Source organism: Borostomias antarcticus, assembly GCF_949987555.1.
Source record: "Borostomias antarcticus genome assembly, chromosome: 15".
Classification (NCBI taxonomy): Eukaryota; Metazoa; Chordata; class Actinopteri; order Stomiiformes; family Stomiidae; genus Borostomias; species Borostomias antarcticus.
In genome coordinates, this window is record NC_140248.1 from 12,952,555 (window position 1) to 13,071,531 (window position 118,977).

The 118,977-nt window shown below is 43.9% G+C and overlaps 10 protein-coding genes across 17 annotated transcripts; 7 read left to right on the forward strand and 3 right to left on the reverse strand.

The window, feature by feature from the left end:
- Positions 1–1,045: 1,045 nt before the first annotated feature.
- Positions 1,046–15,553, forward strand: pld2 (phospholipase D2). Its single transcript, XM_084450027.1, has 24 exons — positions 1,046–1,180; positions 4,857–4,999; positions 5,116–5,243; positions 5,342–5,487; positions 5,632–5,725; positions 6,078–6,143; positions 6,347–6,405; positions 7,052–7,300; positions 7,429–7,572; positions 7,714–7,797; positions 7,892–7,970; positions 8,130–8,240; positions 8,469–8,678; positions 8,805–8,961; positions 9,277–9,395; positions 9,486–9,599; positions 9,693–9,797; positions 10,654–10,742; positions 11,218–11,331; positions 11,460–11,506; positions 11,809–11,943; positions 14,013–14,166; positions 14,810–14,927; positions 15,066–15,553. The coding sequence occupies exons 2-24, from the start codon at positions 4,873–4,875 to the stop codon at positions 15,288–15,290; spliced, it is 2,874 nt and encodes a 957-aa protein (XP_084306153.1). The 5' UTR covers positions 1,046–1,180; positions 4,857–4,872; the 3' UTR covers positions 15,291–15,553.
- A 7,385-nt stretch (positions 15,554–22,938) lies between these two features.
- Positions 22,939–50,144, forward strand: mink1 (misshapen-like kinase 1). Of its 7 annotated transcripts, XM_084450024.1 has the most exons (32): positions 22,939–23,103; positions 24,183–24,256; positions 28,299–28,364; positions 28,800–28,982; positions 29,244–29,354; positions 29,495–29,585; positions 29,700–29,830; positions 29,957–30,011; positions 31,260–31,338; positions 32,281–32,456; positions 32,695–32,764; positions 32,877–33,090; positions 35,308–35,415; positions 36,010–36,096; positions 36,730–36,906; positions 37,695–37,865; positions 38,234–38,500; positions 40,313–40,392; positions 40,483–40,586; positions 40,901–40,992; positions 41,703–41,854; positions 42,061–42,178; positions 42,373–42,489; positions 42,569–42,680; positions 43,232–43,387; positions 44,575–44,718; positions 44,864–44,998; positions 45,167–45,267; positions 45,488–45,637; positions 46,595–46,754; positions 46,971–47,110; positions 47,955–50,144. In XM_084450024.1, exons 2-32 carry the CDS (start codon positions 24,200–24,202, stop codon positions 48,036–48,038), a joined length of 3,888 nt encoding a protein of 1,295 aa, XP_084306150.1. In that variant the 5' UTR covers positions 22,939–23,103; positions 24,183–24,199; the 3' UTR covers positions 48,039–50,144. The 7 variants fall into 7 exon arrangements, with proteins under 7 accessions (XP_084306150.1, XP_084306145.1, XP_084306149.1 ...); XM_084450019.1 differs by having other exon boundaries at positions 28,800–29,354; XM_084450023.1 differs by having other exon boundaries at positions 28,800–29,354; positions 38,342–38,500.
- Positions 50,145–53,465: 3,321 nt separating this feature from the next.
- On the reverse strand, positions 53,466–60,328 carry gnb2 (guanine nucleotide binding protein (G protein), beta polypeptide 2). The gene is made up of 10 exons (XM_084450032.1): positions 60,213–60,328; positions 57,159–57,262; positions 56,938–56,976; positions 56,320–56,426; positions 56,077–56,140; positions 55,758–55,920; positions 54,992–55,058; positions 54,461–54,662; positions 54,077–54,293; positions 53,466–53,590 (listed from the first exon to the last, which is right to left on the reverse strand). The coding sequence occupies exons 2-10, from the start codon at positions 57,213–57,215 to the stop codon at positions 53,484–53,486; spliced, it is 1,023 nt and encodes a 340-aa protein (XP_084306158.1). The 5' UTR covers positions 57,216–57,262; positions 60,213–60,328; the 3' UTR covers positions 53,466–53,483.
- Positions 60,329–65,366: 5,038 nt separating this feature from the next.
- On the forward strand, positions 65,367–67,377 carry LOC311318641 (uncharacterized protein). Its single transcript, XM_084450029.1, has 2 exons — positions 65,367–66,245; positions 66,414–67,377. Exons 1-2 carry the CDS (start codon positions 65,600–65,602, stop codon positions 67,136–67,138), a joined length of 1,371 nt encoding a protein of 456 aa, XP_084306155.1. The 5' UTR covers positions 65,367–65,599; the 3' UTR covers positions 67,139–67,377.
- Positions 67,378–67,986: 609 nt separating this feature from the next.
- On the forward strand, positions 67,987–77,374 carry slc12a9 (solute carrier family 12 member 9). Its single transcript, XM_084450028.1, has 14 exons — positions 67,987–68,166; positions 68,616–68,870; positions 69,038–69,172; positions 69,957–70,094; positions 70,387–70,689; positions 71,007–71,114; positions 71,281–71,392; positions 71,678–71,835; positions 71,977–72,059; positions 72,156–72,280; positions 72,376–72,568; positions 74,788–74,962; positions 75,143–75,289; positions 76,186–77,374. Exons 2-14 carry the CDS (start codon positions 68,678–68,680, stop codon positions 77,049–77,051), a joined length of 2,736 nt encoding a protein of 911 aa, XP_084306154.1. The 5' UTR covers positions 67,987–68,166; positions 68,616–68,677; the 3' UTR covers positions 77,052–77,374.
- A 205-nt stretch (positions 77,375–77,579) lies between these two features.
- On the reverse strand, positions 77,580–83,750 carry hsd20b2 (hydroxysteroid (20-beta) dehydrogenase 2). The gene is made up of 11 exons (XM_084450030.1): positions 83,548–83,750; positions 80,870–80,916; positions 80,601–80,676; positions 80,262–80,372; positions 80,071–80,138; positions 79,917–79,961; positions 79,720–79,754; positions 79,516–79,597; positions 79,352–79,417; positions 79,081–79,230; positions 77,580–78,935 (listed from the first exon to the last, which is right to left on the reverse strand). The coding sequence occupies exons 1-11, from the start codon at positions 83,717–83,719 to the stop codon at positions 78,807–78,809; spliced, it is 981 nt and encodes a 326-aa protein (XP_084306156.1). The 5' UTR covers positions 83,720–83,750; the 3' UTR covers positions 77,580–78,806.
- Positions 83,751–91,116: 7,366 nt separating this feature from the next.
- On the forward strand, positions 91,117–91,860 carry LOC311318815 (uncharacterized protein; the record flags this gene model as incomplete). The annotated part of the gene is made up of 2 exons (XM_084450248.1): positions 91,117–91,143; positions 91,360–91,860. The coding sequence occupies 2 exons, from the start codon at positions 91,117–91,119 to the stop codon at positions 91,858–91,860; spliced, it is 528 nt and encodes a 175-aa protein (XP_084306374.1).
- A 5,238-nt stretch (positions 91,861–97,098) lies between these two features.
- gucy2d (guanylate cyclase 2D, retinal) lies at positions 97,099–106,535 on the forward strand (the record flags this gene model as incomplete). The annotated part of the gene is made up of 18 exons (XM_084450249.1): positions 97,099–97,921; positions 98,061–98,362; positions 98,527–98,902; positions 99,004–99,088; positions 99,198–99,324; positions 99,495–99,614; positions 99,926–100,009; positions 100,127–100,303; positions 100,840–100,996; positions 101,349–101,498; positions 101,827–101,975; positions 103,126–103,289; positions 103,423–103,615; positions 103,719–103,893; positions 104,703–104,801; positions 105,752–105,846; positions 105,956–106,041; positions 106,448–106,535. The coding sequence occupies 18 exons, from the start codon at positions 97,099–97,101 to the stop codon at positions 106,533–106,535; spliced, it is 3,450 nt and encodes a 1,149-aa protein (XP_084306375.1).
- Positions 106,536–109,092: 2,557 nt separating this feature from the next.
- Positions 109,093–112,535, forward strand: LOC311318178 (uncharacterized protein). 2 transcript variants are annotated; one of them, XM_084449424.1, is made up of 4 exons: positions 109,093–109,396; positions 110,648–110,983; positions 111,399–111,650; positions 111,799–112,535. In XM_084449424.1, the coding sequence occupies exons 2-4, from the start codon at positions 110,661–110,663 to the stop codon at positions 111,836–111,838; spliced, it is 615 nt and encodes a 204-aa protein (XP_084305550.1). In that variant the 5' UTR covers positions 109,093–109,396; positions 110,648–110,660; the 3' UTR covers positions 111,839–112,535. The 2 variants fall into 2 exon arrangements, with proteins under 2 accessions (XP_084305550.1, XP_084305549.1); XM_084449423.1 differs by having other exon boundaries at positions 110,648–111,650.
- A 1,927-nt stretch (positions 112,536–114,462) lies between these two features.
- On the reverse strand, positions 114,463–116,489 carry LOC311319022 (uncharacterized protein). The gene is made up of 3 exons (XM_084450460.1): positions 115,855–116,489; positions 115,415–115,756; positions 114,463–115,315 (listed from the first exon to the last, which is right to left on the reverse strand). The coding sequence occupies exons 1-3, from the start codon at positions 116,393–116,395 to the stop codon at positions 114,741–114,743; spliced, it is 1,458 nt and encodes a 485-aa protein (XP_084306586.1). The 5' UTR covers positions 116,396–116,489; the 3' UTR covers positions 114,463–114,740.
- Positions 116,490–118,977: the final 2,488 nt, after the last annotated feature.

Below are 118,977 nucleotides of genomic sequence, written 5' to 3' on the forward strand. Positions count from 1 at the left end.
AAGAAAACAACATCTTGAAATTAATTCTAAAACGCACTGGGAGCCAGTGGAGCGAGGCCAAGATTGGGGTGATGTGGTCGCGCTTTCGCTTGCCAGTGAGGAGACGGGCTGCTGCATACTGCACAAGCTGCAGGCGACTCATCAGTGACTGGTCAATGCCGACATACAAAGAATTACACCAAGACGAGTGTTGATAAAAGCATGTATTACTCTTTCTAAGTCTTTGGGGGAGAGATAGCCCATTACCATGGCCCTTTACCTTGACAAGAAGAACTGCCCACCGACAAGAAGAAGAAGAAGAAGTGGGAGAGCCCAAGGAGCTGCTCCTAGAGGAATCACTTGTCAGCAGGCAGAATCACTTAGGCATGTCAAAAAAGTTGCCTAATATTCTGATTAAATTTTTTGGGGCATGCAAACGCACATCTTATCCGAACACTTTATTTAGTGTCAAAATGCAAGGCCATGTAAGATTCAATCAGAATGATTTCAGTCGGATTGAAGAAATGGTCATTAACCGCAGATGTTTCATTACAACCTTCCCCGATCCGTCCAACACAGCTGGTTCACATAATTGTCTAGGGTGTATAGGCTCTGCACAAGCTCAAGCTCCACTACTTCCTGAAATTCTACAGGAAGTAGACCATTGGACGGAAGTGATTAATCAGGTGTGCCGCCTATAGGATAGGAAATAAGGATGCATGTAGAATTTCAGGAAGTAGTGGAGCTTGTGCAAAGAGCCAATAGGCCTACGTGTCCTGGATTCCTCATTCCTGGCAGCTGTCCAAAACCGAGTCGAGACATGTCCTTCATGCCTAGTGGTCGTCATCTTTGTTATCAAACATTCACATTGCTGAAAACAAACAAGGTCCATGTTCTTTTTCTGAAAATAGCCTGAAAGTGGTCATGTGTGGTGGCACTCGATTCACGAATATTGGCTCGGGCGCTTCTATTACCATTAGCTGCGATCCGTTCTCGAGACCTAACGGGAGGGATTAGGGCTGTGGGCGTCATGTAGGCTACGGTACAAATAAAACACCCTTTTCCTCGGCAAAACTGCGAGGGCGGAGGACAAGAATGAAGTCGCAAAAACTTCAGCAGGACCTGATCCTGAATCATCTTTGATGCCTTTCTTGTGATTTCACCATTCGCTAAATTCAAGTCTACGCTTAAAGTAGCCTACGTAAGTATGCAGAAATCTCTGCCTCTATTAGCCTATGACAGCGCAACACACACACATCCAGAATACAAAGGGGTTCTCGGACAGTGCGACACATCCAGAATATAAATAGGTTCTCGGACAGTGCATGAGACAGTTGCCATAGCACGTCCCCAAATAAGATAGCCTATGGTGCAATGTCGAGTAAAAATCCAAATGATTGTAGCCTCCTCTGCATCTAATAATTGGAAATTGTGAAAATATAGGCTATGACGTCGACTTCAACAGGGGAAAGGGCATTCTCTGGGTTAGCCTACATTTTTTTCTGACTAGGGGCTGCAAGGCTAAAGAAATGTAATTTTATTCCCTTCCATTATTATAGCCTTTCGTGCAGCAGGCATCAAAATTATAGAATGAAGTTGTTGTTTTTTCTATTCTCAACTTCCAACAACTTTTTCGCGATTATTTTTGTTAACCCATATACACGTTTTCCGTGTTTTGGGACACAATTCACCCAAAGTTATAGATATGTTAATCATGCTTTGACCTTTATTTAAACTTTAAACAAAACCACAGAATGTTCGATTTTGAACTAGTTGCTGCCCACAAGTGGGTTGCATCTCCACATGTGGGCTGCTTCGGACAATCAAGACTTGCTCTATTACAACACGACATACCTCCCTCTGTCTCTCTCCAGAGATCAGGTGAGGGGTTGCATTTAATTCGTGATCTGCTGAACAAGTTGACCCATTCTGTTTGGAGTTGTGGTTGCTCGGAGTGCATGAGAAAGTTGCCACAGTAGCTTAACGTTCCGAAATAAGATTTGGTGCAATATCGAGTAGGATGGAGGTCCAAGTTATTCTGCATCAAACAATTGGGACATTGAAAGAAAATGTAACGTCGACTAGGCAGAGTAAAGGGCATTCTCGAGCATTTACATTTTTGTTAGTGCACAATGCCCGTGCACTATAACAAATCATCACCTCCGGAGTAGCCTACAACAACTTTCCTTTCATGCCAGCAAGCGAAACGAATGCACCAGCGAAGTAGGCTACACCGGATATCGTCTAACTTTGCACTGTCCTGTCTTTACACTGTCCTGTCTCGTCCCTGCACCCTGTCCAATGTTAACATTTGTATGTTATGCACCATTACCCAAAGAAAATTCCTAGTACGTTGGAAAACAGCATGGTAATAAACAAATTCTGATTCTGATTCTGTAGATAAGATGCTGTTCAAGCGCACTTAGGAAATATAGTGAAATAAACCAAGCATTTATTTGTCTAGTACATTTCAGCAACCAGGCACAAAGTCCTTTACATTAGACATTAAAGTGCAAGAAACACATAAAAGGTCATATAGGCTAAACGAAATGCAAAAAAGGACATTTAAAACAAAATGCTGGAAAATAGAATAGGCCTACATGAATAAAAGTTACAGTGCAGTGTATGAATGGATAATTATTTGATTAAATAAAAAGCAGCGGCAAAAATAAGTCTTCAGTCTTGATTTAAAAGAACTGAGAGTTCTGTTCTGAAAGCAGGCCTGTGCCAGACGACCTGAGAGGTCTGGATGGCTCATAACGTAGCAGCAGATCAGAAATATATATTTATATTCTGATCTGATCTGCCGTCCTGGGGTCCCAGAATGTGTCTGAAGTGGAATTAGTAATTGGAAACAGAGTTTTGTTTTAATAGTAACTTATAGAAAACCGTCTGATTTATTGCAAATTGAAAGCCAAGAGTTACACCCAAGAGTTGCTCAAGAGCTCAACCCCATCTATCATCACCATTTATTTATTTTATTTTTTACAGTTTTTCTGTCTTTATTGTTAGAAGAAGGCAGCCATTTCATGTTCACCATTGTGATTTCACATATAGCCTAATATGATTTCTATATAATAGAGAGAGGCTCTGCGGCTAGGCCCGGTTGTCCACGTGGAGATATGGTCGACCAACCCTACTCTACCCAGCCCCAGCGGCCCCATTTCCATCTTTAGTAGGTTATATACAGTAGATTAGGCTGCTGACTAATGATTAGGGACTAAGGCTAAAGAGATTTCATTTTAATCGGCTTCTTTGGAATTCCATTAGCCATTTCAGGCAGCCAAGCATCAAAATAATATATTTTTTTCTATTGTCAACAATGACTTTTTTTCTATTGGGTTTTGTTTTGTTATCAAGCCATAGAAAAGCTCCCATGTTTGGGAGTCTTGGGAGAAAATTCACCTAGTTATAGACATTTTGACGTTTCATTAAACTTGCTCTGACCCACCCTATACAATGCTCGATTCTGTATTAGTTGCTGCCCACAAGTGGGTCACATCCTGCTGCAAAACACACTTTTCACATCTGCTCTGGGCTGCACTGGACAATCAAGATGTCTATTGTTCTACAGAAACAGCAGATCCCCTTTTCTCTCTCTCTCCCTCTGTCTCTGTCAGATCTTTGGGGATTTGTTTGGGACGGTGAGGGGTTGCATTTAATTTGTGATGTCAAGAACAAGTTTACCCTAAGGTTCATTCTCTTTGCAGCTGTGGCTGGCTCAGTATTTAACATCTGTTTAAGGTTTTTCCTGCTCTCTTCTGGGTTTGCGTGCACAGGAAATATGCGGAATAGTTCCAGCTCTGCTACACTCATTATTGGCCGTGTTTCTGTGTACTCTGAATTGTTTTTTGGTTTGTTTTTTTGTGTATGAGTTTTTTTACTTGGACTTTTTCAATATGAGTTTTGTTCCACCTTTTTGGGTGTAGGTCGAGTGTTGGTTCCCCCACACCTCCCTTCTGTACAGAAGTCAGGATTCTCTCTCTCTTCCATCTCCCTGGATAGTGTTCCACCTGGAACCTGGTTGCCCTGGCAACGCAATATTCAGCCAATCAGAGCCATCTGCCCACCACATACGTAATTGTACACACCCTTATCTCCCAGTGGTGCTTCCAAGCCTCCTATATATCACATTACGGTTGAAACCAGGTGAATACTATCATCACAGTGATAGCTCGCCGTTTGAACTGCTTAATTCTATTTTCTCAGCCTGACTCTTTGATTTTCATGCTTTTGCCAGTGTTCTAAGTGATACATGCTACATGACAGTGTACAGTGTTGACAATATGCCTGCTGTTGATGCGGTGTGATAATTTTATTTGCTGCTGTACCCGAGGGACTTGAGAGTGAGAGCACACAGGAATTAGATTTAGACTCACTTGAAAACCCAATCTCTTCCAGGCCATAGGTACCCTCTTCCACTAAATACTCAGCTAGATACCATTTACTGTTCCCAAACATTCCTATACATTGCCTTCACTGATATTGTAATAGTCCTCATGTGCATATTATTTTGTGTTTTCCATGGAATACAGTAAGTCCAGTAGAGATTTTGCTATTCCTCAGTTTTTCTAACCTCGTGAGACCATCCTCATATTGCGAGTTGATAGTTTCTCTCCACCGAGAAATTGAAAGTAAGCTCACTAGATCAGGATGGTCTCACGAGGTTACAGTTTCTCTCCTTGCTTTAAATATGATCAGAATCAGAATCGGTTCATTTGGCCAGGTAGTTTACAACATACAGTACTAAGAATTTGCTTCCGTCTAAGCTGCATAATATAGATGGAGACAACATTAGAAAGGGTTCAGGGACAGGACGGGACCTTGTGCAAAGCCCATTCTGAATAATATTGTGTGTGATGTGTATTTCCTCCTAGCAACGACTGCAGTAGCATGTCTTCTCCAGAAGAGGGAGAGATTGTGGCCCAGAGCTCAGCAGCCCAGACTCTGAACAGGCGTTTTGCTGAGGACAAAGACGGCCTGAGTCCGGAGGAGATGGATGGCCTCATGCAGGACTGTGGTGAGGAAGAACATGGCTTAGAGCTTTTTATTCTTCTCCAACTTTGCCATGAATTCATTTTCAGGTTGGTGTAGATGGTATATTCTGTGACGTGGTGTCTGCATATTTTCTTGCAGAGGGTCGTCCTTTTTTGGTGGTGCATCATCTCCTGGATGTGAAGGAGGCAGGCGTGCCTGTCTTACTGCCTGGCACCCCTATCACTTGTAGGGTGGAGAACACTGAGAGATACACTACTCGCTCCAAGGTGTGTGTGTGCATAAATACATTAATGTTCCTACTGTACGTGTGTTGTTTACTTGATGCAGTATAACAAATATTACATTTGGCATGATCTCTTGCCAGGTTCGTATCTGTACTCTGTACACGGTGCGTCTGACACATGGCAAGTTCACCTGGACCGTGAAGAGGAAGTACAAGCACTTCCAGGAGCTGCACAGGGACTTGTACAAGTACAAGATGATGCTTCACTTCCTGCCTGGCCTGGGAAGGTGAGCACTCCCCACAGCTCAGTCATGCAAATAAACCCCCTGGCTGCCCAGAAAGACATTTGGTTAGCATGGAGGCCTATAATTCAGGCCAGATTGATGGCATGTTGTCTTGCCTACTTAAGAATATTAAAATGATATTTGCAGGTTTGCAAAACAGAGACACCAGCTGCGGGCTATGACAGAAGAAATGCCAACCCTACATGGGACTGACAGAATGAGAAGGAACTCCAGTAAACCGGTACCACACACACACACACACACACACACACACACACACACACACACACACACACACTCGTGCACACACCCCACACCACAGTCACACACACCACACACACACTCGCTCGCACTCACAAACGTCCCCTATGCAAACATTGAGGCCCACACATGACTCATTCTCACATGAGTGCACATAGAGTATGTACTCTTTCAGTGGTTCAGAGCGCAAGTAATCAATTGAGGTTCTCTTGATTTTGTCATGCTTTGATTAAGCAGAGACCTTGTTGACTAGATGTATGCCCTCTAATGTCTGTCAGACTGTTGTCGGTTTGATGTGTAGCGGTATGGGGTTTACTCTCTCCCTGTTACAGAAATACCTTGAGGATTATCTGAATGGCCTTCTGGAGAATAGCTTCTGCAAGAACTACCATGGCATGGTAAGACCAGAACTAATTCCTAGTAAAAACTACCTGGTAATAAAATTGATTCTGATTCTGAGAATGTTCTCTCTTTCTCTCTCGCACACACACACACGCACACGCACGCACACACACACACACACACACACACACACACACACACACACACACACACACACACACACACACAGCTGACATTTTCTATTATGTTCCTTTTTCAGCTGGAGTTCCTTGATATCAGTCCTCTCTCCTTTATCAGTGAGCTCGGACCCAAAGGCCTGTAAGTGATACTATAATATAATAAAGATTAAAGGGGAATACCGCTGTCATAGCAAATTTGCTATGAAAATGCATGTTTATCATAGTTTTTAGCAGAGGCCCATAGTCCTCCATTATAAAGGGGGTGCACGCACAGAGGAAAAAGGAGCTAGCTTACTACTGCACTGATCGGTTAAATGTTAGTGTGTATGGATCGGTTTCATTGAGGACAAAGCGACATTTGAGCTTAACTTGCTATGTATCAGTGAGCTCGGACCCAAAGGCCTGTAAGTGATACTATAATATAATAAAGATTAAAGGGGAATACCGCTGTCATAGCAAGTTTGCTATGAAAATGCATGTTTATCATAGTTTTTAGCAGAGGCTCATAGTCCTCCATTATAAAGGGGGTGCACGCACAGAGGAAAAAGGAGCTAGCTTACTACTGCACGGATCGGTTAAATGTTAGTGTGTATGGATCGGTTTCATTGAGGACAAAGCGACATTTGAGCTAAACTTGCTATGACAGTGGCGTTCCCCTTTAAACTACGAAGAATACATTTATTTCTGATCTTATATGTTATGATAGTGTTGGTAAATGTTGAGTGAGCGTGTATGTTTCCTGCTTTCTGTGAGTTATGAGAGTGATGTGTTGTTGTGCATCTCAGCGAGGGCTCGATCTTCAAGAGGTCGGGGGGTCACCGTATCCAGGGCCTGAACTGCTTCGGCCATCACCAGTTCTGCTTCCGCTTCTGGTCTCGCCGGTGGCTGGCGGTCAAGGACTCCTTCCTGCTCTACATGAACAGAGACACTGGGGTTGTCTGCTTCGTACTGCTCTTTGACCCCGAGTTCAAAGTTCAAGTGGGGAGCGCTCACACTGACACACAGTACGGGGTCTGCATTGAAAACTTCACCAGGTAGATTTATACCGCGTGTCAGCTTGTGTGTTTACTTCCATATCATCCATGCAATTTTTTAGTATGTATGTGTCACCCTAGGTGCCCCCACTGACTCTCACATGACGTGTGTGTGTGTGTGTGTTTAGGAAATTGGTTATCAAGTGTAACAGCTACAGACAGGCTTGTCTGTGGAGTCACGAGATCAACGGGCTGGCTGAGCCCTGTGAGTTCCTGAAGGTCCAACGCTTCCAGGGGTTCGCCCCGCCACGGGAGGACACTCTCACCAAATGGTCAGATATACCGCATTGTGTACTGTACTTTTATAAAGTGTGTGTGTGTGTGTGTGTGTGTGTGCGTGCGCGCACTGTGCATACATATGTTCCCACAGCTGCATGCTACCTTAACTTGGCATGTCTATGTTTGGTTTGAAGGTATTTGAATGGTAGTGGCTACTTCTCAGACCTGGCCGATGCCCTAGAGCAGGCCAAGGAAGAGATCTTCATCACAGACTGGTGGTGAGTTCCAAAGATCTTCGATGTTTCCAAGCTGAAAACACCATTTTGATGGCGGCGAACACTGAGTGGCGAATATATCCCTCTGTCCCGTCAGGCTGAGCCCTGAAGTGTTCCTGAAGAGGCCGGCCACAGACACATACTGGCGTCTGGATGAGATTCTGAAACGCAAAGCAGTATGACATCCCCCGTCTACCTGTCCTCAGTCTCAAAACCATATAAATCATCTTCTCTTTCTGCCTGTCCTCCAACCCTTCACTCGTTGAAAGAACTTGTGTCCCTCCCTCCTTTTCTCCACCATCTCCATGTTTCTGTTCCTTCTTCTGTCTCCGTAGGAAGAAGGTGTCAAGGTGTGTGTGCTCCTGTACAAGGAGGTGGAGCTCGCGCTTGGCATCAACAGCGGCCACAGCAAGAGAACCCTGATGAACATGCATCCCAACATCAAGGTCTAAGACCCGCATTTATTTGGGTTCTATGTTGTTTTATTGGAATTTTAAATGCAAATCACAGCCAGTATCCAATTTCCATCTTATTCCTCTGCCCATGTTAGATACGGCTTATACATGTTTTACTACTGCAGCCTCTCGCAATGCCTATCGTAATACTGTAGCACAAGAGGAGAAAAATCCCCAACACTCTCAAGCTTCATCGCGGCTGTGATGCGCCTCTGACAGGTGATGCGGCACCCTGACCACATGTCGTCCGTGGTGTTCCTGTGGGCCCATCATGAGAAGATGGTGGCCATAGACCAATCGGTGGCCTTCGTGGGAGGCATCGACCTGGCCTTCGGCAGGTGGGACGACAGCCAGTACCGGTTAACTGATCTGGTTCCCATGGAGACGGTCAGTGATGTATTAGAGACAGACCCAAAGGCTGAGTCAGAGGTGAGACATTAGTGTTGACCTGTCTCTCCCTTTCCGTATGTTCTGATATAATAGTACACCATCCAATGTGTGACCTATAATTCATTAAGGACTTCACAAACATGCTATGCTATTCTCCCCTCTCAGACGGTTGACTCAGCTGACCAGGTGGGCGGTACGAAGCAACCAGAACCAGTGCAGGTGAACCATGAGGATCTGACTGTCAATACACAACTGTGGCTTGGGAAGGATTACAGCAACTTCATCTGCAAGGACTGGGTTAAACTGGACAAGCCATTTGAAGGTATTCACATCTATTATGGACAGAAAAGAGCAAAGAGGCCGTGCCAGTCGACGGCAGGAGCCTTGGAGAAAACATAATAAGTATAAGGTAAACTGACTGACTAGCAGCTAACAACAGACTACTGAAAAGGTCCAGACTACTACTAGCGCTAGGACTGAAGCAACCTGACTACAGCTAGGAAGAATATATTTAGTCAATTCTAGAATAGCCAGTAGTTTCAAACCCCCCAAGAGTTCAAACGCAAATTGCATTTAACCTCCAGAGCACACACACACACACACACAGCACGCATCTCATGTCCCTTGTTTTCTCCAGACAACATTGATCGTAACAAAGTGCCGCGTATGCCGTGGCGTGACCTGTCTGCCGCCGTCCACGGGAGAGCTGCCCGGGACGTAGCCCGCCACTTCATCCAGCGCTGGAACTTCACCAAGGTCAGGGGGTTGAACCAGAGTTCTGAAGGCCAATTAAAGTGTGTGGGAGGATGTCTGGCATTGATTTTCCTTCTACTTTGGCTGCCTCAGATCTTCAGAAGCAAATACAAGGACAAGTTCTTCCCTTGTCTTCTGCCCAAGTCTCACAGCACAGCAGATGCCTTGCCGTTCACCGTGCCTGGGTCCAGCAAGGCCTCGGTACAGGTATACACTCCAAACGCCACAACGCGAGCAAGGATACTCTACCCACACATTGGAATACACACAAAGATATCTGTCTCTCTCCCTCTCTCTCAGGTGTTGCGTTCTGTGGATCGCTGGTCCGCCGGCACTTGTGAGAGCTCCATCCTCAACGCCTACATCCATACCATTGAGAACAGCGAGCACTACATTTACATTGAGGTATATATATATATATATATGTTTATGTAATTGAATTGTAATTTCCCATTGCTGCAACACCAAATTTCCTCCTACAGGGATTATTAAAGTTCATATAGATATATCAATCAATCAATCAATCAAAGCTTTATTTGTATAGCGCATTTCATACCCAGAGGCAACACAATGCGCTTTACAGAGAACAAGGGAGGTGGGCATACGACCCACTCTACATATTCCAGAGGGAAGCAAAAAAACAGTAATCACCAGTAATCACAATATACATATTAAAAATCCTTGTAGGAGGAAATTTGGTGTTGCAGCAATGGGAAATTACAGCAAAGGTTCTAAAAGCATAGTGGCAAATGAGCATAAAAATACATACATACAGCATGTGTAAAATGCTCCCCATCTGCCACAGCTTGTCATACAAGGGATTGTCTAACATAGACTTCAGTTTGTCCCTCATCTTCCTCTCCACCACGGCCTCCAGGCTTTTTGCCTCCCTATAGGCAACGGGAAAGAATGGACAGAAATGAACATAAAGTCATTGTCATCATGAGGGGGTATTCATACTGTCCTGACAGTTGTTCGTACAGCGCTTCATCTGTACAGCTTGTTCTGAGCATGAGCGAGAGTGGTACGAGTAGACCCAGGGGATTTTTCAGTTGCCCAGCCCCCCTTACCTGCTTATTTAACAATGACATTGAAATTATTTGGCAGCTACTATGTTTACTTGGGCAGGTGAGGTCTGAATGTGGCAACGGCTACTGTAAATCTCTTCCTGGTCACATGTCCAGTTCCATACTGGTCCAACCTCCATGCCTCCACACATGGAGTGACCATTTGTCCCTCTCTGTCCCTCTTTGGCCCTCAGAACCAGTTCTTTATCAGCTGTGCGGATGGGAGTAATGTCCACAATGGCATTGGCGATGCGATCGTGAAGAGGATCTTGCGTGCACACAGGTGTGTCAGATCACCATAGTGCCACCATAGTACAACCACTTTACAGCTTAGTCAGTAGACAATGCTGCATACTGTACAGTGGGATATTTGTATTATTACCATACCCATCATCATCTGTGTGTAACTGAGTGACAGTGTCCTCGTGAGTCCCAGGTAGTGGTAGTGAGTAGTTGGTTAAACTCACTCCTCAAAGGAGTGCCAACAGTCTCTGTCTATGTCCCTATTGGTGCAACTGTTAGCGTGTCCGCCTCACAAGCGGGAGAGCGTGGGTTTGAATCCCACCCAAACCTTTAACATGGGTTACGTTGGTGCCGAAACCCAGGATGCCCAGTGGTATGAGTTTAACCAACCACTCTCTACCACTATACCTGGGACTCATGAGGACACTTTGTCACTCGGTTACATGTGGTTGAGCTTTTATTATTTGTAAGTAGCCTTTCAGTGCCATGACCACTCTCTTTGCTGCTGTTTTCAGTGAGAAGAAGAAGTACAGAGTGTTTGTGGTGGTGCCTCTGCTGCCAGGGTTTGAGGGAGACATCAGCCTGGGGGGTGGAAACGCCATTCAAGCCATATTACATTTCACTTACAGGTCAGAGACTTCCCCTAGTGCCCCCTCCATCTCCCATCCCTCCAAACACACACACACACACATCCCCCACAAATGCTACACTTTGATGCAGACATTTAACACAATACTGTTTTAATCTGACTTATCAGGACTATGTGTCGAGGAGAGTTCTCCATCTTGATGAGACTGAGAGAAGGTGAGTTTCCTTTACTCTTGTCCTATTTGACCAAATATGCAGATGGTCCTCACAGTGTCTCATCTCTGGTAACGTGTCTTCTCTTTCTCCTTGTGTGTTTGTTGTGTTACACCCTCTCACTGAAGCCTTTACCATCTGATGCTAGGTATCTGTCCACAGTTCTCCGTTCCCACCCTTGTCTGTGGCTGCTTAATTGTCCCATTGTTGTTTGATGCTTTGAAGCTCAAGATGTCGATCGGCTACAATATATTTGCATTATGCCAGTTTACCATTTGATGTGTGTGTGTGTGTTTCTCATTCAGTGGAGGAGAAGTGGAGTGATTACATCACTCTGTGTGGCCTGAGAACTCACGCCCAGCTCTCCGAGAAACCGGTCACTGAGCTCATCTATGTGCACAGCAAGGCCCTCATAGCCGATGACCGCCGCTACATTATAGGTGAGTCATCAGCACTGCACGCCACTCAGAGGTGATCACAGTGACTCACAGCCAGACGCAGTGACGACTAGCTAATTAACGTTTCTGCATAATAATCAGGTGAATGATATGAAGCTCTAATTTTTAAAAAAATAAAAAAAATAAAGAAAGCTGAGCCATAAATACACTATGTCCTGGTCTTGAGGGGGAGGGGGTACACTAAAAGGCACCCTGCTGTTTGATTAGAGTTTCCTGGGCTTTGTCTATTTTCAGCCGTTTTGTTTGAATGAGGATAGTACAAATGCAGTGTAATGTCCCCCCTGGTGTCTGTGGAAAGTTAAAGGTGAAAGTCCCAATGATTGTCACACACCTGAGTGTGTGAAATTTATTCTCTGCATTTGACCCATTCCCTGGTAGCGGTGAGCAGCAGCGCTGCGCTCAGGAATCATTTGGTGATTTAGCCCCCCAATTCCAACCCTTGATGCTGAGTGCCAAGCAGGGAGTAAATGGGTACCATTTTTATAGTCTTTGGTATGACTCGGCTGGGGATCAAACTCACAACCTCCCAGTCTCAGGGTGGACACTCTAACCACAAGGCCACTGAGCTGGTTCAAAGCTCATTGTATATCTTTAATTCTACAACGGAGAGTTTGGATACTTGATTCTGATTGGCTAAAATAGTCTGTAACCCACGGCTGCGGCCGCATAACAATTAGTATTAATGCGCCGTCAATCTCATTGACAAGGCCATTGATAAAATCAAGCGGTAGGCTATGCTTTGCGTAGCAACCACTCGCAGCAACCTCGCCTTTTTCGTATCCTATTACAAAAACGCAGTCATCAGTCCGACTCCAACACTTCCACACCCCTACCAGCAAAAACTAGTGCTCTGGAGAACTGTTTTAATAACTGCACCATAGCTGGAAATATTCAAATAAATGTGAACAACCCGAATTATGCCTTATGGCTTATGTGAACAAGGCCAACCCAAAGAGGCGAAATAGCCTATGATGCCTGGCAACCATTTAATTCAGAACTATAGCCTATCGCGGAAGATTTTGTAAATACTAAAATGATAAGAATGATCAGTAAATAAATGATTGAATGTTACTACTGAGTGTTTGTTGTGAATAATATATATGTAGTAACCGTTGTAGAAAAGCAATTGACCACTCGAGGCAGTGGGTTACAGGGGATTTTACCACAGCTAGGGGGGTTTTAACAACAAGTTTTATGGATTAGAGCAGAAACTATGGTATTTTGATGGTTTTAAAGGTGCTACATATAAATATTGTCTTTTTATTTCTATTTTATTGTATATCTTTATCAGTTATTTTACCAGGTTGCCGATTATATTGCATGTTGAGTTTTCTTGGCTGGTCAGCACTGCACATGTTAATTTCGATGAACAATTGATGACCTACTGTGCTATACTGTACACAAAGGCTCATTCTGTCAACAGTGCAGACCGACCAGGAAGGAGGAAGAAAAAATGAAACTGAAACAATGTAGCACATTTTTTAATCAACAAATCATGTACACAAAGGAGAGAACCTAACTCTAGTCTACCTACAAAGTTCTCCAAAGCAATATCTCTTGTTCTACTTTATACCCATAAAGACCTCACAGGAAAACAAGGTTGTTACCCTCTCTGCCCTTCCACCGCCAGGCAACACCAGACACAAATACATATTTGTACATGAATAAGGAAAAATCCAGGCACTCAGGATGGATTAGATAAAGTAGTAAAAAGCCTTTATTTCAATGGGCTATGTGAACATTAAAAACACCAACATGTTTCGGCATATTTGTACATATTTGATTGAGACTATAAGGCCATACTACAAACTTTTTTGACTAAATATACAGTGCTTATATCTGGGTCAATTTAAGAAAAGAGAATTTACCCATACCAGAAACACCAGAGACACAACGACCTTTAGTAGCAGCATCCATTTGATACTTTACCCATCCCTAGATGTTTGCAATGCTTGTTTAACCTCGCCAGCCATCCTCTACCCAGTCATAACCACCACGTCCACTCCAGTACCAACCTGAGGTGTGTGTGTCCTCTACCCTGTCTGCTCCAGGCTCTGCCAACATCAACGACCGCAGCATGCTGGGCAGCCGGGACAGTGAGCTGGCTGTGCTAGTGGAGGACGAGGAGAGGGTCTCTTCCGTCATGGATGGAGAGGAGTACCAGGCAGGGCCTCTTGCTCTGGCCCTGCGCAAGGAGTGCTTCAGGTCAGGAATCCGCACACCGCCGCACTCACTGTGCCGTTTCCTTGAATTGGTTCATTATTACCAAGGCTACCAGGGACCTCCGAATGTGGCCTACTATCTACAATCAGCAGCGTGGACATGGAACTGGTTACCACGCTCTGCAGAGGTGATTCACTTCTCGTGATAAAGAACTCACTCCCACCTCCCACTCCCACCTCCCACCTATCTGTCCATAAGCCGGCCTCAGAGGGGGTGCCACATTGCAATGATAGTAGAGCTTCTAAATACATTTGTAATATTTGATGCACTGAGACTTCTCCCTGCGAGAGCTAAATCAAATATCCACAGTCATGTAGAGTTACTGTACCATTACTGCTCACAGAGCATATTGCCTGTAGCACTGTGTGCCTCTGCCAGCAGGTCTATTCAGCTCAGACCAGCAGCTACTGTACCAAGTATATCCTACAGTTTCCAAGGAAACCATCTCAGAAGACATTTCTGTGCGAGCGTAGTATTCATTCTCTTCATGAAGGAATTCCGTCTGAGGACAAATATGGGTTTCTGTTCTAAAATAACCAATTTAGAATTGGCACTCCAGTAATATTTAAACCGTTCCTCACTAACCAGCGTCTTTGACACAATTCTATGTACGTGTCCTCTCCAGGGTCCTCACTGGAGCCCATTCAGACACCAGCATCAATATTGACGATCCAATCAGCGACCACTTCTTCTTTGCGGTGTGGAACGCAACTGCTAAATTAAACGCCTCAATTTATGACAAGGTAGGACTGGAAGTTTTTTTTTTAGGACATGATAGGTGCCTTATTCTGACCCCCCCCCCCCCCATATCTTCTTCTTTGTTTAACCCCCTGTCGCCTGGCCTTCTTCCTCCCCTCCACGCTGGTGACTGACGGGTACAGGTCTTCCAGTGCCTCCCCTGTAACTCTGTCCATAACATGGGGGAGCTGAAGGAGCATTCCTGCACGGACCGCCTGTGCGACGCAAACCCCCAGCAGGCCCAGGAGGAACTGGAGAAAATCAGGGGGCTGCTGGTCCACTTCCCTCTCAACTTCCTGTCTGAAGAGAATCTGCTTCCACCTCGGGGCAGCAAGGAGGGGATGGCTCCCACAGAGCTCTGGACATAACAGCCGCACAGGCCGAGGTCAGACTGGGAAGCTCTGCCCAGCACACAGGAGGCTAATGCATCATCTACTTTCAATGCCTTAACCACATTTCAGTCCCCTCTTCACCTGAACAACATCATGAGAACAGAAGTGCTCCTAAATGTTGTACTATACTGCAGCCTGATATCTACTGCAGAACAAGTAACTGAATGTGAGAGCCAGAGGGAGGAATGGAAGGATAGATCAGAAGTCAAGAGTCTCAGATGATTGAGGAACATAGCGTACTGTACATGTATTGTTGCAAGGTTGTGGGTGGGTGGGTGGATGGATGGGATGGCGCTCTCTCTCTCTCTCTCTCTCTCTCTCTCTCTCTCTCTGCCTCACTCACTTCATTTCTCAATGCAGTGCCAGCAAATCTGTCAGAACATTTGTGGTTGTTATGGTGACGGATATAAAGGGCTGACTACATTGTAGCTCAGAGAGAGAGAGAGAGAGAGAGAAGGAAGAACGGATAGCACAGACAAACAGAGTGTGAATAAGATGGATGCTAGGCTAAATCAAGAGGACTCATCACATGGTTTCAGGGGATATGGAAGATGAGTGGGTGACTGGCGAATTTTGCGAATGGGAGTAATTTGCCTAGTGGCAGAATTGGACAAAATGATTACTTAAAAGGAGCAATAGAAAAAGAGGAGAAAGGCAGGAGAAGGGATTTAAGGAGTGTCTGCTTGATTTAATTGTTGAGTCTTTTTCTCTGGTAACCATGAATCCAAAAATCCAAGTGAATTATTGTTATGTAACCCGGTTGTCAGTGGTCCAGAACATACTACATACTTCATTTTCATAAAGGGTGTGTGTGTGTGGGGGGAGGGGGATACTCACTTCACCAGTGAGTGAAATTCTTAGTTGTGTTAACCTTTAACGTGCAGTTACAGTAGACTATACAAGTGGAAAAGACATATAGGCATGTTGCACTATGGACATCTCGACAGTATGCTACATTTGGCCATAATAGACATGGTACAGTATGTGTATGGTACTGTATGTTAATATACTATATACATGTATCAAATATATACAGTTACATGAGGAGACATTATGGACATATGGTACTTTAAGGAGTTTGCTTTTCGGACCTATTTCCAGGCGGGACAGGTATGTGACCTAATAAGAAGCAGTGTGGAGCTTGTGGACAAAGTTATGGGGTCTCTCAAATCGGTCTTAAGTGAGATCTGGTGCCCCTGATACAGTATGTTAACCCTCCTTGTCAGAATAACTGGAAATAATCAAATGAAAAAGCCATTAAAGAGATAGTTCACTTGATATATAATAACCACATTATTGTGATGCGTTTAGTAGCAATATCTAATTTTGACGTATTGCCACTGAACAATATATTATCTAACACCATACAAATGCAACTCATACTGTATCTTTAATCTTGAGGTCTTGACTTTTAAGGGTCTAGCTTGTTCGTTTTTAAAGATGGAATGCAGTCCATTTTGAGTGAGCTATCCCTTTAATACACATTAATGTAACTGTAACACAACTAATTGCTGTTTCTTTGCTGTTGTGTTTATATATAACATTTTGTGTTAGAAAAGGTTTCATGACATTTTGAGTCATATTAACACAACATCTAATGTAATATAATGTATGATCTATGCAGAATGCAGAATTTAACCTTAAATATATTATTACTTGTCCTTATTGTGGATAACCAGAAGCTATATCATGACATTTGAAATTGAATGGGTGGTCTTTAGCTATCTTAACATAGGAATTATGTACCACCATTTTAATTGATTTATCAAAATATTGATGACAACCACTATTTTTGGAACACTTTTATTTGGTATCAAACCATATGCATTACTTACTAAAACATTAACAACATTAAACTATTTTATTATAATGAACTAAAAAAAATCTGTTGTCCTTTCTTGACTACAAATCATTAATATAAAACACGTTATTAAATATCTTATTCATATTCTCTGTTTATGATCAACTACCATGAAAACTAAATCCAAAGATGGAAAATTACTTAACATATCCCAAAGGATATTTGTCATCCCAGGATTTGTCAACCTGGATTCATTTGATTTTGGGAGGATTGGAATCTTAGTCCATGAGCCAAAATTTGGGCCACCGTTGCCATCTGATCTCATATGATTTTTGGCAAGGTATACACCCCTAGTGCTAGAAGATATGTGATATCGTTGCATCTGTGGTAGCTTTCTGTGTGTTATCGCTCAATTTATAACCCCATGACAAAACACACTTTTCAAAACGATACATGGAACAGAATAAGGCATTTTGCTTAAAACTGATGGTTCTCTCATATTATTGACCATTTCTCTTTGGAAATTGGTGGGAATATAGCTCACACTGTTTTTCAGTGGCAGTAACAACACAGTGGCTACAGAGTACATACGATGTACTTCTGCTTTCATGAAAGATGTAACACAAAAGTTGTTGATCCAAGCTCTTGTAGCTGGGGCCCTGGTGTCAGCGATTAAACCTCTGGAGCTCATCCAGAAAGCTGCTGCTCGCCTGGTTATCAACCTCCCCAAATTCTCGCTCACAACTTCCCTTCTCCATTTACATTACAGTCATTTAGCAGACACTTATCCAAAGCAACTTACAATAATTGCCTTTCATGTAGGAAGTCAGTGTAGACACCAGAACTCATAAGTGCATCTCCTTTCTAAACAAGCAACTAATTATCTAGTGCTAAAGCCAAAGTGCAAAAGTAAGAAACTGCAAAGATGCAAACAAGATGAAGAAACAGTACCAGCTACAAATTTAAAAAAAAACAAATATTGTTACAAAATAATGTCACAGCACAATGACTGAGTAAGCATTAGCATTTTTACTCTGCATCCCCCTGGGCTTGAACTCTTGTTGAGTTACCTGCCATGTGAGAAGCCATAGATGGTTCCACACTGATCACAATCACAGGGGTTGCATGTAAATGTCACAGGTGCATGTAATATGGAGGTTTCAGCAGTTTCCACAAAATGTTTGTTAAAATAAAGGCACCATGAGGGGCAAAAACCAAAACCAAAGACTAAACAATAACACCAAGGTATACACAGAAAAAAAGACAAAGCTTACAAGCAGATTTACAAGTTGGCAGAGAACAACACCAGGGACAATGCACAGCTACAGCAAATAATGAACAAAGAACAAGATGGGAGCTACAGTACATGGGCTGTATATACACAGACTAACAAGACAGGTGGAAACCAATCAAATAATCAGTGGCACAGGTCTCCTCTCAATCACAGTCAATTTCATATGGTCAATTAAGCCATTTGTAGTCATAGGATCTGCTATAGGGGCGGGGTTGCCAACAACGTCTCTGATTGGTGGATAGGATTGTGGGTAGTGTATTTTTTTTCCTGTATGAGTAGTTTGAGGGGACAAAATGAGGACAGACTTCAAAATACTGTCACAAATTCAGCTTTTGAGATAAAATTCTGAAAATGTTCAGATTATATCTTCTCTAAGTCATGAAAATGTTATCATTTTTTCATGAACATTGGAAATTTATAGAGTGAGTATTTGCAGTAGCTGCATACAGTACTGTTAACAATAAAACATTTTGATGTGCTGTGGCCTCAGTTTTTGATATTTCAAAAATCTGTGAAGATTGTTTGTGGAGGACAGTCTGAAGATGCAGTGTAGCAACTAGGGTGTCAATTGACCAAAGAATGTGGGAGGAGTAAGGTTTAATAGGTTTTTAATAGGTTTTACAGTACAGAAAAACAGAGTGATAGGCTTCATAATTCCTGCCAGCTTGAAGCATATGGAAGTTTCTACTCACTTGGGCCTATGTTTTGGTGGTGTTTGCCACCATACCCAACAATATCTTGTGAGATTTGTATTTGGTCCCTGGTTATGATATTCAAACCAGTCCATCTGAGGATTGTCTGATTCTCTAGATCTGTTTGTCTTGTAAGTATTGTTGGGTATGCCTCATACCTGTCTTATGCTATGCCTCATACTTACACATGGACTAATGGGTCAACCCATTTGTAGAGAGGTTGGACTTCATTAGCGTCTGCCTATATCATGGACACAGACAGGCACAAGGGTGCAGTCAGTCTATGTATGGATCTCCTTTCTCATCCCCTTGGACCATTGTCCTGGGCCTTGTCCAAACCAGTTGGACAGTCAGTGGCTAAAGCAGTTACACTGATGATTCCTGTAACGTTAGCTATTTTGCTGGTTCAACTTCTGTTTCTGGACAAAGGTAAGGGATAAACCCAGATAACACAAGGCTAGCGGACCTACAGCAGGCAGACACCCTATCCACTATACTACCAAGGAACTTGATACTGTGTGATGTCGTAGTGGTTTTATTTTGGTGTTCTGGAACCACTGCCTCTTGTGGTGACACAATCAGTTTGACACAGTTAATTCATCTGCAAAACAAACTGTACATTTCCTTAAAGATAAAAAGAACAAAACGTTTTGTTCCCATGGGATCTCTCCCGTCCGTCTTAAAAAACTAAACATTTACCTGGTAAATACATGCAGTATTAGCCTATTAAGTATAGCCTAATATATAATGGGTAATTACTGAGACACCTATATTTATCATTTCAAAACAGTAGTAGGATCTGAGCCCAGAACTGGTGTATGTCTGTGTGTGTGTGAGTGTGCCTGGGTCCAGGTAGAGGCAGGGGTCAGGGGTAGGGTGGGGGTAGGAAGAGGATATGGACCCGGGTTAGGGTGAGGGGAAGGGGGTACTGGGCCCAGGCCTAAAGCCGGAAGTGGACTGGTGTATGTCTGTGTGTACGTGTGTGTGTGTTAACTAATTGCTACGACATCTACAGCAGACACAGGGGTATCTATCGGACTCAGGGTGGTCTGCTGGTGACAGTGGGGCATCCACTGGACCTGGTTAGAAGATAGGAGGGAGAGAGAGAGGCACTAGGGAGAGGGGAGGCAGAACCGGGTTAGTAGCACACACGTCAAATTACATTTTCAGAGCAAGAAGGCTAAGAGCATCATGGGAGAGGTGTGGCAAACACTGATGTGTGTCTGTGTGTGTGTGCGTGCCTGGGCCCAGATAGAGGCAGGGTTGGGGTAGGGTGGGGGTAGGAAAAGGATACGGACCCGGGTTAGGGTGAGGGGATCCGAGCCCAGGACTGGTGTATGTCTGTGTGTGTGTGAGCGTGAGTGTAAGTGTGCCTGGGTCCAGTTAGAGGCAGGGGTCGGGGGTAGGGTGGGGTAGAAAAAGGATACGGACCCGGGTTAGGGTGAGGGGATCCGAGCCCAGGACTGGTGTATGTCTGTGTGTGTGTGAGCGTGAGTGTAAGTGTGCCTGGGTCCAGTTAGAGGCAGGGGTCGGGGGTAGGGTGGGGGTGGGAAAAGGATACGGACCCGGGTTAGGGTGAGGGGAAGGGGAACTGGGCCCAGGTCCAGGCCTAAGCCGGATGTGGACTGGTGTGTGTCTGTGTGTACGTGTGTGTGTTAACTAAGTACTACAACATCCACAGCTGACACGTGTGTGTGTGTTAACTAATTGCTACGACATCTACAGCAGACACGGGTATCTATCGGACTCAGGGTGGTCTGCTGGTGACAGTGGGGCATCCACTGGACCTGGTTAGAAGGTAGGAGGGAGAGAGAGAGGCACTAGGGGAGGCAGAAAACGGTTAGTAGCACGCTGAGCCAACTTATGGCTACTTTTAATGTGTACGTCTGTATGTTTAATAAAGCTTTAAAGAAAAGTTTCAATCAAGACTTGAGTATTACCTATTCTCTTGAGTACTATGTTTACAATTGTTCATTAATGATATTATTACAATCGGCCTTTCAAGTCTGCCTACACTTAGGTTACTTAGCTAAGAACCATTTTAATTACAATTTACTTCTAAGGGCAAATCCTTTACTTTAATATCTTCATATCAATATAATATCAAGATCCTAGTAGATGTCCAAATAACCCACTGTGTCTTGGGTCTACTTATTCACCACCTAAAGGGAAGTGCAAAACAGCAAGACCTTTATCCAGAAACAAAAGTTGAACCCATGGCAGCAAAATAGCTAACATTACAGGAATCATCAGTGTAACTGCTTTAGCCACTGACCGCTACCATTAATGTTATGGAAGCTGCTGCTAGTTGTTGTGAGCCCATGAGCTTACTGGCTTTCCCGCTCTCATTGTGCTGGATTAGCATTGGAAGCATTGGAACTGATGTGTCCAGGTGACAAGACCCATCTTTATTTATCAGACATTACCGTCCTACCAGTCCCACACAGAAACAAGCCAGCCAACACACATAAGCCAGGCTGGACCTGGCCTGTAACTAAGAGCATAATCTAGTGCTGAAGGTCAAGTGCAAGAAAAGCAATCTAAAATGCAATAGGTGCTTAAAGGAGTAGTAAAGGGAAAAACCATGTTTAGCCCTGTTTTAAGGTTAGGCCTACTTATGATCATATACAATGGTTCAGATCAAGAAGTTGAAGAAGCAAAACTAGCACTTTTGAGAAAGTTGATAATTGCTCTACCACCGTTTAGGTCATACAATGGATGTGGGTGGGTACCTTGAAAAATCATTCAAAAACATGTTAAACTCTCGATTTCAAAGACAAGAAGATCACCGAGGGGGTAATTGGTGTCTGTTGGTGTTCTGACATCAAATTTGACGCAAAGTATGAATCCTGTAGGGTTTTATTGATCATTTTATGAAATCCATTGATTTGTATTGACGCGACCGTTGTAGATGTGTAGATCAATCCGCAGAGGGGATTCAGGAAGCGGAACTACTTACGGTAGCTATTGCTGTTTTTGTTGCTAGGCTACCTAGTTTGCGGAAGTTTACACACGTATGTGCTGCGAATAAATAGTTCTATGCTAAATATTTAAAAAAGCATTTCCAGATGAACTAGAATCCTACTTTATGGCGAATTATATGTCAGAACGCCAACTAACACCTCAGTGAGTTTCTTGTCTTTGAAATTGAGAGTTTAACATGTTTTTTTAATGATTTTTCACGGTGCCCACCCACATCCATTGTATGACCAAAATCAAAAGGTGGTAGAGCAATTATAACACTTTCTCAAAAGTGCTAGATTTGTCAACTTTTTGATCTGAACCATTGTATATGATCATAAGTAACCTTAAAACAGGGCTAAACATGATTTTTCCCTTTACTACTCCTTTAAGAGGAATGATCGTTGTACTTCTTGAAGATATGATTTTTGAGTCTGCGGCGAAAGATGGGCAGCGACTCTGCTGTCCTGACGTCAGTGGGCAGTTCGTTCCACCACTGCGGGGCCAGGACAGAGAAAAGCCGTGACCGTGTCGATCGACCGCAGGAGCCTCGGAGTGACGGGACAACCAGTCGCCCCGAGGTAGCAGAGAGTAGCGGTTAATGCAATGCTATCACATATTTTCTAACTCTAGAGATGTATACCTTTCCCAAAATCACTATGATCATTATTCCCCTCAGATGTCAGCTCAACCCTACTGGCTCACGGACTATCTGGGCTTGAGGGGGACATCAGCTGACTGATAGTTTGTTGATGCCCGATCTCTAATAAGTCCTTCGGATAAATTGTCCCTGATGAAGCACCGTAGCGCTTTGAAAAAAGAAAACAGTCGGAAAGGATGTGCAGAACAGGAACGTCACAGCCCAACCACTCAGAATCCGAATCAGAGAGAAAAACGGGGACAGGCTAAAGGAAAACATGGCGAGAAAATAAGTTAGCTAGTTTGCTAACCAGCCTTTGCACTGTATGTGTCGTTGGCAATACGCAGGAAGCTAGTTATCTACCTAACTAGCTAATTACTTTGTTGAGTGAGTGATATCTCGTAAGTACGAACAACTATTTTCTATCGCTGTTCTCCATGTCGTTCATTGGCTAACGTTATGTTGTTGAGGGGCCAAGACGAGCCTGACGACGGGGTTTGTTTGCTTCCCCGGACAAATAACACAACCAGACAACCAGGGGCGACTGTCAGTGGGTGCAAGTAAAGGATTTTTAAATTCTTTTTTATTGACATTCAATGCATTTTGTTGCTTGCTGTCAGCGGCAAACAAGCCTGTCAGCTAGTAAGCAACGTTCCATTTTGAGGAGCGCGCGCCATTCCCTAGCAGAGAATCATTTGGCTGTTCTGGCTCGAGGCATTGTGATTGAACAGGTAGCTCTGGCTCGAGGCTGCCGGGGGATCTGTTGACTTGTGCGTGGGTAGGTAGCAATGGCAGCCTGACAGCAACTCTGCTGCGGACAACCGTTCTTCACTAGTCAGTCAGTGAGCCTGCTAATGTTATTTAATGTTGTCTGCCGTTATTAATTGTGCCAGCAAAGTAATGTTTAGCGAGACATCTAGGCCACTTTGGGTATTTCAACTAGTTTTGCTTCAAAAATTCGGAGCAGTTATTGACGGATTTTTTTTTAAAGATTGTGTCGAAGAACTGCATGCAGCAGGGGGATACGCAGTGTTGCCAAAATGAGCGCTCGTGCAGTAAGCGAGTGCAGAACAGTATCGGTGGACAGGAGGGGTAGCGCGTCATGCTAATGTTTGCAGTTAATGTTGTCTATTACAGCTAACATCTACTAACTGTAGGTTTAGTGTATTGAATCAAACATGTGCGGCACGCAGGTAGCAATCGCCTAGTCGGAAACGCCACCGCGGTAGTTATCTTATTTACAGTCGCCTGGAACCGTGCGTCAGGCTGGCTTTGTTTGGTTCGTCTTGCAAGCCAAGCAAGCAGGGTTACACTCTAGTGGCTTTGTGAGTCTGCTTGGAGATAGTTCAGTCGTGAGCTGTTTTTCTGAAATACTTTTAAGCCAATCAAAGCGACATTTATAGTGAGCAGGAGAGACAGCTGTTATTTGCCATACCTGTCATCGCCGATAATTGTGTACTGTAACTTGCTTACTCGCCAGCTACAACTTTTCCAGCAATGTCTGAAAACGCCCCCACACGAAGCCTGGATGACATAGACCTCGCAGCTTTGAGGGTAAGTCAACTTGTTAATTACTTTGTAATAACTGGTAAATGCCATATTAAAAACTGTCTGAGGAGCGACCCAAAACTACACGTTTGGGGTTGCACCGACAAGAATGTGAGTGGAGATCTCATATGGGCCAATTGGCAGTTATGCTTCAGTCCTAACCTAAGCACAAAATGTCAGGGCTCTATCTGAAGATAAGCTTATAAGCTTTCAGTATTAAAGCTACCTTCAGTTATTTGTGCATACCAGAGGAGAGTGGATCAGGGCCACCAACAAATAGGGCTACATGTAGCAAATTAATTCAACCTACTGGATTCCTAGTTGTTTTTTTAGGTTACAGTGAACATTTGGCATAGTCTACTACTGTTCTATCACCTTGGTTTAGTGTGTTGTCATAAAAACTACAAGGAAGATGACAGGTTTGAAAACAGGATTGTTTCTCTCTATGCCCTCTAGCAAATGCAGTACAGTGAATTACTGGCCAGACCTTTTCAGGCAGCGCTATTTAATACTCCTTTCTGAGAGAGGGGAGATGTGTGTGTGTGTGTGTGTGAGAGAGAGAGAGCGATTTCAGAGAGCAAGGATTCACATGAGTTCATTGTTTGATAGGTTGATGTGAGAATGAAAACGAAACAAGAACGACCTTCAGGTTACATGAGCGTTTTATCAGCGTCTCCAAAAGTTATCGAGTTCACATGATGCTTATCACACCACCATTGCAGCATTGGGCATGCATGTGCCGGTTGTAAACAGGCCCTGACAGTTATTTATGAAAATAATTGGTTCCTAAATAAACTTTTCAAATGCATTTATTTAGGGCTGCCTGTCTTCAACCAAAGGAAATATTAGTCAGCCTGTTTTCAGGCCTACATTTCCAAATTAGGGTAATCCTATTCATAAGTAAGTGTTGTTGTTGTTGTTGTTATTATTATTATTATTATTAGTAGTAGTAGTAGTAGTAGTAGTAGTAGTAGTAGTAGTAGTAGTAGTATATTCTATTAGGATAGTCTTTTGGTGTAGGCCTGCTAGACCAGGCACTTCCACTCGACCTCAAGTTGGTCTACCCTGGATCATATTCCATAACCTCTCATTTTGTCCATCTATCCAAATGATTTAAATAAATGCACTTTCCAATGTCTGAATAAAATCATGAGTCGTAGCGTGCTCCCCATTTGAGGTGACAATATGAGTCTTTGGCAGTCTTTTTCTAGTCTTGGAGTTCTGGTAAAACCAAACCTGTTTAATATTATCTTAAGTTTTTAGTCTTCATGCAAATGACCTGCATGATCCCAGTCTTTGCAAAATCGTTTAGTCTGTGACTAAAGACTCCACATGTCTTTAGATCTTGATGTATGTTTTGAGATTGGACTTTGTCTAAATTATATAATGCTGCCGCTGTGCAGAATTAATTTGTCATCAGAGATGCTTTTTGACTATTATAATGCATAACAGAATAACAGCACAGAAGTAGAATAGATTAGTGGAACATAATAGAATAGAATAGCCTAACAAAGTGAAATAACGATAGGCCTACATTTTACAGTGCTGCGCAACCATCATCCATTTTAGAGATAGAGAGAAAGTGTACAGTAACTGGAGTATATATATATATATATATCTCCACCTGCATACATTGAGTCTGTATAAAATGTATATAACTATACAAGTGTATAGGAGTAAACAGTATATATGTACTATATATATATGTATGTATGTGTATATATATATATACGATTTTTGAGATTGGGCTGGACTTTGGACCCTGTTTTTCAGCACCCTGTTAAAAATACGTTCCATGGTATGGAAGCAAGTCAGTCATCAGTCTTAACATAACAAACCATATAATTAGGAAAGACGTAGTCTATTTTATTAATGTAATATACCCTATAGCCAATTTTTTTGTCTAAGCTTTGTGATTGCTCGACTAGAATCTTGGTCACGCAAGAGTATTTCGACCAAGCAATTCCAGCCCAGTACTCGAATCCTACAATGACATGCTGGGCTGTAAAATTATATTGTTATAATTTACAATAGCCGAACACGTGTCATTATCAAAACGAGATTGCCTTTGCCAGCTCACACGAGGGCAGAATCCAGGAAAACCAAAACAGATAACCCCTTGCAGCGTTCACGGAACTTCACAGGTTTTGACAACGCAAACGCTGGGGTCGTGTGAACGGAGGTGCAAACAAGACCCAAAGACCCGTGTGGGGAGGGGGGCGAGCTCTTGTACCCCAGGCCTGTACCCACAGTACTGTACCCACTTCCTGGTATGCACACACAAAAGTAGCTGATTTTGTGTCCACACGAGTAGGTAGTAGAGTATTTTGTGTACTACTGCTCAGTGTTGTTTGTTTTTGGTAGTACAAAATGTATGTGATGGAAAATTAAATTGGAGTTCTTTGAATATAGCCCCTCATGAACCTTTTAACACTGCCTTGATGGAACAGGTAATGCAATTGGTATGACCAACTGTGACAGCCATTGTAATTGTTTAGTGTCCTTTAGAGCTCTTAGTTGTAACACTGTGAATTCCAGTACCAATTTAACACAAGAGAGCCTAACTTGTAAACTGATTGTTAGCTTTTTTCATTTGTTTGCCTGTAGACCCACTAGTGTGGGTGTAAGTGAATGTAGGCTTAAGAAAAACCACTAGAGAATCACATTTTTCATGTCACTGCAATTGTAGTGTCGGGCAAATAGCCTACTTCTTCTTCTTCTTTCCTTTACAACGGCCTTACAAAAATTCTTCAGCTCTTCAAAGGTGCAGATTCAGATTCAGAGTTTATTCGTCACATACACAATACAACGTAGTGAAATGTAACAGTCGGCTCCATAGTAGATATACACACAACAAATCTGACACAACAACAGACAAAAACAATAACAGATAGAAACAATATACATTCATAATGTCAGAGGGTTATTTCAGTTAAAAATAAATATAAAGTGCTGTTACTCTGTAGTAAGTACTGTGCTCACAAGTAGTAGGCTGTGTTGATGTCCTGGAGTCAAGTGTAGACTGTCAAAAATTGAGTTCACTTCCACATTGCTCCACTGTGCGAACTCTCATGCTGTGTTATTGTTGACAGTCTATTGCTGTTTCTCGTCTCTCTCTCTCTCTCTCTCTCTCTCTCTCTCTCTCTCTCTCTCTCTCTCTCTCTCCCTCAGCTCCACCCATCCCCCTCCGTTATCTCTCTTCTCCCACTGTGTTGGAACGTGGGCGACACCACTGTCTCTCCCTCCTCCTCTCTCTGGATACTTATATTAGCGTCCTCCATACCTTTTATTCCCCCTATTTCTCCTGTCTTCCTGTCCCTCTTTATTTTAGCCCACATGTACCACGTACGCATCTTAATCTGTCACCTGCTTCTGCTTCGGTAGCTCACATGTGATTGGTGCTTTTGACTGTGCAAAAGGTTGATTTGTCCAAACCCCTTATGTTCATGTCTGTGATTTCATGCCCCTCCAACTCCTCACATGAATGCGTCATTCTCTTATAGACCTGTCTCCCCTCCTGTCTTCGTTCTCTCTGTTCAGAGGCAAAAACACTTACATGTCGGGAGGAGACCCACCCATTATTGGAACCAGATGAAAGCTGGGTGTTCACACTGTACAGTTACAGTGCAGCTACATTCTAAACCCCGAAGCAGCAGCCCCAACACTGTCCCTAGATCCTACACTGGCTATATTGAATCTCAGTGTGTGAAACCGGTTGTCTGTTTTCACTCTCTCCAGGGGAAAAACGATGATATTTAATACTTGGTTTGAAGTATCCATTATCAGCACCACCTGAGATGTCAGCTGGGTGGAAACTGACGGGGCTCATAGTAATTCCCCTATCTTTTAAAGTGAGCTGTGGGCGAGATGTGTCTGTCTTACCGACAGGCAGTGCCCGGCGCCTCCCTACTCGCCATGGTTTCTGCGTTAAAGCAGGACAGCAGCTTATGTTTGCATGTATAAAGTTGACGCAGGTCTAACTCCTGTTTTTTCCACTTCTCCTTCCTTCCATGTCTTATTGTTCCTCTACTCACTCTCTGTCCTCCAGGACCCAGCCGGGATCTTTGAGCTGGTTGAGGTGGTGGGCAATGGCACCTATGGACAGGTATACAAGGTAAGATATGCCGGGTGGAGGCAGTGTTGGGACTGTATAGAAATGTGGGAGAGGTTGGACTCTGGGGACGAGACGGTTGAACCACTGAAAGAGGGTTGAAGATGAGATTGAGGCCTCCTTGAGTGTCACTACAGTAAATCTGAGATTACAACAGATTAGTGCAGATGTGTTGAACCACACTGAAGCTGTCAATCTGAGCTACAAAGAGGGGCAGTGACAAGAGAGGGAGGGAGAGAGAGGAGGGAGAGAGAGAGGGAGGGAGAGAGAGAAAGAAGGAGACATGCTGTGATAGATAATACAGCGTGACACAGATAAATGGTGAAATTTTGCGGATTTTTGGGCACAAAGTTATTTTTAGAATCAACAGCTGCTCCACTAAAGTTTCTCGTTTTGATTGACTTGTTAAGATGCTGACGTCCGCTCTTTCTCACTCAGGGCCGTCACGTGAAGACTGGCCAGCTGGCTGCCATCAAGGTGATGGACGTTACGGAGGAGGAAGAGGAGGAGATCAAGGCGGAGATCAACATGCTGAAGAAGTACAGTCACCACCGCAACATAGCCACTTACTACGGCGCCTTTGTGAAGAAGAGCCCGCCAGGACACGACGATCAGCTCTGGGTCTGTCTCACAGCCTCCCCCAGTTTGTGTGTGTGTGTGTGTGTGTGTGTGTGTGTGTGTGTGTCTGTGTGTGTCTGTGTGTGTCTGTGTGTGTCTGTGTGTCTGTCTGTGTGTCTGTGTGTCTGTCTGTGTGTCTGTGTCTGTCTGTGTGTCTGTCTGTCTGTCTGTCTGTGTGTCTGTCTGTCTGTCTGTCTGTGTGTGTGTCGCTGTGAGTGTGTGTATTTGTATGTCCTCTCAAGTGTGTGTCCTGTCTCCTTGCAGCTGGTGATGGAGTTCTGTGGGGCAGGCTCTGTGACAGACTTGGTGAAGAACACCAAGGGCAACTCTCTGAAGGAAGACTGGATCGCATACATCTGCCGAGAGATCCTCAGGGTGAGCCCACCTGACATGCAACCAGACCAGGCTGTGTAGAACCCCAGATCTGATGGTCCTTCCCTTGACTGACCCCTCTGACCCTTCCCTGTGTGTGTGTGTGTGTGTGTGTGTGTCTGTCTGTCTGTCTGTCTACCCAGGGCCTCTCCCACCTCCACGCCCACAAGGTCATCCACAGAGACATCAAGGGCCAGAATGTGCTGCTGACCGAGAACGCAGAGGTCAAACTCGGTCAGTTCACGAGGCCCCTCTTAACAAAACGGTGAAAACAAAGAGGGCCTGGCCACCGCTGTCGGTACTGACCCTACCCCCTGTCCTCTTCCTACCCTTTTCCCTCTGTCCTAGTGGACTTCGGGGTGAGTGCTCAGCTGGACCGGACCGTGGGGCGCAGGAACACATTCATCGGGACGCCATACTGGATGGCACCAGAGGTCATCGCCTGCGACGAGAACCCCGACTCCACCTACGACTACAGGGTAACACTCCTCTCCTTTCTGTGTGTGTGTGTGTGTGCGTGCGTGCCTGCGTGCGTGTGCGCGCGCGTGCGTGTGTGAGCGCGTGCACGCGTGTTTGTATTCACCAAGCCACCTTTGTCTCCATAGAGTGATATCTGGTCCCTTGGCATCACGGCCATAGAGATGGCAGAAGGAGCCCCTCGTAAGTGAAGAGCAAACGCTCGCCTCCACAACTACCCACACGCACACACACACACACACACGTTTTATTGCCCTATCCATCTCCCCACACACAACAGCCGATATTAATCTCTTAAAACTCTGCCTGCACATTCTGCATTAAGCGCGCATAAACAGAATGTATGATACTCCCCCTTCCCCTTGATGAAACCCTAGCCCTGCGTCATCCCCGCCCCCTCCACACATCTAGACCCGTGTTTTCTGACCGATGGCTTATCCACCGCGCTCACGTCGGAAATGAGGTGAGCTGAGGTGAGCTGGTTATTGATCTGCGGTTGATACGAAACCCGAGCGTATATCAAAACCACACAACACACATCGTAGCGCGCTGCTCTGACTCGGCTGTGTTGATACGGGGTCTGCCTGGAGAGTAGGAGTCTGTTTCTACGCTGCAGCCAGGAGCCCCTGCAGCTCCGCCTACATGACACCACCTATACTGACTAACAGGCAGGTGCCGGCCGTCGTCGGATGTGCTGTCATCAATTATGCAACATGTAGTCACTCGCTTGATCACATTCACACTGACACTGGGTTTCTGCTGCTAACTGTGTTATGATGGTTGTTAGCATTACTGTTGTCATTCAAACCTGACCAGCTACCTCTAAGCTTGAGTAGAGAGATATCCCTCAAATGGCCAAACGAAGGCAATTTTGTGTTGCTACTACATGTACAAAATAGATAGTATGTGCAGGTCCCTGCTTTTATTATCAATATACCATTGATTATACAGATGCATATGACATGATTCACTCTACACAAGAGAAAGGACATGCTAACATCTAATCATAACATTGTCACGGAAAGTGCTGAAATGAAGAGGCAGTTTGCCTTGGGCAGTATCAGTATCAGTCATGTCTGTGCATAACGTCCCCTGAGTGCCTAACAAAGACTACTGCCTGTGGAGCTGATAAGCTGACCAGACAGGTTTAGCTAGTTTCCCCCTGAAGATGTTGGTTAACGAGCATTTATTAAATTATTTCTCATGGGGACGAAATGGTAACTGTTGGCTGTTTGTCGTAGGAAATGTGCATGGTGTATGGTAGCTATTGGACATGTGATCCACTCCCCATTGTTCATTATGATTTATGAACAATGGTCTAGTTTTTATTTAATCAGATATTGTATCAATATTTAGTCCTGTGCTGCTGTGGTAATGTTGGTGGTGGTCTAATGTGCTATAACCTGGCCTCCCTGCACTGTCCCCCTGCAGCTCTGTGTGACATGCACCCTATGAGAGCTCTCTTCCTCATCCCCAGGAACCCCCCTCCTAAGCTCAAGTCCAAGAAGTGGTGAGTGCTCTCTTGGTTCCTGCTGCTGTTATTTTCCTGAAACTTCAGTTTTATTTTAGGACACAGCTATTTTTTCCGCAGCTGGCTCCCCGCCCTCCCCATGACTGCAGTGGTAGGATTGCTAACCATGTGCTCATTTAGAGAACTATTTACAACCAGGACCAGCTGATCAGTCTCAGAGTTGTATTATGCTGGACCTCTAAAAGTGGAACTGCATCATACTGTTCATTATGGCGTTGGTATGTTCGAGTCTGCAAACAAGACAACCCGTAGTCTAGCACTGTATGTCTGGGGACAGGTGGGAAGGACCTCCTCCCCTAAATGCATCCAAAGGCTTGATGTGGCATTTACTCAAGAAATAGTATAATTTACGGAAAATTAAAAAATACAGCTGAAAATACAACTCCCACTACCTGTAGGTGATCCTAGAGGGTGGAGGGAATATAAGGACATTTCTTTTTTTATCAATTATCAAAATCAATTTAAAACATGAATAATGTAATGATTGAATTCTATCCTTCATTGTATGTATGTATATATATATATCTATTCACTTTCTTGTTCTGTATTTCCTTGTGCTAAATTAGGATGATGATGAATATATATATATATATATATATATATATGTATTTGTGTATCGATACAGTACAGCTTAAAATCGATACAGTATTGCAGCCAAAAATTTAGCGATGTATTGCTGTATCGATTTTATTGCACAGCCCTAATTGTTCACTGCTCCATCTACCCAGATATGCCCTTTCCTCTCCTTCCTCTCTCTCTTTCCCCCTGGGGACTCTGATTCATGATGGAGGAGATGCCAGTCCTCCTGGCAACCACAAGCCAGCTCCCAACATGTCCTCTCCCTGCTGTCCTCCCCTCTCACCTCACCTCACTCTGTCCTTATCAACCCTCTCCCCACACTGCCCCCTTCCCACCCCGCAGGTCCAAGAAGTTCATCGACTTCATCGAGGGCTGCCTGGTGAAGACGTATCCCAGCAGGCCGTCCACAGAGCAGCTCCTCAAGCACTCCTTCATCAGGGACCAGCCCACAGAGCGCCAGGTCCGCATCCAGCTCAAAGACCACATCGACCGCACGCGCAAGAAGAGGGGGGAGAAGGGTGAGCCGGAGAGAGGGTTGCTCTGCAGCTCTGGGTTGGACCTGAGCTATTTTTGTATAACTTGACATGCGGAGGGTTATGGGACGAGGGAGGAGTGTGTATAGTGGATTTGTATTGACCATGATGCCCAGCCCCTCCTTCCATGTAGGACTGTATAATCCCCTCCCACCAGGACTGTATATTATCCGTCTATAGTCAGTATATAATCTAATTTCTCCTGTCTTGTCCCTTGTTCCAGAGGAGACGGAGTATGAGTACAGTGGGAGTGATGAGGAGGATGAGAACCGCGGGGATGAGCGGGAGTCCAGGTAACCGTTTGGCCATAGTCATATATAGTGTAAGCACCATCACCTGTCACGAGATGACCGCCGTTCCCTCTCTGTCCCTCTCTCTGCTTGTCTCTGTTTGTGCGTGGCGCAGTACCTCCATCCTGAACGTGCCCGGCGAGTCCACGCTGAGGCGGGACTTCCTGCGTCTGCAGCAGGAGAACAAGGAGCGCTCGGAGGCTCTGAAGAGACAGCAGGCCCAGCTGGCCTCCCAGCGCCGGGACCCCGAGGAGCACAAGAGACAGCTGCTGCACGACCGGCAGAAACGCATAGAGGAGCAGAAAGAACAGCGCCGCCGCCTTGAGGAGGTAGTTTAAACACGCACACACTTACGCACACACACACGCGCACACACTCACACACACACACACACACACACACTCGGTTTTATGCAGACACGTGTTTGGCCTTTCACTAGCCCCTCACACGACTGCTAAGTAACCTTACGGTACTAGCAGTCCCTTATCCCCCCATTAGCGAAATCAGCAAACGCTTGTCTTCTTCTACTCTGCTGCGTTCTACTGTGCAATCACAGCGCACCACCCATGACAGCAGCGTAGAAGAAGACAAGCATTTGCCGGTGATTCATTTTGTAAAAATATGACCGGTTTTGAGCGTAAGATTTAACATGTTTATTAGCAGCGCATTTCTTTCAAAACCATGCGTTTTTGAAGACGCAACCCTCCTGCTTCTGTGAGTACCTTTGAAATTTCTCTGCAATATTTTATCGAGTAGTTTTGATCCGATAAGTACCTCTGGGTATGAGATGCGCTGTACAAATAAAGCTTTGATTGATTGATTGATAAACCAAGTAAACACACATTCACACAATAACACAACATACCAAGAAAACATGGCTCTACATTATCATCCTGGGCTCTCTAGTAAGTGAATTCTCAACTTGTTTTTGAAGCTAGCAATACTTGTGTTTCACTTATGCCACTTGGAAGACAGTTCCGTGCCCAGATAGCCCTATATAGGACAGTTCTTTTCATACTATTATTAGATTTTGCATATGGTAGATTAATCAACCCTCTACTTGCCCCTCTTATGAAATGCATGTGCACATTCGATCTGTAGGTTATTTTGTTGAAGATAAAATTGGGATTCTGAGTTAAAATGACCTTCTGAAAAAATATAAGTTGGCAGATAGTATTTTTTTCGACATTCAACCATTTCAGACGTTCATGCATAATACAAACTTTAGACCTATAAGAGCAGCAAAGAACTAGTCCAGCTGCTTTGTTTTGTGCCACTTGTAACATATTAAGCAGTCTCTTAGAAGCAGAAGCCCACACAACAGAACAATAATCTAAGTGGCATAGGACCAGAGCACTGACAATTTGTTTTAGCAGTGGGAATGGAAGGAAAGATGCACACTTTCTCATAATAGCAGCTCTACCCATTTTGGAGACAGTTTTAGTGATGTGATCAGACCATGATAATGAAGCATCAAGCCAGAGGCCTAGGAGCTTAGCTCTTTCAACCTGCTGTATAGGTTGACCTGCAATATATAAAATCAGTGTAGGTTTACATGCTAGTCTTTGATTGGACCCAAATGTCATACAGGCAGATTTAGAAATGTTAAGAACCAGCTTGTTTGATTTAATCCAGTTGTGTAAAATGTTTAGTTCACTGGTCAAAACCTGGTTAAGTTCTGAGCAAGAGTTTGCAGCATAATAAAGGTTACTTAGCAGTCATGTGAGGGGCTAGCCTTTCACAATCCATGACCAACATGCTTTAGCTGGCTTTATCCCACCTTTTTGAGTGCATGAATCACCAGCCTTTTTAACCCAGCTATATGCGTCACTTCGAGTGCTCGGGTTCTGTGCCTACAGTTGTTCTAAGGTGGTAAATCCTTCTGTAGGGGCTATCACTAGATACAGTACACCAGTACACACTAGATTATCAACAGGCCAGTAATCATCTTTCCTCCTGGGCGGGAGAAAATACAATGTAAATAGACAATAGTTGTACATGTAATATATGTCATTAGCAAGTTCTATCTTGGTACATCAAATAGGTAGCCTATGAGGGGAGTTGTTTTAATAGGCTGTCTGAGATTTCCTTTGAAGGTGGCTTAAAACTATTCAGGTTTACACCAATTATAAATGAACAACCGGACAATTGTTTGAATCGCTGAGCAACATGGTCTCAGAAGGATCGCTGGAGAGCAGTGTGCATGTGTGACTCACAACCTCCTCCTCCTCCTCCTTTCAACACACCTTTCGGTGCAACAGGAAAGAAATGTTTTTCTCATATGTATGACAACCGCACTAATGTACTGAAGTGGCCTCTGCTCATTTTACGCTCTCCCATCATCCCTCTCCCTCTCTCTGTCTCCCTCTCTCTCTCTCTCTCTCTCTCTCTCTCTCTCTGTCTCTGTCTCTCTCTCTGTGTCTCTGTCTCTCTCTCTCTCTCTTTCTCTCTCTCTCTCTCTCTCTCTCTCTCTCTCTCTCTCTCTCTCTGTCTCTCTCTCTCTCTCTGTCTCTCTTTCTCTCTGTGTCTCTGTCTCTCTCTCTCAGCAACAGAGAATGGAGCGAGAGCTGGTGAGACAGCAGGAGAAGGGCCCCCACCGACGACTCGACGACATGAGGAGGGAGGACGACAGGCGACTGGCCGAGAGGGAGCAGGTAACCAACCACAGGGGGGCGCAGGACCCTGCGATCGGCCAATCAGACGGTGGCGTGGGCGTGTCTCGTCTCGCAGATCCGCTGCAAACCGCTCTGGCTGTGGAATGTCCGTGAGCAGGTTGCCATGGCAGCAAGGATCTAAATTAGTGTATTTATTCAGGGATGAGTTTTCTGCGGGTGAGCTCTGCCTGCTTCTCCTTCTCCTCCTGTTTCTATTCTACCCTTAGTAACACCGTGACTGGCGTTATACTGTAACACAACCACCAAAAGCTACTGAATTACCATGTAGATAGAAACTACTACTATCAACTCTTTCTTCACGATGACTAACTCACAACAGCAGGGAATACTAGCATTGTCAAGTATGGCATTGTGCCATCTTAACAGTAGAAAATCTTATGAGTACGAGTTTAGTACCACCTGGTGACAGCTAATGGGTATTATTTAAATGTGGAAACGATAGCTGCATGATACCAGTATATTGGATACATATGACACCAGTTCCCCGTCTATATTGGGACTCTTTTTTTTCATCTCTCCTCTTTTCCGTGTTCTTTGCTGTCCCTGTTCTCCCCACCTGCCATCTCTCTTCAGGAGTTCATAAGACATAAGTTAGAGGAAGAACAGCGGCAGTTAGAAATCCTTCAGCAGCAGCTGCTACAGGAGCAGGCACTGCTCATGGTAACTCCCTCTCCTCTCTCCTGCACACTGCTCATGGTAACTCCCTCTCCTCTCTCCTGCAGTCCTGTCCCCCTCTCCCCTGTCTGCAGTGTGTTTACCCTGTACTACTCTTCTCCTCCCTGCTCCGCGCCTACCCCTCTCCCCTGTACACCTCCAGCTCCTCCTCCTCCTCTTCGTCCTCCTCCTGTCCCAAACCCTCCCCTCTCCCCTGTCTGCAGTGTGTTTACCCAGTACCCCTCCTCCTCTTCCTCCACCCCACCCATCGCTCTCCCCTCTACTCCTCCTCCTGGCCTTCATACCTCTCACCACTAGAGGATGACAAACTGTAACTGTATGTTGCCCTAGAGAACTGTAAACTGGTGTTTTTACACCTTCTATTTGAGCAGAAAAGCACCTTTACAGTCACCAACCATGAGTGAGAAATCGTATATAACGTTACCCTGCATGTCCCCATGTTTGTGAGATTGTGTCTTTGGGCTGGCAGTATTGGAGTGTGGTCTCTCAGGGTAAGGTGAGCGTTCTCTGACACGTGTGTATGTATGTGTATGTGTGCGTGCGCGTTTGTCTGTGCGCACGTGTGTGTGTGTCCATTTGTTTGTGCGTGTGCATTTGTGTGTGCGCGTGTGTGATCAGGAGTACAAGCGTAAGCAGCTGGAGGAGCAGAGGCAGTCTGAGCGTCTGCAGAGGCAGCTGCAGCAGGAGCATGCCTACCTGGTCTCCCTGCAGCAGCAGCAGCAGGACAAGAAGCCCCAGCTGTACCACTACAGCAAGAACCTGGAGCCCAACAACAAGCCTGCCTGGGCCCGCGAGGTACTCCCCCCCCCCCCCCCCACACACACACACACACATACATACACACACACGCACAGCCAGGACTACTTGACTGAGATACAGGTGTGGTGTGTGTGTGTGTGTGTGTGTGTGTCGTCGTCGTCCCCTCACAGCCAGGACTACATTACTGAGATACCCCCCCCCCCCCCCCCCAACCACAGCCAGGACCACATGACTGAGAATTTTCTATGTTTTTTTTTAATGAAACGTGATTTTAAAGGTCAGAAAATCATAATAATTAATTGGAGAGATGTATTCTAAATTTGTGGATAGTGCAGAGAGAGCCTCCCCGCGCAGGCATGAATGTATTGTGCGAAAACGTCATAACGTTAACTAGCAACGGGTGCCACCGAGCTAACTTAGCTGTATAACGTTATGGGCTAGCTAACGCTGCCTTGCAAAACGGACAAATTTGTGGGGTTGGGGGGGCGCGGGTGTGTCACTGTTTTCAGAGGGGAGGCCCACATTGATGGAGTTTGGGAACCCATGATCTACAGGAACCATGGTCTACAGGAACCAATCAGGGACTGGGGGCGGAACAGCAGTTAAAATGCACATGTTACTGATTGGTGCCGTATTTTCATGGAAAACTCATCGCTCCAGACAGACTTATCATGAAAAAAATTTGCGATGAGTCTGGTTTCCCATGCTAGATACACCCCCACCGCCCCACAGTCAGGACTCCTGAGACAGCCCAATAAACACACAGGTTACAGTCAGAAAAACAACAATTAGCATTCGCTGACGTGCTCTCTCCTTTGTCTCAGGTGGAGGAGCGCAGCAAGCTCAACAGACAGGGCTCTCCCAAGATCTGCACCACAGTCTCCGACACCGCCATCCAATCCCGCTCAGACTCCATCAGCCAATCAGGAGGCGGCCAGGCTGCCCAGACCCCGCCCATGCAGCGGCCTGTTGAGCCTCAAGGCGGGCAGGGCAAGGTGTGTGTGTGTGTGTGTCTATGTTTGGGTTGATGTGATGGTGTGTAGTTCTGTTGTTGCGTCACAAGTAACAGTATACAGACGCATGCAGACATGTTTGACGAGTTCCAGTTGCGGCTGCTAGGAGAGCTGATTTAGATTCCTACCGCCTTTTTACCCGTCTCTTCCTTTTCAACTTTCAACGTTCTCTCTCCTAACGCCGCCCTTATTTACTGTCCTTCTCCTATTCCTTCCTCCTTTTCTTCTCTATTCCTCTCCTCCTGGCCAACCCACGGGCGCCACTCCTCGCCGCTCGCCCTCTCTGCCCCGCTCTGCCTCTCCTCTCCCCGCTGCCCACCCCCCTGCCCCGCGACCGCTGCCCTCCGCAGTTCCAGATGGCCCACCTGGTCCCCCTCAAGCCCTACGCTGCCCCCGTCCCTCGCTCCCAGTCCCTGTGCGACCAGCCCACTAAGACCATGTCCGCCTTCCCCACCCAGGACCCCTCCCCCACCCCCACACCCCGCCCCCTCCACTCCAGGGAGCTGGTGCGGCAGAACTCCGACCCCACCTCCGAGAGCCCCGCCCCGCTGGCCCGTCCCATGAGGGAGGACCGCGGCCCCTGGATGCGCCTGCCAGAGGCGGAACAGCCGCCCAAGGTGAGACTCCACCCCCCAGTGAACTCTGTAAAATAAAATAAGATACTTCCCCTAATAATCCCCGTTTTCAGCAGTGGAAAAAGTACAGCTGCAGTGGGAAAGCGGAATAGATAGAGAATATACATAGATAATATACATAATAGATCGAATTCAATTACAAGGAAAATTACAAGAATATTACAACAACAACAAAAAAAGTATATATATATATATATGTATATAGTATATAGCAGCGGAGGCTCGTCCATTGAGGCAGAGGAGGACAGTCCTCAGTTTTTGGAGAGAAGAGGGATTAAAATATAAATATATGCATGTATTTATTTATAATTAATATTTAATATGATCTCAGTTTTGTTCATACATCAGGTTTTCCCTATGGATAAAAACCCATTATTGAAATTCTAAAGCTCCAACAGTGACATCTATAACATGCAGCTGGAGGACCCATAGATATCTATGGAAGGGAGGAATGCCTCCCTTGGGCGTGTCCCTTAGGGGTCTATCAATGTAATGTAATTGTGATCAATGCATGCTAATTTGTGATTGGCCAAGACGCTGAAAAATTACCGCAACGGAGGGCAGTACTCTGAACAGGATTTAATGATTGACATTTTGTTAGTCCAATCACATTCCAGATTCACCACAGTGAAGGCCGATTGAGTCAGCGTCAGTGATGTCTGTGTTTCTCTTCCCTGTGCCATTGGAGACTTTTTGTGTGTTTGTAGCTCCATAATATAATACATCCGAAGTATTATGGGACATATTATACATCAAACTGTTTGTCTATTTGTCTTGATTCTAGCCATCTAAATATCCAAGCTGACATAAATACTTTTTGAGCTAGAGCCATCTGAACACGACAGTTCCACTGGCAGGCTATAGTCGGTAACGTTAGCTACGGGGCCTACGAGGTGCACGTCAGGCTACAGCATAGGCAGGCGCGCAGATTGGCTGGAGGCGCAAACTGTCGGCAACTCGTCCAAATCATTTTTAGAGACTGGGTCGCAACACCGGATCGGAGAAATGCACTGAAGAGCCTGGCTCCTGCTTGCGTGAGAATTGATCGCTTTGCGGTGCTTATTCCTCATCCAGTGATGGATGGGTGGATGGAAAACTTTCAACTGAATGTTCATATTGTTCTGATAATTGTAGGCTATAGCAACATAAGAGTGGCAGCTTTAACAGCAACCCAAATGAGCTAATCCCATAGCTGTACCATTGCTAGCTAGCCACGAGCGAACTGTTGGATACTGCATTTGCTGTGCAACATATTCCATTGTCCAGTTGTCAAATCTATTTGCCAACAGCCAGCACACCTGTGTCCCCTAATCAAAAACATTTTTCATATATCACCTAACCTCTCCAGCACCTCACCAATATGAATTATTTTCTCTCTTTAGAGAAGAGTACAATCCATTACATTATTCAGTTTTTCATATGCTAAAATTGACTGTAAATCCACATTTTAAAGCTGATATTTCAAATAATAACTGACTGAGGGAAAGTGCCCCCCGGCGCCCATGGGCGGTTCGCCTCTCGTCCTCCTGTCCTCAGTTTTTTGAGTCACCAGCCGCCACTGATGTATAGTATACTGTTATACTATAGTATATAGTATTACAGTATGCCTAGATATAGGATACATACATACATACATACATACATACATACATACATACATACATACATACATACATACATACATACATACATAGTCTGTATTGGTATATGTATAATAATGCATATCTGGTGGGTAAATGTGAATGTGAATGGCTGTGTGTGTGTGCGTGTGTATGTGCGTGGTGCCGTTCTCAGATCCCCCAGAGGACAGCGTCCATCGCGACGGCTCTCAACACCAATCTCTCCTCCGGCATCAGGCATCCAGTGAGAGCCAGGTAACACAGGTGGAAAGGACTGTGTGTGTGTGTCTGTGCGCGCAAGTGTGTGAGACCAGGTTCTTGATCTATTATCTCACACTGTGGCAGCAACCCAGACTTGAGCCGTAACGACCGCTGGGAGAGAGGAGACGGCATGAACATGGTCTCCAACCTGCCCCAGACTGGCTCTCTGGAGAGGCACCGCATCCTCAGTGAGTCTTGCCCCACTCTCCGCCTCTCACGATGGTTAAGGTGCCTGCACACTGCCCCAACCAACGCCAACCAACTCCCAACACCCAACCTTCTACAGCTAGAAGTTGTTGTTAGAATGTTGGAAGTTTAAATTTCAGCTGCAGAATCAATCCAGCCAACATCAACAGTCACCAGCAAACATGGCACACCAATCCAGTGTTGGTGTTGGTTGGCGTCGGTTGGGACTGTGTGCAGGCACCTTTAGATGTTAGCTAATGACGACATGACGTATCAGCATACAGGCTTCGAAATGCGTGTGTTATGTTTCTGTCAGGCTCCTCAAAAATGGACTCCCCCGTTCTCTCCCACGACGGGCGTCACAAGCCCGGAGAGTCTCGCACCTCGTCACGGCCCAGCCGCCCTGCTGTAAGTCACCCCAGCTCAAAAGAACCCAGCTCCGCCCAACTTGATCAGTGCTTTAATGTTCACACGTCTGCATGGTCACCATTCTCTACGGTTGAACACGTTAATTCAGGTGTACCAGGACGTTTATCATATCTGTTCACTCACAGATATGAGGTTTGGTTTTGATCTTCTCGACACTGGTTGCAAAATTCCAGGAATATTCACAAACTCCCATGGGAATTAACAATTCATGTGAATTAACAGAAATAAACTTATTCTATTTAACTATTTATTCTAGTTAATTCCCATTAATTGTGTATATTCACTGAATATTGCAACCCGAACTGTAACTTCCTGCGCTGACCTCTTCCTGGAAAACCCACCTACGCTAACTCCCGTTTCCTCTCTCTCGTTTTCCTCTCCGTGCCCGTCACTCACACCCTTTCTGTTGCACTCTTTCCTGTTGTTCCGAACCCTCTCAAAACCTGCCTTCACCTCCCATCTCCCTGTCTGCCCCCTCCACTCCTTCCTGCAATGCACAGAGTTACAAGAGAGCTATAGGAGAGGTTAGTACACCTGTGTGTGCGTGCGTGCTGCGTGAGAGAGAGAGCCACAGAAAGCTGCCCTGTAAATCCCCGTGTGCATCTGTATGCCTTCAGTTCTGTCACCCTTTGGGGGAAAAGCCCTCCTCTTCCCTCACAATACCCATGTCCTCTTCCCGCACCATCCAGGACCACGGCATGTACGCCAAGGAGCGTCCCGAGGAGCAGCCCAGGCCTCCGGTCAAGGCCAACGACTACTCGTCCTCGTCCGACAGCAGCGAGAGCAGCGAGGAGAGCGAGAGCGGAGAGGGGGCGGAGGAGGAGGAGAGCCCCACGGACCGGTCAGTACGCAGGAGGGGAAACGACTAATCTCCTTGACACCTCCCACCCTCATCCCGTTATATATTATTATTATATTATTACTATATTTACGTGTACTGCTATTTACTGCACTACTTCCGCTCATCTCCTGGGCCCTGTCACCCCCCCCCCCATATCCTGCCCCTCTCTCCTTCCTCCCCGACTTCCTGTCCTGTCTCTGCTGCAGTCCGCGGGACGCCGACTCTGACTCGGTCAACACCATGGTGGTCCACGAGGAGGAGGGGGAGGGGGGCGAGGCGGAGCAGGCGGGGGGCTACGGGGACCAGACCATGCTGGTGCAGAGGGTGAGTCATCTCCCGGGGGGGGGGGGGGGGGGGGGACATGTTAAACGGGGACATCACATCCGCAGACAAGACGGCATCACTGCAGAGCTGTGTAATGTTGGTCAGGTGAGGGACAGGTCCCTCTCATTGGGATCAGAGGCCTGTGGTTTGTGACTGTGGTCTGTGTGTTGCGCCCCCCCCCCTCTACCTGACAGACTCCAGAGAAGAGGAGTCATAATGGATACACCAACCTGCCGGATGTGGTGCAGCCCTCGCACTCCCCCACCGACTCCGCCTCCCACTCCTCCCCTGGGAAAGATTCCGTCTATGATGTGAGTTTGTCTACATCCCTGGAGATATGCCTGTGTGCGTGTGCGTGTGTGCGCTTAACCTCTTGTTCTGGTCCACCAGTATCAGTCCAGGGGGCTGGTCAAGGCTTCAGGCAAGTCCTCCTTCACCACCTTTGTGGACCTGGGCATGTACCAACCACCAGGGGGCACAGGAGAGTCCATAAGTGTCAGTGGTGAGTAAAGGGGTCATCTTACCACACTCTCACTTCCTTTTTTAGGGATGCACCGATATGAAAATATTGGCCAATAACATATTAACATTGCTATTATGGCCGATAACCGATATTTACCGATGTCAATATGATCTGTATAAAAACAAGTTTCTATGATAATCAAATGTTGTAAACAAGACAAATGGAGACAGTAAACACTGTATTTATTTCCAAAACATTTGGAAAAGCCGATAAATCATAGATTTACCACATTGTTTCCCCTTAACAACACACACAACAGCAGCAAAACACAAATAATCATCGGTTGTTCACATCGTCCCTGTTTTGCACATCAGACCGATATATAAAAAAAATGACTAACACCGGCCGATACCGATATGATTGAATATATATTGCTGATATATTGTGCATACCTGTTGTTTTTCTAGGTGTCCCATTATATATACAGCATGTCATTTTTTCCATTTGTGAGTGAGTCGTGGCTACATCTCACTAGTACGAGTTGTCTTTCTACTGTCCCTGATCCTATCCTGCCCGCTTGCTGCATGAAGGTCTGGGCTCTAGGTTCGAGCAGCTGAAGATGGAGGTGAGGAAAGGTTCCATGGTGAACGTGAACCCCACCAACACACGGCCCCACAGCGACACCCCTGAGATCCGCAAGTACAAGAAGAGGTTCAACTCTGAGATCCTGTGCGCTGCTCTCTGGGGTGAGGCGCCGCGCTGCTCTATGTTATGTCAGCTGCCTCTGAGCTGGAGCCCACTGTATCCTCTGTGTCCAGACAGGAAGAGACTGATGATTATCCTGTTAGGGCTGTCCAAACTAAACACCACATTTGATTATTTGCAGAATATGAATTCCTAAAAACATATCCCAAACGTAAGTTGCATCCACAATCTTCCCCAAGCGGACATTCTGGTGTATTCAGAATGACGAGCCCTATGCGTTGCCTGCAACTTATGTGAGAGCTGTGTGCCTTTCCCACAGAAGAGAAGATCATCTCTAAGGGACTCCCCAGCGAAGCTGAAAGAGACAAGAGAATTTCAACCTAGTTTTGAATTGTGTTCATAAGATAAGAGGAATGAATACTGTAAAACCTCCATTGGACACCGAGTACTGTAGCAAGCATTTATTAATCTGTTATACTGCATATCGTCTTTATTTTAATAATCATTACTTGAAAAAAATATTGCAGCATTTATCATGAAGTAGAGCTGGGAATTGTGTAAAGATGGAGGTAATTGGGGTGATTATCTTGGGAATGGAATAACCAGCGCCGGCCTCCAATAGGAGCTGAGAGAAATTTGCAGTTGAAGCAGATCAACTTACACAAAAGCACTTTATTGTAGCTGCAATACATCTTTCATGTGTTTTATCAAGGTTTGCCTAATGCCATTTCTTTTATTAAGGCCATTATTGGTTCATAGTTTATGAATTTCAACTGCGTAGTCGTCCCTTTTATTTCTCAGTACATTTCAAACACATCCACAGACAGTATTTAGCCCTGTGTGGATGCCAGTGTGGACTGTTTCTAGTTTCTATACAAATGGCCCTGTTTGGATGTTAATGTGGACTATGTTTCTGTATGAATGGGCGTTCAAGCAATCAAACAAGTGCATCGGGCCTAAATCTTTACAGCACACCATTACTTTTTGTAAGCTGGGTCTTGACAAGGAGCTCCCTCTTATATATAATATAATATTATATAAAGGCTCACAGCACTGACTTGAGGTCAGAAATTTAATAAGTCATTTTCTGTGTACATTTTAAGACAAAATACACTTAATATGCAAATATATTACAATATTTGTGATTTTTGGACAAAATATATTTTCAATGTAATCTCTGAGGCCATTTGACCCCCCTGTGCGTGCATCCGTGCGTGCGTGTCCTCAGGCGTGAACCTGCTGGTGGGCACGGAGAACGGTCTGAAGCTGCTGGACCGCAGCGGTCAGGGGAAGGTGTACCCTCTCATCAACTCCCGCCGCTTCCAGCAGATGGATGTCCTGGAGGGCCTCAACCTGCTCATCACCATATCAGGTGACCCACCTCGCCTCATCCACCTGCTGCCTCCCCTTGAGGTTGCTTAACTGTGGCTTAAGCAACCTCCAGGTGACATGATCCAGCCTTGCTCTATTTCTCCTGTTTGCCGTTGTAACTCCAACCGTATGTGTGTGTGTCCCAGGTAAGAAGAACAAGGTGCGTGTGTACTACCTGGCCTGGCTGAGAAACAAGATCCTCCACAACGACCCAGAGGTGGAGAAGAAGCAGGGCTGGACCACCGTGGGGGAGATGGAGGGCTGTGTGCACTATAAAGTGGGTGAGTACGAGGGGAGGAGAGGGAGAGTGCGCGTAATGGACACTACACGCCAGTACGCCACCGTGAACAACTATGAGCATCTATTGAGTGCTGTTCCATTGATATAGAAGCGATTCCAGCATCCCCCTATCAAATATCTCTAATCTACCTCGTTGTCTTTGGATGTAGTGAAATATGAGAGGATCAAGTTCCTGGTGATTGCTATGAAGAACGCTGTGGAAGTGTACGCCTGGGCTCCCAAGCCTTATCACAAATTCATGGCCTTCAAGGTAGGCCTCACATCTCTCCGTCTCATTGTTCGGGGGCTGCAGGGTTTTGTTTCCCTAAACTGATCAACCGTAACAACTCTCAATTAGTCTATGTTCACCCTCACATATTCACTCTCTCTCTCTCTCCCCCTCTCCCTCTCTCTCTCTCTCTCTCACTCTCTCTCTCTCTCTCTCCCTCTCTCACCTGCTCCTCATCTTGCTCTCCCTTTGGCCACTCTAGTCATTTGGAGACCTTCCACACAGACCTCAGCTGGTTGACCTGACAGTGGAGGAGGGTCAGAGGTTGAAGGTCATCTATGGCTCCAGTGCCGGCTTCCATGCCATTGATGTTGACTCTGGGAACAACTATGACATCTACATCCCAGTACATGTATGTAGTAGAGATCCGATGAACTGTTGATCAGGTTCACTCACTAACCATGGACTGTGCATTCCCACTGGCGATTTCAACCCGGGGTGAACGGACCTGTCGTTTCTCACTCGCACGTGAACCTTTCAACCTGGGTTGAGTCAACCCTGCTGGGGGCCAGGGTTGAGATTTTGAAAAACTGGGTTGAAATGCTCGCTCAGCAACCCTCCGGGTTGTAAACGCCAGTGAGAAATGACAAAGGTTTCTTACCCCGGGGTGAGTGCGTTCCATCTAACGTTCTATTTCACAGTGCAAGTGTGAAAACACGAAGGGTTGAAGAGTTCGCCCTGGGTTGACTCACCCTGGTTGGAAATTGCCAATGAGAATGCGCCTTTAGTTTAATTGAATATCTGAAACTGGAATCGTAATGTTATATTTTCATCTGCTGTCTTTGAGCGGTTGTGTGTATGTATGTGTGTGTGTATATATATGTATATATATATATATATATATGTATATGTATTTATATAAATGTCTATGTCCACCTGAAATGCTGCACAACAAATCTTACAGAGACATACAAAGTCTATTTCAGACATAGAAAGTCAGGGGCTTTGATCATTTTGGGCCAGGTCATGGAATATCAGGAAATTTTGTTTGTAGCTTGTTGAAATTTTAGTTGCCATTTATCAAAATGTAATATTTTCCACGCAGTACGCAGTTTTTCTTTTTGGGGTTATTTCCCATATTGCGTGGGTGGTTGTTATGGTTGCTTGGTTTTTCAGCACCCATTTATTCCCTTCCCACTCAAGTTTTTCCATTTCCATCATTCAGTATCTCATGGAAATTTATCTTTTTAATCATTGAAAGTCAGGGAAACATCAGGGAGTTCGACATTTAACATAGAGTGGGAACCCTGCATATACTGTGGTAGCAGTGCACCACCATGGCTTACCTGTCCCCTCCATCACGCGGCAGATCCAGTGTCAGGTGACTCCGCACGCCATCGTGTTCCTGCCCAGCTCCGACGGCATGGAGATGCTGCTGTGCTACGAGGACGAGGGCGTCTACGTCAACACCTACGGGCGCATCATTAAGGACGTGGTGCTGCAGTGGGGCGAGATGCCCACCTCCGTCGGTGCGGCTCACACAAACACACACACATGCACGCACGCACACACGTACATACACACACACACGTGTGTAACCTCACACACGTTTGCATTCACACACATATACGTACAGTACACACAGAGCGTCGCACTCACTTGCTCTTGTCTTCATTTTCCATCCTTTGTGAGTCGCCGTATTTTGATCCGTGTGTGTGTATGTGTGCACTTGTGTGTGTTTGCAGCGCACATCTGTTCCAACCAGATCATGGGCTGGGGAGAGAAGGCCATCGAGATTCGCTCTGTGGAGACGGGGCACCTGGACGGAGTCTTCATGCACAAGAGAGCTCAGAGGCTGAAGTTCCTCTGTGAGAGAAACGACAAGGTACTTCACACACAGCGCAATATCTCCTATCCTATAGGTGTTCGTACTGTACATGTGTAAATGAATGATGGGGATGTGAATGGACCTGTGGCTCAGGAGGTAGAGCGGGTCGTCTAGTGATCGTAGGGTCAGCGGTCTGAATCCCGGCTCCTCCTGTCCACATGTCGGAAGTGTCCTGGGGCAAGACACAGAACCCCAAATTGCTTCCAATGAGCAGGCTAGCACCTTGCATGGCAGCTGCCTCCACTGGTGCGTGAATGTGTGCTTTGGATAAAAGCGCTATATTAGTGCAGTCCATTTACCATTTAACATGCTAGCAAACTGAATAGTTTAAAGGACAATGCTCGTTTTTTGACAACCTGGACCTTATTTACGACATATTATAAGACGTTTGACTCACCGAGATCACTTTGGTGTAGTTCGGAGGCATGTAGAAGAAATTTAAAATCCAGCGCGAGCCAGTATATCCATGTAATGTCGGTGGTCGGTGCACTTAGAATGCAGTTTCTAAAAATCTATTTTCTGCCGCGAAACGGTTGTTTTCATCAATCTGTCTTCATGAATCGCTAGTTGTGCTTACATAGAGCATAGGCCTGTGGTGGGTTTTCACATGCCTCTGTAATATGATCTTTAGAAACGTCTTTCGAAACGAAATAGCTTCCTCACTTGCTCCAGCACGCATGCGCACAGCGTGCTGGAGCAACGATTGCGCGCTGTGCGAGGAAGCTATTTCGTTTCGAAAGACGTTTCTATAATATGTCGTAAATAAGGTCCAGGTTGTCAAAAACGAGCATTGTCCTTTAATACCTGCAGTGAATATCCGTCTGTTCTGTGCGTCTCTCAGGTCTTCTTTGCGTCTGTGCGCTCTGGAGGAAGCAGCCAGGTCTACTTCATGACCTTGAACAGGAACTGCATCATGAACTGGTGAAAAAGCAGCCGCAGCTGTGGACACGGTGTGGCCAAGAGTCTAGGGACAAGCTGAAGACCACCCAGAACCCACCACCACAGACACACGACAACACCCTTTCACTCAGACACCCACGCACGCACGCCTGCCTGCAGCAAATCCATTCCAGCCACAACTCCTCCAAACAGTCTATCACCATCTGACTTCTTCAGAGTCCCTTCCCACCACTCCTACTGAGACGGAACATGGGAAATCCCCATGGGCTTCACGTCATCTCTAATTTGTACTGTGTATATAATATACTCCTGTATTACTGTACCTCAGTCAGTTGGTGGACCTGTGTTTAGTCGTAACTATTTACTACCATATTACGGGGTATGTTTGAACATTCCTGATTGGCTATACATTTGAAAGGAGGCGGGACTTACCTCTTATATGTTTAGATTGAATTGTAAATAGATAGCATCTGGCATTTAAAATGGTTGATTTGTTTGACTGGCAGACCTGTATATTTAGCCTTCATGGTGTTGCCCAAGCTGAAGACCCTTGGTCATAAATTCTACTGTACTGGCGCACCCTAGAGGTCTAAAGAGTTATTGCAACGTTTCATCGTTGGAGCTAAGCAATGCTTCAAATTTCACTTAAAATGATTCTGAACTATAGTAAAAAAAATATTATATTTCATTTGAAAAGATTTTATTTGATTTTTGCAACCTGGGTAGATACATGACCCATGCTATTATAATGATATAGTCTGATTAAAGGACCAGACTGCTGTGCCGCTCCAGCTCTGGGCCTCTGTTCTTCTCATTTACTAGCCCCTCCACACAGAATGGCAACTGAGTTACTTGTGTGCCATTAGGAGGCATTTTAACTGATATATGATGTTTGAACTTTATTCCTGTGTCATACATATGCATCACATCTTCAAAGACTTTACCGTATACTATCTGTAATGTTGGTATTAGCGTACTGGTATTCTAATTTTTCTGTTATGATATTGCCGTTATATTGCAATATGCTGTTCATGTGCAGTTCTCGTTCGAAGAGAGGAGTTTAGGTTTAGATTTTTTTGTAAACCGTGGTTGTGGTAGGGAGTGAGGTGACTTTTTACTATGTGGGGGGTAGAGAAAGCTGATGTGACGGTTGGTTTTGAAGTGATGGTGATCAGTGATGCGAAACTGCATGAGTGATGTAGAAATGAAGTATATCACCGTCAGGTGCCAGTTACTGGTTCTTATGAGTTGTGCTGGAGCTCAGAGTCGGTTCAGTTCAGTTCAGTATATTTCCCCTCTCCTGTTATAGAGACCTACTATACTCTCGTCTTCAGCTTTTACCTTTGTTTTGTTAATATATTTGGATTAAGGTATGCGTCTGTGTGTGAGTAAGCAAGTCTGAGGGTTTGTGAGAATGGGGTTTGCAGTGGATACTGATCTAGTAATGGTAACTAGCAATAGCTGTGTAGTTCTTAAGCCAGAAATAATGAACTCCACTTAGTGATACTTGAGGAGAATGTGATGTGTTGTGGGATTTGTGACCAGATAATTCCTTTACACTCATTGGACACTTTTGACATTTTTACAAAAATAAGTTAGGATTTAACAGATTGTCTAATATATATTTGCTATCTTGTTCCCTACCAAAGTTCACATTTATTGTCTGATCTGGACATAATTCTCCAGACGGAACAATGATTAAGCTATATCACTATTTTATGTATGCTAAATAAATGCTACACACTAACATATATTTAATACAGAGCACCTATAAGATATTGTAACAGCTTGTAATAGATGAAATATTTGAGATATTACAGAAAAGATTGTTTGTAAATGGACATCTAAGCACTTTCATTATAATTGGCTTACATTTAGGCTATGCTTTCCCTGTGTCTGAATTCATTAGTACACACGTACAGTATGAACCATAAGTATCACAGTAGTAGCAAGTATCCAATTTTCCCTTCAGTACATGTTTGCTTTTTAATATCATTATCAGTAGTGTGCCGTTGTGACTGACATCTCAACTGTCATCTTTACACGCACACTCCACCAGGAGCTCTGGCTGGCAGTCATAGAAAGTCATTCTCTCTTAGTAAGCCAAGCAACCATGTTTACAGTTGAAGCAGTGCCTTGGAATGGGGAAGGAGTTGGGTGTGGGGGGGGGGGGCTTGTTCATCTTTGTGGGGTGGGGGGGTTGTTCATCTTTTCCTTAGCCCATTTCTATCATTTTGAACCCCAGGAAGGTGTTACCTACAAATAGATCTTAAGAAATACTTGCCTCTCGTTAAGAATGGTGTCCTGTGCCGGTTAAGTGCACTTATATCTAGTAGGAAAAAAACATCCTGTTGACTCATGAATTTTGATTTGTAATATGTGAGTGACTAGATTTCATGCTATGATGACTTAATTTCTACCTGTGGTAACTTCTCGTGGCCCGTTCAGAGATTAGTAATGAGTGAAAGCAAACCCAGAATTCCCTTTTCCAGTAAATTATATTCCCATGGTGATGGCTCTGTCTAGACAGTTGGGGCCATACAGAAAAAAACGATAGGCTATTACTCCACATAGTGGACAGGAGTTCAATAGTCTTTCATGTGCAGATGAAACTGAACCCAGTGACCTATGGGACAGATGTAAGGTCAGGAATTGCAGGCTCTTGAAACATTGAGATTTCTCTTTAATTATATGCCAATTGGGAAGCTGAAGTGGTAAAGTAGCTTAATATATTCTGAAAGAACTATTTTATTAAATATGTATATTATAGTGGAGAATTAAAATGAATGTATTGTATTTGTATAACAATTTACTGCTATATTAATCTAAAGCACAATTTATTTCATGGCACAGAGCAAAGCTAATAGAGTATATACTGACAGAAGGACTAGTTTGTGAGTGTTTAAGTGTTTGGTAGTGAAAGACCAAGTCATAAATCGCGCTGTGGAGTCTGGACATGTACACTACTGTATGATGGCTCTGGAGCCCACCTGGGTGGTTGTCTACTGTATGATGGCTCTGGAGCCCACCTGGGTGGTTGTCTACTGTATGATGGCTCTGGAGCCCACCTGGGTGGTTGTCATCTTGTAGGTTGAGAGGAACGGACACATCTGATGCTGTGGGCTGTCAACTGAGACAGAGTGGAGTATGTTGATGCAGACGGTCAATGATGAGACGCTATTTTATTGTCAGGTTTAAACTTTCAAATTATCAAGTGAGTGGTTGATGTACTTGATGATACCCTCCAACCCAAGCTCCAGAAAACATCTGTTGTGCTGTTTCAGTCTCAATCAAAATTGGTAATGCCATGACCGGGGCATGATTGAAATGATCTGTGTCATGTACGTATAGATAATCTTTGCCATATCAAATATTATGACACTTATTCGTAAGCAATATGAAATAAGTTGAATCCTCTGCTGTCTGTCTCAGTGTGACTTGTGGGGAGTGTTTTTTTCTGTGGCCTTTGGCAGACTGAATGTAAGCTGGTCTGTTTGTCTTGTGTAAGACAAGATATAGCCATGTTCTGTACTTAGCTGAATCTCCGCTTTTGGTCTTAATCACAGGAATATAACATGTATACTCCACAGTCAACGTTGTAACACTTCACTAAACTGTTCTGATGCTTCTCTGGTTTTGCATTTATGACTTTATCCCAGTAACTGCCTTTGATGAAGTACTGGTATGTACATCAATAAATGAATGAATTAGAATACCTTTATCAGTTGGGTGGGAAGTGACTTGCCTCCACCCACTGGAGTTACACATTAATGAGACACACAGTCTTCTTGTAAATTCAGATTCTCACAGTCTTCTTGTAAATTGAGGTATGAATGGATTCATGATTTTATAATCCAGATGATAATGGTTGGAATCCAGACAGGTCATAGTAGGAAGTTGGAAAAGCTGATATCTTTGGACGGGTCTATAATCTCTTTACTTAACTTTTGTTTTCAAAATCTTGTTTTTGAGAAATAAAACATCTTTACACTGTTTAACGGGTTAACTCCCTCTGAAGGGTTACGTGTTAGACTGGTAAATGTTCAAGTTTGAAAAGCTTGTATTGAATGAACTCATAAGTCTTTAAAGTCTTAATGCTGAATAGTTTGAAAAAATAAAAAATTGATCTCATCTTAAAATGTCTGTCAATGTCAGTCCCTTTTCTTCATTCATATACAGTGATATGAATTGTATTTCAGGAGGCTTGCTTATAAACACACAAAAATAATATCCATAATAAGAAACACACCTGGCAAAAACTGGCAAGAGAGGCTACGTGTATTTATTAATAGTATGTACAATGTTTACCATCATAAAGTTGACATAATATATTGACAAAGTCAAAAGTATGAATATTGCCCCCTGCTTATTTCAGAGTAGTCTCTTGATAATCAGTTTCTTTTTTCTCACTCACCTTATGAGTCTCATTTTATTGATTTCATTTAGTTTAATTTCATCATTATTCTCTAATAATTATCCTTAAAGTGTATCTGAGGCACACAGGGAAAACATGAATAAAATAGGTGTAAAAAATTAATACAACAAAAACATCAAAACCAAAACTATCATATATTTACTTCTATATGTGGGTGTACATATCTATAAAAACAGGAACTACATGATAGCATTTTGTTTGAGCCAGAAACTTTTAAAATTGATGGTTTCATCTTAATATATCATTTTTACTGTGTCTCGAAAGTTTATCCATTCTGCCAGTTCTCTAATCTTCCCTGTCTGTAATATCTTTTCTTACTGGATTCTCCTGCTCATTTATCTCTTTCATTCATATGACACCTTGTCACTAGAACACAAGCATGGTTACAGAAAATCAGTTTGAGGAGATTTGGGACTTCAGTAAACAAACAGAAAACAGAATAGTCCAATAACTCCCTCTCCCTCATTTAGTTTAGGGGATGGAGTCTTCTCAGAAAGTATGTGTGTGTGCGTGTGTGTGTGCGTGCGTGTGTGTGTGTGTGTGTGTATGTGTGTGTGCGTGTGCGTGCATGTGTGTGTGGGCACATGTGTATTTTGCAACAAAAGAAATTAGATAATGTGTGCCATTTGAGCATGTTTTAGTTGAGCAGATGTGCGGAGTCAAATCTGGTCACTTGAACTGTGATTCCAATTACATGTGTATGGTGGTCTTGTCTGTTGTGTATGTTAATCAGTTGTGGGTATGGGCATCGGTTTGTATTTCTAGTGGACTCTTCCTGCATACAGTGTGATGTGGCATGTGTGTGTATCTGTGTAAACTCATACCTAATTGGCGATATATATATTATGTACAGTACAATGTTTCAATTTGTATGTGTGTATTTGTGTGTGTGTGCTGTGTGTGTATGTGTGTGTACATCTTACGTACAGTGTGTATACAGTGTGCAAACTATGTGTACCAAAATGTGAGATGTGAAATACTTTGTACGGTGTGTGTGTGTGTGTGTGTGTGTGTGTGTGTGTCTCATGAAGCTTGTCAGTTCCAGATCTTGAGGAAGCTGTCCCAGGACCCAGTGGATACCGCCATGCCGTCATCCGTCACACCTAGACAGCTGACGCGATTGTCATGGCCGGCTAACACACCTGGTGGAGAGAGGGATGGGTCTCAGCACATTCTGGCCTGCAACTGTCACAGCATCCCTTATACCAAATAAGACCTTTTCTGAGATGGCACATTATTGATCGAACACTATGGTCGAATATTTCACACATTCCACAAGTCATCACTTATAAAATTACACATTTGCGTTATTGTAGTATAAGGCTATATTCTGCAAAACTTAATGACCTGTGGCTGTGCTGGCACACCCTACACACAGACCACGTGCTGCACGTGGGACCCCGACTGTTTGGGGTGTCTTGAAGACATATTTTTGGAGCCACCGTTTCCTAACGTCATTAGATACCATTAAGACAATAACATGCACCGAATTCCTGCTCGGGGCCCCACATCACCTAGAGCCGGCCCTGGTATGGACCAGGAGTGTGCTGCTGCCCCAGCGCTACGCAACAACTACCCCCTCAACTACCCCCTCAACAGCTACCCTTACTGCCTCCGACTCCACTGACCTGCTCGGTCTCCCTTCATGGCGTCCCAGATGTTGCAGTTGAAGTCGTCGTAGCCGGCCAGCAGCAGCCGTCCGGAGCGGGAGAAGGCCACGGAGGTGATGCCACAGATGATGTTGTCATGCGAGTAGAGGCTGAGCTCCTGGTCGGCGCGCAGGTCGAACAGCCTGCAGGTGGCGTCATCTGAGCCGGTGGCAAAGGCGCTGCCATTAGGGAAGAACTGGGAGAAGGAGGAGGAGGTGGGGGGGGGGGCACACAAGCGAGAGAACAGTTAAGAGATTCAGAATTAGAACTGACACGTTTTTTTTGTGAAAACAAATCAACCAGGAGCCAGGCTACCAGCGGCCCCCGCCACACACGCACACACACACACACACACACACTCACACAGACAGCGTTGATGTCCGACTCGTGGCCCGTGAATGTCTGTCGGCACATGCTGTCCCTGATGTCCCACAGTTTGATGGAGGCATCGCAGGCTCCGGACACAAACGTGCGGAAGTCCGGGGACAGGGACAGGCTCATGACGTCGCCGCTGTGGCCCGAAAACACCGTGGTCTGTTGGCTCGTCTCGATGTCCCACAGCGCACTGAGGGACAGACCAGGGACCGGTATCAGCTGAGGACGCTTTCATAGCTAGCCACATCTATTGTTTATCACTTAATTATACTTTATACTTTAAAGCTGCATGAGATAACTCAGCACTTTGGCGGCCCCTCTGGTCATGATAAAAACTGCAATATACTAAGCAATACACTGAAATTCTCAAATAATAAGTTCACAGGGTCTCATGCGGTCTCATGTCATGAAAATGAATTGCTAAGGCCAATTCATAAACAATTAGCAGAAAACCCTGAATATTTAACTATAAAAAAGTTATCATGCATGTTTAACTGTGTGTTCTCCGTCGGAACTCACCAGGTAGTGTCTCCTGAACTTGTGATGATTTGATTGTCATCAATGAAACGGCAACAGGATAGGTAACCTGTAATATGAAAATGTTAGGAGGCTCCACCAAACAATGCTGACTAAGCCATACAGTACCATCCTAACTCATATCACATTAGTAGTAAATTAGGCAGCACGTGAGCCCTACAGTACAGCAGAAGCACAGCCTGGGAATAGTCTTTCTAGCTGACGTCTCAGCTCATTATAATTGTGTTGACCTATGGATAATTAGCCATGTGAATTAAATCTTCCTTGATTAGGGATTTGGGACTTTAGGTTCCCCATGAGGCTAGGAACAGGGTTGAACTAAATACGCACACCTATGTGACGTATACTGTACCATAAATATGAGTCATGTCTAATTAGAAACTAGAGTGTGAGGTTTACAGACACACTATCACTGCTGTGGGCGGAAACCTTGTATCTCCAAAATGGCAAGTTTTCAGAATGTTGAAAAGAACATTCTGATTTCTATATTTTTGAACATAACATCACATATGATGAGCTGTTTATAATACTTTTAATTGGTCCGAGGGCTGGGTGGTGTACAGAGGTTGTACAGCGTAGTACCAGCTTTCAATTGATGTAAAGAAAAATCACCAAAATGGAGATACAAGGTTTTGCCCCGACAGAAGCGCTATGGAACTTGATGACTGTTTACTTTCTATTTTTGCCCGAGTGAAGTAGTAATGGTTTTCATATACTGTACACGTATGATTACTGTGCATTGCTCTACCTGTATGGCCAGGTAATTCCCTGCTGACCCTGACGTTTCCTTCGCGGGTCTTCAAGCAGTAGATGGAACAGATGTTATCGAGACCTCCGCAGGCCACATAGTTCCCAGAGGGGGCATATGCACAGGTCATCACCCAGGAGGAGCGCAGTGGGATGGCATGCATCTGAGGGGATAAGGGTGCAGGATTATGGATGTGGCAATAGAGAGCACAGAATAGCACAACCGGGCTGGAGATTCCTGGGGACCGCTAAGTGAGACTCAGCCTACAGGTGCCCTTGGTGATACCATAGAGCAAGGTTTTGGATTTTGGTGCCCTTACCTTGTTAGTGGTGTAGCTGTCCCAAATGATCAGTTTTCCATCTTGAGAGGCACTGACCAGCAGCCTGTGGTACAAAGGAGTTAATGTTTGAGGTAAAAGCACCATCAGGGGGGCTAATGATGCAGTGGTTTTAGGTCATCGATCCATCTCTCTAACATTAATGATACGAGATTATCACATAACAAATGAGAAAGGTATTATCAGAGAGAGAGAGACCCTGAGGATGTGTTGACATAAACCCACCTTGAGTCTGTGCCCCAGTGCATGGCATAGATCTTAGCCAGGTGCCCACGGAGGGTGCGCCTTGTCCGCATCTGAATCCTCCCCACAGGGTCCAGACCTGCGGTGATCTGATTCACGCACAAACACACATCGTATTTCGTATGTAATCCGTAATGTCTACAGTGTCTTAATGTCTTATTTTGTAAACGTCTCCTGTCATATTGTTGTAATGTCTTACTGTCTTATGTCTTAAGTTTTGTCTTGATATCTGAGAGTGCCGGGCACAGTGCATTTCATTGTATTTTATAATACACATGACAATAAAAGCCTTGAACTTGAACTTGAACAACAGCAATAAACAGACAAATTAATCAGGAGTATGGAATGTCATTCTTAGCATCCACAGAAACGAATCAAGTAACCAATATAGGTGTCTGTGAAAATAACTATGGGTTAGATGTTATATGAATATCAAAATAGTTTAATTGCTCAAATTGCTTTACTCACGTAAGATTGCTAAGAAATATGCAATTATTATTCTCTAGGCCACTAACAAGCTTTTGTCATGCCAGATCACACAGGAACCACTCAACAATATCCAAAATGTTTTGTTTTGTACCTACAGTGTGTGAAACTTACTTGTGTCAAAGTTGAGTCTCCACATGCTTTCCTGGCATCCTAGAAGACAAGAGGGTGGTTAGACAAAGCAGGGTAGGCATCTACAGTACACTTCAAAACAGGAACTTGCAGTGCATTCTCAACACAATTTCCATCTTCTCCGATAATCCAGCGATTTATATCCGTTCTAGGATGACATCAGAGGCCTCACAAGGTTTAGTCCTAAAACCTTCTTAACTTACTCTTATCTGGTTCCTAAGTTGCTCCGCCTCCTGGCGCAGCTGCTCCAGCTCGCTCATCTTGGATTGGTCCCTGGCCTCTTCAATATCCTATGGCACTCGGTCACCTGATGTTGAAAAAAAAAAAGGGAAAGTACCATTAGACACACATTCAGGACAGCAAGGTGATGGATTCTTCTGGTCCTCATTTAGCTATTTGCAGTTACTGCGAAGGGAGTAAGGGACAGTCCTCCTATAACATTAGAGCAAGCCGATTATCTCATGTAAAGCATTCATGTTGGTCAGGATATGTTTACCAGATGGAATGAATAATTGGATTTCAGGGTTGCCATGGAAGGTATTCAACACTAAACAACATCAGTCTCATTTTCCGCTGCTGATCTCTCCATGATCAATGGGTGGAATCGGATCATAATAATTTTGACATGATGTCACCTTGTGTCAGAAATGACTGCAAGGTTAAAGATATACTGAGGCCGATTATAGGTCATATTACCCCTAAATTAACCTGTAATCTCTTTTTAATCTCATGCTTTCCTGAGATAGCACTTGCGCTCTTTCACATTACTGGTGACAGAGTGCACAATGAGCTGCGTAAACTGTGTTTGTTTATGGCAGTGCAGCCTTGTCTGGTTTAACTGAGGAGAATAATCTGTAATCTGCTTTAATCTGAGGGAGAGTGCCATTTAATGGGCTCTGCTATCCATGAACAATTTAATGCAAGGAAACAAGATTAGGATTACATCAAGCAGCATTTATCATTCATTACAGACACTGAGCATCGCCATGTGTGTGTGTGTGTGTGTGCTCTCTACAAGCTGTCTATAAATGATAAATGAACCTGTCATTCAAAGTTATTTAATAAGAGTTTTACTCCTGTTGCTGCTGACTACTTGACAAAGTCAACCTTATAGTAAATAATAGTAAATATAAATCGAATTTACCATTGGCATGTTGATGAGTATGACACAAGTATTAACTATTCTTACCTATCATTGTAACAGACCATAAGAGACTACCGTAATAGTAAGCACTGCATCTTTCACTCTGACGTGATATATCATCTCATATAGAGTAACACCTGATAATTGTAACCTATTACAAATAGGGATGATATAATTAGCAGGTTGTGTGTGTGCATCTAATCTTCAAAATCATTAAACATTATATTTGCAGTGCTATAGGCTACTTGTTTGCTCTTAAAACATCCCTATCAAAATGCTGACAGAATTGCTTATTTTGCATCATGTGAGGGGAATTAGTGTGAGGGGAATTAGTCTTGAAATTCTGTCCCTTGACAGGCTAACCATGTAGTCTGTGACTACCCCATAAGAGAACAGCTACACATTTAAATTGTATCTCAAAATGGTCTCTTGTATTTGCATGGGTTTCTGTGCCTATTCAAATACACCCCACAACAGTGTCCACTATATACTCTTCATTGCACACTACATTTGCATCGCTGCCATGTATTTGCTCTGGGAAAATATAGGGAGCCTGAGAGATTCCATTTAAGGTTTCATACAAGCCCCTGTGTCTCGCTGTAAGCGTTACAGTAGCCTACCCTAAACTCACAATGTTACTCAAGGCCATTGCGTATAAACAGAAATACACAAATACACACCACCATATCTACTAGGGAGAGCAATTAGCTAGGTCATTGTTCCCCGGGGGAACCTCCACCCAGATGGATCACACGGCACTAATGGAAGGCGACGGGGGTAAATTAGTGGGTCCCAGTCTCCTGGCATAGCTGCTCTTTTAGCCAATAAAGCTCTGAGGGGGGTGCTGCATCAGAGACCAGGCCAGCAGGCATAGGACACCATCTTCCATTGAGATGATCAAACTTCAAAAACACAGGGCACAGTAATTAGGAGGTACACCAGGGTTTGGCCCACTTGAGGGTGGTGGTGGTGGGCTGGCAGCTTAAGACTGATGTTGAGGCCAAAGGAGTAGAACTGTAGTCAAATCAGTGCAAGCTAATACAGGTTCGCAACATAAAGTAACACATTAAGCAAAAGTAGCATAAGAGACTTTTGAGAAGTCTCTTCTGATCTGCTAAGGTGATGTATCAAGTGTTTAAATCCACTTGTGGGCAGGCCCTCAGACCCTGTCCAAACTAAGCAAGATGCCAGAACCTTTAGACGGAATGACAGTGTAACAAACATCCACTATCCTAAAATGCATCGTCTTAATTGGTCTTGAGCATGGATTTTGCTAGATAGTGAAAACAAGGTTACAAATTGTGGGTTATGGGTCAAAGACTGGGTTCTTGTAGCGAAATGATGCAAAATGACAATGTGGCCCCACCCCTTATGTTCATGCACAGTAAACTACTGGGTGTTCGGTTGACATTTCATGGCTGACAAGGTCTGGATACTAAAAGGAAACACACATCAATTGCGTCGTTTCATCTTACAAAAAGGTTACTTGAGAGATAAAACATTGCTAGAACAAAATGTTTAATTGATTTTATGGTCAAATGACAGTATTGTCTGACTGAAATCCACCCTATAGGTTGACTACCCATCGGCCTTGAGGCGCAGTTCAGACAGATCCTGCTACTCTCGCAGCAGAAAGCATAGCAGCCCTCCAAAATATGGCCTGATGTAGGAACTAAAGAAGCAACTACCGTATACATGTTTGATGGTGGACACAACGAGGGCCTTGACTATAGGCTACACATCATTATTTCACTGAACCCTGGGCAATCGCGGTAAATGACACTGGCCCTAGCAACCGTGTAATATTTCCATGTCGCTAATAGGCTATGCAAACGCAAAACGGTAAAGGCTGTAGAGGCTGCATGAATGTAGGCTAGCCTATGCTACAGGATGTATTATGTGTAGAATTATATTCTAAAGAATGTTTTTACTTGATGCGTTTCTGTCCTTTTCGCATACCCTTCTTCTAATAATCACAAATAAGGGTGGAAATCCATTTAATCGAAATGATGAGCCTAGTCATGAAAAGGCCCATCACTGGTAGGCTAGTCTACATCATCCAGCCATCTTACATCCAATACATTTGTGACAGCATTTTATAATGGATGGCTACCTGATTGTTAATGTTTCCGATGATGTTGTTGTTTTTTCTCGAGTAAAATCTGGAGACAACGTTTCAAAAAGCCTGTGGAGGTTTATTGGTCCCTCTTAGTCTATAAAAAACAATATAGGGACAAAAATATGCAGATATTTAAACTATCCAGTCTGCTTCTTGTCTTTTCAATTCTTGCTCGGCGAATCTCCAATGTTTCCGAAACGTCAAATGAATATTATAGCATTATACAGAGAAACCATATCTCCGTCTGACTGGACCTCTTGAAAAGATGAAATCTGCTCTTGTGTTCCCGTTTCCTCTTCGGAATGATTTGCCTCTCTACGCCCGAAACCTTCAGCACAAAAACATCGTTGTCTAAGCTGCTGGAACACAATTGCAGTCTGTCCACGCATCAAAGAATATGCATTGAACCCTGTGAAATTGATAAATATTTTCTATGTCTCCGAATTACTCTGTATGTGGTTTTCGTGATCCTCGTTCCCTTCCTCGCTAGTTCACGGAGCTCTTCCCCCTCCCTCTCTCCCTCACTCCCTCACTTCGTAATGACGGTCGCCTCTTCGTCAAAAAATGAATTATTGAATAAATTGCAAAGCACCGAGGGTTGAGCTCTGGAGAGAAAAATAAAATTAATATCAAAAAGCTACTGGGCTATCTTGCCGGAGGAGCAGGAAACCCACCCATCGGTACACCTATAAACAAGAACATGCAACAATAATCTATTGTTCACACGTTCTGTTTTGTATAATCTAAACAGCAATATACCAATACATACAATAACCAATTCGGATAAAATCACCCGGTCTGCGCTTACTAAACGTTAGATCTCATAAGCACGATTCAACCACACCCATTTCATGGAGACTGTACCATTCTACAACGCCCCCTCTGATGTCTACTAGAATAGATGCAGACTCTCCTCCATCCACTGCAGATTTGGAACACATCTCAGCTTGCGGACTATGCATAATATGTAATAGACAGGTCTATTGGTGAACTTTAATTCAGACTATGGTCTGCAGTCTACAGGCTAGAGGTCATTACTTTCACATGCTCACAAAACACCAAAGAAGGCCTACATTAGGCCTACATTACAGTCAGCAGACTTACAAGTGCATTAAGGTAGTCAAGAGAACTACAGTACTAGTCACCAAAAATCATAGAGCATCTAATTTAAACAAGCATCAAGAGCATAGCCAGTGCTAAAGTAAGAGTGCAAACTAGGCCCATCTCTTGAAGTGACTTCTAGAGGTCCTGAATTCATCACCTTGATGCCCCTGAAGTCGTAGGCAACCCCCTTCTTGGCTCCTTAATTGTGCTTGTTTAATTAAGACTGCAGAATAGGCTAGACCAAATTACTCAGCACAGTGTCATCCCTGGAGATGATCACACCCAAGGCTTCCGGTTTAATTAGCGGTGGAAGAGGAGATAATAGTGAGTGGTTTTCTGACAGTTCCACAACTTTTAATATGAGTCATACAGTATGAGCTCAAGTTGGAACTTAATATCCTTGTCCATCCAGAAAATAGGCTATACTGTATTTACAATCAGTTATTGAGACATGACCTGTCGCATACACACAATAAATTGATTTCTCCCAGGATACCTATAGCTACATGCCCAGGATGAGATTCTAAGATAGGCCTATTCCGTGTCATAAAAAACAAACTTCCATTTAATTTCAGCCTATTCAGTGAAAAAAAGTTTTGGGGCAAAGTTGTACCTTAGGCCTAGGGCCTACTGGTTGTGACAAAATGGGGCCTTGTGGTGAAGTAAATGATCAACATACCTTTAATGTTATTTATTTCATTTAGTCTAGGGCTACGGTATTTTAAATGATCGCTGGAGGACGTTTTTTGAAGTTCATTACAAGGCATTTAAGTAGCCTAGACTAATATTCTGTCTTGTTCTGAATGTGCCTGCGATGCACAGACAAAGAGGGCTTCAACATAGGCTGTAAGGTACTGGGCCAGGTACTGAGGTTGCATTATCATAGACCGGGACATGCGTCCCCCCTCCGGGAGCCAGACGTTGGTATGTCCCACCTGCCCTGTCCCTCTGCAGGCCCCATAAGGGACTGTAGTAAGTGAGGATAGGTTGCCTAGCAACAGCAAAGGCTTGAGCAAAGAGGACACAAGGAGCCATACATCCACCAGACAACAGTGCATGCATACGACCCTACACACACATGCACGCACGCTCACACACACACACACACACACACACACACACACACACACACACACACACACACACACACACACACACACACACATACTTACAAACACCAGACAGCAGTGTACATGTATACGACCCATCCATCCATTTAGAAAGCAGTGCATGTACTGTATGGCCTCACATTCACACGCATACATACAAACTGTACATACAGACACCAGACAGCAGTGCGTGTATGTGGCCTTACAATTACACACACACACGCACACGCACACGCACACACACACACACACACACACACACACACAGAGATATACATACATACACCAGACAGCAGTGTGCATGTATATGACACTACACATACATACATACATACATACATACATACATACATACATACATACATACATACATACATACATACATACATACATACATACATAACCGAGTGAAACTCACTCCTCAAAGGAGCGCTGACAATCCTTCCAAGAGAGATGCACTGGGCAAGCCCTTAACATGGGTCGAACTGTTGAACACGCAGACGAAAGTACTACCATTACAATGGTGCCATGACCCGCATGCCCAGTGGTGAGGAGTGAGTCCGGAAGGGTGAGTGTAACCGAATGAAATGTGGAGTAACTGGTGAAACTCACTCTGAAAGGAGCTCTGACAGTCCCTTATAGCGAGACGTCTCTATTTGCGCAACTGTCAGCGAGTCCGGCTGTGGGGTGGCTGTGGCTCAGGAGGTAGAGAGGGTCATTCAATGATCATAGGATCGGCGGTTCGAATCACGGCTCCTCCTGTCCACATGTCTAAGTGTCCTTGTTCCCAATGAGCAAGTTAGCACCTTGCATGGCAGCTGCCGCCATTAGTATGAGAATGTATTTGTGAATGGGTGAATGAGAGGCCATTGTAAAGTGCTTTGGATAATATATATAATACATACATATATCCACCAGACAGCAGTGCGTGTAAATAGCCCTATACATACATTGAAGAGGACAACGTCTTTATTTGTCATGCAGCACACAAAATGAGTGACACATGGTAACACACACACAAACACGCACACACACACACACACACATGCACATGCATTTAGGATCGCCATACATACATACATACATACATACATACATACATACATACATACATACATACATACATACATACATACATACATACATACATACATACATTATATCAGACAGTGGTGCATGTAAATGGCCCTACACACCCACACACATACATACATACACATACATACATACATACATACATACATACATACATACATACATACATACATACATACATACATACATACAGGTACATACATCCACCAGACAGCAATGCATGCATGTACTGTATATGACCCTACACACATACATTTTAAATGCTTCAACCCTTATTAGGGTCCTCTACACCAGAAATCAGATTTTTTTGTAAATATATATCCTTGTTGCTACACTGAATGAAATGAATAATATATACATAGGGCCAAAACCAGAATTATGCCTACTGGTTGACTTCAGTAGGTCTTGCTTTCTGATAGACTATACCCAAATATCTGACATTTTGAAATCCACAAGAAGGGAAGAAGAAAAAAAAACAGAAAAAAGACAGACACAGACAATATGATCTGATAATTTGGGTCACCACATGCAATGTCCCTGGAGATCCTGTAAGGCTTTAGACACATCAATAACATTAGGAATCATACAAAGGACAGTATCAACAGAACTTGAAACCTCACATCAATTTGAGTTTTAAGAACAATAAGCAATGCACATGAATAATTCTCATTGACTATGTTTGTTTATGCCAAGCTTCTCTGTGTGTATGCTCACATCTGCAAACCACTTCCTAGAAATTCTCATCCTTAGCCTGTAGATGTCAACCTCATACAGTTTATGTCATCCTTTGGTATCCTGGTCTTGATATTTATTTAACTGTCTGGGTATCAGAGCCATCCAACCTAATGTTTAGTGAGGAAGGACAAGGAGGGAGGCAATGGTTGCTTCTAACCTAACAGAAGCTAGATAGATTATGGTTGTGGTCCTATATGATGTGTGGGCTAGACTTGGAGGCCCAGTGATGTAGCTGGCAGTTGTGTTACCAGACATCTACAGTCTTAACACAAGAGAAATGTCCATCAACAGATAAATTGCCTTTCTTCTTATTATCATTTTTTGTATAAGCCTGAATTGTTCACAGGATCAACTGCGCAGCAACAACTGGAGTCTGTGGCAGAGAGGAGGATGAGGGATAAACTGAAGTATATCCTGAACAACCCTTCCCATCCCCTCTATGGCGAGCTGTGGCAGATGGGGAGTACTTTCAGCCAGAGGCTCATCCCAGGTGCAATACGGAGAATTTCAGACGCTCCTTTGTGCCAGCAGCCATCAGACTATATAACAGGGCGTGTGTCATATTTATGTATACATTGTATTACTAGATATATCTAGACAGCCAGGATGTATGTATATATATGTATTTTTTTCCTTGACTTACCTACCTGTATAGTAAGTAATAGTAATATTTATATTTAGACTGAATGTATGTATGTATGTATGTATGTATGTATGTATGTATGTATGTATGTATGTATGTATGTATGTATGTATGTACCCTAGCTATATATATATATTATCATATTGTATAGCTATATTATACTGACTGATTGTATGTAGGTATATCTTTCCTATTATATTCTATACTGCACAGTCACTGTACATACAGATGTATACATCTCCTCCCCCCTCTATCTATCTATCTATCTATCTATCTATCTATCTATCTATCTATCTATCTATCTATCTATCTATCTATCTATCTATCCTTCTTGAGCTACTTATTATCATGGCAGGCTTTGGGAATTCCTTTTTATGGAGTCTGAACTACAAAACCCACAATGCTACGCTTTCATTTTGACGTCATTAGTAGGCGACGTGTCGTCGTGAGGAAGGTGAGCAATCGAAAACAAATCAACCGTTCGATATAGTTAACGTTAGCTAAGAAAGAACCAGATATTACATTCCTAGAAGGAATATAATATTATGTATGTACATTCGTATGTTACTTGTGATTCAGCTGCTCAGTTTATCTAAAGCTAAAGAACTAAGAACGTCCACTGGGCCAACTGCATAGCTAGGAGATCTCGAATCGCTCTCTCTGGTCACACCGCAATTGAAAATCTTAGTTGAACAATGAGTTTAACGATGGATGCAAGTGCCTCTTTCCTTAAATATGAACTTGCTTCGACTATCGATCAGGCAGTGAGGTGTGCAGTTGAAACCGTTTTGAAGGAAACGGCCAGAGTCGTTGGCATCAAACTGGCCGCGGCTACAACTGCCGCTGCCCAGTCTCATCGTGAGAATCAAAGTTTGAAAGAGCGACTAGAAATATCAGAGAGCGAATTGAAGGCTGTGCGTTACTACATGACGGCGGCCGAGAAAAACATCAAACAATGTTTACAACTCAATCAGCCCCGATCAGTAGGCGCGGGCCCCGAGGAGTCCATCTTCGTGCCCCCTACTGCCACGGGTAGTCCACGCACACTGCTTAACCGAGGCTCTACACGAGCTCAGAAGTCGTTTCGAGCCTCAGCTACACGATCTCAATTTCCCAAGTCACTGCCCAGTGTAGGTTTGTGCTTGCCGACTGTGATGCATGAATGGCCGAGGAGCGGCTCAAGCTTCAGACGAATGCGGACATCCTCAATAGTTTCTACCTCCAACTTCTCACGAACATCGAAAACTCAACCATTTGAGTTTGGGAATGCATCCCAAAATAAAGCAGGTGAAGAAACTGGAGGTCAATTCTACATCACAGACGATGGAATCGCTGAGAAAGGTAGGCCCTACCCACTGATTCAGTCATTGCACTAGTGAAAAATGTCCCAATTATTTGAATTTGCCATGCGAAAACATAGATGTCAATGCCATAGGTCGATCTTTATTCTGTCTGAGTTTAAAGATCTCCATCTTTTGGTTATTGATTTGATTTCCTGATCTTTCTCAGAGTACAAAGTTACTGAAGGGGAGGACTATGGAAGAAAACCACTTGGGCAGCAGGAGGGGGAAACCAAAGCAGCAGAAGAGGTCCCTGAGGATATTGCCAACTTTGAATTTGAGATGGATCCCCCAGCAGGAAATGTAAATGAGCTTGGCCTTATCGAGGTGCTGGATGATGAGGAAGTCAAAGAGGGAACGGTTAAAATTGAAGACGACGCTGACACATCTGCGCTAGAGCCCCCTCCACTTCCTGAATCAACAGAGCAGTTGCCACAGATTACAGCCCCCATTGGTGACAACAACGGTGAGAGCAATGATATGAGCTTTGTCCCAATGCCAGTGGTGGAGCCCGCTTACCTGGCCCCTGTGCAGGCGGAGATAGAGAGCCCTGATAAGGTTCATCGCTGCAACGTGTGTGGCCGTGGCTTCCGTCGGTTCTACTGCCTGAAGACTCACCAGAGGATTCACACGGGTGAGCGGCCGTATCCTTGCAGGTACTGTGAGAAGCGCTTCCGCCACCTGGACAGTCTGCACAAGCACCAGCGCATCCACACCGGGGAAAGGCCATACCGCTGTGCCCAGTGCGGCTGCTGTTTCAGGGAGCTAGGCCAGCTAAAGAAGCACCGACTGACCCACTCCCCGGCCCCCACCACGTCACACCCTACACTCTCTCTTCTCCAAGCAGGCCCCTCCTACACCTGGCCTCACCTCAACCCACAGTCCTTGGATTGAACTAGATTAATCAATTAATCTAAAAGTTGTTAACAGTATATAATGCTGGTCTGTGCAGTATCTGTTTATGTTGATATTTCCACACATGCAAGGCAAAGGTGTTTAGTCAGCTGTACATAAGGTAGGCTACACCCTAGGAATACTGTGTGCAGCCATACCGCAATAGCCAAGAAAAGGTTTTAGCGAATTAGAAATAAATATTTCAGCTGCATTTAACAGGTTGGAAAACCAATATAACATTCTCACACATACATATCTTAAATAGTTAAGTGTTAGAAAAAAAAATTCTTCTGGTGACGTTGTAATCTTTTTACATTTCATGATTGTTTTACCGTTTTAACTGTTAAGCAATGTTGTAATAAAACTATTTTGTTACGCTTGAATTCTGTTTCCACTATTACTAATCTCCAATGGTCCGTTATTTATTTATTTATTTTACCGAAGATTCTTATTAATCAACTTGAATACGTTGAATACATTTGTAGTGTAGGGTTGTGTAGGGTAAAGTTGTTTTTCACACCTAACTGCTGCGGTTCACACAAGACATTTCGAACCGGTTTGTGGAGAGGACGTTTTCGTGCCTTAGCCTACTGGCTGCAGATTCCCCGCCCTCATCTCTGACAATTCGTTCATCATCACGTATTTGTGATATTTTTACCCTCCCCTCTTAAGTCACATGGACAATTTTTACTGTCCCGTGACCAGGTCCGAACAAATAGCAGCAAGTCAATGAGACCTAGAATTAGGGGATGCAGAGAGCATCACTGATAAACAAACAGTTCAATGTCCGTTTGCGTAGGGGATTACCTATAGTTTAGCTAGATTTTGATATAACAGAAATTGGTCAGTTTATAAATACCCACACTAATTGACGACTTATATATTGCTGTGGTATATTGTTTTTTTAACTACGTTAACCCCGCCCGATGTGCTCCGGGGAGAACGCTGCGTGCCAAACCCTGGAGAGTAGTTTTACAAGCGGAAGTGTCGGCTACTGAGCTGCCTCACGAGCTGCGTCCGCTGAAAAGGTGAGCTACTTTTTTGTATGTGGAACTGTTATTATTACTGTAATTACAATCTACATTTCAGTCATGTACACGATGCATTACATTTCAAATTACGGATGACATGTTTGAATGCATTATGGCTCGCGGCAGCACAAGATGACGTCCATCCTTTTTGGGATAGCTTGCTACATTCAAACGTTTAACTTCATACATCTTGGTGCTCACAAACTTTTAACTTCATAAGCTATTGGTAACTTTAAGCTATCATAGAGCAAGCTAGGCTGGAGCCTACTTCACGCAGCATTGTATTTCAATCAAATTTTTATAATTTTTTTTATGCAGATAGAAGTCAAAGTCATAGCTGTTTGAGTCATTAGAGATTAAAAAGTAGGCTTATTACGTTAGATTTGTCATCTGCGTCACGCCAGTTTGTACGTGCGAATTTACTGAAGAATGTCTTCTGTTAACAGGGCTACATGAACCACAGAATAGGTTTTTTTAATTCTTAAGTGTGAAGCCTCTACTGGAGGCCATGACTGAACACACACCCCTCCTCCCCCAAGGGGTGTGTGGGCTTAGTGTTGGCTCCACAATATGTGGCCTGGGGTCCGAGGGCACGGGCGAGGCGGTCCCCAGCACAGCGCCTCGAAAGCTCAACACCTTCTTTGGAGTGATGGTGCCCACCATCCTCTCAATGTTCAGCATTGTGCTCTTCCTCAGAACCGGTGAGCTAGTGTGTGTGTGGGGGGGGAGCTAGTGTGTGTGTGTGGGGGGGGGGGGTTGTTATGAAATATGGCCTATGAGTGACTGAGTGATTGATTTACTGAATTATAATGTTATCAACTGTATACAATTGTTCTCTAATGAATGTCAAACAATGTCGTCCCTGTAGGGTTTGTCATTGGCCATGCAGGGCTTTTACAGGGCCTGGTGATGCTGCTTGTAGCATACACCATCATCTCTCTGACCATACTGTCCATCTGTGCCATTTCTACCAACGGTGCAGTGAAGGGAGGTGGGGCCTACTGTATCTTTAACACAGACCCATACAAGATTCAAGATTCCTTTTACTTGTCATATGTAATGTAAGGTCACAGTGAAATGTTGCTGCCAGTTCCAAGATTATGTTACAGATAAACTCTAATACTCAGTTTCCAAATTATAAATGTAAAATTTACAAAAATTACACAATTTTACAAATTAACACAAATTACACAATAAGTACCCTTTCTATAAGTATAAAATTAAGCTGGGATGGGATAGATAAAGGTCTGGATGGATTATGTACATGCAATATATGGGTATGAAGGAATGAATAGATAAATAACCCGGGAGGGGGTCATGGGTGAGTTACGTTCATGCTATAGCTGTAATAAAGAAAAATCCCGGTGGGTGTTAGATAGTCATTCAGGAGCCGGAGGGCTTGCGTGATCCAGCTCTTCCTCAGCCTCTCCATGTTTTCCATGTGAGTGCAGCTTTCCCTCTGGGAAAGTTCATCTTATCTTAATGAAGCAAAGCTTACAGTAATACTCAGAAGCAGCTTGGAAAGTATAATATTGCTAATCATTCAGGCCCTACATAGGCAGACAGTGCAAAAATGTAATGGGATCACAGATATTTCAAACTTTAAGGTGAATTCCCCTCTATTCTGAGTGCTATGGCTATTTTTTGCTCTGGTCGGACCAAATTTTGCTCCTGTAAATCCATGCCTCTTCAAAAAGATAACTGATGTAAATTGCTGTACTGTACTATATATAATTCTTAGCCCCATAGATTGAAAGTGAGTTTAGCCCTTGACATCGTTTGACCAGTCATGATAAGTCGATCGTTGGGCCCAGAGTTTGGAGGAAGCATCGGGCTCATGTTCTTCCTGGCCAAGGTGTGCGCATGTGGAGTGTATGTGCTCGGTCTTGTAGAGGCCATACTTGACATCTTTGGTCAGGACTCAGGTAAGTCTTGTGACTTTTCACATTCAACAACAACCATTGCTGATCTTGCACTTTGCCTTCAGCACTAGATTATGCTCTTATAGTCACTTGTTTTAGAAAGGAGATGCACTTGTGAGTTCTGGCAAGTAGTAGTACATTGACTTTTCCTACGTTAAATGCAATTATTATAAGTTGCTTTGGATAAAAGTGTAAGCTAAATGACTGTAATGTAACAACTAAACACTACCAAATTCTCAGCATGAGCTTTGAACTGTGACTAACAACATTTGCCCCCCCCCCCTGTCGTTGTCAGCCTCCCTGGTCTCTTCGTCGGTGCGCGTGCTTCCTCAGGGCTACTGGTACACGGTGCTGTACTCCTCCATCGTCCTCCTGCTATGTCTGCTGGTGTGTCTGGTGGGGGCTCATATCTATGCCCGCACTGCCTGCTTCATCCTGCTGGTGGTGAACGTGGTCCTGTTCTCCATCATCATCAGCCCTCTGGCTGTCAAGCCGCTGGACTTCGTCATCACCCACCAGGGACCTGGCAACCAGACCCGCCACTACAGTGTCAGCTACACCGGCTTCAACGCCACCACGCTTAGGAATAACCTGGGCTGTAAGTGTTGGGGTCAGGGTGGGGTGTAGTAGTGACTAAAGAAGTGGGTGTACTGTAGTGGGTGTGCTGTATCAGAAATGTTCGTTTTTACATTAGTAGTGTTTAAAGAAGTTGGTATACTGTGGGTCCATGAATAAAGAAGTGAGTATAATCTGTATACCACCGTATACCCTCCACTACACCAGGTGGTTGAAAGGTTAGGAAAGTAGAGGTGTCTTATAGGGATGTGAAACTATTAAAGAGACAGAAGGTGAGGCTAGATTTATTGAGGGTATACATAAAGCAACAAAGGTTCTTCCTCTTTCTTTTCTCTGAAGCTGGCTACACGCTGGACTACAGCACCAACTCTACCATGTCGTTCGCCACCGTGTTCGCCGTCATGTTCACCAGCTGTACGGGAATTATGGCCGGAGCCAACATGTCAGGTGCAGACGTCTTTATTAGAGGTGGAAGTCTTCATGTTCGTATGACCAGAACTAATGAAAGATCTAGCTACATACCGTCCTTACATCCTAACTTGTATCCCAATTCCATACTATTCGACCATTATGAATGCTTTGCCGTTTTCTCTGTGGCATTTGTTTTTTGCAGGGGAGCTGAAGAACCCCAGTGTTTCCATCCCCAAGGGCACCATCATGGCGGTCGTCTACACCTTCACTGTCTACATCCTGCTCTTCCTCCTGGTCAGCTCCACCTGCGACAGGTCTGAGGCCTACTGTAGCGATCTCTCTCATAATGCTGAAATCTAAATGGCTGTGCTGATAAGTTGCCAGTAATGGCTATATACAGTACTGTTGACATTCTCTGTTATAAAAAATATGAGGAGATAAACCTTCCTAGGAAGGCACCGCAAACTCAGGCGATGGACTGACTTACTTAATGCTTTTATTCAAAAGGCACAACGTGTTTTGCTCTGCAAAAAAGATTCTCTGTAGATTCTCTATTGTGTTCACAGATTTTGAATGGTCTTTTTTTACTCCTTTGTAAGGGCCCTTTTGGTTGAGGATTATGGCTTTTTACAACGCATAAACGTATGGCCGCCATTTGTCACCATTGGGATATACTGCGCCTCCCTGTCTGCGGCCATGAGCTCTCTGATTGGGGCATCCCGCATTCTCCACGCCCTGGCACTCGACCAGCTGTTTGGTAAGGATGGACAAGGAACAGTAAGACACGCTGTAGACCGTTAACGGAAGCAGTGTCAAAGCTATGTCTGGTCTCACACAAAAAGGATGAATCTGAGGGACACCGGGACGTGTTTTGGTTTTGATTTGGTGCTCCCCGCAGGTTTGCCGCTGGCCCCGGCTGCTATCAAATCGCGCTCCGGCAACCCGTGGATGGCAGTGCTTTACACCTGGGGCTTGGCTCAGGTGAGAGGAGCCAGGATGTGTATGCCGGTGGTACGGCAAGTTCTGTTCTTACAACAGGCTCTCAGTCTGGTGCTTTTGGTTTGACTTTCGTTGCAGTGTGTGGTGTTCGCCGGACAGCTTAACACCATTGCGGGGCTGGTGACCGTCTTCTACCTACTAGCTTATGCTGCAGTTGACCTGGCTTGTCTGGCCCTCGAGTGGGCATCTGCTCCCAATTTCAGGTAGTGCGTACTCTGAAGACTTGCTCTAAAAATCCTGCAATATGTTTACCAACTGTCACATCACTTGCCTTGGTGTTTCTCTGTCTCTCTACCAGGCCTACGTTCCAGGTATTCTCCTGGCACACCTGTCTGCTGGGGATCCTGAGTTGTCTGGTGATGATGTTTGTCATTAATCCTGTCTACTCCTCAGCCAGTATCGTCCTTCTGCTACTGCTGCTGCTCTTCCTGCACTACAGGTCTCCCACCAGCAGCTGGGGCTACATCAGCCAGGCCCTCATCTTCCATCAGGTATCTAGACGTGTACACACACACGCATCAGCAGCATACTCTGGATGGAATCCTGTTCCTCAAGATTCAAGAGATTTAAGATTCCTTTTACACGACACATGCTATAGATAAACTCTAATACTCAATTACAAATTTACAAGTTACAAAGTTACACAAGTTCCTGAGCGTCTCCGTGCTCGATATGTGAGTGCGGTATCTCTTCCCTGATCGTAGCAGAGAGAACAGTCCTCTGTTTTCCTGGGTGGCTGGGGTCTTTCAGGATCCTGTTGGCCTTGGTCCTGCATCTTCTGGTTTAGATGTTTAGTTTAAAGTCCAGGTTAACCCAGTTCAAATTTTTGTTATGAGCTTCACACACCACAGGAAAACATGTCATTAACCACCCAGCCAAATCTGAGTAATTAAAAATGTCGCTAAGTATATAAAATAAGGCTTCAAAATCGGTTAAAAATCAGCAGCATTCTCTGGTCTGAGACTGTGGGGGCGTGTCTGCTGAAGGCACCGAAGCCACACCCAATTGCGTGGGGAGGGGGTGTGGAGGGAAGAACCTGTCAAATAGTACCGTTCTCTGGTCTGCATATTGTCACACTGGCACGCCGTCTCTTTTGTGGTAGGAAGGCACAGCTTTGTGAAAACAGAGAGGAGTTGAAATTACACTTGTCTAATGAGTCAAACGCACAGATGCTTCCTCCTAACCTACCTCCTGACAAACAACACAGGTAAAACTGTAGCTACTCTATACCAACGCGCCAGTGTTACTGCCCTTAGATGCAAAATACAAAAACAGGCAACGAGGAATGTATGAGTCTGTCCCTATTTTCTCCCTGCCACCTCCGGACCCATTCCTATCCCTCCCAGGCGATCCTGTCGTCCCTTGGGATCAATGGAAAAAGTTGTTTAAAATGTACCTTTTAGTCACTGGCTTCAACTTTCCCGCAACATATCCAACAGAACTGGAATGTTCAGCCAGTAGCCGCCGAGCACCGCTTCACTGGGAGAGGGTGCGTCTTTCTCCAGCTGCAGCTGGTCTACCTAACCATCCCCCTCGCTCCCGCCTCCCGGTCTCCCGCTGGAGAAATATATTGTAACCATTACCGGTGAACCCATACGCACATCAGGTGCCACAAATATGGCAGGCAGTTTCTGTATAGTTAACGCTTATAGTCATAATATATCATCCGTAACGTTATTTGGTGGGTGGTCGCCTGGTCGGTGCTGCTAGCTATGTTAGCTAGACTAAGGTTATATACACACTCCCATCTGCAAGCTACATAGCTAATGTTAGCTATAATTCCTCCTAATATATAATATAATTCATCATAGCTGACATTACCACATAAATGTCAAGACACATTTTGTAGATTAACGTAGCAGTGTATTTCCCTATGGCTTACGTTACCTAGCTAACGTTATAACGTTAATTAGCTATAAGCACACAAGGCAGCGGTGTCGGCACCAAAGGTTGATGCGACAGGAGGAGAATGGAGGCCGGGGAGGGAGATGGTTGGCTCCGCCGAATTCACCAGGACCAGTCGTGAGTCCGTGAAACCCAAAAGCCTCATATTATAATTGCAGAAGCTTTCGGGAGTGAAATGTTTGCTGCAGAGGCGGGCGCTAGCGGTGACACTCCTCTGTAACACCATGGCTCTTCAAAAATGCTAACCATTTGCTTCTCATTTCAGCTTTACTCGGGAGTGAAAGAAGGAGACCTTATCATCCCATTCCTGCTGGCATTCAGGAAGGATGCATATTCGTTTAGTTTTATGCATAGGCATTGCTAACTAAGAAAAACTAGCTAATTCTAGACTGTTGGTTAAAACTAGCTAATTCTAGACTCAAGATTGAGCAGGAGAACCGAAGATTCAAATCCATTCTAGCTTTATATAGTGTTAGGGCGGGGATATGCTAAGAACACCGCTCTACGTCATCCGGTACCGTTTTAAGCCCGCCCAGAAAATCCAGAAATCAAAACTGGTCAAAAACACAAAACTGGTCTAACTTCACAATTCAGTACTACACATGGTTCATCCCATTTTTACATGTTATCAGCAATGCATCACTAACACATAGAATGTGTTTTCAAGCAAATCTCTGATTTTGGTTAACTGGGACTTTAAAGTTTAGTTTAAAAAGGACAGTGTGCACATACATTAATGGCTTCGGTTGCCCCCCCCCCTCAAGGTACATTCAGCTGACGTTCAGCCTCCTGTTCTTGTATGTAGGTGCGTAAGTATCTGCTCATGCTGGATGTGAGGAAGGATCATGTGAAGTTCTGGAGGCCACAGGTGTTGTTGATGGTGGCCAACCCTCGCTCGTCATGCCAGCTCATCAACTTCGTCAACCAGCTGAAGAAGGGCGGCCTGTATGTGTTGGGGCATGTGCAGCTGGGGGATCTGGGTAATAGTTCTGGGACTATTACGGGGTATTCTGCAACCAAGAGTATTTGAGTTTGATTCCTGTAAACATCCATCGACACACATCCCATGCAAAATTGCAGGAGATTTTCCTCTTAATTCTCATTCATGCGCCATCTTGACGGTATTAGTCATCCAGCCTCTCTTCCTCCTTTATTTTCAGACACGCTGCCTGCTGACCCAGTCCAGCAGCAGTATAACTTCTGGCTGAGCTTGGTGGATAAGCTGGGAGTGAAGGCTTTTGTTGACCTGACCTTGTCCCTCTCTGTGAGACAGGGAACGCAGCATCTTCTCCGCATCACTGGCCTAGGTGAGCACCGACTGCACCACACATCCCTTCCTCGCCTCTAGACCCATGCTATTTTAGTTTGAGTATTTTATTATGCCTCCGCCCGGCGCAGCCATGGCCGGATGGAATTATGTTTACGGGTTGTCCGTACGTCCGTCCATCCTTCCCATTCTTGTTAATGCAATATCTCAAGAAAGGATTGATGGAATTTATTCACATTTGACCAGAATGTCCAGTTGAACTCAAGGATGAACTGATTCAATTTTGGTGGTCAAAGGCCAAGGTCACCGTGACGACACAAAAGGTGTTTTTGGCCTAGTGAACGTGATATCTCAGGAATGGCTTGAGGGAATTTCTTCAAATTTGACCAGATTGTCCAGTTGGACTCAAGGATTAACTGATTAGATTTTGGTGGTCAAAGGGCAATATCACTTGACTTAAGGTCAAGTTCACAAAACATGTTTATAGCAACCTGACTTTGGCGGAGGCGTAGGTGTTTCTATTTTTTTTAGTGCAACTCATTTTATTTTGCCACTTTGTTTTGGCCATTCACAATAATATAGGCTAGTAAATAGCCATAATTAAGAAAGGTTTGAATATTTATACCGATATTTGAAGTGCATTTAGTATTAGTTTAATCAAGTGTTTTAAGGGGGAATAAAGTGGTTGAACGTGACACATGCCAGTTATCTTTAGGTGACATAGAACGGAATATGCCCATCAATTTTGTTATTCAGTCATTTTTAAAGGGCACCGCACATGCTAAATCAATTTTGTAATGTGTTTATCATATACATGTTGGTCTCTGATGGTCCTACCAATGTACAAAAGTTGATATCAAAACTGCCAGTCAATTATCAGACTTTCTTTATCTTTATAAATAAAATGGCATTGACATTGACATTTATCCCTTGAAGGTGGAATGAAGCCCAACACCCTGGTCCTGGGGTTCTACGACAGCTGCACCCCCGAGGACTACTTCCTTCAAGACCCGGCCTTTTGTGAGTCAGCGGTGGGACACGGCGTTGGAGATGGAGATTATAATTTCGGCGTGGACCTGCCCTCTCTGCAGGCTCACTTCCCCCCCGTCCGCCATGTGGAGAGCCCGCGCTGGCTCTCCGCGGAAGAGTATGTGGGGATCATCTTGGACGCCATTAAGATGAACAAGAACGTGTGTCTGGGCCGCTACTTCTTTCAGCTGGAAGGGGAGGGCCGGGAGAGCAAGATGGACGGGGCGGAGAGGACCATCGACGTGTGGCCGCTCAACCTGCTGCGGCCCGGGAGCAGCGGCGGCGGCGGCGTGGACGTCTGCAGCCTCTTCCTGCTGCAGATGGCCTGCGTGCTGAACATGGCCAACAGGTGGCGCCGCGCCAGGATGAGAATTTTCCTGTGTGTGGAGGCAGAGTCCAGCGACCAGGGCTGGGTGGTGAAAGAGGAAACGTTCAGAGACCTGCTGAGGACGCTGAGGATCCGGGCGTCCATAAAGATTGTGCCCTGGGACTCTGTGGCGCAGCTCTGTGGAGACAGAGGGGACCGGAGCGGGGACACGGAGGCCGCGACCAGGCCAGCCCCGGCTCTCTCAGAGGACTTCCTGTCTGCAGTCAATGGCCTGCTGATGGAGCACAGCGCCCAAGCTGCCGTTCGCTTCCTGTATTTACCACGCCCACCTGCTCACTGCAGCCAGTCGCAGCAGTATCTGGCTCAGCTGGAAGCGATGACTCATGGTTTAGGCCCAACCCTGCTGATTCATGGTCTCACCCCAGTTACATGCACTGAGCTCTGAGCATGTCACTGTATGTTTTTTTGAGATTGTTCATGTCATTTGACTTGATACAGAACTAGACAAATATCATATCCAGCTAATACTGATAATGAAATAAGCATACAATGTTGTATTTATGTGTAAAATATGCACATACACTATGTAAAGGGATGTTTAGGTATAGTTCACTGTTCCGCAAGAACCTAGCATTACACGATAGATGTACTGTACGCTGGAAATAGCTAGCATCATAATACCTACAGTAGCACATTTAAAAGGGCCTTGTTGTACCTTCTGTGTTCATGATGTAATTAAATGGCATAATGCTTTGTCATGTCCATGCTTTTGTGTTGGCCAGGTAACAATGTGTAACCTGGCAAGTCTAACCTGGTCGTGTGAGCTGCTGTACCTGCTGTAAAGAAACGGGTGCTTGTAGTGCGATCTCCACTTGTGGATCTCTGCACAGCACAGTACTGACCGTGTTGACTCGCTAGAGTAGATGCCATGGCCTCATCTTTGCCATTCTGCTGTAGAGTGGATGAATGTTCTATAATGTACTGTACTGTATAAAGACTATATAGGTCTGCCCAGCAGTACAGTATATACATTATTGGGTTGTGTCTATTGTGGTGATAGAACGGGGGGAACATACATGTACTGTCTAGCAATGGAATGGAATGTTAATTTCTGTTTTGTTTGTTGATGGTACTCATTTTTTAACCTTGGTTCTCATGAATATTCCCCTCAGTGAACCTAGTTTGGGAAACCAAACCGATCACTCATGCTTGAAATACTGCTATTCCAGACCATGTAGTCCACTTAAAAGTTACTGCATGTGTACATCAAGTACCAACAAGCCACTAACAAGTTCACAATTCCTGTGTGCTCAGGACAAGAGTAGTGTGGTAATTGTAGAATTGATTGAATATTGTCACTCCGCTCAATATGAGCGTAAATGTTTCTGTACAGACAGAAATATGACATGTTTGTACCTAAGTTATTTTTGAATGTTTATTTTAGCAACAACAGCTTCTGTATTTGTGTATAAAGGCTTATAGGGACTACATTCAAGTATAGCATATGAGTGTGTACAAAAGGGACCATGGAAGGAGGACTATGATCTGTATATTTGTGAGTCTGCCTTAAGTTCATATGGTACACTGGTTCAGTAGTGTAAAGTAGGAGGGGGGTTCAGTAGTGTAGAGTAGTCTGCTAACTACTCAAGCAGTTGTCTAATACTCAACTCAAATAACTCAAATAACAAATAATAAATTGCACTATATTTTATTTAAGAAGCCAAAGCAGTTACTTAAAATCTGGTATATTCAGGTATGTCAGATGTGCTTTTGCCAATTGTATTTTTTTCTCCATTATGTGCACTTGAAATACATTTGTGAATGGGTTAGTTAAGATGCAATAAAAATGAAAATAAATGGTTATCTTTGTGTTTATATTATAATGATTAAAAAATATCCTATGCTATTACAGTAGGATGAGCACAGAGGACAAATCGTCCACATTGTATATAATTCCTAATGTAGCTGTAGTAGGGGAGCTGCACCATGTCTTCACAATATTCATATTGGTTTGGTAACAAAACCAAAACATTTATCTCCATCATTTGAACAAAAGGCAGCCATTCATTAAAACTCTATATAATAACCTATATTTAAAATAGAACATACAATGATCTGTATAGTAGATAAGTAAATACAGAATATATCTTTGGCAGAATATATCTTGAAGCTCGGTAACCTTCGCCCAGTAGATGTCTCCCTAGTCATCCTTTCCTCCATGGTTTTCTGTCATGTCAGCAGTCTGCAATTTACGTATTTTCTTGAACTGATTCACACAGTAGGAAGAGAGGCGTAGCCAATCCGGTAGGAAAACAGAGAGAGCAATATTCTGTGGGATAGTAGAAAAACATTTACAATCACAAAATATTACTGTGCATTATTCATGGGACCATATTGTACCATACTGACCATATTCTATGGGAGTCATGAAACAGAATGCTTGCATGGCTGAGTGTCTGAAGGGCCTTCCTCACCTGAAGAGCATGAGAGAGACAGCCACTGGTGTAGCTGGAGTAACCCACTGTGTTCAGAGCCTCTCTGGCAAAGTCAGATGCACTCTTAATCAGTAGGTTGGCTTTCATGTTCTGTGTCATGTTTGTTGAGACCATGAAGGGACATACACACTGCAGACAGGAAAAGAGACAAGCACAGGAATAATTCAATAATAATATAGCCTATTAGTGGCCTGGCCATAAATAACATAACCTTTGTATAGACCTTATGCAAAATGGTTATCTACAGTACCTGAAAAGTCACTCCCTGAGATTTATACTCAGAATTCAGACATCTGGAGAAGTATGTCACAAAGGTCTGTCAAGAAGAAATGGAGAACTGGTAAATTCTGATTACACTAGCCCATCCGGCATCTGTAAACATATCTGTATCTGTGGTGTTATGAGGCATCTCACTTTGGTGGCAGAGTACAGAGACAACAGGGGCTGTGGCTGGGCACCTGCCACAGAGGACATGTTTATGATCAGACCTCTCCCTCTGAGAACAAGAGGAGATAAAATCACATTGTCATCGTCATCCTGGTCCTTCCACAAGGTTGATAAATGATTATTAGTCTCACATTTCACAGACATCTCGGTATCATCTCATCGGGAGCGTACCTTTTAACCATGCCTGGGAGAACCAGTCTGGTCATCTGAGGAATGACAATCTCATCATTATCAACAACAACAATGTTGTGCGTTTCACACATTGTGATAACGTGCATGGAGTATATGTATTTTGTATCTTTTTTTAATTTATATAAGGCCAAACTATAAGATTAATTAAGTTAATTACTGCCAGACATCAGTTTTACCTGTGTAACAGAAAGGATGTTACAGTTGATCACCTGGGTGATTCTCTGAGGAATCCAAAACACAAAGACATTTTTAATTTATACCATTCGTTTAAACAATACAAAGACAATGAACCAGGTGCTGTTCTGTAAGATAGCATTAATCCTACAGTACCTGTTCAGGGTTGTGTACATCAAGGAAACATGCAGGGTGTCCACAATAGTTCATTCCTACATTATTCACTGCACAAGCAATGAGTAAAACAGAGGGGAAATAAACAAATAAATGTTAATGATAATCGATATATGAACTGTCTCTATACCATGCTGCATATAGCCTGCTCCTTGTTCTTGGCCTCATATTACCCAGGATGCCAATGTCCAGGCCCTGTAGTCCCTCGGCTATGGCAGGGTAGATACTGTGGCCCTCTGTGAAGTCTGTCTGAATAGTTAGGGTGTGTTGTCCATACTGACTCTCTGGAAGATAAACAGTGACGTACGTAGTTATGTGAAAGCTGATATCCCCATGGGATTAATGAAGTATCTCAATATGTGTTCTGGTAAATATCACAAGGGTAACCTCTATGATCCGATAATAATGGATGGATGCAATTTATTGTTATTATCGCAAGAGTTACTATTGCAAACCACTTACTATTGTGAATGCATATATTTTCTTTACAAATCACATTTTTCTTGACTCACCAATTTCCTTGGAGACAATGCAGAGTTTATCTTTTGACCGGCTTATCAACACAATATCCATGCCTCTTCTGGCCAGCTGTAGACACACAGGTTTGGTCACTTTCTTTAGGTCACTGAGAATGTCCTGCTACGGCACTTGGGTGAGACGTTAAATATGTTCTTGTAAGTGGAGTAATATTTGTTTTGATTTCAAGGTAGAAAGTTTAATCTCATACTAAATAACTCATACTCAATACAACTGGGGGAAAAATGCATATTTAGAAACTCACTTCTTTGGCGTAGGCTTTACCAATCCCTGAGGTGGCCCCAGTGACAACTGGATAAAAGAGATCATGGTTCTGTTATGAGACCGTTTCATCACCATCCTCACTATCATAAAGCTGGTAGAATTACCCATGGCCTGAGTGGGAGCAAGCTGTTGATTACATAGTAGGCTACTTGTACATTATTTTATAAATGTTATATTGTCAAGCACTGTTGATATTGGCACCCACTTCTCTAAACTGTTGCCAAAGACATGAAGAACATTACAGTGGTGCATATATCAAAGAAATCCTGTTCCCTAAAACAGCAGATATGATCTTGGGCTCTATGAACTAGCTGTAGAGAGTGGAATGTGACAGTTCTCCATCCAACAGGCCAAATGTTGGACATCTTTGATTGTTTTTGTTCGGGGCTGGGTAGCTCAGCTGCTGGTCCCTCTTGTATTTGCCGATATTCTGAATCTTCCAAGGAAGTCTGACTTCTCACACATGAAAAATCACCAAACTTTGCCTGTGGGTCCAGTCCTATGGCCAAAAGTCCTCAACTGACATTGTAGGCCAATAGTTCTGATGGTGGCGCCTTCTTTAAAACTCACAAAAATCATAACAAATCAGTAGTACATGCTATAACTTTGCAACCACCACCAAAATGTATGCTCAAGTGAGTAGAAACATCCATATGCTTTGAGCTGGCAGGAATTATGAAGTCCATCACTTCAAAACTGTAAAGCCTATCAAACCGATCTCCTCCCACATTTTATGGTCATTTGAGACCACAATTGCTACACTTCAGAGGCAAGTTCAGACTGTCTGTCCTACACAAACAATCTACACAGATATATCAAAATATCAAAAATTGAACCTGCAGCACATCAACATGTTTTAATATTAACAGCACTGTATACAGCTACAGTACTGCAAATTCTCACTCAATAAATCTCCAATGTTTATGAAAAAAGACTAAGACAAGACTACTTGTCATGACCTAGGACTACAACTGGCTAAATTGACTGTGATTGAGAGGAGACCTGTGCCACTGATTGTTTAATAGGTTTCCTGATTGTTTAATAGGTTTCCATCTGTTGTATTAGTCTGTGTATATAGACTAGCCTACATGTAGCTCCCCTCTTGTTCTTTGTCTGTTTCCTGTGCCAAGTTGTAAGTTTGTAAGCAATGTCTTTGGTTCACCACTTGTTGAGTGTGTACCTTGGTTTTGTTTTTTAGTTAGGTTTTCTTTTTTTGCCCCTTGTGGTGCCTTTATTTTTAACATTTGTAACATTTTGTGGAAAAAGCTGAAACCTCCATGTTACATGCACCTGTGACATTTACATGCAAACCTTGATTGCTTAAAAATGTCCTTTTTTTGCATTTCGTTTTATATGACTTTTTATGTGTTTCTTGCACTTTGTCTTGATGCTTTCAATGTCTTGTGTAAAGCACTTTGAATTGCCTTGTTGTTGAAATGTGCTATACAAATAAACTTGCCTTGCTTTACTTAAGTCATAGTGTGAAACCATCTATGGCTTCTCACTCACTAACTCATCACTAATGAGGGAAAGCTCATTGCTTCTTGCCCTTGGTGTAACATTGTGAATTCAAGCCGAGGGTGATGCAGAATAACATATTTTAAAGTTTTAAATTGTGATCTGGTCAGTTCTGCTGACAGAAATGTATTTGTCATTTGTCTCATGTATTTCATTTGTGTCCTATTGCTTTCAAATAGAGAAGAAAATACACTACCCACAATCCAACAGCAAAGTCTCATTCAGTGGTAACAGCGAGCTCCACCAATCAGACATGTCGCGGTTGGCAACCCCACCCCCAAATTGCTGACTGTAGGACTACACCTGCAAATTGACTCCAGCAATGTCTGTGATTGAACACACCTGCAGCGTGTTCAATCTGTAGCAAGACAAGCCAAAACATTCCAAACCTCAGCCATTTTGTCACTTATGAAACATCTGCTTAAGCAAAAAGATCTAGGCCTATCTATCCTCCTGAGTGTCGCTATGCATTTTTGGCACTAGTTTGAGGCTGTCATATCAGAATCAGAATTTGTTTATTGTCATCGTTTATGCCTGATGTGTAATTTTAAGAATGCCAAGCAAAAGCCAAACTGCCAGCATCTTACTTGGCTCAACAGGAACATGACCTTCCCTTGGTGTCTATGGTTGTGAGTTCAAGCTCTGGGTGATACAGAATAAACATGCAAATGTATACTCAGTCATTGTACTGTTTGGATTTCAGACACAGGATATTTTTAATTGAATAAGGTTTAAATAGTTATGGTATGGACAGACACCCTCATGTCATTTGTCTCCTCTTCCTCCACAAAATGCCCGGTCTGACCCAGTGACCCAGTGCTGCGCAACAGCTATATTTTTTTCCCCCCCAATAACCAAATCTAAGGCGTCACTGACACTGAGTTCAACAACTTCAACTTGTTCTCACAAATATCACATTCTGTTGCAGGCAGATAGTGCTCAATGAATAGTGTTCAAATATTTGTCATTTAAGTTAGGCCTATGTATTTTAGTAAAAAAAAATTAAGATATTTAATCTCAATTTTGAATTAACTGATTTTGAATTAATCACACTGAAATTAGTGTAGCCTATTTTATGTCTAAAACTGAAAAGCACTATCATGCACAAAAAAAAACTATATAAAGGGCTAGATGCCTTACCTGCCCATTGCCCATAAGTCTTTAAATCAACTTGCCAAATTTCTGACAGCACATAAACTCTTAATCCACACCAGCATGTCCATGTCCATTTCAGTAAGTAGTACAAAACTGTGAAGCCACCAATGACAGCCAGTCCCTTCAGAAGCACAGAGTCCAACACACAGTTCATCATTAGAGCCTATACGCCAAGACCACAGCTACAGAGCATCACAGCATGTATGCTTTGCTCAATTTATTTGAAACGTACCGTAGCCTACATGACATGCAAATATTTACAAAAGCTGAAGCTACCGCCCATCAATCGTGCGTGCATTGGTCGTGTAGTGGCGCGGTCCCGCCTATCCATCGAGTTAATCAGCGACGGATAGTGTAAACTGTCCCATGCATAGCCGGGGAGAGGTACTTTAATGTAGTCTTTGCTGCACAACTGTAGCCTACCTCTAATATGTGTGGGCGGCAATCTAATCAGTGCAGGAAAGTATTAATCAGTCTATTGCGCGCAGCCTAATGCGTCTCAAGTTAAGCTGTAACGTGATAACATGATGCGTTCATCACTTTGTTGTCCTATACTGATAAACATTCACAGTGCTGTGGTCGTCATGTTTGATATCGAAAATTGCAGTCATGTGACTCATATAAGATAAATGGCCACGAATGTGTGTGAAATAGTTGGTTTGCTGTTGTTCTTGTTGTAGGCTACAAACTCTAGGTTCAAGCACTATCGAAAAGTAACAGCCTACCAGCCTGAGCAACGTGTCCAGCAATGGGATATAGTCAAAATTGTTAGTCCGTATGGCATATTTATGTTCGTCTACGTGATCGCCTGGCCGAACATAAATATGCCATACGGACTAACAATTTTGACTATTCCATTGCTAGACAGTTTAGTGCTATGCACAACAGCAATGATTCTATTCTACGCATAGAGGCTATTGAACATGTAAAACCGCTTGTTAGAGGTGGGGACAGAATTCGTAAACTGAGGGAAACTTTCTGGATTCATCGCCTTGACGCACTCACACCACTAAATGAGGATATTGAGTTTATGTGTTTCCTTTGAATTATTATTATTGCTATTATTTATTTTTTTGCGTGTTGCTCTTCTGAGATTTTTTTTATGTCTTTATCTCATTTATTCTTGCCCATTCTCACGATTGGTAGGCCACTATTGGTATAGGCTACTTTGTTTATTCATCATGTCTTCTCTGTTTTCCAGTCCTGTCCCAAGATCTACTACCGTTAACTTGTCCTGGTTACCTAATCACTCAATTACTCAGGTAATTGGTTGTTGACGATGAAGGGGACGATGATGTTGAGGATGATGATGATGATGATGGTGATGATGATGACGACGATGATGATGATGATAATGGTCATGATGAGTACTAATTGAATGATTGCCTCAGGTGTGTTCTTTGTGGCCACACCCTACTCTTAATGTTCTTCCTTGTTATAAGAGAGAACTGTTCTGTTCATGCTATTGGTGCCCTGATGAAGAACCCATGCTGGGGTTGAAACATGTTGGCTTGTTTTATACTTCAGCCATGATTTATTAAAGGCTTTTTAATTATACCTCCTTCGAGTGCCTTGACCTGTCTTCTTTTTTATCTTTTTTTTATACCACAGATGGACTCAATCAAGTTGTAGAAACATTTGAAGGATGATCAGTGGAAATTGGATGCACCTGAGCTCAGTTTTGAGCGTCATAGCAAAGGGAGTAAATACTTATGTACGTGATATTTTAATGTCTTATTACCTCCACCCCATCTACAGCACAGGGTGAGAGGTAATGTTTTCGATGGCGTGTGTGGGTGTGTGTGTTTGTGTGTGCGTTTGTTAGCCGGATTACACAAAAACTACTGGACCAAATTTTCACAAAACTTGGTGGAAGGGTATAGCATGGTCCTCCTTAGAATCCACTCAATTTTGGAGCAGATCCAAAGCACAGGTCGGGTCCACGGGCAGCCCAAACATGGTCAGCCATTCACCTCCATTCATTTTTTGAACCAAGCAAAACCTATTTTCTCGGTGGAGGGGTGTATCATGGGCCACCTTAGAAGTAGGTCTATCAAACACTTAAAAAAAATCTAATCTATACTTACTCAATAGTCAGTAATACCATGTATATATGCTCCATAAGTGTCTTGTCTGGGAAACTAATCTGCTGGGTGGAGTCTCCTCTGAAACAGGATGATGAATACATGAAAAAAGTACACAGACGTCACCACGTCAACCAATCAGTATTGACTCACACACACATGCACAACCACAGATACAGCACTGTATGTACCCACCCTCTAACAATTATATTGATTGTTATCTTAACAGCAACAGAGCTGATTGCAAAGTTATCCTCAATGGTGTCCAAAGCTTCATTGTTCCTGGAGAATAGAGAAATGAAAACAACTGACAGTCAAAATATATTAATATCCTCTATGTGGATTAGAAAACTGATTCACTGGAAGAACTCGCTTTGGGAGGATGATGACTCACCCGGTGACAGAGACGTTCACAGACAAGAGGTCATTTAAAGATGAGTGGTCAGACACCGTAAATGTCATCAGTACTTGGATCTGGAGGAGGGTCAGAGTTGGGTGGCATTAGGTTCACTTTCAGGAGCTGAATCACTTCAGTCATCAAATCCTTGGTCTACTCCTGGATGAGATTAATAGTTTATATTCTTCATAATCAGTATCACCCACTGTGGTTCAGGAGCAAATAACTGCCCTTCGATGAATAGAGGGGGAAGCTAATTACCTTTGCACCCTGTCTGAGGTAGGTTGAGCTGACTGGGCACACTGTGTGTGTGAGATTTTCAAATTCCGTGGTGTTGGACACACACCAAACAGCAACCTGGTCTGGAGTCTTGCACAGGGTATGGCGTTTATTACAACATTATGTTGAAATAACATGAAATCAACTGAATGTATGTGTCACCTGGGGTTGGTCGGACAGGACTCTCACCCGTTTAGCTCGAAGGAAGGCTATGGATGAAGGATGGACCAGTGTCAGTTCAGTCTTTGAGGCATCCTCCCCATTGTTGGCCACTTCCACAGCTAGTTGCACTGGGAAATCCGGAACACTGATCACCTCTGGACTGCAGAGGGAAGGGATAGAGAAAGACATTCCAGAAAAAATCTAAATTGGAAAGAGTAGCTTTAAATTGAGTCTAAATAAATATTCTAGGACAGTACCTGGTAAAGTTGACTGAGACTCGTAGGTCAGGGACACAGATGTTGTCTTCGCCACAAACCTTCTCCAACACCACCTGAAATGCACCAAAAATGTTAATTCATCGTCAACATGATATGACCTATTCGAACCCCCCCAGGGATATAGACACGGGCAGGGCGGCTCACCATGTGTGTGAAGGAGGTGGGGCTGTCTGGGCTGAGGACGGACTTGAGCCCCTCTGTCCCTGGAACCTTCCGCCCCTCCACAACCAGCCGGCCAGACAGACCCACTGTGCTGTAGTCTGATATACAGCCCTGCGACACGGCAACAAAAACACATTTTAGTACATTATATTCATAGAATAATTTAACGAATGCTTCATAATATGGGAATATAGAATGCATTCTGGGAAAAGTACGTCATAGAGAGTAGGTTATACAGCGAGGGAGAGAGAGAGAGTGGGATTCATATGTACTGGTATGCTTATGGAGAGGTTGTGACAGGCAGTGCCGGTGACCTCCTCCACCCACTGAGAAGAGGGCGAGCTGGGGTAAAGCAGGAGGCGAGACGGCCCGGTCTCGGCGTCCAGCTCCACGGACATATTCACCCTCGCTTGGAGAGGGGCTACGGTAGGGCACAGACAGAATTACCATCAGTCAAAAGTCAAATGCTTTACGTTGAAACCAGAGGGAGACTGTCCTTCTGCAGATTCCTAGATGCCCCCAGACCTTCTACAGCTGGATAATATAAGTTGAGCTGAGGAGCCTCAACCTGTATGTTTCCAGTGTGAGCGTCTCTGACCGCAACGCACACGGTAGCTGTGGACACGGGGGTGTTGAGAGCAGAGGCGCCCGCACAGTGGAAGTAGTCCTGAGGGATGATGGCAGGTTCCATGGCGACTGACACCCGCACATGCATCACTGGCTGGGATCTGGGGAACCACACAAGCAAAAGGTAAAAGTAAGTAGCATTGAGTGCCAAGCAGGGAGGCATTGGGTACCATTTTTATACAGTTATCTTGTGATACAGCCAGGGGTCACAGCCAAGGGTCGAACCCCCAACTTCCCAATCTTAGGGCGGACACTCTAACCACAAGGCCACTGAGCTGGCAAAAATCACACACGATGCATGATAAAAGACCAGCGCAGAAACAGACGTTTGTCGCCTTTTCGAACCCCTCATTCTCTGAATATCCACACTGAGTAACTGGAGTGTTTGTTGACCAATATTGAACAATCTCACCTCAGTATGACAGCAGAACCCTTGGATCCCACCACCAGGTCAGCCAGTCCGTCTGAGCTCAGGTCCCCAGCAGAATGCACCGACAGTCCAAAGTAACGCAGCCCACTGGCCACACGCGCCCCCTGGATCCTCTGACAGCAGCACGGCGGACATAGGAGAATTAGTTGATCTATTCGTAATAACATACACGACAAGTGCATTTACTTATTTCAGGGTGCTTAGACACATTTCAGAAAGAAGTGCTCTCTGACCTGACTGTATTTAGTTTGGACGCGCCCTGGGCGCCCAAGGAAGATATACAGACTCTCCTGTCCGCCGTCCTCCAGTGGTGCTCCAACAGCCAGCTCAGGCACCCCGTCCCCATTCAGGTCAGGACAGGGGGACATAGAGGCCCCAAACTGACCTAGCTCATTCCCATTGGCTCCATGGAGTGTATAGGTGCAGTTGGGGTCCTAAGAAGATTGAAAAGATTTGATTCAGACTCTGTAATGTCTCAAATGTATGCCAACTAGCAATGTAGAGGATGAAGAACTAGAATAAGGTAGGCTACTGTATATGCAATGGTTTCACAATTATACTGTGGTATTTCACACAGTGTGTCTAGCAACATGCAACAAGTCATTAGGGGAAGTAAACAGTAAGGAAGAACACATGAGAGAAACCTTTATTGTGACACTGGATAACTGCCTCATATTGGATGCAAAGTATTTGTGTATGGATATATTCTTTTTTTAATTAAAGTAAAATACACTGAAGCACTTTGATTGTAATTAGTGTCTTTAGATTAGTTATAATTCAATTGACCTTGCTAACTTTGGAATAAAACAGTATGATATTAGGAGACCAGACCACTCTCACCCCATTCTCCAGAGTGCAGACTTGGACCTCTCTCCCTACGCCCTGGTCGAAGTATTAATTACATTATCTATCAAAGGCCCCCAAATGAAGATATTTCCATTCAAAGACATTACATTATTGTTTATGTTATGGCAGTGGTCATCTCACAACATCTGCCTGTTATGCTCTGTATCAACACAATGAAGTCTCCTGTCAAGGCCTGGTGACTGAGGAGATGTGCAATGTGAGATGGTTACCGAGGGGTCGACTGGCGTGGTCAAAGGATGCAGAAATCGTGTGGAGCGAATTCTTTTGACCACTCATAGAGACTCTTGTTAGAGGCATTTTTGGCTGGGACTACTATTGACTTATAGGAACTGATTTTAAACCTGAACTGAACTGTAACAGAGGATTGGGCTGGCCAGGACACTAGCCAGCCGACTGAAGCTGGAGTGAAAGCATGGGCAGCATTGAGTAAGCCTAGATCTGCTCTGATGGTATGCAAATTCTTTCTTGCAGATATCGCACAAGACCAAGCTCTTCTGTCCTATCAGGGAGCAGATCTGAATCACGGGTCTGATCCACAAATGAAAACAAAACTTAGAACGAAGCCAGCTGCCTGTGTGGTGGTGCTAGAGACATGGGGTTTGGACCAGGGTGTGCGAGGGGAGAGCCCAAAGTGCATCGCATTGCCCCTGGCCGGCTGTGACCTGAGGGGGACACCACAGAGCTGGCAGCCACCCATTCACCTCCAGTCATTTTTACCTCCGCCCCAGCGACAGCACAGGACAAGAGGTAATGTTATTGGTGGCGTGTGTTTGTGTGTTTTTTGTGCGTTTGTTTGTCTTTTAGCAGGATTACGCAAAAACTACCAGACCCATTTTCATGAAACTGAATGGAATGGTCCAACTTAGAACCCATTAAATTTTGGAGTGGATCCGAATCACGGGTCGGGTCCATCAGCTGCCCAAACACAGCCAGCCCTTCACCTCCATTCATTTTTTAAACCAGGTTTATGCTAAAACGACCAGACTATTTTTTTTATGAAACTTGGTGGAGGGGTGTAGCATGGGTAAACTAACAAACCATTAAACTCTGGGGTGGATCCAATTCATGGGGCGGTTCCATGAGTTGCCCAAACATGGCCTGGTCAGCCATTCACATCCATTCATTTTTTGGACTAGGATTGCGCAAAAACTGCCAGATTGCTTTTCATGAAACTTGGTGGAGGGGTGCAGCATGGGCCATTGAGAACCCATTCAGTTTTGGCATGCACAAAGCCATGAAATGCATTCAGGGGTGGAGATCTGTGCTCTCTGAGCACCATTTTTAGTTTTTAATTTGCAAAAATGTCTAAAAAGTGTTTTCACTTTGTCATTATGGGGAACTGAACTGTGTAGAATTTTGAGAGAAAAAAATATTTTTATCCATTTTGTAATAAGGCTGTAACATAACAAAATGTGGAAAAGGTGATTATGAAGTGAAAGTGAAACATCTTGGACTCTTGGAATTCCCCTGTAGTGAGACAAAAACAAGACTGTAGAATAGCCTTGCCATTTTGTCAAGAGAAAGGAAGAAGACAGCAATTGTCTAGACTGGCTTGTTAAGAGGTAGGCCTTTACTTACAGTTGGATAAGATTCCATCAATATTTTTTTTTACTTGTAATATGATCTTGGAATGTTCTTGTCATTACATTTACATACTTGCTGGCGCTTTTATCCATGGCGACAATTATTGCATTTCATTTGGGAAAGGTCAGTGTACTACTACTTGCCAGAACTCACAAGCTCATCTCCTTTCTAAAACAAGTGATTAAGAGCATATTATATCTATTGCTGAAGGCAACGTGAAGAATAGCAAACTAAAAATACAATAGGTGCTTAAGAGGGAGGATCCTGGTAGTACTAATGGTGCGTTCGTTTGTGGTCGGAGGTGGCAAGTCGCAAGTGGCAAAATACCTACCTCTGACCTGTGTGCATTCGAGCTATATACCATTATATCACAGTTAGATATAACCTAGTTATATCTAGTGCATTCGAGCAACTGGGGGCTGAGAAACATATCCGAATTTGCGACAAGGAAGTGCGAGTTCATGCGGTGTTTTATTTAATTATTACTAGCAAGTCGCAATTTGCCACCTCCCAGTTATAAACGAATGCACCATAAACATTACACTCTCAAAGATAGACCTTGGATGTGTTTACAGTATGCAACAACAAAAAAGGTTTGTGTTCCTCTAATTTGATGAACAGTTGATTTCACTTCACCTGTATTCCAGTTATGTTTTCTATTTACAGAAAAATCCCATAGTGAAAATGAGTGTCTCTTCCTTGCTGGCACAGGTAAGCTGTGTAACATTTCCATAGAGAGGGCTCAGGAGTCATTTTAGGTCCAGAAAAAGTTTTATAGCTATAGGAGGATATTGTTGTTAAGAGTTATTCTGGTACATGGAATAGTAAGGTATTTAACTGTTATACCTAACTACATGTCCTAACTACACATGCCCTCTCTGTAGACCTGTAGTGATCATTAACATAAACCTGTGTCTCCCCGGACAGCCCGCATCTGCATCACCACTGACGTGCCCCCGCTGTGAGCAGGGCGACGCTAGAAAGGTGAAGGGTCAGCGGGCGGTGTGCCGGAGCTGCTCCAAGGCTCTGCGGCGGGTTTACCAGTTCTGCTGGGCCTGCAGACGGGAGTGGCCTCAGGCAGCAGCAGTCAGAGAGGAGTCATTCTGCCGGCTCCAGAGATGCGCCCTGAGGGCTGCCCTCCTCTCCACAGAGGTCATTATCGATCAGAGCTCTTTGACGGGGTGCCCTTTCTTCAGAGCTTGCCCTGGATGCAAGGCCCTCCTCACCCACAGCGGTGAGGGCTGCCCAAACATCGTCTGCCCACACTGCAAAAAGGAGTTTTGCTTTCGCTGCCTGAAAGAGGAATGCTACAACTATGAAAATGCAGATGATGATGATGATGATGAGTTTGAATATCAAAATGATTATGAGGAGAAGCCATGCACTGTGGTGGATAATAATCAGTCACTCAGAGCTTTGGGGCCATAGGAGCCCATTGTAGAACATACAGAATTTGTATAATTAAATTGTATATTTTGAAATCAGTACTTGTAACCAACCAAGAAAAATATTCTACTACTGATGATATACCTGCTTCTCTGATATACTGTAAATAACAACAGCACTGGATTTTACTGAATAAAAGTTGTTTAAGAAGTCTTCTGTCCAGTCTCTCTTCGTCTTGAGTTTACCATTAAAGGCACCTGACAAACGGTGTAACTTCATGTACTAAGTTGTTACTCTAAATCATTGGAATCTGACCCAGTCCTGTTTCTTTTCTTTTTTTTTTAAGATAATGGCATTTCTGCTTTATTAGATAGGACAATGAATACTATAGACACAAAATGTGAGAGAGAAAAGGGAAGACATGCAGTGCATGGCCTGGGCTGAATTTGAACCTGGTTTATGCCTGAACCTGGTGAGCCACCTGGCACCCCCAGTTCCATTTCTATATAAAGCTGTTCACTGCATGGCTTAATCAGACATAACCTGGATCAATACTGTAAATACATGGAGCCGAACCACAAGAACTATTTTTGATCACAGGATTACTTACTCAGAAACTTTAAGAGTCTACATTTAATCTTGTGTGAATACTGGGTTAATACTGCTAAGGTACCAACCTTTACTTTGCTTTGTTGACATGGGGTAAAATCAAAATCAATTATTTAGTTCATTGTGTATTCCAAATGTAAAGTGATTTTGGAAGGTTCCAAGGTGCTTTTTGGACTACTGTGGAGAATGTTCTGTAGTAGTACTGTAGTATGCTGCAGATCCAACACTCTGTGTGTGTGTGTGTGTGTGTGTGTGTGTGTGTGTGTGTGTGTGTGTGTGTGTGTGTGTGTGTGTGTGCGTGTTTGTGTGTGTGTGCGTGTGTGTGTGTGTGTGTGTGTGTGTGTTTGTGTGTGTGTGTGTGTTGTCCCACAGTATGAGAGGTAATCTGTAGGCTAAGTGTAAAGAGGTCGCAGGCATAATCAGGGGTATTCCACTGAGCTCTAAGGCTGCGTCACAAAGCTACTATTTACTATTCAACAAAGTGTTTATTTTCAAGCGCGCACAGTATAACAAAACGTCATTCTGAACAAAGAAATTCTTAGGACACGGCAACAACTACGTAGTAGGCATAAAAAATATTAAATTGTTAAAAATAGTCACAAATAGGATAAGGGCAAGAATAGCAAATATATAAATAGGAGTAAAACACTAGCGGGAGTTCCAGAGCCAGTTATGTTGGGATTTATGGAGGGACCTCGGCTCCATTTTGCTCAGCCTGCTGCCCAACTTTCATCTGGAGTCAGGCAACAGGCCTCTGGTCTAGCTCCTACTTCACTAAGATCTTTAATGGAGTCAGTCGATCAGTTAGGTGTGGTGAGGAGGGTAGGGATGCTGGTAGTATGGTCAGTTAGGCGTGGTGAGGAGGGTTGGGATGCCGGTAGTATGATCAGTTAGGCGGGGTGAGGAGGGTTGGGACTGGGTGTGCCTGTAGTATGATAAGTTAGGCAGGGTGAGGAGGGTTAGACTGCCTGCAGTATGATAAGTTAGGCGAGGTGAGGAGGGCTGGGATGCCTGCAGTATGATAAGTTAGGCGGGGTGAGGAGGGCTGGGATGCCTGCAGTATGATAAGTTAGGCGGGGTGAGGAGGGTTAGACTGCCTGCAGTATGATAAGTTAGGCGGGGTGAGGAGGGCTGGGATGCCTGCAGTATGATAAGTTAGGCGGGGTGAGGAGGGCTGGGATGCCTGCAGTATGATAAGTTAGGCGGGGTGAGGAGGGCTGGGATGCCTGCAGTATGATAAGTTAGGCGGGGTGAGGAGGGCTGGGATGCCTGCAGTATGATAAGTTAGGCGGGGTGAGGAGGGTTAGACTGCCTGCAGTATGATAAGTTAGGTGGGATGAGGAGGGCTGGGATGCCTGCAGTATGATAAGTTAGGTGGGATGAGGAGGGCTGGGACTGGGAGGGCCTGCAGTATGGTTGTAATTGAGAAGGGTTGGGAGGGCCTGCAGTATTATTGTAAGCCTCTTTGTGCTCCTCTTGTTGTTTGCTTAACAATGCCCTTTGATTAATTGAATGTACTAGAGCTTAGCCAGAAGAAGAGAAAGCCCATGATATGCACGCCCTTAAAGACCTAATAGAGAATAGTCTAGTGTCATAGTCTTTACCCTGAAAACCTAGTGTCATACTGTACTCTTTACCCCGAAAGACCTAATATAGAACAGTAGTGTTATACTATAGTCTTTAAGATGTTGCCATATCCTTTACACACCTGCTAGGGCTGAAATTAGACAATGCTGATTTATATTCAACACATTACAAAATGTTCATTATTAACTACAAACTACAAACTAATCAAATTGAGCACATTTTACACCTTCTTTTACAAAATGAGTGTCAGGGTAGTTTATATCAATATTTAATCATCAGGTGTCAGAAATTACAAGGTCGTTTAGATGTTTTTTTTACAATGTTACTTTGTAGTTTTCTGGTGAAATTTTATACTCATTGCTCTGCAGTGCTATTAATGGACCTGTATTGTAAATAGGTCACAGCGTGGTCACAGTCAATGTGCTGTTGGAGGCTCTATGCCTGAGTTTGACCTTACTCTGAGATGATCTCTGCTGTCAGTGCTGTCTCACATGCCAATAAGAGGCTTGCAGGTAGCGGCTCACTTTAGCAGGACCCCATCTGACTAATCTGATTACTTCAGCTGGACAGTTATCAATCACAAGATAGGACACCAACACTCAAACATACTGTATACACACCTCATAGGCTTGTCAGTTTGACACCTCAAATTAATGCACACTGTCATAGTGCAACCCCTCATCCTGGCCTTGCCCTGTTTGAGGCCACATAATATTGCTGTTTGGTTTTCAGTTATTGCTATGACTGACTTGAGCAGTTCTTCTGTTTGTTTCTGTCTTGTATGTCGCACAGCACCCTGGGAATTAATCTATAACATGGTCAAACTTTCACCTCTTCTTGTTTCTCATCTGTCCCTCCCCCACCCTGAGCCTCTAGCAGGGCAGGCCTCCTTTACTGTTACTATGGATTAAAAGCTAAAGGAGGTTGAGAAGTCAAACCCAGCCTGTCTTGTCCACCCTTTCCTTTCCCTCCACCTGCTAGCTTTCTCCATCCATCTGTCTGTCATCCCCGTGGCTTGGGGCAGGTCCTAGGCCAAATCAGGGCAGTGACTACCATGACTAAATCACAGGAAAACAACGGTTTTTTTTCCCATTCTTTAACAAGGACTTAAGAAACGAGAGGAAATACATTCACATTTTCACAGTGTTTGGAATGCCTATGCATGGCGTTACAACCCTGCTGTATGCTTTCTGCGGAATCTCGATCTACCTGTTTCCTGGATCTTGGCATTTGAAAACAGATTGCATCAACATGCCATTCGTATAGATTATCCCAGGTGAGAACGGTTTCTTTTGTCATCCTGCTGGGTTGTATATTTAATCTCTAACATTTCTTTAGCCACCCTTTGTCATCCAATCAGTTAAAATACATGTGTTGCATCACCAGGAGATTACAGATAGGGTGTACAACAGATAGTACATACAGTACATGATGAGCACCACAAAGATTAGTAAAATGTATGTCCTTAGTCCACAAAGGAGCTTTAGAAAGGACATTTGGGGCAGAACAATTTGTCAAACTGGCACAAATAAATTCAATTGAAACACAATCTAAAATTCAACTGGTGACATGGACATTGAGTTGTTTAGATTATCTAGACAATTTCGTATGTACAAGTCTACAAAGTAATGGGTCACTATAGCCAGTGGGCTTCTTAGCCTATTAGCAACTGATAAGCCACTGCCATTATTAGCCACTAGGGATAGCCCTAGCCATGGCCTCTGTGTGTAGTGGCTTCAACTCAAATCGTTTTTAGATTCAACTCAGCCAGTAGCCCACTATTCTGATTGAAGCCCTCTGAAACGGATTGCCTCCTAAGGAAGCCATACATTCAACCATTTTACCCCAAACACTGTGTTCCAAACACACTCCCTTTTTTTTAAAAAAAATCATGGAAAAGCCAATTTGTTTATTTGTTTGAGCACAGATTTGTTCATGTGAGCAAGGATTTGTAACTGCTTACTTTTCTGCTTAGCCAACATTCCTTAATGACATTAATGGAGAGAGTGGCTTAAGAGGGAGAATTTGGTAGAGACATAAAGCTAGATTTGATTCCATGTTATTTGGCACTACACATAACATACTGTAGTTTATGACCTCCACCTTCCCCCATGTCTCAGAGCAGCTAATCAGCTTGGCACATGCATGTCCTTATGTAACCGAGTGAGTCCCAGGTGGGTAGCGAGCTGTTGGTTAAACTCACTCCCCCAGTATACATATTGTCGAGCTAGCTTTTCATCGCCATAGCTGGTTAAAACGGTGTCTGTCCTGCGGGAGACCAGAGTTCGAATCCCAGCCTGGACACGTGACCCGGATGCACTGTGGATGTGGAGTAAGTTTAGTGGGGTGAGTGTAACCGAGTGAAACAGTCCTTGTGAGTCCCAGGAGGGTAGCGAGTTGTTGGCGAAACTCACTTCCCCAGTATAAATTCCGTTCTCCCGTGCCAATGAACAGCTAGCCTTTCAATGGTGTCTGTCCCACTGGAGACCAGGGTTCAAATCCCACCCAGGGCATGCCGAAACGTATGGGTTACACTTTTGTAACAGGTACAGAGCTGGGCATGGACTCATGGACATCCTGGACTGCAGAGAGAAATGGACTCATATGAGCCCTGCATCACACAGTTTCAAATATGGGGGTCCAACAAGCTCACGTAGGAATGCCCATATGTCATTTCTGGTTATGCCTTTTTTCAGTTGGGGGAACAAGAGTCTCTTCTTCCACTTCCACTTATTCCTACTACTACTAATTTAGCTTATACTGTAACTCTAGTCATAAATTACATGTTATATTGTGTTGTTGTCCATTAAATGTTCATTTTAGAAGATTAAACAAAGATTAAATTATAACATTGTCTAACATTTTCTCTCTTGTTTCTCTTTTGTCTATCAAGTCCTGCGTTGGCTGTTCCATGGATACAGTAATGGTTGATCATTTTGTGGTAGCCATGTTGGCTCTGGGCTAGTGCCCTACTGAGTGTCAAGGGACGGAATTCTTTCCACCAGCATATTCTCTCCCACAAAATTTACTGTCAACTCCCCAGTCCTCTTCTGTCTCTAAGCCTGAGAGAAGTGTGGTGGGAAAATGGCGGCTCACAGAGACCCTAGCTTACTCCACAACCTTTCTCACCACCCACGATGGCAACAGGAGCTCACAAGGAGGGAGGGTAAAAGATGCGAGCAGACAGAGGTAGCAGACACCGCGGACAGTTCTTTGTTTGGTGCTCTCACAACATCGTTCCCAGTGCTACGGTCTAAAAGCTGGTGGGGCAATTGGCTGATGCTGCCCTTTCTGCTGGCCATCTGTCTGCCCTGCGAGGCCTGGGGGGCCACTTACAAGGTGGTCATCATCGGACCGTGGACATGTGACCCTATATTCTCCAGCGCCCTCCCTGAACTTGCAGCCCGCCTGGCCACTAGTCGCATCAACAAGGACCCCTACTTCAGCGAAGGCTATTGGTACGACTATGTGATCATCAACGAGGAATGCAAGTCTTCCTGTGCCCTGTCCCGCTTTGCTAAGCTGAAGAGCTCTGGCTCAGCCTTCCTGGGCCCAGCTAACCCCGGCTACTGCTCCTCTGCTGCCCTGTTCACCAAAAACTGGAACAAGGGACTCCTCTCTTGGGCCTGCCTGAGACCCAACATGCGCGAAGGACATCGGTATCCCACCTTCTTACGTCCTCTGCCGCTGTCCTCTCGGGTTCTGTTCTCCGTGCTGCGTTTCTTCCGCTGGGCTCACGTGGCCATCGTGTCGGCCGAGGGGGACCTGTGGGAGGCCACGGGGAAGGAGCTGGCGTCCTCGCTGCGCGCGCTCGGCCTGCCGGTCAGCACCGTGGTCACAATGGAGGCGGACAAGGAAGGGCCTCGCAGGGCCCTGAGTAAAATACGGGAAGTAGACCGCATCAGAGGTGTGTGTGTGTGTTTGCGTGTGTTTGTGTGTCAAGAGTAATTTGAATTGGTTGAATACATTAATACATTTCTGCTTTTTTACTTCACTATTCACTCTATAATGTTCCCTCTCCTCTCTCCTCTCTTCCTCCTCTCTAGTGGTCATCATGTGCATGCACTCCGTGTTGATTGGTGGGGATGCCCAGTACCAGCTGCTGACCACTGCCAAGGACATGCGAATGATCGACCGCGGCTACGTCTTCATCCCCTATGACACCCTCCTGTACGCACTGCCCTATAGGGACACATCATACCCAGTCCTGGCTAATGACACCAAGCTACGGCAAGCCTATGACGGGGTCCTCACCATCACCATGGACCAGGGAGAGCGTAATTTCTTTGAGGCCTTTCGAGACGCCCAGGACAGGAACGATATCTACGCCAGCATCCAGCCACAGCAGGTGAGATACCTTCGGGCAGACTGTGTGATAGAGTCCTCCACCGTTTTTGGAAGACGGGGAAACCCACCCACAGGATGGACGAAGCGATGCAACTGTCTAAACCATCCTAAGGCATCCGCAGTCACCTGTGATCACCTAACACCTGCCATTGTCTTTTCTACCAGGTGTCTCCATTCTTCGGCACCATCTACAACATGCTATACTACCTGGCCATGTCCGTGGAACAGGCCCGGAGGTCCGAGGGGGGTCGCTGGGTGTCGGGGGAGATCCTGGCTAAGAGTGAGGGCGGCTTTGACTTCGAGGGCTTCAACCAGCCGCTGACGTCCGGCAGCGAAGGCGAGGGCATGCAGGGTCGCTACGTGGTCCTGGACACAAACGGCATGGGCAGCGGCCTCTACTCCACGCACGTCCTAGAGGCTGCCCACACCTTCGGCAAATTTGGGGCTTTGAGGTACAAGGGCCGCGCCATCCACTTCGCAGGCAGCTCCCCCAGCACTGACTCCGGATGCTGGTTCAGCCCACGCTACGCCTGCAGTGGGGGTGAGTGGTCGGTTTGGCTAAGGGAGGTTGAAGCAATAGATGGATATACAGATTGATCCCTTTAAATACTCTTGTCAACCCCACCCCTTCTCTCCCTAAAGGTACGGATGGACGTACACTCGTCTTTCTGTTCCTGCTGTTTATTCTGTTCGCCGGAGGAGGTGCTGCCCTCTTCATGCGCCTCAAGTATGTGAAGTGTAAACACAAGAAAGAATGTGTCGCTGAAACTCTAATCATTTAACTCGCCACACTAGATACACGTTGCTTATGTCCTTGGGGTATGGTGTCTTTCCAGGCAAAGTGGCAAGTTAAGGATCATCAACTTTGGAGGAGGTGGAGGAGATGGAGGAGGAGGAGGGTCTGTGAAAATGGTGCTGAGTCTGGATGACCTGATATTCATCAACACACAAATCAGCAGACGGGTCAGTCTGACGACTCCCTGTACTGTACTGTAGGTTACTCTCTGTAGATATTGCCTGTGTATTGGAAGTGTGATCTTTATCCACACATGGCAAGTGAGGTTACCCTTGCTCCAGTAGATAATCTGTTCTGAAAGCTCCATTCTCCAACTCTTCTGTCTTGTCCTGATTAGAAGATGAATGAGGACAGTATGTTCAAGAGCCAGCTGGATGTGAAAACCCCTACCCACTCAGTGTCTGGCCGCAGCTACTTCCCCTCCACCGTTGAAAACTCAAACGTGGCTGTCTTTGAGGTGGGTGGCATGTCAGTCTCACTGAAAAACCTATTTGCCACTGGCACAATAATGTCATGATTACAGTACAACCGCACTTTTGCTACAGTGTTAACAAGAATGATGTCACTGATGCTATTATCAAGGATGATGTCACTGATATGACATGTCTCAAAGTTCTGAACAACCATAGATGTAAAAACACTTTAAAAATAGTTTAGTTATGATTGACATAATTTTAATGACATACAGTAATTATAATGACATAAATCATATTTGTTTGGTTTTCCTGCCCCTGGGCAGATAATTAATATCATATTCTCTGCCCCCAGGGTGACTGGGTTTGGTTGAAGAGATGCACCCAAGGAAACACACCGTCAGACATCAAGGAGAATACTAACATTCTCTTCACCAAGGTGAGAGAGGGACAGGGCTGAGTGGATGTGTGAGGGAACGAGTTGCGCAGCCATTTGTGAGAGATTGGGGTCATAAAAACAACAAGCTCTTTTTTGCACCGTGCGTTTTCTCCTCAGCTGAGGGACATGCGTCATGAGAATGTCAACCTGTACTTGGGCTTGTTCTGTGACTCCGGTATCTTCGGCATCGTGACAGAGCACTGTACCAGGGGAAGCCTGGAGGACCTGCTCAGCAACGAGGACATGCGCCTTGACTGGATGTTCAAGGCCTCCCTGATGATGGACCTGATCAGGGTGAGAAAACATTATGAGACAGATCATGTACTTCTCCCTCCGACCGATTCACGCCCATTGACGGATTATGAAATGATGGGCCCCTGGGCACAGACACGTAAAGCCCCCCAGCCATTTCATTTATCGAAATTTTGAATTTGTCCAATGAGACTGCATCTAATTTGCAGATGATTTGAGAAAATCCACAATAAAAGCAACTTTACCCAGCTTGGTTTTGACTGAACTCTGTGGGGAGGACCTGCTTTTTGGATTTCTCCCCAAAAGAGTTGAAGGGCCCATACTGCATGGAGTACTCAGCCCTTCTAAAGTAGGCCTACTATAGATAAACGCTCACTTAAAAACTACAGGTATCATGATGGTTTCTTTCTTGTGACGTCTTCTAAGTGAATGTTTAGGCTATTCAGTTTTCAGCAGAATTTCTGAGGCCCTGTTATTAAATGAGGGCCCCTGAGCTCTTGAGCCCGACAGGCCCGTTCAGTAATATATCTTTGCTCATCGTTCACACTCTTAATTTGATCGTCGCTCACCTTCCCCAGGGAATGAAGTACTTGCACAATCGCAACGTCGTCCATGGGCGCTTGAAGTCCCGCAACTGCGTGGTGGACGGACGCTTTGTGCTAAAGGTGACTGACTACGGGTTCAACGAGATTATGGAGACTCAGAGCATCCCTGAAGATCAGACCCGGCCTGAAGGTAGGTTTATATTTGTGTCCTAAACCATTGAAACCTTGTGGCATTTGTCTATTTACACCACTGAATGAAAAGTGGGATTTTAGACCCTGTGAATGCCTGCAAACCTCAATAATTCCAAGCAATTAACAGCTGTTTTACAGCATGTGAAGTCTGTTTGCCTGTACCGTAATTGTCGAATTCGACAATTTTCTTAACGAGTTGCGCATTACACATGTGAATATGGCACAGCTGAATATTGTGGTAGGGTTTTCAATTCTCCTTCAGCCTAAGTGCCATTTTGACTAATCAAAGACATTCCGGAAGTCTTTGTCTCAAAATGTCCTCCTTTCCTCTCTGCATCTCTGTCTGACAGACCAGTTATGGACAGCCCCAGAGCTGTTGAGGGACAGTAGGCTGATGAAGAAAGGAACCTTCAGTGGGGACGTCTATAGCTTCTCCATCATCATACAGGAGATCATCTCGCGCAACTCTCCCTTCTGCATGCTGGACATGCCTGCCAAGGGTGAGACAGGGCCTGGGGGCGTTTCCTACAAACTATGGGGGGAGACCAGGAGGGGAAGGATAACATCAAACATATATCATCAAGCATTATCGCCATACACTTATGTTATGCAATATGGTCTTCATGGGGTGTCAATGGTTGAATAGGACTGGCACTGAAATGGTGGTCAGGTCTGTTACAACCTGTTCTAAATACAGCAGGGCTGGAAAACTACTGCAAAAATGAATCAGGTTAGAGAACGGCAACAACTTTTTTGCTGTATGTGTGTGTGTGTGTGTGTGTGTGTGTGTGTGTGTGTGTGTGTGTGTGTATGTGTGTGTGTTTACAGAAATTATCGCCAAGATCAAATCCCCCCCACCGCTGTGTCGCCCCTCTGTGTCTGTGGACGAAGCACCCCTGGAGATCATCCAGATCATAAAACAGTGTTGGAGTGAAGAGCCAGCGAAAAGACCTACCTTTGAGGACATCTTCAAACAGGTCAAAAAACATTTGCTTACTTAAACAATGTGAATGGTTTACAGTACAAACACTGTATTTATACTAGGGCTGTCCCGATATTAACATTTTCACAATACGATTATCATGGCAAAAAATATCACAATACCAATATCACGATATCTACAGCAATCATTACAAAGAATTGTGGTGTATTTTCGGTTCTGGTCGTAAGGAAGAAGAATCAGATCTGTCGATGCAAGTTTCAATACTTTATTGAATCTCTGGCATAAAAATCACACTGCAGTTGTGATGAGTTCACTCTCCAATTGTCTAGCATGAACTGAACTCAAACAGAGCATCATCTGATTATATGAAGAGACGTTTTCCATTAATGATCTCATTCTCTGAGTTATGTCCCGTTCTCCATTCCCTTATTTAAAGTTAAGACAGTTAAACAGTTCACTTAAACAAATTCTGTGTGCCCGTTTGTGTGTCGGTGTGTGTGTCGGGTTAACTCCCTAAATACCAGTGTTCTGATATTGAGATACCTCATCCTGTAGACAGAAACTTGACATACAATACATGAGGCACTTAGTGAATATATAGGAGGCACTTAGTGCCCTGGTATGCCAGCACACAGGAGACTCTTAGCGTCCTGGCTTGAAGCCAATTTAGGCCTGTGCTTTACTCCTATACGTGTGTTACTGTACGTGTGTTACAGTAGAAATGGACAAAAGTTGAAACACCGGTCAAGAGACAGTAGGCTATGTGTGCAAATTCACTACAATATACCTGTGATTATAATGGTCAAAATATATGATAGAATAATGTGATCACTTAAAATTCATCTTAAACTTTATTTTGCTCCATTGTTTGTTTGTTTTCTCTTCAAAACTGTGAAAACATCTGATTACAATGGATTTAATATTTTTATTTTATTTACATTAGTATTTCATTTTAAAATGTCATTGTAGTTGTTAAATATGATATATCATGGCTGGATTATTTACACAATATTAGTATTGTCATTATAAATATCACAACCACGATATATCGGTATATCGCGACACCCCTAATTTATACCCACATAAACAACTGAAATTGACTACTAATTTGTAAGCTCTACCACGCTGGCAAGTAGGACACAGCTTTTGCCTTAAATGCATGCTCATGTTGTCCCACCCTGCAGGTTAAGAACGCAACCAAGGGGAAAAAGACCAACATTATAGACTCCATGCTGCGCATGCTGGAGCAGTACTCCTCCAATCTGGAGGACCTGATCAGAGAGAGGACTGAGGAGCTGGAGGTGGAGAGGCACAAAACAGATAACCTGCTGGCCCAGATGTTGCCCAAGTGAGCCCCGCTCCCTCAAACAGGGTGTATTTCTAGCACTATTTGAACAATGAACATCATCCCTTCCTGCCTATATATGTTGGACTTCTAATTTGTTCATTACTGAACCCATAATCTCCCATCGTCTCCTTAGGAGTGTGGCCCAGGCATTGAAGACAGGCAAGCCTGTCAAACCAGAGCATTTCAAGGAGGTCACTCTTTACTTCAGTGACATTGTGGGCTTCACCACCATCTCGGCCCTCAGTGAGCCCATTGAGGTGGTAGACTTACTCAATGATCTCTACACTCTCTTCGATGCCATTATTGGACAGCATGATGTCTACAAGGTGAAAGCTTGATGAACACTACAGTACAATTTAAAGCTGTATGCCATAATCTATGTCAGTTTGTGTGTGTGTGCGTACCTAACACTGTCTGTGTGGCGTTCAGGTGGAGACTATCGGAGACGCCTACATGGTTGCCTCGGGAGTTCCCAGCCGCAACGGCAACCGCCACGCAGCTGAAATATGCAACCTGTCCTTGGACATCCTCCACTGCATTGGGGCCTTCAAGATGAGGCACATGCCTGACGTCAAGGTCAGGATCCGCATCGGCCTCCACTCTGGTGAGTAACATTGGTCTATTTTCCATTCAGATATTCAATCCAATGACACAGTACATACAGACACTTTATTGCTCCTCAGAATTCATAAAAGATGCAAATCATTTGCAAAACACATGCACTCAGCTTCTGGAATTCAACGACACTCAACAACTGATAGAATCCAAAACCATACAAATACACATACACAAGGGGGCCTTCAAAATATCTAGTTATGTGTGAATAGAAAATAAATAACTGTAGATATTTTGAAGGCCCCCTTGTGTATGTGTATTTGTATGGTTTTGGATTCTATCAGTTGTTGAGTATTGTTGAATTCCAGAAGCTGAGTGCATGTGTTTTGCAAATGATTTGCATCTTTTATGAATTAACAACAGAAACCGATGGTACAGGCCATCGGCCTAACTATATGCAAAATAGTTATTTTTACTTGTCTGGAATATATTCCTGGACCTGTGAAATGTCATCCACTTAGCCCCTGTCATCCAATTAGACTGTGTAATTCATGTGTCTTGTTACTCTATCCTACAAAAATGGTTTACATTTGGCACAGTAGTGGCAGCATTGGGTCCATTAACAACTCCATAATTATTCATGGTTTATGGTTTTTGGTTTACACAAAAATGTGAGTACATGGTACAATACACATAATTTAATTGACACACATGAATGCAGAGCGTAAAAAATATGTAGGCATACTCAATTATAATGTTAATGTCCTCTTTGTGTACACGTGTGTGTGTGTGTGTGTGTGTGTGTGTGTGTGTGTGTGTGTGTGTGTGTGTGTGTGTGTGTGTGTGTGTGTCCAACAGGTCCAGTTGTGGCTGGAGTGGTGGGCCTGACGATGCCTCGGTACTGCCTGTTCGGAGACACTGTAAACACAGCCTCTCGAATGGAGACCACAGGGTTGCGTAAGTACCTCACATTTATTTGGAAACCAGAGAAATCACTGTGTGTGAGTGCACTGATGAAAAGGGCATGCAAATGGTGGTTTGAGTAAATGCAAGAGGCTAAAGAAGGTTTACTGTGAGCAGTCCCTAGTAATCCTTTAAGACTATCAGAAGAATTAGTGGACAAATTCAAGGTTTAATGAAAATGGCCTCAACCACTGATCTGGCCTCAGCTTACCTTTCACTGGAATATACTGTAGATACTGATTTATGCTGTCATTGGCAAAATAAATCACATACATCTAATGAAGATTTGATAAAACAACTCTTGGGGAGGTGAGGTTCATATATTTTACATTTTCTATTTTCTATCTATTTACATTGTGGTTCAATATCTAAATGTTAATTTTTTTTAAAGGCAAGCTATGATCATCTACTGGATCTGTATATCAGTTTTGAGCAACTACGAGCCTCTCGAGACCATCCTGATCTCATCCTGATCTCATCCTGATCTCATCCTGATCTCATCCTGATCTTGTTAGCTCATATTCTACAAATCATCTGGTGCGTCAGGCTGAGCAACTACAGCACCAAGTGGCCATAAAGATGAACTGCAGCACAGATAGGGCAGAGGATTGACCGGCTTGACACACAGGCCAGCCAAACAGCCAAGTTTGACTTGAATGTAACATAGAGGTGTTTATGTTGTGTGTGTGTGTGTGTGTGTGTGTGTGTGTGTGTGTGTGTGTGTGTGTGTGTGTTTTGTGGTAAAAAGGGAATCTAGAATGACAATGGTAATGTTCTTGTGTGGCTTTTGTGTGTAGGTTGCGTGTACTGATTTTAGACAAGAGTACTTTGATAATGTTATAGCAAGGAACTAATGGTCATGGGTTGCATAATCTGTTTGCCCGAATTTGTGAGAACATTTTCAAACAAGTTGTTGTTGTTGTTGTTGTTGTTTGGTATCATAGCTTACAGAATCCACATCAACCAAAGCACAGTTGATATCCTGAAAGTTTTGAAACTGGGCTACAAGTTAGATGTCAGGGGCTTGACAGAACTAAAGGTAAGCAATAATACATATACTGTACACCTATACAGGGAAATAAATTAAACGCCTCATTCATTTTATAACAACTTACCTATTCCTTTCTGCACCCCTGTCTTTGTCTCAGGGGAAAGGAATTGAATACACCTACTGGCTGGTTGGGAGGGATGGATTCAATAAACCTCTACCTAAGCCGCTAGATCTGACTCCCGGGTAATACTTCACACACGTGTCTGTGCCTTTACTATTCTGCATAATGTGACTTATTTCCCCTCACTTTTGTGTGATAATTTGTAGAAATGGTCTTGTTGGATGGGTTGAGACACCTGTGTCCACCTGGTTAGCTCTGTCAACACAAAACCTCCACCTGCTTAGCTCACTGTGGGTACGACAACAAGACCATGTTATGACAGATGTGTTGACCTTTGTTTTGATGGTTTATCTTCCGGGAGACTGAAGCACTCTGCTGGTGGCTTTCCTCCCTAGGTTGCTAGAGTACATACGATTCATGCTGGCAGCCTGTCACTGATATTGTTAAATGTTCATCCAAAAGCTATCAGTCGTACACTGTTGGTCAAACAAGCTACATGTTTAACTCTCTGACATTGTCATTTCACAGGGCAGCTAATCATACCCTCAGTTTGGATGAGATTCCTGAAGACAGGAGACATAAGTTCATTGAGCGGCAGAAGAAGATGACTAACTAATGGTACATTTGGTTTTTGACTTTTATCGTAGCTTTATTTTACAAATGCAAACATCAATGTCAATGATGTCGAGTGTCTACAGTATGATAATATTTAGTTTTGTTTGCATTATAAGATAACTTACAAACAAACAATAACTGTCTTTTTCCCACAGCAAGAGTGTGATGCTCGATCTCTTCCATCAACTGGTTGAAGTCAAAGACCAAAGATATGGTAGTGCTGTACAGGTGCATTGATGCTGAAAATGGCACAGAGGTGTATCACACTTCAAAAAACCCATCCTATACAGAGAGAGAGAGAGAGAGAGATTGCACAAAATAAGCCAAATTTGGAGAGACATTGTCATCAAACAGATAACGCTCTGAAAAGCAGTGTAAACATGGAGAATATGGTGATGAATGAAGGGGAGTAACACTCATGTATAAAATACCAAATTTATTGATGTCCTAGAAAATGTAACATCTCTGAACAACTGTTGAAAAAGATGGAAACTTTATAAAAAATATCTTTAAATTACCACAATGTCACGAGTGTAATATACTGTATATATATCCCTACTGTCTCTTCCTTTGTAGAAATACTGGTGATTTCATTATCAGGGGTTGAACGTTCTCATTATCAACTCTATGACAAAGACCTTATGGAGATGGTACTGTACTGTAACTCCTGTAGTGCATAAGACCGGTGCTCTAGCTTTTCACTAAGACACAAGGTAGATTTCTTTTTAACCACATGCACGAAGTAGGCTGTGGATGATTCTGGTTGAGAGAAATTCCTTCTTTTTTCTTTTTAACCATAATGGATCGCTAATGTAATTCAGGATTTCAGGATTTTGAATGATTTACTGAGAACTGAGAAATATCAACCCATCACCAGCAAGTGTGGTGGAATACTTTGAATGATTCATCAGTTAAACCTCAATTTAAGTTTTTTGATCAAACAGGTGGTTCAAAAATGACCAACCACTGTTCACAGAAGTACCATCAAAGAATTACTGACAAAATCTCAGCAACACTTAATGAACACCTCAACTCTTCTCTATATATAAGATTATCACTATTATTTTGTTATTAAGTCAAATTCAAGTAGGTACAGTAATAATAGACTTATTTGTCTCATGATATCTATCTCATATCACTTTTCTTTTTAAACAAGTTGTTCAAAGGTTTTAACAAAGTGATCTATTTTTTTTAACAACAAAGATATGAGATGAATGAACAATGGGTTGAACACAAGATGGGTTTATCTGCATCTTATATTGAAACTATTTTCTGGTCCATGTATTATTTAAAGCATACAGTAACACTCAACAGCAAATTGCAGCATAATACTGTAGTTATGTCAGCAGTCCTTTTTGCAAAATGGATCAAATCACCATGTTAAGCAAAGACTGGGGAAGCTTCAATTTGGTAATCCTTCCCTCAGGAACTTGATAATGTTGTACATGTGACTGACCACAAAGATACTGTATGGACAGTTGAACCCAAATAGCAGTTTTATTTAAATTAAGATAACTTCATTTTCTATATTCATTTTACAATCTGGACTCATTGTTTGTGCTTATGTAAATAAACTATGGTTTTAGTGATATTCTTCACTTCATATGTCTCTTATTTTATTCTAAATAAACAATGGTGTGCTAGTCTACAACTTGGCTGTGCAGTGATAAAGCACTCTAGATGTATAGTACATATGGCTTATCTGGCTAAAGCAGGGCTCACACAGGGCAGTCCACAAATGCTGGGAGAGAGTTGGGCCTTGTAAAATACTGCCTATGAAAACATGAAACAGAAATGATCCTCTTATATGCGGTGCAGGTTAGCTACCTTATTATTATGTATAAAAGCACTAGCGTGTATATCAATCAGATCCATAGTTATGATTGTTATCAGCTCCATCTATAATGCCATGGAATCTGGATCTGCATGAATCCTAACTTGGCCAGTATAATTGTCAAGTTTCAAAGTGCAATACCAGACCTGATATTCTGGCTAACATTCCATACACTTACTAGGGTTTGGAGAAGATCATCATGTTTGAGACAACAGTGTGGTTTGTGTTTTTGTCAAAATTGAAACAAAATGGAAATGCATCAGTGCATGCAGTAATATATAGGCTATAGTATTTGTATCCGTAATATATATGATTATTCCGTTATTTAGTCATATCTCTTAATTGTTTTTTTATTAGCTTTTAGGGCAATATAATATTTGAAGGAAAGTAGGGCTAAATTGAATACATTTTTTGTTGATAAAATTGGATTATTGATAGGCTACTGATTCAAACAACATTTTCTAGATCAGTCACACTATCTTGGGTTTTGCCTACATGATGCAACTGGAGATATGGGTTAGGACATAGGCTAGGGTTTGCTGGAGACACTTTCTGAACTGTTGTTTGACCATAAGTAGAGCACAAGGGCTCCGCCCACTCAGCTGCACCTAGCTCTCACATTGGTCTGCATTGTGCTAAACATAAGGACAATGTGGGAGGTGCTTCACTAAAAGAGCTTATATGATTGGTTTTGGCTCCATCAATCAGGGTAGCAACAGCGGCTTACAGAGATAAAGATTATTTGACACATTAAAACACTGTTTCTTGCTAGATGCTGGCACCGAATGCCACATATTTTAATTTCTCCTGAACTGCTAAAGGGTTCATTGAACTGCATTCGAGTGTGCTAGGCTATTTAAACGTTATCTAACCAATTTGTAGCTTACGAAACGACCGAACAATTAATGGTTGTTTTCGGCTACATTTCGTTACATTCTGTTTAATTGCACACAATGCAGGACTCAACATCACAAGGAGACAGATGCATTACGTGCTTCAAGGACTTTCAGGAAGAACGATAACGAAAGGTAAACTTTTGTTTGTTTTGTTTACCAAAAGGTATGCAATTGTGTTGTTTTATAGGTTACATGCGACTCATTCACGGTTGGCTAACCTATTCTTATTACCTTTAGACATTGCCAATGCTATTCAACTTTTCTGGGAACGCAAATGTTTTAGGCTGTTTCTATCTATCATGATCAATTATGTGTTAAGCAGTTCACAAGTGAAATTAGCTGTTTGCGATGAGACATTGCATTTCCTTTATCGTTATTAACTTGTGATTAAGCTGCTATAAAGTTGTTGAGGTTCAATATTTGTAACAAGTAGGAAATGTGCTGAAACGGTGATACTTTTGCGCTGTTCGGGCTATGAGGGCGGGGCCAGCTGCATGTTGGAGGGAGGGGGGAACGAAGACAACAAACCTTCCAAATGTAGGCCACCGTGCGTGACCTAATTCCTCAAGCACAACACAGCGAGTGAATGTAGAACACGGCGTTCCCCCGCCCCTCGTCACGGCTCGGCACAGTTCCAGGGCAAACTCTGTGTGTGCCAGGAGGGCTCAATATAAAATAAAATGTAGGCTAACTTATAATTTATTCGTTTCCCCAATAGGTTTAATTTCCAAGTTTCAGGACACAGCCTAAATCTGCAGGCCATATGATTTGGGGTTGTGCATGAGAATGTCAGCATTAAAGTCACATTGTCTCTTAACAATTTTAATGCTTTAGCCTAGTGATTGTATTCATTCCTGTGAGAAGAGTACGATGATGCTTACTATTGAGACTAGCATGTGGCTCATTATTTGGCATTTGTTTAAAAGCCAATAGATTGTACTGGGTGACAGATATTTTGTTTTGGTCCCCTGGCAGAGAGATCACTCTAGCTCTGACCTACTTTCCTCCTTACTTCATACCTGCAGAGCTATTTCTATCTCTGACATGGCGTTGTGGTTGTAGCAGACATCATCTGTAACTGGTCTTCACCAGTTTTACCAGTATTATGAGCAGTCACCGGAAAAAGACTTAAATGTAAAAATATTGTTTTCAATCCAACATTCAGAGAGTGACTGTTGCACAGTTAATGTGATACTATTGCCATAAGAAATATCAGATGCTTCAAAGTGTAGGCTACATTTGGAAAGATTTGATAGTGATATACTTACTTATAGTCACTCTACACATTAAGTGACTGTGTAAACAGTAATTACTGTCAGTGTGTATTTCAGTAAATTATGTGTAATAACAGAGTAACAACAAGTCTGGTTAATGTTTTTGCAGAGAGAGGCCAGCCATGGAGGACAGGAGACGTCTCCCGGTGGGGGGATCAGGTAGCACAAAGCTCCGCGTGTCTGCGGTCAAGACTGAACACGAAGCAGAGGCCCACCAGGGTAGAGAGGGGGAGCAGGTCGCTTTACCCATAAGAGTGAAAAAGGAGGATATCTCGGAAGTGCCCCTCAAGGTGCCCAGGTTCCAGTATGTAGACTTCCCCTCCCTGCACCAGTGCATCCAGCAGCTAACAGTGCCGCCTCTGGACAACTGGCTGGCGACCTGCCCACTTGGGAGGCCTTCTGGACGCGTCCCTGTCGGTCCTAAGGAACGAGTCCCCAAATTCAAGTATGTGGATTTCCCGTCCCTGCACCATTGCATCAAGCAGCTGTCTGTGCCACCTATAGAGAGCTGGAGCTCCGGGTTAGCCAGGCCAGAGAGAGGAAACGGAGAGAGAGATGGACATGGATCCACCTCACAGTCCAGCTCTGTGAAGGGAAATCGGCCCGGACAGGACAGTGCTGCAGCACCGACATGCAAGCAGGAGAAATACACTGCTTTCCAATTCCCTGGGCCTGATCCAGGTTCCATCCAGTGTGTGTCCACCTCTAACCAAGCCTCCCATAAACCTCGGCTGCCTGTACACCTGAGCAGTCGACCCAAAGCCAGTTATGCTGAGGGGGCTCTGCAGAATAAAATGGTGGGTTCTGACAGGCAGTCTAAACAGCCTACTGATCAAATACCTTGTTTTTCTGAAATGAAGCATGAAAGAGGAACAGAGTCACTCACCGAGAGTAACAAGATGTCAGCTGTTGATGATGGGGCTGTTGCTGAAGTCCACCAAGAGAACAAATCTCTACAAACTGACCCACCACAGACCCAAGCTGAACTCACTGACTCGGGTCCAGGTGAAGAGTTCTGGAGAGCCATACCAGAGTCGGTCTGTCCATTCTGCCAAAAGATGTTTTCAGATTCAGAGCAGTTACGGATTCACCAGAGGAGCCATCTGGAAAAAGTGAGTCTGTTCAATTAGAATTGAACTCAGGAAATAATGTCACATTTGTTCAGAAACTTTGATAATGAAAAATCTCATCTGAAATTTGTTTCAAATTGAATGATGTATTTTTGGCATATTGTCTTATAATAGTGTGATATATTTTCAGAGGCCTCACTGACATCTTGAGTTCGGAGACATTCAGCTAACATCAATGAGGGACTCATCTACTGCAAAGACCGGAGCAGGCATCTTCACACTGAATGGTTGCCTTGACGACGGGGTGTTGCTTGTTAATGTGGCAGATTTCTGGAGATGACTACCCGGCCCTTTGGCTCAGTACTTTATTGCTTATGTACCTTTAAGTACATTCAAACAGTTGTGAGAGAAGGTTTGAGAGAAAAGTGGTCTTCACTGATCTGCATTAACTCTTGATCTCACAGCTCCTTCTTTACTAAAGTTTATTTTGCCATGGCGTGATAATCACATAACATAACAGGAAAATCAACAAATGTATTGTTGTTTCAATGTCAAATTTGATTGAAATGCAGTGCAGCACATTCATTTTCTGTTCTTCAAGCTTTAATATTTTTTCTTGGGAAGGGATGCCTTCCTGTTTACAAGCTCTTGTTGGTGATTTTTTTTCTGGGGGTGAGGGTGTCACCTTTTTCACTGGAGATGGTTGTCTGTTAAGTATTTTTAAGCTAAATATGTAGCTTTTGGTGCCTATTCAACCTTCATCTTTTTGCTTATGCTGCAAAACAACACAGGCTTCTTTATAATTTCCTATATCCAGTGATTTATGCTTTGTATTTTGATGTTTTATTGCAGCAATTAGGCCTATGTGTTATGCTGGTTTTTATCTAGAATAACTTAAACTTTTCTTATATTTGCTTTCAGATGCTGTTTATGTGGATTAAAGATTTTCTATCAAATATTACTCTATCACCCATCATATGCGTGTCTGACTAAAGTAAACATATAATAATAATAATAATAATAATAATAGCCTAATAATAATAATCATAAAAATAATCTTCACATTGTGCAATAAATGCAAACACCACCTTATACCGCCAATTGTTCCCAAGCTTTATCACACAAAGAGAAAACTCCTGGGACTTTCCGACCAAATGATGGGGACATTCCTGTATAGGCTACTCGATCTGCTCATTGCACGCATATTCTTGAAATAGATAACAACCTAGTCTACAGTAGCTTAGTGATGCAGACGAGGTCTATGCGGAAACGAGGTGTAACCTAATAAAGCCTGAATGACCTGGTGCTTATGATGTTCCGGTCTCATCATATCGACAAAAAGGTGGTAAGGAAAAAACGCGAGGTGGCAACACCAGGAGAGCGAACTGAGAATGCGACGGCAATATCTCTGTCGACAGTAATGGGATTGCGAATTGGTAGGCTATAGCCTAGGTTTTGAAAGGGAGATGTATATGTATGTATCGGTTCAGGCTAATATCTTGCTGATATTGTCCTGGTAGGCTATAGCCTATTCACCTAAATGTCGAAGTTGGACTAGCCTACTCGAGTATTTCGGAAAAACTTTGTGGTATCGGTTTCGTCTTCTATCAAGGCTACAGAAATGTGTAATGTAGCCTATTAGATTAGTAGCCTATAATCTATGTTTGTTGCTGTTGATTATTTAAATTTGCACTTTGTCCAACTTTTCTTACAAGTAAAAGTATGTCCCTGCTGGACGTTAATCCCAGTTACCAGCAGTACAACATGTGAGCTTCTTGCACCCGCTTAAAAAATAGGATACTCAATTAACTTTAGCCGACTTCTCTTATTGGAATTACACATATCTTAATTGGTGAATGTCAGCCTACTGTACATAAACCTTGTCATCATTAGCAGGTGGGTCAGATGACTGATTACAGGATTTACATGCCAGGCCCTGATCCGAACAAAAGGGTAAGTTCGCTGGCCTGGACATAAAGTCAGATCAAGAGATTAAATGGTCCCTAATCATTGTTCAATCAAACTTGAAACTGTATCAAAGTTTAACTTTCAAATAACCCTTCCACTTCCCCAGTGCCCATCTTGTACCTCTGCTCTTGTCCACCTCCTTGGGAGAGATGGACACCCCAGTCAGGTGGCCCAGTGTCCCCGGTGCCCCTGCTCCCCGAGGATATGCTGGTCCTGCCTCTCGCCCTGGCACTACTCTGGCGCGGCCACCTCTGGGTCTTGCAGAAACCAATCCTGCCAACTGGTGGCCACACTGCTCACCTGTGACCAAGTGACTGACCCCAGCAGCCACATCCTGGGCTGCCCAGTGTTCCGCACCTGCCCAAAGTGCTCCAGCTTGCTCATGCACACCTCTGGCTGTAAATACATGTGCTGCAGCAGCTGCCAGCACAACTTTTGTTTTATTTGTTTACAGTCGAGCAAGAAGTGTGGAAAAGCTAAGGAACTGTACTGGTCTCTGTCATGTTCTAAACCCAGAGCTGGCAGGCAGATATTCAGCACACATCAGGCAGATGGATCCTAGATATAGAGTATATCTAGACTTCAAAAAAAGTTGAATACAATTCCTTGACTGTACAGTAGGTGGGAGTACATCACTTTTCAAACTTGCGATGACTAGACACTTACACCCTTTACACATACATTTGCAATATTTGTATTTTATTTTAAGAGGTAGTAACTTTGCTTATCTTTAGCCCAATATGTGTCTGAGCTTATTGCAAAACTTTACTTTGTACACTAATAACAATAGATTTGCTAAACAAATTGAAAACCAATCAAAACCGGACCAATGAGATTTAAACTTTTTAATAGGGAAACAAACTTTACCTTGTGAAAGAGAGGGCATTACATCAGCATTATCAGAGTTAAAATGAATAGGTGGGGCTACACATTTTCCTATTCAAAGAACCAGGCCAAGGTATGTTTTGCATACAACGATTGAATGTTCTTTGGGGAACCACAGTTTTACACATTGAATGTTCTCTTCCTTTCGTTCAATTGTTTTCCACCTAGTAAAAAGGCTCATGTACCGTGTAAAGGAATTTTGTTCAAAAATAAAATGTGTTTTCTTTTTTTACCAACTGGTCCCAAAGCTTCAAGTTTCCTTCGGTCAGTGAAAACATATCACACAATCCCACTCATTGAGTGAGAGCGCTGATGAAATCGCAGCCCTCCACAGTTTCTGAAAGCCTTACCACACTGGCTGCAGGCATAGGGCTTCTCTCCTGTATGGATGCGGAAATGTCTTGTTAGAGCCCAGGAGTGCCGGAAACGTGCGCTGCAGACGGTGCAGGCATAAGGCCTCTCTCCAGTGTGTCTCCGCTGGTGGATCTTCAGGTGCTCCATGCGGTTGAAATCCCGGCCACACAGGGAGCAATGGAAGGGGCTACGTCCAGGGGGAAAGACGCTGCGCTTGGGGTTCTTGTTGAGGTCCTTCGAGTGGACAAGACTATGGTGCTGACTCAGCTCCTCTGAAAGGTGAAACTTCTCTCCGCAGACTTTGCAGGTATGCTGCGGAGCCATAGGCCTATTACTAACCTCACCTGTGGCATCGGAGTGAGACTGGTGTGGGTTTGAAGATGCTGTAGGGCCTCTGGGTGGGGGGTATGGCTTGGCAAAGCCGACTGAGAGTCCTGCACCTGGAGGAGATAAGATGTCCAGGTCTGGTGGCATGTCCGGGTTGAAGTTGGGAGAGTCAGCTGAGGAGACAATAGTGAAGAAAATATGGCAACAAATTAAAAGGTAATCAATTGCATTTTTATGTAGAAATATGATTACAACAAAAGACAATCACATACATAGAGAATGGCTGGTGGAAGGCACGAAAGAATCTGGATCATTGTATAACATCTGCAGAGGCTCTGGTCTCCAATCCTCTAGTAACCTCGACTGAGCAATGGAGAGCCTGTCTGCAGAGTATTCCTCTCCCTGTCCACTGCGGGGACCAAGAGCTGAATTACACCCGTGGTCAGCCAGCTCCACCTTCACCTCAACCCGGGGGTCCACATCTGAACTGACCCCAGGCACAATTCTTAATGGATCGTTATGTATTTTAGCCGTTTCCAAGCAGGCTTGTCTCAGATGTGGAGCGGGCATATCTTCATGGTTGCCAGTGTGAATGCTCAAAACATCTTTACTCCCTGTCAAATGAGAGATCATTATTAAAACAGCATCAACGTGTTGATTGTGACTTTATAATACATTGTGGTATATGTGGTCCATAAGTTAAGAGATTTACCCAAATCGTCATCTTGCTTTGAAATCGAACTCTCTATTTCTGGTTTTATATCATGTGTGAACACACTACCATCCTCGCGAATCTCACAAAACGATTCGCTCAGGTGTGCAAGGTCTTTGTCTTCTGGTTCCAATCGAAATCCGTGTGTAGGACTATTCCCTTGGTCTTGAAACTGTCTTGGTTTGTCTGCAGTCGTATTTTGTGAAACGTTAAGACAATTCAGTTGCTGATGGACCTGCTGAACTCTCGTGTTGACTTCGTTTGTTACCGACTGCTGTTCCTCTACTTGGCGACCCCGCGCAGCGCATAATTCGTGTTCGGCCTCTTGCAAGCGAAACTTTAGGGATTTGTTGTCCCTCAACGCTTCGTCCATTTGGTCTCGCACATCTCTTAACACCTGGCCAACCAACTTTGTGATTTCAACCACTGCTATCTCTACGGCTACTCCGAATGCATTGTGAATGGTTGCAGTCAACTCATCTTGAAAGGAAAAAGACAATTCCGCTACTGCCGTGTCCGGAGGACTCCCGTTGGTAGACATATTTACAAGCGACCAACCACTTTGTCAAACTCTGACGATGACAAACGGCTAAAAATGTCTAAGATTTAACAAGCCTATCTTAATATCAACTGTCGCGTTTTACCTGGCCTAAACGGAAAGCTTTAGAATGCCAGCGAGGTGGAAAAAAACGTTTTAGGCTACTTCCTTCCTGTGTTTGCGTTGCAGGGCCAACCATCAACCGCAGGGCGCGCTTGTCTACGCCTCTAAAGAGACTTATAGAACATCGAGGCGGTTTAAGTGTTTGCGCTTACACCAATGCAATGCTTTTGAACCACGTAAGGCGTGGACAAGGTTAGAGTGTTTGGCTATAAAAGCTGTAGACTGATAAATTCATTATTTCCAAAAATGTAAAAATAATTTTTACATTCACATTATAGCCTAGGCCTACCAACTATTCCAAGCAGGCACCAAGGCCAAGCAAATGCAAATACATTAGGGCCAAATTTATTTATTTATGTTTAACTCTGGGTTGAGTTACACTTGACCAACTTATTCCTCAGGTCCGAGTAATCCGTGGTTGGGATTCTGTAAAGCTCCTTACATTCCTTCTTGCAAATAAAATGAATTATGAGTACGAAGGAAATTAATAACCGAATAAACATGTGAAATGCTTTATTTTGAAAGGACTACACTCCATAATGTGCCTATAATGAAATAATGGTAGTAATTATGCATTTAACTTGGCCTACATGCATTGCTATGGTTTTTGATGTTTATATGGTTTTGATTAGTGGTAAGTCATTACATACGGTTAAATAAAAGAAATACATATCAACAATAATATAATGAGTGACAACAACATTATTGTTATCATACAATTTGATTTATTACCGTATCTATGTTATAGGCTTGTGTCACAAGTTTATTGTTTATTAGGGATACCCATTAGTCGACGCACAAGACGACAAACTAGTCTTCCTGGGGTCCAAATAAAAATATCAATACAAAACAAGCAAAGTAAAACAAAACGGTTTCCCTGCCTCACTCTTCAGTATCACTTCTACCCTCACCTGCCCATGCTGGGTTCCATCTTGGGTCTTCTGACGCACAAACACACATGACCACTTCTCATAAACACCGCTTTAGCCAGCTACCTAAACTCACCCAAACCACAGCGACCTGGTCGAGCTGAGCCCAACTCTGTATCCGGGTCACGGTACCACTGTCACAGGTGTTACTGCGTCACTTGTCAGTATCGATCCCACCCTCACTTGTCCACGCTGGGGTTCGACCTCGGGTCCCCTGACTCAGTAGTCCATAGTCTATACAGTAACCATCACTTTAACCAGCTACACCACAGGAAAGCTACAGTAGCGATTTGATGGCATGGGTGGGTGGTATTTATACTGAGAAGTCTGTTTAACCAATTCAACTCAGTTACACTAAGCCTACATTAAACATAATGTCTTTAACCGAGATGATGCATGCAATACGTTTTGTTTAGATTTTTGTTATATCCTTCAAGGGAGTAAAAAGCTTGGGTTCTTGCACCTCAGCCTTGTAGCAACAACAGAATAAAAATGCACAATTTGATAATAATAAAAAAGAACAGTGCTATACAGTAGGACAGCACTATACAATAAAATGTGAATGTGTGTGTGTAAAGTGTAGGTGCATGACAAATGCATATTGTGCATTGTTTACGTGTGTTTGTGTTACGTGTTTGTGTTTCCACAGTCTGAGTCTGAGTGTGTCTGTATCCAGGCATGCAACGGGCCATTAGTGTCCATTGCTCAAGAGTCTGGTTGCCCAGTGGAAAAGGCGGTCCCGGAGCCTGCAGGTCTGGGCCTTGTGGCTGCGATACCGTTTGCCAGGCAGCAGACGGCAGCAGCTGAAACAGGCCATTATTGGGGTGGCTGGGGTCTTTGATGATCCTGCAGGCTTTACTGGCACTCTGACCGTTGTAGTTCCAGGATGGAGGGCTCACATCCACTGATGGGTTGCGCAGTATCTTCTGCAGCGCTTTGTAGTTGAGGGCAGAGGAGTTCCCATACCATGCTGTGATGTTCCTAGTCAGGATAATCTTAGGTGTGCCTCTGTAGATGAAGGCCTGTGATCTTGGACCCCATGCCAAACTTTTTCAGTCGTCTGAGGTCAAAGAGGCGTTGCTGTGCTTTTTCCACCACATGGTCCCAGGTTAGATCCTCAGTGATATGGAAAGGACACTGGGGAACTTGTAGTTGGAGTTGTTGACTCTCTCTACAGTGGACCCACTGATTGCGATGGGGTCCAGCCTCTCTCCTCTCTTCCTGTATCAGCTCCTTGATCTTGACAACGTTGAGAAAGAGGTTGTTCTCCTGGCACCACTGTGTCAACTTGTTGACTTCTCTCTTGCAGGCCGTCTCATCATTGTCAGTAATCAGACCTATTACCGTTGTGTAGGCAGCTAACTTAATCATCATGGTGGAGCTGTTCATTGCTACGCAGTCGTGGGTGTAGAGGGAGTAGAGGAGATGGCTCAGGGCACAACCCTGGGGGGCTTCTGTGTTGAGGGTCAGGGTAATTATTAAATGGTTCGTAATTTCCCCATTGGGTTCAATAAAGTACCTACTGTATCTATA

What these genes read in the sequence shown, in the direction of transcription:
- gnb2 (XM_084450032.1), bottom strand. Translation starts at nt 57,215, where the DNA reads ATGAGCGAGCTGGAGCAGCTGCGCCAGGAGGCGGAGCAACTTAGGAAC. An exon ending in GGAATTACCTGGCCATACAG is followed by an intron (nt 55,059 to 55,757) that starts GTAGAGCAATGC and finishes TTCATATTACAG; the next exon opens with GTTACCTATCCTGTTGCCGT. An exon ending in CATGAAGGGAGACCGAGCAG is followed by an intron (nt 53,591 to 54,076) that starts GTCAGTGGAGTC and finishes TCTCTCCACCAG; the next exon opens with GTGTGTTAGCCGGCCATGAC.
- slc12a9 (XM_084450028.1), top strand. Translation starts at nt 68,678, where the DNA reads ATGACTGAACACACACCCCTCCTCCCCCAAGGGGTGTGTGGGCTTAGT. An exon ending in ACACCTGGGGCTTGGCTCAG is followed by an intron (nt 72,060 to 72,155) that starts GTGAGAGGAGCC and finishes CTTTCGTTGCAG; the next exon opens with TGTGTGGTGTTCGCCGGACA. An exon ending in TCTCCGCATCACTGGCCTAG is followed by an intron (nt 75,290 to 76,185) that starts GTGAGCACCGAC and finishes TATCCCTTGAAG; the next exon opens with GTGGAATGAAGCCCAACACC.
- hsd20b2 (XM_084450030.1), bottom strand. Translation starts at nt 83,719, where the DNA reads ATGATGAACTGTGTGTTGGACTCTGTGCTTCTGAAGGGACTGGCTGTC. An exon ending in GTAAAGCCTACGCCAAAGAA is followed by an intron (nt 80,677 to 80,869) that starts GTGAGTTTCTAA and finishes GTGTGTCTACAG; the next exon opens with CTGGCCAGAAGAGGCATGGA. An exon ending in ACATCCTTTCTGTTACACAG is followed by an intron (nt 79,755 to 79,916) that starts GTAAAACTGATG and finishes GTCATTCCTCAG; the next exon opens with ATGACCAGACTGGTTCTCCC.
- mink1 (XM_084450019.1), top strand. Translation starts at nt 24,200, where the DNA reads ATGTCTGAAAACGCCCCCACACGAAGCCTGGATGACATAGACCTCGCA. An exon ending in CAAGAAGAGGGGGGAGAAGG is followed by an intron (nt 32,457 to 32,694) that starts GTGAGCCGGAGA and finishes CCCTTGTTCCAG; the next exon opens with AGGAGACGGAGTATGAGTAC. An exon ending in GACTGGCCGAGAGGGAGCAG is followed by an intron (nt 35,416 to 36,009) that starts GTAACCAACCAC and finishes ATCTCTCTTCAG; the next exon opens with GAGTTCATAAGACATAAGTT.
- LOC311318641 (XM_084450029.1), top strand. Translation starts at nt 65,600, where the DNA reads ATGAGTTTAACGATGGATGCAAGTGCCTCTTTCCTTAAATATGAACTT. An exon ending in CGATGGAATCGCTGAGAAAG is followed by an intron (nt 66,246 to 66,413) that starts GTAGGCCCTACC and finishes GATCTTTCTCAG; the next exon opens with AGTACAAAGTTACTGAAGGG.
- pld2 (XM_084450027.1), top strand. Translation starts at nt 4,873, where the DNA reads ATGTCTTCTCCAGAAGAGGGAGAGATTGTGGCCCAGAGCTCAGCAGCC. An exon ending in GCAAGAACTACCATGGCATG is followed by an intron (nt 6,144 to 6,346) that starts GTAAGACCAGAA and finishes TTCCTTTTTCAG; the next exon opens with CTGGAGTTCCTTGATATCAG. An exon ending in ACGCCTCAATTTATGACAAG is followed by an intron (nt 14,928 to 15,065) that starts GTAGGACTGGAA and finishes TGACGGGTACAG; the next exon opens with GTCTTCCAGTGCCTCCCCTG.
- LOC311319022 (XM_084450460.1), bottom strand. Translation starts at nt 116,395, where the DNA reads ATGTCTACCAACGGGAGTCCTCCGGACACGGCAGTAGCGGAATTGTCT. An exon ending in AAAGCAAGATGACGATTTGG is followed by an intron (nt 115,757 to 115,854) that starts GTAAATCTCTTA and finishes CTCATTTGACAG; the next exon opens with GGAGTAAAGATGTTTTGAGC. An exon ending in TTCCACCAGCCATTCTCTAT is followed by an intron (nt 115,316 to 115,414) that starts GTATGTGATTGT and finishes TTGTCTCCTCAG; the next exon opens with CTGACTCTCCCAACTTCAAC.
- LOC311318178 (XM_084449423.1), top strand. Translation starts at nt 110,661, where the DNA reads ATGGAGGACAGGAGACGTCTCCCGGTGGGGGGATCAGGTAGCACAAAG.